The 144179-nt window shown below is 48.8% G+C and overlaps 1 protein-coding gene across 1 annotated transcript; it reads right to left on the minus strand.

Annotated features, from left to right (window-relative positions):
- Positions 1-12768: 12768 nt before the first annotated feature.
- CTR9 (CTR9 homolog, Paf1/RNA polymerase II complex component) lies at positions 12769-78958 on the minus strand. Its single transcript, XM_063946435.1, has 25 exons — positions 78817-78958; positions 69094-69192; positions 64017-64256; positions 63817-63934; positions 63647-63736; positions 61416-61564; positions 52828-52935; positions 51902-52009; positions 51581-51817; positions 51281-51370; positions 51076-51204; positions 49573-49756; positions 49361-49449; positions 49093-49278; positions 47943-48030; positions 47702-47850; positions 39438-39554; positions 38889-39034; positions 37806-37877; positions 37032-37167; positions 35263-35409; positions 34953-35119; positions 34703-34778; positions 30463-30578; positions 12769-14412 (listed from the first exon to the last, which is right to left on the minus strand). Exons 1-25 carry the CDS (start codon positions 78859-78861, stop codon positions 13998-14000), a joined length of 3501 nt encoding a protein of 1166 aa, XP_063802505.1. The 5' UTR covers positions 78862-78958; the 3' UTR covers positions 12769-13997.
- Between the last annotated feature and the right edge of the window lie 65221 nt (positions 78959-144179).

Below are 144179 nucleotides of genomic sequence, written 5' to 3' on the forward strand. Positions count from 1 at the left end.
CAGGGCCCTCCTACCTCTATGATTGTTTGTTATTACCAAGTTTTGTTTTATCATTGTTGTTTCCAACTGTAAACGGAATTTGCTGCGCTATATAAGAAACTGTTAATAAATATTCATGTGAGGACGAAGCTATTCAGGGACAAAACCTCCTATGTGACACCTTTCTGAAGCTGCTGGAGGGGGTGGAGTATTTACAAAACAATATTTGCTGCAAATATCCCCCAATCAAATGTAATATGGATTAGATTAAGAAAAACTAGTTGGGTTAACACAAAGCTATTATACAAATCTATTGCAGCAAACATTACCGGTTTAAGGAACTTGGCCGACCTAATGACCCAATTAGTTTTTATCCATAACTAGGTGATTCATCGCGTCCTACGGGCGCTCTTCACACAGTCGTAAGGGGCTACGCCCCCTTAACCCTTGCACGCCCTTGTGGCATGCAATATTTTTATTATATGGAGTATTATCTCCAATCATAATTGTGTGAGTGGTTAAATATTGCACGGACAAAGGGCGTGCAATGGTTAAGGGTTCCGTAGCCCCTTGCAACGGCGTGAACAGCGCACGCAGGGCCTGATGAATCACCCAGGGCCGGATTAACAATGGGGCGGGTGGAGCTGCAGCTCCAGGCCCCCCCATCAAAATAGGCCCACAGGATCCCCTTCTGCTGGAAACAGGAAAAAATATTTTTCCTATCACAGCAAGTCAGCAGCACCAGAGAAGCCTCAAAAGCTCTCTCTGCGCCGAAAAGATTTCTCCTCCCCTGCGCCGTGACCTCACACTTTGTGAGACATGCCACAGGCGCCTCCCCTCTCCCGTGCACCACAGCAGCAGCCAGCAGTGTACTTGCCTCCAGGGACGCATAGTGACAGTGACGTAGCTGCTGTTTCAGTCCCGTGACCCCTCTGACGAGCCAGCTAGTGGTGCTTACTTAATGGTAGTTTTTTCCCTCCAAAGGGGGCATGGTCACGGGTCCGTGATTAGGCCACGCCCCCTTTTCCTGGTCGGCCTGTCTGTTCCTGCTGTGTCCGCAAGGCGCAGTGACTGGTGGAAACAGGGGAGAGTAGGAGGGCTGTGGGAAACAGGCTATGTGTGTTGAAAGGGGCAGGCTGGACAGGTGTGTGTAGGGAACAAGGTGAGTGTGTGTGTGTGTATGGTGACTGGAGGGCCAGGCTGTGTGGGGGTTAGTGGCGCAAGTTCATCCCAGTTGCCCGGAGGCAGGATAAATATTGGTGCCCCCTTATTTCCTATATTAAGAGGTGTGTGTGTGTGTGTGTGTGTGTGTGTGTGTGTGTGTGTGTGTGTGTGTGTACTGGGGAAATAGGCTGTGTGTGTAGGGAGCGGGGGCAGGCTTTGTGTGTGTGGTAACATGGGCATGTTGCTGGGAATAGTTGCGTGCACAGACTCTGGGTTGGTCACATTGGAGGCCATACACAGGTGGGTGATCTGCACGTCTGTGGATGCTCGGTCCTTGTGCATTCGGCTGCATTATGTGCACTGGGAGGGGCTTTGTTAGCAGTGTTGACTGCGGGGGTGGAGGTGTGGAGGGTCACTGTTCGTCCAGCTCAGGGGATCCTGCCAGTGGCGGTTTTAGGTGCGGGCACCCGAGACGCTGCAGCCTGAGGCCGCAGTCTTTCTGCCAGCGCCATCAGCACCCATCTGCTGCCTGCACCGCAGTGCCCCTCGCCACTTCCTGCTTCGGCCGGCCGCCCCCCATTCTGGCCACTTCACGCTGCCCGCACCCCACCGCAGAAGTATGACAAGAACATAGAGCTGGAGGACCACAGGCGCCAAATGGTGAGTGACAGCTTGCTGGTGCAATTTGTATAAGGCGCTACCTGGCATAATGTATATAAGGGGCTATCTGGCGCGATGTTTATAATGGGCTACTTGGCGCACTGTGTATAATGGTCTACCTGGTGCAGTGTGTATAATGGGCTACCTGGTGCAATGTACTACCTGTCACAACGTGTATAATGGGCTACCTGGTGCAATGTGTCTAAGGGGCTATCTGGCGCAATGTGTATAATGGGCTACTTGGCGCACTGTGTATAATGGGCTACCTGGCGCAATGTGTATAAGGGGCTATCTGGTGCAATGTGTATAATGGGCTACTTGGCGCACTGTGTATAATGGGCTACCTGGCGCAATGTGTATAAGGGGCTACCTGGCGCAATGTGTATAATGGGCTACCTTGTGCAATGTGTATAAGGGGCTACCTTGTGCAATGTGTATAAGGGGCTACCTGGTGCAGTTTGTATAACATGCTCTACCTAGCGCAACATGTATAAAAGGGGCTCTACCTACCGGTTGTGTATAAGGGGGTCTACCTGGCGTGTATAAGGGGTACTACTGTGTGGTGTAATGTGACTGATGGAGACTACGGTGTGGTATAATGTGAATTGGTACTATTATGTGGCCATGCCCCTTCCCCAATGAAGCGAGCACTGTCCCTGTTTTAAATGGAGAAAAGGGGGGCACCAAAGGAATCGTTCACCCTGGGTGCCATAAGGTCTAGAACCAGCCCTGGATCCTGCCCTCAGCAAACCCCGCCTCCACTGAGGCTGCTTACAGAGGTTTCCTCAGCTGGTTTTCCATCCCAATCTGCCCTTGGCAGCAGTCAAGCTTAGCTTCTGGAAGACAGCTCAAGAGATCGTGACTGAGTTATCTGGCTGCTGCTGATTGCTAAGCCGGGATAAATAGCTGCTGCAGACAGAGGCACGCATCTCCCACCAACTGTAAGGCCGACCCGCCGCCGAGCTGCCCGACGGCGGATACGGCCGACGAGCGACCTGGCAGCGGGGGGGGGGGGGGGGGCAGTGACGGGGGGAGTGAAGTTTCTTCACTCCCCCCGTCACGCGGCTCCATAGAACTGCAGGCAAATATGGACGAGATCGTCCATATTGGCCTGCATGCACAGCCGACGGGGGACCAGCGATGAACGAGCGCGGGACCGCGCATCGTTCATCGCTGGAGCCTCCACACTGAAAGATATGAACGAGTTCTCGTTCATTTATGAACGAGATCGTTCATATCTTTAAAAAAATCGGCCAGTGTGTAGGGCCTATTAGTTGTACAAACCGTCATACTCTATAAATGAACTGACCGAGCGCAAGGCATCACAATACCACAAGCCGATACTCAAAGCCGGACGGCTAGCTGTTATTCCCAGGTCATTGCTATGCAAGTGTTCCCCTAGAGAACTTCTACTGACCGCCGCTGCTCCCCACATCCATACCCGTCTTCATATACTTCCCTCACACACGCACCCTGAGTACTGTCAAATATTTCATGTTGTATGTGTTGTACACACATTACATTCTACACACTCTTATTAGACACTGGCCAGCACCTACATCACCAACCTTAATACAGTACTGTAGGTTTTTTAGATTGTTTTAATACTCTCCCATGGGCCACTTTCAGAGGCGGATTGTCCATAGGGCTTTCAGGGATGTTTCCCGGTGGGCCGACGCACCTGTGGGGCCTGTTTTGTTTGAGGACATGTGGTCCTTTTTCTAGACATAATGAATAAGATGCAAAATAATTTGCATATATGAAAATGACTTTGCCACTTAGCCTGTGATTGCAGATGATCTAGTGTATGCTCTGTCTGCCTGCTTGGCTGACATATAAGATTGAGTGAATAGTGATTGGGATACGGTTGGTGTAATAAGCAAGAAAATATTATTTCTAAAGAATTATACAGTTTCCTAAATTCTGAAGGTGTATCATATAATGTGCTCATAATATTTACTTTTATTTCTTTTTAACTTCCCCCTTGATGCTGGACATGCCCACTATCTGGAAAGTCTTGGGGGAAGGGTGCTGCTGCCATGGCCCATGGCTAGACCTTACACCTCTGGTGCTGCCCATGTGGGGCCACTAGTACAAATTCTTCCAGGGCCGCTTTTTGTTCCCAATCCACCCGTGGCCACATTGATTGAACTGTATTGATTTATTACTAATAAAATCTACCTGCATCACAACCTCACTGCACTGTGTTTTTCCAACTGCATGCCACCACTGATTAATCACCAACACAGACACCTAGGCTAACTACTATCATTTACTGATATACTTGATTTATTAGTTATTTACAATATGATTTGTTACCCACTCCTGTGTTTCACTGACTACACTGAACTACTGTATTAAGCTTATTTATAACTAATTTATATGCTACATCCTCTTTACCCTGTGGTCCTTCTACCCTTCACCACACACCACCATTGTTACCTCCAACCTAGCATCTTCCATCTCAGATGCACTTTAGCGCATCTGCACACCACTAAAATTATGTACGATATATTATATATATAGAGAGAGAAAGATAGATATAGAAGAATGGAAATGTAATACAGGCTGAGTATCCCATATCCAAATATTCCGAAATACGGACTTTTTTGAGTGAGAGTGAGATAGTGAAACCTTTGTTTTTTGATGGCTCAATGTACACAAACTTTGTTTAATACACAAAGTTATTAAAAATATTGTATTAAATGTCCTTCAGGCTGTGTATATAAGGTGTATAGGAAACATAAATGAATTGTGTGAATGTAGACACACTTTGTTTAATGCACAAAGTTATAAAAAATATTGGCTAAAATGACCTTCAGGCTGTGTGTATAAGGTGTATATGTAACATAAATGCATTCTGTGCTTAGATTTAGTTCCCATCACCATGATATCTCATTATGGTATGCAATTATTCCAAAATACGGAAAAATCCCATATCCAAAATACCTCTGGTCCCAAGCATTTTGGATAAGGGATACTCAACCTGTACCACCAGAAACCGTATAACCTGCATCACATGCTATAGTAAAGGCTGTCAGTCATAAAGTCATCTGGAGTGTCAATGCTTCGGTACCCTTACGGACCAATTTCAAGACCTCCAACAATTACAGCAGTCACTCTCAAGGCAAAAAGTACCTGCAGTTACGTGTTGGCTTGAGAGCGGCTGCTGTAATTATTGGCAGTTTTGACCCAGGCAAGGGACAATGTGTGGTGGGCCCTGCGTGACACAACCCCTAGTCACACCCCCTGCGACAGTACACAATAGGCCCTTCATAAATTTCAGCTCCAGACCCATGTGGTCCTTAATCTGGCACTGGAATCACCTAGTAGGTGCTGTGGTTGGGGGAGTGGCGGGTGCAAGGGTCCGGGAGTGCTGCAGGTGGGGGAGGGGCTGGTACGGGAGCATGGGTGCCGCGGGTGGGTTTTCGGAGTCACTGCAGGTGGGGGAGGAGCGGTTGCAGGGGTGCTGCGGTTGGGGGAGGAGCGGGTGCAGTGGTGCTGTGGAGAGGGGGCGCAGATGGGGCCTGGTGGTACTGCGAGTGGGGGAGGGGAGGGTAATGCTTCTCCTCCTGCTGTTCTCCCTTTGGCAGTGGATCTCCCGGAGACTCACGAAGCAGCCAGTCACTATTGTTAGCACCGGAGGGAAGATGATTCACTCAATAAACTACAGCTCCCAGCAGCCCTTAGCGCCGGAATGTTCCTGCACCAAGGGCTGCTGGGAACTGTAGTTTATTTCGTGCATCTACTTCCCTGTAATGTGGTGCGTTGGGACACCGGCGCTAACAATAGTGACTGGCTGGCAGAACTGACTGACTCGCTGAATCAATGTAAAAGGTGAGAGTGCTGTGCAGTGTCAGTGACACTGCACACCCACTGCACTACACAGCACTGTCACTTTCTACATTGATTCAGCGTCCAGACATTACCCTCCGCGATATCACCCACTCTATCCGTTACATTAGCCATCTCGGGGCTTCCAGGCCGGCAGGCCAGGTGCTGTGTTGTGGAGTCAGGGCCTCTGGCGATCTAAACGCGGCTGTGGTGGGGAGGCATTTCTGTGACATCATGCGCAGAGGAGGCTTCCGGGGCTCAGAGAGTATGCGGCACAGGGTGGGCTGTGAAAGCCTTCCGCTGCGCCGCTTTCATACACATCTATGCCGGTGACCGCAGCAGCTTTTGTTCCACCTGCGCCGCGGCCAGGGAGTGGGGATTGTTGATGCCGGAGGGGGCAGGCGGACTGGCAGCAAGACATAGGACCATACTTGCCTACTTTTGAAAAAGCATTTCAGCGAGATGTGAAAGTAACACCTATAAGCGTGGACGTGTACTGCTGCATCGGAGAGGCGTGTCATGAAAATAACTAGCATCAAAATGTAAATGAGCCCCAAAGTTAGTATACCATATACTATAAGTGGCCATGAGAAACCTTATTTAAAATGAATGTAGCCATAGGGATCATTGTGCCTTATAACCAATACAGGGAAATGGCGCCGATGATCCCATTTGAATGTATATATCTCTAATTTATCTTTTCCCCAAGAATGTAACAGCTATATAATGGGGGTAAGGTAAAATCAGGGATATTGCTGGTCGAGTCAGGGAGATTGCTGATATTTCAGGGAGTCTCCTGCAGAATGAGGGAGGGCAGGCAACTCTGCATAGGACGCTGCAGTAAAAGGATTTTTCCCCCTATCTACAGTGCAGACACTTGCTGCAGATGCAGTAGCATACCCTCCAGCTGGACCTTTTTGGCAGGTAGAGTACCTTTTTTTTAATGGTCTGTACCGATTTTTGGCTCTCCAAACATCCTTTGAAAGTATAGGAAAAGGGCCTTTCTTTTTCATCCACTAGGGGTCACTGGAGTACTCTTGGGGATATGGACGGTGTTAGCAAGGACTGGGCACTGAATATTCAAATTTCAGTAACTCTCCTCCCCTCCATACTCCCAGAATACCTCAGTGTTTTTTCGGTGCTCACATGGATAGGAGCACAAAGTGTGGAGTTCCTCCACATATTCTATTTTTATTTTTGCTTTTTATATATTTACAATCCTTTCCCAGCTTCCACAAAAGCTATGGGTCCGGGATTACAGAAGCTGCTACGTGCAGCTCTTGGCGTGTCGGGCCTCACAAAGGAGCTCCCTCACAGCCACAAGCAGCTCAGCTAACTTCAGCTGAGACTGCAGAAAGGACTGAACGGAGCTTGCTGGAAGAAGCCCCGTCAGAGCCCAAGTACATCAGCTACTTTCAGCTGAGGCTGCAGAACGGAGCTTGCTGTAGAAGCCCCGTCAGATCACAGGATCCCAGGTATTTATGACCGGGCGCCGTGTGGGGGGACTGCTATGTGCGTCGCCCGAGGCATCCCGCTGCTCCGTCCCCGCCGCCGCTCCTCTATTCCCGGCCGCCGCTCAGAGTGACGCGCTGGACGGCCGCTGCAAGCGCCGTGCTCAGCGCTCCCTGCCTGTAGTGCAAAATCAGACCGCGGACAGCGTTCAGTGCTGCCGCGGTCTGTCCCTGTAACGGCGGGAGGCTCCGTAGCTTAGGGGAAGGTAACTGCTCCCTCAGACCACGGACAGCGTTCACTGCTGCCGCGGTCTGTCCCAATAACGCCCGGCAGCTCAGCACGGCCAGCGCTCCCTGGACACGCTAAGGGGGTAGCGGGGGGGGGGGGGGAAGATGCCAGCGCCTCTGATCACTCAGACCGCGGACAGTGCACACTGCTGCCGCGGTCTGTCCCTGTAAATCAGCTCTCTAGTAACTAGTGGGCTCTTGCTGGGCAGTCAGGAGTTTCCCTGTCCTTATTACATGTAGCGCGGCTGCAGGGGGGGGGGGGGGGGGGGGGGGGAGATAATGCCACAGCAGCAGCAATAGACAGCCTATGCTAAAGAAGGGGCTGCATTGTGTTATATATGCATTCGTGTGGCACTTGTTATGCCATAGACAATGTTATACCATAGAAAATGTATATAAAATACTGTATGTATGTATGTATGTATGTATGGTCATGTAAGGCGATATGCTGTATGTTCTTTGACTATAAGCACATGGATGGAGGCCATTTTAATCATACTTTCTGTTTCTTTTCCAGAACGTTCCTGTCCTACAACACTGCTCCACCGGATGGCGCAGGGGTGTTGGTAGGAATTTTTGGATCAGGTTTCTTATGGTCTGGCCACGTGCACTGCACTTTGACCATATACACATTTTCGCAATTTTACGGAGGTGGAATTGGTCTGTCTTTGTCTATTTATTTGTCTGGTTACATAATAAGTAAGTCACCAGCAAAGACGGAAAAGTTGTTTCACTGCAATGTCTGTACCAGTGGGTTCCCGGTGAGTTCTACCACATGCACAGTATATTTTTTACTCCCATTTCATCTCCTATTTTGCAAAGATAGTTCTCATTTGCCTTATAAATTCCCAGTTTCTGCTATGTTGCAATCCTGCCGATTCTATGCCAGGCCTAACTGCGCTAGATGAATATGAGAAGGGTGAATAGACCAGCAGTCAGATAGTGTGGGTGCGTCAGTCTCTGAAGTTTACAGGGACTGAAAAGGCTCTGACAATTTATAAGGTGGTCTTTACTAAACCACAGATCTCCAGCGTGTTTCTTATTTTTTTTTTAGGAATCTCTAAATAAGATGTTAATAGGATCCTGATACACAGGTTTCTAAACCTCGCCGATTTCAGTCTAGTTACCCGTTTCCAAAGTCAGTGACATCTCCAGGGGACCCATGCTAAAGTTGCTGTATACAGCAGCAGGGGTGTGGCTTCGACCGTGTTTGGTTGGCATTTGGGTAACTACGGCGTTGCTTGTCTGGATAACAGGACTCAGGTCCGCCCTACAAACGTCCACCTTATGCTTCTCGCTGATCAAATCTGCGAAGCTGCTGATTATCTATGTACAGCTTCTACGGACGTCTGCTCTCGCCTTTCAGCGTCACTCGTTGTGGCACAACAAGCGCTCTGGCTGCGTCCTTAGCAGGCGGAGCCAAAGGTCGAGAGAAGAATAGAAGCATTACCTTATGCGAAGGATGTTTGGTCCTGATTTGGACAAAGGTATTTTTCACGGAATACTCTGGACCAGCGTTCGAATCGTTTAGACCTCAGCCCTTTCGAGGCCGTGGTAGAGAAACAGCCACGCCTGGTAGGCGAGGTCGAGGACGTGGTTTTCAACAAACCAACACCAGTCGTCCGGACGCTAAGGTCACCGGCAAGCCAGTGGCAGGACGGGCTCCCAGCCCATCTCGGTTCTCCAGTTGTGGGAGCACGCCTTCAGACGTTTCATTTGGCGTGGTTCCAGACATCCACAGATGGGTGAATCCGCAATTTAGTGTTAAAAGATAAGAGTTCGACTGTCTACCGCCTCTGCGGTTTTTCAAGACAGGACTGCCTGTGTCGGACGGCAAGAGGGCAGTTCGGTAAATTGCCATTCACTCTCTGCTGGATTCAGCAGTTTTGATTCCGGTCCCTGTACACCAACAAGGTCAGGGTTATTATTCCAGTCTGTTTGTGGCCAAAGCCGGATGGGTCGGTCAGGCCAATATTGCATACTTACTACAGATTCAAGATGGAATCTCTGCGGAGAGTACTTGCAGGTTTAGAGCCACAGGAATTCATGATTGCGCTGGATCTCGAGGATGCGTACTTACACATTCCGATTTGGCCACCTCATCAGAGGTTCTTGCGTTTTGCGATACGGCAGATCCATTATCAGTTTCAGGCTCTACCGTTTGCCCTCTCGTCGGCGCTTAGGGTATTCACCAAAGTGATGTCTGTTATGATGGCTCATCTTATATCCCTGGAAGTGATAATAGTTCCGTACTTAGACGATTTGCTCATCAAAGCTCCGTCTCACCAAATGCGCCTTCAACATGCATTGCTAACGTACAATGTGCTGGTTCAGCACGGTTGGATTGTCATCTTCAAGAACTCACATCGGATTCCGTCTCAACGACTTCAATTCCTAGGGATGATTCTCGATACGGTAGATCGAAGAATTTGCCTACCAGAACAGAAAGTACAGACTATTCGTCATCTGGTCCGAATAGTGCTCAAGCCTCGGTACGTTTGTGCATTCGCCTGTTAGGCACAATGGTGGCGGCTTTCAAATCGCTTCTGTTCGGAAGATTTCACTCACGTCCTTTTCAACTGCATGTGCTCGCACAGTGGTCGGCCTCGCATCTGCAGATTCACTAGAGGGTGAGGTTGTCTCCACGGGCCAGAGTTTCTGTACTCTGGTGGCTCCAAGTACACAATCTAACCGCAGGAAATCGGTTCGGCGTCTGGAATTGGATAGTTCTAACCACAGACGCGAGTCTCAGAGGTTGGGGAGCTGTAGCTCAAAATTGTCAGCTCCAGGGTCTCTGGGCGGATCACGAAAGATTGCTGTCTATAAATGTCCTAGAACTCCGGCCAATTTACAATGCGCTACGACAAGTAGTGCACATGCTTCGGTCTCAGACTGTCCAAGTGCAGTCAGACAACGCAACGGCGGTCGCGTACATCAACAAACAAGGAGGAACGAGAAGCCGCATGGCATGCGGGAAGTAGCTCGAATCCTCAATTGGGCCGGCCATCACCAAGTGATATTGGCGGTAGTGTTCATTCCGAGAATGGACAACTAGAAGGCGGATTATCTCAGCCATCGGGATTTTCATCCAGGAGAATGGGCATTAAATCCAGAAGTGTTTCACATGTTGGTCCAGAGGTGGGGTTACCCTCAAGTGGACCTGATGGCATCTCGCCACAATCACCAAAAGCCCCAGTATGTGTCCAGAATGCGAGATCCAAAGGCAGTGGCAGTGGATGCTCTCACGATTGCGTGGCCGTACAGCCTCGTGTATCTGTTTCCGTTTCCGCTGCTCCCTCTGTTGCTAAAACGGATCAAACGAGAGTCCGCCGCAGTCATACTGGTGGCGCCTCATTGGCCTCGGAGAGCTTGGTTCTCGGATCTTCACGGGCTACTCGCAGACGATCCTTTGCCGCTTCCGCTACGTCCGGACCTGTTACAACAGGGTCCATTCCTTTACCCCGATTTAGCACGGATGCGTTTGAAGGGGTGGCTGTTGAGACCGCCCTCTTAAGAAGAGAGGGCATTCCACTATCGGTTATACCAACCATGTTACGTGCTAGAAATCCAGTTACGACAGCTCATTATTACAGGATTTGGCGTGCCTATATAGGTTGGTGTGAAGCTCAGAAGTTTCCGACATAATCTTTCACGTTATCCCGTCTTTTGTTATTTCTACAGACGGGCTTAGATGGAGGACTGCGTTTATCTACACTAAAGGTGTAGGTCTCTGCTTTGTCAATTTACTTTCAAAGACGATTGCCTCTAATGCCGCCTGTACACACCTTTCTGCAAGGTGTCCTCAGAGTACAGCCTCCATTCATTCCACCTACAGCGCCATGGGACTTGAATCTGGTTTTAGATTTTGTACAGTCTTCATACTTTGAACTCTTACATCAAGTGGATATTAAGTTTCTCACTTGGAAAACTATTTTTCTCCTAGCCTTCGCTTCGGCAAGGCGTGTTTCAGATTTGGGTGCATTGGCATGCAAGCCACCGTTTTTAGTGTTTCATGATGACAGAGCGGAGTTTCGGACGAATCCCGCTTTCTGGCCAAAGGTAGTGTCATATGTTCACATCAATCAACCAATAGTAGTTCCTGTGTTAACAGGACAGTCTGGAACTTTGGATGTGGTACACGCATTACGCGTTTATGTATCCCGAACGTCTACAGTTTGTAAGACGGATACGTTGTTTGTTCTCTATGATGCTGCCAAAATGGGTTGGCCAGCTTCTAAGCAGACCTTATCCAGATGGATTATACTGACCATACGTCAGGCTTACCTTCATGCTAGGTTACAGCCGCCTACATCAGTAACAGCTCATTCCACACATTCTGTGGAAACTTCATGGGCAGCTGGTCGTGGGGCTTCTACGACGCAGCATTGCCGTGCGGCTACATAGTCATCAGTGCACACGTTTGTGCGCTTTTACAAGTTTGATACGTTTGCGGCATCAGCATATAGCTTTGGCCGCCTAGTGTTACAGGTGCCAAACAGCTCTCCCGCCCACGAGGGAAGCTTTGGTACGTCCCAAGAGTACTCCAGTGACCCCTAGTGGATGAAAAAGAAAATAGAATTTTGGTACTTACCAGGTAAATCCTTTTCTTTGAATCCATAGGGGGCACTGGACGCCCAACCAGAGCAGTTTTACCTGGTTGTGGTAAGTTCAGTGGATCTTATGGTAACACATTCTCACCGATTTATCGGTTATGGTGTCAACTGGTTAGTTGTCAGTTACGCTATGTGTCAACTTTATTGTTGTCCGTTATGTTATAATGTTATAGGTAATTCTCCATTGTTCATCCTCTCTATCCTGTTCGCCTCAGGAAAAAACACTGAGGTATTCTGGGAGTATGGAGGGGAGGAGAGTTACTGAAATTTGAATATTCAGTGCCCAGTCCTTGCTAACACCGTCCATAACCCCAAGAGTACTCCAGTGCCCCCTATGGATTCAAAGAAAAGGATTTACCTGGTAAGTACCAAAATCCTATTTTTACCAGTGCTGCAGCTCCATCGGCCCCATTGCTAATCCTTCTCTGGGAACACACAGCAGCCAAAGGGCAGAGCCCCCCCCATTGGATGTAACCTGTGTAGGAGGGTGTTTCTTGCCCAATCAGCTGTGGACTGGGTGTCATAGACCTTCTGCTAACACAGTGAGAGCTCCTAGCCACGCCCAGCATTATACACACAGTCACAGATCTGGGCTATTATATAGGAGATTATATGTCTAGATCTTTACTATATTGCAGCTGCTCAGGAACAATTGCTATAAAGTAAATGAACGCATTTAAGCAGTAGTCATATCAATAAACTACAAATCCCAGCATGCTCCGCCAACCACGGTAGTATATATCTATTACAAAATAAAAGTCCTTTGATTATAATGCACATTTAAAAAATAATAATATTCAGATTGTATTTATTACATCGTACAGAAATCATAACATTCTCCCTATAAAACTCCATCCACAAAGACAAAAGACAGCAGGGTCAGTCTCTGCTGTGTACAGAGTAGGAAATACACAAGCGGAACATTGCAAAATAAAAATATGTAAGTAGTACGTAATCCAAAGTAGTCCATTTTCTTTGTCTTTAAATGGAGTTAACATTTTATTAAGGTGAATTAAACTGGATATTTCAATGCTTCTAGTTTCGCATTATCCGGTCGGAAAATAAATGATCTTTCTTATAAAACAGGAACAGCATCTTGAGGCTTGCAGATGACATATCTACAAACAATCCATGTGCTTACCAAAATTGGTCCTCAAAGCTTCCGTACAGTCCAGGTTTAAAGGATAGTCATGCTTCAGCATAGATGGTTGAATCAAAATGACTTGGCTGCTAATTAAGTCACCTACAGTATGCTAAAACATGAATGGCCTTAAAACTCGGATTGTGGCGGGATTATGTAGACCAAGTTTGGCATATACTAGTCTATAGTATTTTACACACATACATACAGCGGTGTATTAGGAGGAACTAATAGGCCCTACGAACTGGGTGATATCACTGAAAGATATGAACGATCTCGTTCATTAATGAACGAGATACCGTTCATAACTTTGAGTGTGGAGGCACCAGCGATGAACGATGCGCGGCCCCGCGCTCGTTCATCGCTGGTGCCCCGTCGGCTGTGCATGCAGCCAATATGGACGATCTCGTCCATATCTGCCTGCACTGCTATGGAGCCGTGTGACGGGGGGAGTTTAGTAACTTCACTCCCCCCGTCACTGCCCCCACCCCTCGCCGTATCCGCTGTCGGGCAGCTCGGAAGCGGGTCTTTAAATGTGTAGGGCCCTTAAGACTGGCCCATAGTACAGCTCTGTTATAGCAAGATACAAATACAGTACCTGCACGTCTCAATGAAATCATAAGCAAACAAAAATCTCACAGTACCGAAATGTGCCTCTATAACCTTTGCCAAATCACACATCTAACTACTGGGATTTGTATGAAGCGTGACATCCGGCTTAGCCTACTGCCTAGAGAGACTAAAAAAGCAGCCAACTTAAGCTGCAGGAAACATTTCTAGGAACCAAGATAATAAAACTCCATTTGTTTTCCCGGTTGAAAGAAAGAAATATTTACAATAAATACACGTGTGGGCGAGATTTCCCATCTAATCGGAGTCATCAGATCCACCCGACTTGTCATTGGCAGACACTTCCTGCTCCGACTCATTGCCAGAGCCCCTGGCAGAACCCCCGGCAGAGCGCCCGTTACCAGATCCCCTGTCCGATTCAGGACTGCGCGACGCAGCTCGGGACTCATTGTCTGACCCCCCGGAAACACTTCTTCTTGACTGGACAGATCCATTATCAGATCCATTATCAGATCCAGACACAGATCTCTGCCTCTTCCTTGCCCTAACCCATGTGTTCTGGTCAGATTCCTCCCCGGACTGCGGCGATCTCTGTGGGCTGCCCCTGTCACTTCCAGACTTGTTGGCATTATCAGAGTCGCTATCTGACATTATGCGTTTCTTGGCTGGTCTGGCATCTTCATCAGAGTCACTGTTGCTGTTCCTGGCAGTACTGCATAGGAGAAAATATATAGGGTTGGTTGTTATAACATAGATGGTTGACTGGAACTGAAAAAAAAACATGTGTTTCTCAATATTTACAATTAAAACATGAATAGAACCACTATAGGAACCTGTATATCGGATATGATGCCCTGAGGAAGTCAAATTGGCTTAACTGCTCAAGACAAAACGTGCCGTGTACGGTGGAAACCATCCTGTCCTGAACCTAGATTATGAGAATCCACGGTGGAGAACTAGAAGACCTCATATTATCCTAACTGAAGGTCCCTAGCCCTGATGGGATGAGCATTTTTCTCTATCATCCGTATGGGATACTGGGGACACTTAGTACGATGGGGTCCAAAAAAGCCGGTGCACTCTAAAAAAAAAAAATTCAAATAGGGTGTACTGGCTCCTCCCCCACAGCCCAGTTTAGAAAAATGTGCCCTCAGGAGAGGAAGCACACTCTGGAGCTCCAGTTGATTTTAAATGTTTATTATTTTCAGGTAGGCTGTTGGGCAACAGCCTACCTGCACCGATGTATGCTGGTGGGGACCGTCACCTGCCTCCTGGAGGTGCTGAGTCCGATCCCGCTGACAGGACAACGGTCCTGAGGGTCAGTGTACCGTAGGCATTGTGCTCTCGCGCACACACCCGCAGCATGCCACAAATCCCCAGCATGCCACACATCCCCAGCATGCAGCCTGAAGACAGAAGAGTGGTCAGTGTTGCCGGGGGTCCCGCTAGCGGGGTCCCCCCGGTTCTTGGTGCGGCGCGGACGCGTTGCGGGCATATGGACTCTCTCTGGGGTGATCCCATAGCACCTCCTGCGCAAACTGGCATCGGTAGTGTAAATAGTTGCTGGGACCTCTTTTTACACAAAATTGGGGACTTTGCCAGTATAAATAAGCATGTAGCTTCAGCGCCATTGCAGAGGGCGGAGCTACCTCAAAGCGAGACCAGCGGCCTCCTGGCACCATTTCTTGCACTCTCAGCGTTGCAGCAGGACAGCCAGTTCCTCCAGAGGATACTCCACAGCAAGACACTGGTACAGGGGTGTCGTTAAGGGGGAGAGCCCGCTGTGGGACCCTTATATTTGGCTCCTCACGCACTATACAACAAATTGCATCTCTTCTAACTTTTGCATTGTTAGTTTCAGGCTGTGTGCTGGTCCCTCCTCTCTGAGTTTCTCCACACATACTGGGCTGAGCAGGCTTGCTTGTACGTGTGTGTGTGTGTGTGTGTGTGTGTGTGTGTGTGTGTGTGTGTGTGTGTGTGTGTGTGTGTGTGTGTGTATGTACATTAAATGTTCCCTGTCAGCATGGTGAAGAAAGTTGTGTGTAATATTTGTCACACCAGGTTTCTCCCTCCCCTGCAGATTCTCTCATGTGTGAGCAATGCAGTCGGCCTTCACAGGATAGTGGGGCTTCTGGGGGTGAATTGCAGGAACCAGCTTGGCTGAGTTCTATTAAAACTATGATGGCTGACATGTCCAATGAATTAACTGCTGCTAGACAGGAAAGGCAGCAGTTACAGCAGTCTATGGCTGCTCTGTCTAAAGACAGGCCTCTCACCTCAACAACAAGCTTTAGTGCTATTGTTCCAGGACAAGGGACCCTCTGGCAGCGCCTCTGGATGCACTGACAACACTGTGGGTTTACCAACTGGTGTACCTGTTTCCTCCGATTCTGTTACTACCCAGGGTTCTAAAAAGAATCAGACAAGAGGGACTTCTCATTGGCCCCGATTGGCCTCAGTTTGGTACGCGGATCTTCTGGCCATGGCAATAGAAGACCCCTGGGCTCTCCCACCAAGGGAGGATCTTCTTCAGCAAGGGCCGTTCGTCTACCCGGACTTATGGCGGCTTTGTTTAATGGCATGGCAGTTGAGCGGAACCTTCTAGCTGAGAAGGGAATTCCGGGTAAGGTTATTACCACCATGATTTAAGCAGACAAACAATGGTAGTTGCTCGGTCATTCCTGGAGATAATTATGTATCAGGTGCTGGAAAGGGGGAGGTGTCACAGACAAACAGACAGAGAGGTGGTGGTGTGGTTGCAAATCCCACCCCTACATTTCCCTTCAGCACACTAAAAATGACCTGTAACCATACCTGAACCTATCTGGTAATAGAAATTCAGAGAATTAGTTGACACATGTTTGCAAACACATGTTAAATCTTCTGGATGTGTTTTAGTAATAATCTTTATCATGAGGCCTACTGTGACAAATTACATGGCCCTATGTGGGCACTGCTATTATGTAGTGTTAGGACTGCTGACATCGGAGAAGCCTTGAAGTGGCTCAGCAGCTAAACATGTGTTTGCAAACATGTGTAAACTAATTCTCTGAATTTCTATTACCAGGTACAGGTATGGTTACAGGTAATTTTTAGTGTGCTGAAGGGAAATGTAGGGGTGGGATTTGCAAACTCCCCCCCCCCTCCCTGTCTGTGTACCACCATTATTTAAGCCAGGAAAGCTGTCACGTTGAAGCATTACCACCATATCTGGAAACGATACGCCTCCTGGTGTGAGGGCCGAAAGTATCCGGCCGTGGATTTCAACCTGGGGTGCTTTTTGTTTTTTTGCAGGCTGGTGTGGATATGGGCCTTAGGGTTAGGCTATTCAACAGGCCCACGCTTCGGCGGCCTTGCCTGTTCCTTGGTCTATCAAGGCCCACTCTACCAGGTCGGTGGGTTCTTCCTGGGCGGCTGCCCATGGTGTCTCAGCCTTGCAACTATGCCGGGCCTCTACCTGGTCAGGGACAAACACGATTGTCAAGTTCTACAGGTTCGATACCCTGGCTACGGAGGATGTCCAATTTGGACATAAGGTGCTGCAGGCATCTCAGCATGTTCCCACCCGTTCTGGGAGCTTTCGGACGTCCCCATCGTACTAAGTGTCCCCAGTATCCCTTATGGATGATAGAGAAAAGAGGATTTTAATTACCTACCGGTAAATCCTTTTCTCGTAGTCCATAAATAAGGGATACTGGGCGCCCGCCTCTGTGCTGCAACTTTCCTGCAAGTGATTGTTCTTCTGCTGTTTCTGTTTCGCTAGCTGTTGCTAGTTGATTGTTTTGATGTGTGCTGGTTTGTTGACCTCGTCACTCGTTTGTCTTGTATCCTCCTCTCAAGTATGTCCATCTCCTTCGGCACGGTTTTCCTAGACTGGGCTGTCGGGGAGGGCATAGAGGAGAGGAGCCAGCACACCCTGTTCAATTTTTTTTTTTTTTTTTTTAAGTGCACCGGCTCCTTTGGACCCCAACTATACACATTGTACTAAGTGTCCCCAGTATCCCTTACACTACGAGAAAACGATTTACCAGTAGGTAATTAAAAATAAGAATTTACTTACCGATAATTCTATTTCTCGTAGTCCGTAGTGGATGCTGGGGACTCCGTCAGGACCATGGGGATTAGCGGCTCCGCAGGAGACCGGGCACAAAAATAAAAGCTTTAGGACTAGGTGGTGTGCACTGGCTCCTCCCCCTATGACCCTCCTCCAAGCCTCAGTTAGGATACTGTGCCCGGACGAGCGTACACAATAAGGAAGGATTTTGAATCCCGGGTAAGACTCATACCAGCCACATCAATCACACTGTACAACTTGTGATCTGAACCCAGTTAACAGCATGATAACAGAGGAGCCTCTGAAAAGATGGCTCACAATAATAATAACCCGATTTTTGTAACAATAACTATGTACAAGTATTGCAGACAATCCGCACTTGGGATGGGCGCCCAGCATCCACTACGGACTACGAGAAATAGAATTATCGGTAAGTAAATTCTTATTTTCTCTGACGTCCTAAGTGGATGCTGGGGACTCCGTCAGGACCATGGGGATTATACCAAAGCTCCCAAACGGGCGGGAGAGTGCGGATGACTCTGCAGCACCGAATGAGAGAACTCCAGGTCCTCCTCAGCCAGGGTATCAAATTTGTAGAATTTAGCAAACGTGTTTGCCCCTGACCAAGTAGCAGCTCGGCAAATTTGTAAAGCCGAGACCCCTCGGGCAGCCGCCCAAGATGAGCCCACCTTCCTTGTGGAATGGGCATTTACAGATTTTGGCTGTGGCAGGCCTGCCACAGAATGTGCAAGCTGAATTGTACTACAAATCCAACGAGCAATCGTCTGCTTAGAAGCAGGAGCACCCAGCTTGTTGGGTGCATACAGGATAAACAGCGAGTCAGTTTTCCTGACTCCAGCCGTCCTGGAAACATATGTTTTCAGGGCCCTGACAACGTCTAGCAACTTGGAGTCCTCCAAGTCCCTAGTAGCCGCAGGCACCACAATAGGTTGGTTCAGGTGAAACGCTGACACCACCTTAGGGAGAAACTGGGGACGAGTCCGCAGTTCTGCCCTGTCCGAATGGAAAATCAGATATGGGCTTTTGTGAGACAAAGCCGCCAATTCTGACACTCGCCTGGCCGAGGCCAGGGCCAACAGCATGGTCACTTTCCATGTGAGATATTTCAAATCCACAGATTTGAGCGGTTCAAACCAATGTGATTTGAGGAATCCCAGAACTACGTTGAGATCCCCCGGTGCCACTGGAGGCACAAAAGGGGGTTATATATGCAGTACTCCCTTGACGAATGTCTGGACTTCAGAAACTAAAGCCAATTCTTTCTGGAAGAAAATCGACAGGGCCGAAATTTGAACCTTAATGGACCCCAATTTGAGGCCCATAGACACTCCTGTTTGCAGGAAATGCAGGAATCGACCGAGTTGAAATTCCTCCGTGGGGGCCTTCCTGGCCTCACACCACGCAACATATTTTTGCCAAATGCGGTGATAATGTTGTGCGGTCACCTCCTTCCTGGCTTTGACCAGGGTAGGTATGACTTCTTCCGGAATGCCTTTTTCCCTTAGGATCCGGCGTTCAACCGCCATGCCGTCAAACGCAGCCGCGGTAAGTCTTGGAACAGACAGGGTCCTTGCTGAAGCAAGTCCCTTCTTAGCGGCAGAGGCCATGGGTCCTCTGTGAGCATCTCTTGAAGTTCCGGGAACCAAGTCCTTCTTGGCCAATCCGGAGCCACAAGTATAGTTCTTACTCCTCTCCGTCTTATAATTCTCAGTACCTTGGGTATGAGAAGCAGAGGAGGGAACACATACACTGACTGGTACACCCACGGTGTTACCAGAGCGTCCACAGCTATTGCCTGAGGGTCCCTTGACCTGGCGCAATACCTGTCCAGTTTTTTGTTGAGGCGGGACGCCATCATGTCCACCTTTGGTCTTTCCCAACGGTTCACAATCATGTGGAAGACTTCCGGATAAAGTCCCCACTCTCCCGGGTGGAGATCGTGAACACTGCTGACAGTGCTATCACATGATTTTCCGCCCAGCGGAAAATCCTTGCAGCTTCTGCCATTGCCCTCCTGCTTCTTGTGCCGCCCTGTCTGTTTACGTGGGCGACTGCCGTGATGTTGTCCGACTGGATCAGCACCGGTTGACCTTGAAGCAGAGGTCTTGCTAGGCTTAGAGCATTGTAAATTGCCCTTAACTCCAGTATGTTTATGTGAAGTGAAGTCTCCAGACTTGACCACACTCCCTGGAAATTTTTTCCCTGTGTGACTGCTCCCCAGCCCCTCAGGCTGGCATCCGTGGTCACCAGGACCCAGTCCTGAATGCCGAATCTGCGGCCCTCTAGTAGATGAGCACTCTGCAGCCACCACAGAAGAGACACCCTTGTCCTTGGAGACAGGGTTATCCGCTGATGCATCTGAAGATGCGATCCGGACCATTTGTCCAGCAGATCCCACTGAAAAGTTCTTGCGAGAAATCTGCCGAATGGAATCGCTTCGTAGGAAGCCACCATTTTTCCCAGGACCCTTGTGCAATAATGCACTGACACTTTTCCTGGTTTTAGGAGGTCCCTGACTAGCTCGGATAGCTCCCTGGCTTTCTCCTCCGGGAGAAACACCTTTTTCTGGACTGTGTCCAGAATCATCCCTAGGAACAGCAGACGTGTCGTCGGGATCAGCTGCGATTTTGGAATATTTAGAATCCACCCGTGCTGTTGTAGCAGTATCCAAGATAGTGCTACTCCGACCTCCAACTGTTCCCTGGACTTTGCCCTTATCAGGAGATCGTCCAAGTAAGGGATAATTAAGACGCCTTTTCTTCAAAGAAGAATCATCATTTCGGCCATTACCTTGGTAAAGACCCGGGGTGCCGTGGACAATCCAAACGGCAGCGTCTGAAACTGATAGTGACAGTTCTGTACTACGAACCTGAGGTACCCTTGGTGAGAAGGGCAAATTTGGACATGGAGGAAAGCATCCTTGATGTCCAGGGACACCATATAGTCCCCTTCTTCCAGGTTCGCTATCACTGCTCTGAGTGACTCCATCTTGAATTTGAACCTTTGTATGTAAGTGTTCAAAGATTTCAGATTTAAAATAGGTCTCACCGAGCCGTCTGGCTTCGGTACCACAAATAGTGTGGAATAATACCCCTTTCCCAGTTGTAGGAGGGGTACTCTTATTATCACCTGCTGGGAATACAGCTTGTGAATTGCTTCCAATACTGCCTCCCTGTCGGAGGGAGACGTTGGTAAAGCAGACTTCAGGAACCTGCGAGGGGGAGACGTCTCGAATTCCAATCTGTACCCCTGGGATACTACCTGTAGGATCCAGGGGTCCACTTGCGAGTGAGCCCACTGCGCGCTGAAACTCTTGAGACGACCCCCCACCGTACCTGAGTCCGCTTGTAAGGCCCCAGCGTCATGCTGAGGCCTTGGCAGAAGCGGTGGAGGGCTTCTGTTCCTGGGAAGGGGCTGCCTGCTGCAGTCCTTTTTCCCTTTCCTCTACCCCGGGGCAGATATGACTGGCCTTTTGCCCGCTTGCCCTTATGGGGACGAAAGGACTGAGGCTGAAAAGACGGTGTCTTTTTCTGCTGAGAGGTGACTTGGGGTAAAAAGGTGGATTTTCCAGCTGTTGCCGTGGCCACCAGGTCCGATAGACCGACCCCAAATAACTCCTCCCCTTTATACGGCAATACTTCCATGTGCCGTTTGGAATCCGCATCACCTGACCACTGTCGTGTCCATAAACATCTTCTGACAGAAATGGACATCGCACTTACTCTTGATGCCAGAGTGCAAATATCCCTCTGTGCATCACGCATATATAGAAATGCATCCTTTAAATGCTCTATAGTCAATAAAATACTGTCCCTGTCAAGGGTATCAATATTTTCAGTCAGAGATTCCGACCAAACCCCCCCAGCACTGCACATCCATGCTGGGGCGATGCTGGTCGCAGTATAACATCAGTATGTGTGTATATACTTTTTAGAGTATTTTCCAGCCTCCTATCAGCTGGATCTTTGAGGGCGGCCGTATCAGGAGACGGTAACGCCACTTGTTTTGATAAGCGTGTGAGCGCCTTATCTACCCTAGGGGGTGTTTCCCAGCGCGCCCTAACCTCTGGCGGGAAAGGGTATAATGCCAATAACTTCTTTGAAATTAGCACTTCCTATCGGGGGTAACCCACGCTTCATCACACACTTCAATCAATTTATCTGATTCTCAGAATATGTAACGCCTCCTTCATTGCCGTGATTATGTAACGTGTGGCCCTACTGGAAAATACGTTTGTTTCTTCACCGTCGACACTGGAGTCAGTGTCCGTGTCTGTGTCTATGTCGACCGACTGAGGTAATGGGCGTTTTAAAGCCCCTGACGGTGTTTGAGACGCCTGGACAGGTACTAATTGGTTTGCCGGCCGTCTCATATCGTCAACCGACCTTGTAGCGTGTTGACACTATCACGTAATTCCATAAATAAAGCCATCCATTCCGGTGTCGACTCCCTAGGGGGTGACATCCCATTACAGGCAATTGCTCCGCCTCCACTAACATCGTCCTCATACCTGTCGACACACACGTACCGACACACAGGACACACACAGGGAATGCTCTGATAGAGGACAGGACCCCACTAGCCCTTTGGGGAGACAGAGGGAGAGTTTGCCAGCACACACCAAGGCGCTATAATTATACAGGGACAACCTTATAGTAAGTGTTTTCCCTTATAGCAGCTTAATATATATTTATATCGCCAAAATATGCCCCCCCTCTCTGTTTTAACCCTGTTTCTGTAGTGCAGTGCAGGGGAGAGTCTGGGAGCCTTCCCACCAGCAGATCTGTGTGGGAAAAATGGCGCTGTGTGCTGAGGAGATAGGCCCCGCCCCCTTCACGGCGGGCTCTTCTCCCGGTTTTTTCTGTAATCCTGGCAGGGGTTAAATACATCCATATAGCCCAGGGGCTATATGTGATGTATTTTTAGCCAGTAAAGGTAATTACATTGCTGCCCAGGGCGCCCCCCCCAGCGCCCTGCACCCTCAGTGACCGCGGTGTGAAGTGTGCTGAGAGCAATGGCGCACAGCTGCAGTGCTGTGCGCTACCTTAAGAAGACTGGGAAGTCTTCAGCCGCCGATTTCTGGACCTCTTCTCTCTTCAGCATCTGTAAGGGGGCCGGCGGCGCGGCTCCGGTGACCCATCCAGGCTGTACCTGTGATCGTCCCTCTGGAGCTAGTGTCCAGTAGCCTAAGAAGCCAATCCATCCTGCACGCAGGTGAGTTCACTTCTTCTCCCCTTAGTCCCTCGATGCAGTGAGCCTGTTGCCAGCAGGACTCACTGAAAATAAAAAACCTAACAAACTTTTATTCTAAGCAGCTCTTTAGGAGAGCCACCTAGATTGCACCCTTCTCGGCCGGGCACAAAAACCTAACTGAGGCTTGGAGGAGGGTCATAGGGGGAGGAGCCAGTGCACACCACCTAGTCCTAAAGCTTTTATTTTTGTGCCCTGTCTCCTGCGGAGCCGCTAATCCCCATGGTCCTGACGGAGTCCCCAGCATCCACTTAGGACGTCAGAGAAATCCTATTTTTTTTATAACTTATTGTACATGTTACACCTATTTTCTATAATATATTGATGTATGATTTCCAATATTCATTTTATCCCGGCTACAGCAGGACAACATCCTGACTGGGTCTGGGGAGATATCTTAAGGGGGCCACCATACATCTGTGACTGATTCCTGCAATTTCCCTTTCTGCTGATGGCTAGCTCGGAGACTCGGAGAAATAAAACATGTTGGATTTTCCTAACTCGCCGATTCCAGCCCAAACATGTTTGGGATCGCCACGTCGGGAATTTTAAACATGTCCCATTTCCGTTGGTCAGCAGTTTTGATCGCCGCTCAAAGTCAGGGAATAACGGTGCTAATGTATGGTCCACACTGCCCTTGGAGGGGTGTGGTCCAGGTAAGCACATATCTTTATTTTGAACATATTAGTTACAGTTGGTGCAATTACACAGTTTTGCACTACTAGGTGCCTGTGTGTGTGTTATATTTGACTATAATTTATATCTGTGTGAAATAAAATACAAGCCCCAGGCTAAAAATAAGAATTTACTTACCGATAATTCTATTTCTCGGAGTCCGTAGTGGATGCTGGGGTTCCTGAAAGGACCATGGGGAATAGCGGCTCCGCAGGAGACAGGGCACAAAAGTTAAGCTTTAGGATCAGGTGGTGTGCACTGGCTCCTCCCCCTATGACCCTCCTCCAAGCCTCAGTTAGGATACTGTGCCCGGACGAGCGTACATAATAAGGAAGGATTTTGAATCCCGGGTAAGACTCATACCAGCCACACCAATCACACTGTACAACCTGTGATCTGAACCCAGTTAACAGTATGATAACAGCGGAGCCTCTGAAAAGATGGCTCACTACAACAATAACCCGATTTAGTTAACAATAACTATGTACAAGTATTGCAGATAATCCGCACTTGGGATGGGCGCCCAGCATCCACTACGGACTCCGAGAAATAGAATTATCGGTAAGTAAATTCTTATTTTCTCTATCGTCCTAGTGGATGCTGGGGTTCCTGAAAGGACCATGAGGATTATACCAAAGCTCCCAAACGGGCGGGAGAGTGCGGATGACTCTGCAGCACCGAATGAGAGAACTCCAGGTCCTCCTTAGCCAGGGTATCAAATTTGTAGGATTTTACAAACGTGTTCTCCCCCGACCACGTAGCCGCTCGGCAAAGTTGTAAAGCCGAGACCCCTCGGGCAGCCGCCCAAGATGAGCCCACCTTCCTTGTGGAATGGGCATTTACATATTTTTGGCTGTGGCAAGCCTGCCACAGAATGTGCAAGCTGAATTGTACTACAAATCCAACGAGCAATAGTCTGCTTAGAAGCAGGGGCACCCAGCTTGTTGGGTGCATACAGGATAAAACAGCGAGTCAGATTTCCTGACTCCAGCCGACCTGGAAAACTATATTTTCAGGGCCCTGACAACATCCAGCAACTTGGAGTCCTCCAAGTCCCTAGTAGCCGCAGGTACCACAATAAGCTGGTTCAGGTAAAACGCTGACACCACCTTAGGGATAAACTGGGGACGAGTCCGCAGCTTTGCTCTGTCCGAATGGACAATCAGATATGGCTTTGTGAGACAAAGCCGCCAATTTTGACACTCGCCTGGCCGAGGCCAGGACCAACCGCATGTTCACTTTCCATGTGAGATATATCAAATCCACAGATTTGAGTGGTTTAAACCAATGTGATTTTTGGAATCCCCAAAACTACGTTGAGATCCCCCAGTGCCACTGGAGACATCAAAAGGGGTTGTATATGCAGTACTCCCTTGACAAACTTCTGGACTTCAGGAACTGAAGCCAATTCTTTCTGGAAGAAAATCGACAGGCCGAAATTTGAACCTTAATGGACCCCAATTTGAGGCCCATAGACACTCCTGTTTGCAGGAAATATAGGAATTAACCTAGTTGAAATTCTTCCGTGGAGCCTTCCTGGCCTCACACCATGGAACATATTTTCACCTAAACTGTGATAATGTTGTGCGGTCACCTCCTTCCTGGCTCTGACCAGGGTAGGGATGACCTCTTCCGGAATGCCTTTTTCCCTTAGGATCCGGCGTTCACCCGCCCCTGCGTCAACGCAGCTGCGGTAAGTCTTGGAACAGACATGATTCTTGCTAAATCAAGACCCTTCTTATCTCTTGAAGTTCCGGTTACCAAGTCCTTCTTGGCCAAACCGGAGCCACGAGTATGATTCTTACTCCTCTCCTTCCTATAATTCTCAATACCCTGGGTATGAGAGGCAGAGGAGGGAACACATACCCGACTGGTACACCCACGGTGTTACCAGAGCGACCCAGCTATTGCCTGAGGGTCTCTTGACCTGGCGCTTCAGGTGGGACGCCATCTTATGACCACCTTTGGTCTTTCCCACGGTTTACAATCATGTGGAAACTTCCAGATGAAGTTCCCACTTTTCCGAGTGGAATTCATTCCTGCTGAGGAAATTCAGTTTTCCACTCCCGGAATGAACACTGCTGACAGTGTTATCACATGATTTTTTGCTCAGCGAAAAGTTCTTGCTGTCATTGCCCTCCTGCTTCTTGTGCCGCCCCGTCTGTTTACGTGGGCGACTGCCATGATGATGTCCGACCAGATCAGCACCGACTGACTTTGAAGCAGAGGTCTTCCTAGGCTCAGAGCATTGGAAATTGCTCTTAGCTCCAGTATATTCATGTGGAGAAAAGTCTCCAGACTTGACCACATTCCTTGGAAATTTCTTCCCTGTGTGACTGCTTCCCAGCCTCTCAGGCTGGCATCCGTGGTCACCAGAACACAGTCCTGAATGCTGAATGTGCTGTCCTCTAGAAGATGAGCACTCTGCAGCCACCACAGAAGAGACACCCTTGTCCTTGGAGACAGGATTATCTGCTGATGCATCTGAAGATGCGATCCGGACCATTCGTCCAGCAAATCCCCCTGAAAATTTTTTGCGTGAGATCTGCCGAATGGAATTGCTTCGTAAGAAGCCACCATTTTTCCCAGGACTCCTGTGCATTGATGCACTGATACTTGGCCTGGTTTTAGGAGGTTTCTGACTAGTTCGGATAGCTCCCTGGCTTTCTCCTCCAGGAGAAACACCTTTTTCTGGACTATGCCCAGAATCATTCCTAGGAACAGCAGACGTATCGTCGGAAAAACGCTGCGATTTTTGGAATATTTAGAATCCACTCGTGCTGTCATAGAACTACTTTAGTGCTATTCCGACCTCCAACTGTTCTCTGGACCTTTCCCTTTTCAGGATATCGTCCAAGTAAGGGATAATTAAGATGCCCTTTTCTTTGAAGAGAATCATCTTTTCGGCCATTACCTTGGTAAAGGCCCGGGGTGCCGTGGATAATTCAACGGCAGCGTCAGAAACTGATATTGACAGTTCTGTACCACGAACCATAGGTACCCTTGTTGAGAAGGGCAAATTTGGACATGGAGGTAATCCTTGATGTCCAGGGACACCATATAGTCCCCTTTTTTCCGGTTCGCTATCACTGTCTGAGTGACTCCATCTTGATTTGAACCTTTGTATGTAAGTGTTCAAAAATTTCAGATTTAGAATATGTCTCACCAAGCCGTCTGGCTTCAGTACCACAATATAGTGTGGAAGACTAATACCCTTTTCCTTGATTGTAGGAGGGGTACTTTGATTATCACCTGCTGGAAATACAGCTTGTGAATTTTTCCCCAATACTGCCTCCCTGTCGGAGGGAGCCTTTGGTAAAGCAGACTTCAGGAACCTGCGAGGAAAAGATGTCTCGAATCTCCAAACTGTACCCCTGGGATAATACTTTGTACGATCTAGGGGTCAACTTGCGAGTGATCCCACTGCACGCTGAGACTCTTGAGACGACCCCCCACCTCACCTGAGTCAGCTTGCACGGCCCCAGCGTCCTGCTGAGGACTTGGCAGACTCGGTGGAGGGCTTATGTTCCTGGAAAAGGGGCTGCCTTCTGCAGTCTACTTCCCTTTCCTCTATGTCTGGGCAGATATGACTGGCCTTTTGCCCGCATGCCCTTATGGGAACGGAAGGATTGAGGCTGAAAAGACAGTGTCTTTTTCTGCTGAGATGTGACTTGGGGTAAAAAGGTTGGATTTCCCAGCTGTTGCCGTGGCCCCCAGGTCCGATGGACCGACCCCAAGTACCTACTCTCCTTTATACGACCATACTTTCATGTGCCGTATGGGATCTGCATCACCTGACCACTGTCGTGTCCATAACATCTTCTGGCAGATATGGACAACGCACTTATCTTGATGCCAGAGTGCAAATATCCCTCTGTGCATCTCGTATATATATATATATATATATATATATATATATATATATATATATATATATATATATATAGACTGCATCCTATTAAATGCTCTATATCACTAAAATATTTTCAGTCAGGGAATCCGACCAAGCCAACCCAGCACTGCATTTCCAGGCTGAGGCGATCGCTGGTCGCAGTATAACCACCGTATGTGTGTATATACTTTTTAGGATATTACTCCAGCTTCATATCAGCTGGCTCCTTGAGGGCGGCCGTATCTGGAGACGGTAACGCCACATAAGCGTGTGAGCGCCTTATCCACCCTAAGGGGTGTTTCCCAACGCGCCCTAACTTCTGGCGGGAAAAGGTATAACGCCAATATTTGCTATCGGGGTAAACCCACGCCTCATCACACACTTCATTTTATTTTATCTGATTCAGGAAAAACTACGGTAGTTTTTTCACTGCCACATAATACCCATCTTTGTGGTACTTGTAGTATCAGAAATATGTAACACCTCCTTCATTGCCCTTAACGTGTGGCCCTAATGAGGAATACGTTTGTTTATTCACCGTCGACACTGGATTCAGTGTCCGTGTCTGTGTCGACCGACTAAGGTAAACGGGCGTTTTAAACCCCTGACGGTGTTTTTGAGACGTCTGGACCGGTACTAATTGTTTGTCGGCCGTCTCATGTCGTCAACCGACCTTGCAGCGTGTTGACATTATCACGTAATTCCCTAAATAAGCCATCCATTCCGGTGTCGACTCCCTAGAGAGTGACATCACCATTACAGGCAATTGCTCCGCCTCCTCACCAACATCGTCCTCATACATGTCGACACACACGTACCGACACACAGCACACACACAGGGAATGCTCTGATAGAGGACAGGACCCACTAGCCCTTTGGAGAGACAGAGGGAGAGTTTGCCAGCACACACCAAAAACGCTATAATTATATAGGGACAACCTTATATAAGTGTTTTCCCTTATAGCATCTTTATATATATGTCTAACGCCAAATTAGTGCCCCCCCTCTCTGTTTTAACCCTGTTTCTGTAGTGCAGTGCAGGGGAGAGCCTGGGAGCCTTCCCTCCAGCCTTTCTGTGAGGGAAAATGGCGCTGTGTGCTGAGGAGATAGGCCCCGCCCCCTTTTCGGCGGGCTCGCCTCCCGCTCTTCAACGGATTCTGGCAGGGGTTAAATATCTCCATATAGCCCCCGGAGGCTATATGTGAGGTATTTTTTGCCAAATAACAGGTTTCCATTGCTGCCCAGGGCGCCCCCCCCCAGCGCCCTGCACCCTCAGTGACTGCCGTGTGAAGTGTGCTGAGAGCAATGGCGCACAGCTGCAGTGCTGTGCGCTACCTTAAGAAGACTGAAGAGTCTTCTGCCGCCGATTTCTGGACCTCTTCTCTTTTCGGCATCTGCAAGGGGGCCGGCGGCGCGGCTCCGGTGACCCATCCAGGCTGTACCTGTGATCGTCCCTCTGGAGCTAATGTCCAGTAGCCTAAGAAGCCAATCCATCCTGCACGCAGGTGAGTTCACTTCTTCTCCCCTAAGTCCCTCGATGCAGTGATCCTGTTGCCAGCAGGACTCACTGTAAAATAAAAAACCTAAAACTAAACTTTTCTAAGCAGCTCTTTAGGAGAGCCACCTAGATTGCACCCTTCTCGGCCGGGCACAAAAACCTAACTGAGGCTTGGAGGAGGGTCATAGGGGGAGGAGCCAGTGCACACCACCTGATCCTAAAGCTTAACTTTTGTGCCCTGTCTCCTGCGGAGCCGCTATTCCCCATGGTCCTTTCAGGAACCCCAGCATCCACTAGGACGATAGAGAAATGAATAAACTGCGGGATCAGGCAGAAGATTCCTGGTCATTTCTGGAATTCCAAAGGTTTAAACAGGGCATAGTCCATGTACAGCCTCCTATTGCCCCCAGTACCTTAATCTGGCGTGGAATGCCTTACAGCGACCCCGCACTGAGCCGGGTGATTCGGGCAGACAGCCCAGAGAAAACCACATCACTTACTCATGACTGAAGAACAGGGATATCCTTGGAACTAATCTGAATCTTGTTGGACACATCTTGAGAGCAAGTGTAGTAGTAGGGATCCTGAAAAGCAGCTATAAAGACCAGAATGACTCCTCTGAAGGCTGGAAGACCCAGTACAGGGAAAGTGCAGCTGGCACGTGAGCCTCTACACTGTAAAGATGCTGACCGGACACATAGCATGCCACGTGTGCAATACCCAAACTGGTCCAGTAGCCACCAATCAATAGACTCTCTTCTGCTCTCGCTGCCTGGGAAATAGGAAAGGTGGTGCTGTAGTAGCCAGGAGACACTGGCTGCCCCTCACTCTGGGCAGCTAAGGGTCCACTTCACCTTGTGCCAAAGTGTGAGGGAAATGCTGACGCTACCACGTACAGATGAGGTGTCCTGTGCCCACATCCTGGTTTTAGTTTGCATTTATTGTCGACATTATAATGCTGACATGGTCTGAAAGTCAACATTCAGAACATTGACGTGCACACAATATCAACACTGACATTGGGAATGTTGGCAGGTAGAATGCAGATGATGGGTTTTAAGGTTAGGCTACGGTTAGGTCTAGAGCAGGCATGTCCAAACTGCGGCCCTCCAGCTGTTGTGAAACTACATATCCCAGCATGCCCTGACACAGTTTTGCTGTCAGTGAATGCTAAAGCTGGGTCAGAGCATGCTGGGATGTGTAGTTTCTCAACAGCTGGAGGGCCGCAGTTTGGACATGCCTGGTCTAGAGTAAACGTGAAAATCCATTGTTGACATGCCGACATTGGGTACATGTTGTACACACTCCTGCCGCTTATCCCTAGGGTTAGTTCTGTACTTCTAAGAGAAGAAAATAAGACCCATTTTCTCACCCTTCATCGGCGATCTTCAGTTTGTCTTCATCTGAGGAGTCATCGCTGGAGGAGATCATGGCTTTCGATTTGATTTTCCCTCTCATGGAAGCCGGAGTTCGCTCAACTTTAGCCGGCTAAAACAGAAGATTTTTCCAGAGTTAAAAACCCCCCCAAATAAATTAGATTATGAAGTTCAAGGAATAAATCGACTGTTTCACAGAAAGAGTCAAATATAAGGCGCGGCCAGTGATTATGCTTGAGACGGTCACATGATCCTCTCATATTAACCACTTAACTGACAATTTATTTCGCAAAAACACGCTCCGAAATTGTCAGGGTTTTTTATGAGTGAATTAGGTGAAGAACATGAATTTAACCCTATCCCAAATGATTTTTTATTTTTTTAAAAAGGAAAAAAATATTTAGATTTTTTTCCCCCAAACATGAAACATCGATCGCGACCATCGGAACATTGCGGTTTTCATTTTGAAAGCTGGAACAGCCTGCAGGTATACAGGGGGGGTCTGGGGGTGGCTTGGGAGGGTTCATTTTACACTCCCCATCGGCTGGCATTGTCTGCAGCCACTGGAGGGGGGGATCCTGCTGTGCTGACTGATCGGCAGCGCGGCAATCAGTGGGGGAGAGTGCAGGGAGGCAGATAGACCTTCCGGTCCCTCTGACAGCAGCAGCGGGGGGAAGTTTCCCTTCCCTGCAGCTGCTAACACTCTCTATCTGACTGCTCGCTTCCTGTGCGACCAGGTCAGATAGAGCACTTGCAGGCATGGTTGCATCTGATGCCACCATGCCAGGCAAGTGGTTAAGAGATTTGCATGTATAAACGGTAAACCCTTGTAGGGCGGGTGGGGGAGGGGTGGGTGAGGGGGTGGCATGGGTGGAGGAGTGGTGGGTGCGGGGCTATTGTGGATGGCGTAGGGGTTCCAGAGGTGCTTTGGGTGGGGAAGGGTGCGGGTGGGGTAGGGGGTCTGGAGGCACAGCGGGTGGGGAAGGGGGCGCCGGGGGTGGGGGAGGGCCAGGTGCGGGGTTGTGGTGGATGGGGGAGGGGGTCTGGAGGTGCTGCAGGTGGTGGAGGGGCGGATGGGGTAGTGGGTCCGGAGGTGTCGCGGTTGTGGGAGGGGTGGGTGCAGGGATGCAGGGGATGGGTCCGTGGGTGCAGCGGATGGGGGAGGGGCGGTTGCTGGGGTGCCGCGGGTGTGGGGGGGTGCGGCAAATGGGGAGGGGTCCAGGGGCGCTGCAGGTGGTGGAGGGGCGGGTGCCGCTGTAGGTCTTACAATAGATATCAGTGCACATAGTCTCTGTGGTAGTTAGTGAGGGTTGGTGATGGTGTAAGAGGGGTGAGGGCCAGTACACAGACAGGCAGAGAGCAGGATGAGGGTGACAGGGCGTAGTGACGGGGAGTACTTAGCAGATGTAGGCATGGGGTACAGGTGTGATGTCACAGTGTGTGTACCTATGCTCTCATGTGTGAGGTATGTGTGACATAAGGATGTGCGGGTCGTGGTGGCCACTAACCTCCTGGCGGCTGCTGTGAGATGTTGACTGCAGAGGGAGGGAGCTCCGGCTCAGCAGTAATGGGTCGTGGTCAGCATTCCTTCCTGGCCCTGCTGCGCTGTACATGGTCCGTCCCGTCTGACGGGCGTCATGCCTCCAAACTGTCTGGCTGCGGCAGCTGCTGTTATCAGGGGGCATGGCGTCCGGAGCAGCAATGGTAATCAGTGAGTGTCCTGCCCTGGCGCTGTCCCGCTGCACATGCTCCGCACCGCTTGCCGCTGAACATGGCAGCCCATGTCTGTATACTGCAGGTGCTCATATAGCAGTGCCTGAGCTAGCGCCCCCGCCCTTGGGTGTGGGTGTCAGGTGGCAGGTATGGTGTGTGGCCGGGAGAGGATCTGCGGGCGGCCACCCGCTGCCTGCAAGTACTCTCCATATCAGCGCTTTTCGCCTCCCTGCAGATGCTGTCAGTGGCCGTGGTGTACTTCTGCTACCGCTGGCCATCCTCACCTCCCTATACTGTAGGTAGGGTCTAGTACCTAACTGCTGCTGGCACAGGGTATGGGGTAGCTCCCTGCAGCAGATGCAGTTGACTCCGCCCAGAATTAGAGGCCCAGGCACAGAGTCACAGATCTGGGCTATTATATAGATTGTACAACTGACAAGGCCATGGCGTCACACGCAACTCTTCGGTGCGGATACGGCGGGAAGCCTACCAGTCCCTACAGACCCAAGTTATGTACCTAATAAACTGATGGGGGTAAAACCGAAGAACCAATCTCACGCAGCACGTACACGTCACATACACTTACAACCTATATGCACTCATGTTGGGAACATTTTCCTTTTTGTCCTTTATTTGGTGTAAGTACGCTGCTATAACTCTGTAACAAAGCAGAGAACTCCCCACCTTGCGTACGTTGAACATAATACAAAATTGCCTAAAGGGGCTCTCAAAAGCAAATTCTATGCATGGGAGACAGAATAACCACCAATCAGTGTCAGGGGAGCATTCACAAACAGCCAAAAACAAGCATTTTGCTAGCGTTGGCAACCAGCACCTGTATTTGCACCTGCCCCTTATTATCAGCAAATACAGGTATATCGACGTCTGAAGGTGCTGGCATTGCCTTAACCCAGCGTACTGTAAGCTCACGCACGTCAGAACGCACCTCCCTGTCCTGTCCAGCTGAATGACAGAAATCTGCCACAGGCATCTCATACTCTGAGCATGTGCAGAGATGTCACCATGTAACTGGCATCGTGCTCAGCCTGAGGGAACGTGCAATGGATTTGGCTATTCATTTAGCTTATAATGGTTCCCTGGGCTGGTACCACATTCTGTGGATGACACTACACCTTTATTATGGAACAGATGCAAACTCTGACAGGAATTAGCTCCTCCTCCTCAGGACCAGCACTAGGGATGGCAATCGATGGTAGCGATCCAATGGTTCTCCAGCATCAATGGCTGTGAGGTTATAGCCTCTCTGCGCTGGGGGTATGGACAATAGCATCGACCCTGATGGACCACTAAACCTCACCCCCTTCCTTGATTGACTCGCTGCCTGCCGTTCCCCACGGTGGGGATGCCCATAGGTGTACACAAATATACTGTTCCCCGTCAATGTTAAACACCTATGACACTTGATGGTGATCCCTACCTAGCACTGACTACACCAGACCTCTTCCCCTTTGGGCCCAGCAGGAACACTAAAGACTGACAAGAATTAGACTCCACACTCCTCAGGCCCATCACACTGACAGGAATTTAGCCCCTCCTCCCCCTCAAGCCTAGCACTAACACTACAGACTGACAGGAATTAGATTCCTCACCCTTAGGCCCAGCACTGACTACATTACAGACACTGACAGGAATTAGCCCCCTACCCCTCCTCAGGCCCAGCACACTGACTACACTACACACTGACAGGAATTAGGCCCAATCTCCTCCTCAGGCCCAGTAGACTGACAGGAATTAGACCCAACCTCCTCGCCAGGCCACTGACAGGAATTCGGCCCAACGTCCTCCCCAGGCCCAGGACACGGACAGGAATTAGGCTCAGCACACTGACAGGAATTAGGCCCAAACTCATCCTCAGGCCCAGTAGACTGACAGGAATTAGACCCAACCTCCTCCCCAGGCCACTGACAGGAATTAGGCCCAACCTCCTCCTCAGGCCCAGCACACTGACAGGATTTAGGCCCAACCTCCTCCCCAGGCCCAGCACACTTGCTACACTACAGACTGAGAGAAATGAGGCTCCTTCCTCTCTGGCCTACCACACTGACTACACTACACACTGATAGGAATGAGACTGACTGTTCCTCTGCCAACCACTTTGTAGTGTAGTCAGTTTTGGGTCAATACAATGCTAGAACGGAAAATACCTGTAGGACACTACTTCGGGTGAAATTCATCAAACCTTCTAACAACGCCAATTGGAGGTGCTACCCACAGCACCCAGACTATAATTTGTTGCTAATAGCAACTAGATAACTAGAATAGGATATCTGTTTGCTATGTGAAACTATACAAATATACTAAATGATAGCTAGAGTCTGGTTCGTCGGGCAACATCTCCAATTGTCCGCTAAAGGTTTGATACACTTTCCCCTTAAAGAGACACCCAGCTTCTGTATTGTCTGGTCTTTGCTAAAAGTTTACGGTTTGGGTACAGTCTATAAAGGGACAAAATTAATAAATGCGATTTAGACGAGGGAAGGAGGTAGACAAATGTATATATACCTTCTTCAGTGGCCTCTTCTTAGGTCGTGGACGTTGATCATCGTCATCATCTGATCCATCGCCAGTCTTTTGTGATCTAACGAAACACAGCAATATAGTGTTCCACAGACACTCGTCCCTGCACCCCAACATAGCTCAGTGTTTAATATACACATTCCTCGCACTCCATACACCCCACAGTGTTACCCACATACGACCTGCAATATACAGTAATAGATCTTAGGGAAAATTGGGTGGGTGGAGGGTTTACCTCCTCCTCCTCTTTTTCGTCTTCTTCTCCCCTTCATTGCCTTCTCCTCCCTCTTGTTCTCCGCCACTGCTGCTCCCTCCTTTCCTTTTCTTCCTCTTCCTGGGACCCAGGTCCTCGTCAGAGTCATCATTCACAAACTCCTCAAATTCCCCAGTTTTCTTTGATCTCTGTAGGAATAAGAAGTTGCCCCGTTACTCCAAGGTTTTGGACAACTTATGAGACTGCGTCACACACAGCCCCGGTGATGCCACAAGTCTAAAGCGCTCTTTCAGACAAACACACAGCACAGCTGCTAATGATCAGCACCTACCCGGCCTCCACCGCCCGATCGCTTCTTCTCTTTGGGTGTCTCCTTCTCCCCAGTGAACTGCAGGATGTTCTTGGTTTTCTCCACATACTGAGCTCTCTGCTCCAAGAGTTTCTTCTGCTCTTCAATTTCCTTAAGCCGTTTATCTGTCTGGAAGGAAGATGAAGACATTACTAATCGGGCGCACACTGACCGTCTATTGTTCATTCATAGAAACATAGAATTGGACGGCAGATAAGAACCACTAGACTTATTTAGTCTGTCCCCTTTTTATCCTTATTTTTTTTCCTCGAACCCTGTGAGATCCTTAGTTCTTTGTAAGGGTCTATCCCAAACATGTTTAAATTGCTCTACTGTCTTAGCCTCTACTACCTCCAGTGTCCACTACCCTTTCCGTGAAGTCATTTTTCCATTTCCCCTGAACCTACCTCCCCCAGTCTCAGTGAATGTCCCCGTGTTCTAATACTTCTCTTCCTATGAAGGAGGTCTCCCTCCTGGACCTTGTTAAAACTCTTTTGATATATTTGAAAGTTTCTATCATGTCTCCCCTTTCTTTTCTCTTCTCCAAACTATACATATTGAGATTTTAGTCTTTCTGGGTATGTTGTGTGATGTAGGCCATGCAGACATTTTAGTTGCCCTCCTTTGTACAGTCTCTAATGTATTAATATCCTTTTGAAGATATGGCCTCCAGAATTGAATACAGTATTCTAGATGAGGCCGTACCAATGACCTATACAGCGGCATTATTACTTCTTTCTTTCTGCTGCTGATTCCTCTCCCAATGCAGCCAAGCATCTGACTAGCCTTCCTCATTGCCTTGTTACATTGCTTACCTGCCTTTATGTCACCTGGAATAGTGACTCCTAGATCCCTTTCCTCCTCAGTAGCTCCCAGTATAGTGCCATTAATACTATATTTATCCTTTATGTCACCTGGAATAGTGACTCCTAGATCCCTTTCCTCCTCAGTAGCTCCCAGTATAGTGCCATTAATACTATATTTATCCTTTATGTCACCTGAGATAGTGACTCCTAGATCCCTTTCCTCCTCAGTAGCTCCCAGTATAGTGCCATTAATACTGTATTTATCCTTTATGTCACCTGAGATAGTGACTCCTAGATCCCTTTCCTCCTCAGTAGTTTCCAGTATAGTGCCATTAATACTATATTTATCCTTTATGTCACCTGAGATAGTGACTCCTAGATCCCTTTCCTCCTCAGTAGCTCCCAGTATAGTGCCATTAATACTATATTTATCCTTTATGTCACCTGAGATAGTGACTCCTAGATCCCTTTCCTCCTCAGTAGCTCCCAGTATAGTGCCATTAATACTATATTTATCCTTTAGGTCACCTGAAATAGTGACTCCTAGATCCCTTTCCTCCTCAGTAGTTTCCAGTATAGCGCCATTAATACTATATTTATCCTTTATGTCACCTGAGATAGTGACTCCTAGATCCCTTTCCTCCTCAGTAGTTTCTATTATAGTGAAGTTAATACTATATTTAGCCCCTGGGTTTTTGAGACCCAAGTGCATTCTGTAGCTTCAGCTACGTTCTGGAGCCAAGACCATTGGGTTTCACATTGTTTAAGTTAAAGAACTATCGCTAATGACTTACTAGACATGGATGTGAGGTTTAAATGGCTCCACTATCATCTCCTATTCTGATTAGTGAATGATATAGAAGACAGTTTTCAGTTGTACTATTAGTCATTAATTAGGGCACAATGCATGATGTTCTGTTAACGATTCAGGGGTGACGTTCCCACCTGTTCTTTCATGAGCTTCTCGCGTAACAGCTCCTTCTCTTGTTCCTGCTTTGCGCGCAGTTCCTTCTCCTCCTCGTCCTGCTTGCGAGCGCGAGCCACGTGATACTGAGCCTGACTCAGGAGATCAGAGCACTGCCTGGAATGTAGAACATTGGCCGGACTTACAACTGGGCAGTGCAGGCAGCAGCCTACAGCCGCTCATTCCAACGGGGCACCGAAACAGCCAGCACCCTTATGAACAAAACATCATCTCCGGGATGTATGTCCAAATTCAAATCAGCGGCCAGGGAGGGTTTAAAAAAAACAAAAATGCAATACGGGTTGAGTATCCCTTATCCAAAATCTCACATTTTTGGGTCCCCTACTGAGATAATGATATATATATATATATATATATATATATATATATATATGTGTATATATAGATATACAATAGAATATTGATATACATGTGTCATTATCTCAGTAGGGGAACCAAAAACGTGTGATTTTGAATTTTGGATAAGGGATACTTAACCTGTATCATATAAATGACATTTACTTATCTATCATGGTAATTCTCTGCCTTTATTCTTAGGGCTCCCTAACTATTGCTGCGTAATTAACATTGAGCGTATTTCCCACTAGCTATTTTTGAATTGATGTAAATACAATTACATTTATTTGTGATTGCATTTACATCAATTCAAAAGGTAGCTAGTGGGAAATACGCTGAATGTTACAAAAGTGAAATTGGATGATAAATATCGCCATAACAAGGAGATAATGACTCACCTGGCTTCTGAAGCAGCGAGAGCCAGATCAAACCTCATCTTGTCACCGACTTTGCTTAAGTAATTGAAATACCTACAAAATAAAGTGACAATGTTAGATACAATTGGATCCATTGACCAGTTATGCAGCTGTCAGCAAGTTCTAATGAAGCTTACAATTCAATGACTAACCGAGGGGTTTGCTATACTCAGCAACATATAAAACTGCAATATTTTCTAATAGCCTGTAGGTGGCGTTATGTGCTTCGACTTTGGAGGACTGCCTTCGGTCATCACTGTTTGTTTGTAAGGCGTTACAATCACACACAGATAAAAAAAAAAAAATAAGCACGGATGATGTAATAGGTGCAAGCCGTAGTCTGAGGAAAGTGTTAATCGCTACCTACAGACTGCTGTAAACAGTGACAAGGAACAGAGGCGGAGTTGGGGGGTCAGGCCGCCACAAGGCACACAGTTATTGCCCAATTATGCATCTCCCTCCACAAACACACAGAAACGGTGTTGCCACCAGTAATATAAGACGACAATTGAATTAGTATGTGGCACGCTACTTACATACATACTTTATATATTAAATATTTAAATTCCAATAAGGTTAAGCTCTAACAAGGGCAGCCAGTGCATGCATCAGCATCTCTGGTGGCCAAAGCCTTCTACACACGACTCCCATGCCAAATCCGTGGGTACTGCAGTTCAACATAGCTCCAGAGCTGCCCTGTAGCGACAGGAACCCGTGAGCTGTGCTGCCTCTGCCTGCCGCAACTTCACGATGGCGGCACTGCCTGACCAGGCTCCGCCCCCTTCATGAAGGTACTAGCCGATGCGAAGCAGATGCTTCCGGGGTCCGGACAGCAATAAGGTAGATGGCACAGCAAATCTGCGCCCCCACGACCCCAATCCCTCCTGCAGTGCTAAATAAAAAAGGGTCCGCTGCTCTGATGCGGGAGATATGCCGACCTCAGCAAGTGGTGCCCTTAGGCATGTGCCTCATGTGCCTAGTGGGAATCCACTACTGAAAAGGAAGCAGTAGCTAAGTACATTAATGCCAATAGTAAGCTGCACGTATTTGCAGAGCCCTTCTTACCGGTGAGCCAGTTCCAGCTCTTTCACAGCGTTCAGTACTTCCTTCAGATTACTCTTCTCATCCTTCAGCACGGACGTGGCGAGTCTCTGCAGCACGAGGGCCACATTGAACATGAGGACAGTGTCATTGGGGGCCACATGCCGAGCCTGTAAGTGATAATACCGTGAGACATTGTACTAGGAGGCGTACGACTCCCGCAGATTGGACACAGGGAATCATCACTTCATCCCCCCCTAACCTCACACCCGGCACCTGCGCACATATCCAAAGGCCATTTTATAGACTGAAGGCATATTCACTATAAAACGGCCCATCAATCAGGAACCTTGTGCCTCGTGCCTCAATTACGTTACAGGTCCTAGTGAATAAAATGGCAACATTCTCATGAATATTGCTGCATTCCACAATATGGCGGCTCCACTATGGTTTCGCCCTATCCTACAGCTATGGTGCATAATACCCATTCTAACCCCCTGTTCCGTGGAGCCACATGTTGAGCATCTTCACACATACACATCATTCGTTTAGAAAGAAGATGGAGATAATTACCTTGAGTAGAATCTGTTTGCATTCGTGCAATTTGCCACATTTGAAGAGCGCGCGAGCCAGGAACAGAAGAACCTCCGTATTCTGGTGTTTGTAGAACTTACGCAGACAGTTTTCATACTAAAGCGGGGGGAAAAGAGGAAGAGATGTACACACAAAGGGCTGGGATACTAAAGAGGGGGAAAGAGGAAGAGATGTACACACAAAGGGCTGGGATACTAAAGAGGGGGGAAAGAGGAAGAGATGTACACACAAAGGGCTGGGATACTAAAGAGGGGGGAAAGAGGAAGAGATGTACACACAAAGGGCTGGGATACTAAAGAGGGGGGAAAGAGGAAGAGATGTACACACAAAGGGCTGGGATACTAAAGTGGGGGGGAAAGAGGAAGAGATGTACACACAAAGGGCTGGGATACTAAAGTGGGGGGGAAAGAGGAAGAGATGTACACACAAAGGGCTGGGATACTAAAGTGGGGGGGAAAGAGGAAGAGATGTACACACAAAGGGCTGGGATACTAAAGTGGGGGGGAAAGAGGAAGAGATGTACACACAAAGGGCTGGGATACTAAAGAGGGGAAAAGAGGAAGAGATGTACACACAAAGGGCTGGGATACTAAAGAGGGGGGAAAGAGGAAGAGATGTACACACAAAGGGCTGGGATACTAAAGAGGGGGGGAAAGAGGAAGAGATGTACACACAAAGGGCTGGGATACTAAAGTGGGGGGGAAAGAGGAAGAGATGTACACACAAAGGGCTGGGATACTAAAGAGGGGAAAAGAGGAAGAGATGTACACACAAAGGGCTGGGATACTAAAGAGGGGGGAAAGAGGAAGAGATGTACACACAAAGGGCTGGGATACTAAAGAGGGGGGGAAAGAGGAAGAGATGTACACACAAAGGGCTGGGATACTAAAGAGGGGGGGGGGGGGGAGAGGAAGAGATGTACACACAAAGGGCTGGGATACTAAAGAGGGGGGGAAAGAGGAAGAGATGTACACACAAAGGGCTGGGATACTAAAGAGGGGGGGGAAGAGAAAGATGTACACACAAAGGGCTGGGATACTAAAGTGGGGGGGGAAAGAGGAAGAGATATACACACAAAGGGCTGGGATAATGTGCTCTACATGGAGGGACTCCACAGAGGTGGCCTGGGGCACTGAGCTTTGTACATCATATGAGATAAGACCATATTTGCCCATCACCGCCACCTCGTATGTGGAAGAGTAACGAGTGGATGTGGTTTAGCTTATGCTACAATAAAGCTTCGACATATCGACCACTCTTATATTTACATATGTGGTTTTTGGCTTAGGTAGCAACAGGACGTTATCCTATCTGAAGGGGTTAGATATCCTGCATGAAGCGCACAATAAAAAGAACATGATGTCTGTAAACAAGTCTAGGCATTCAGATATGAATATTTAAGATCTATCCACATTTACAGAATATTGCATTTAAAACATTGAAAAAGACATTATCTGCATCATAAGGAAGCATTACATAATAAGAGGAGTCCGAGGGGTATAACTAATTTGATTGAGCAGCTTCAATTTATACTTCAGTTTAAAGAGACCTGTATTTGGAGAGCATGCTGGTTCTTGCAGTGCCATTTTGGGGACTTAGGGGTGACCCCTGGTAAGTATAATAAGATTTTACTTACCGATAAATCTATTTCTCGGAGTCCGTAGTGGATGCTGGGGTTCCTGAAAGGACCATGGGGAATAGCGGCTCCGCAGGAGACAGGGCACAAAAAGTAAAGCTTTTCCAGATCAGGTGGTGTGCACTGGCTCCTCCCCCTATGACCCTCCTCCAGACTCCAGTTAGGTACTGTGCCCGGACGAGCGTACACAATAAGGGAGGATTTTGAATCCCGGGTAAGACTCATACCAGCCACACCAATCACACCGTACAACTTGTGATCTAAACCCAGTTAACAGTATGATAACAGCGGAGCCTCTGAAAGATGGCTTCCTTCAACAATAACCCGAATTTGTTAACAATAACTATGTACAATTATTGCAGATAATCCGCACTTGGGATGGGCGCCCAGCATCCACTACGGACTCCGAGAAATAGATTTATCGGTAAGTAAAATCTTATTTTCTCTATCGTCCTAGTGGATGCTGGGGTTCCTGAAAGGACCATGGGGATTATACCAAAGCTCCCAAACGGGCGGGAGAGTGCGGATGACTCTGCAGCCCCGAATGAGAGAACTCCAGGTCCTCCTTAGCCAGAGTATCAAATTTGTAAAATTTTACAAACGTGTTCTCCCCTGACCACGTAGCTGCTCGGCAAAGTTGTAATGCCGAGACCCCTCGGGCAGCCGCCCAAGATGAGCCCACCTTCCTTGTGGAGTGGGCCTTTACAGATTTAGGCTGTGGCAGGCCTGCCACAGAATGTGCAAGTTGGATTGTGCTACAGATCCAACGAGCAATCGTCTGCTTAGACGCAGGAGCACCCATCTTGTTGGGTGCATACAATATAAACAACGAGTCAGATTTTCTGACTCCAGCTGTCCTTGCAATATATATTTTTAATGCTCTGACAACGTCCAGTAACTTGGAGTCCTCCAAGTCACTTGTAGCCGCAGGCACTACAATAGGCTGGTTCAGATGAAATGCTGACACCACCTTAGGGAGAAAATGCGGACGAGTCCGCAGTTCTGCCCTGTCCGAATGGAAAATCAGATATGGGCTTTTGTAAGATAAAGCTGCAAGTTCTGACACTCTCCTGGCCGAAGCCAGGGCTAGAAGCATGGTCACTTTCCATGTGAGATATTTCAAATCCACCTTTTTTAGTGGTTCAAACCAATGAGATTTTAGAAAGTCCAAAACCACATTGAGATCCCACGGTGCCACTGGAGGCACCACAGGAGGCTGTATATGCAGCACTCCCTTAACAAAGGTCTGGACTTCAGGGACTGAAGCCAATTCTTTTTGAAAGAAAATCGACAGGGCCGAAATTTGAACCTTAATAGATCCCAATTTGAGACCCATAGACAATCCTGATTGCAGGAAATGTAGGAATCGACCCAGTTGAAATTCCTCCGTCGGAGCACTCCGATCTTCGCACCACGCAACATATTTTCGCCAAATTCGGTGATAATGTTGCACGGTTACTTCCTTCCTTGCTTTAATCAAAGTAGGAATGACTTCTTCCGGCATGCCTTTTTCCTTTAGGATCCGGCGTTCAACCGCCATGCCGTCAAACGCAGCCGCGGTAAGTCTTGAAACAGACAGGGACCCTGCTGAAGCAAGTCCCTCCTTAGAGGTAGAGGCCACGGATCTTCCGTGATCATCTCTTGAAGTTCCGGGTACCAAGTCCTTCTTGGCCAATCCGGAACCACTAGTATCGTTCGTACGCCTCTTTGCCGTATAATTCTCAATACTTTTGGTATGAGAGGCAGAGGAGGAAACACATACACCGACTGGTACACCCAAGGCGTTACCAGCGCGTCCACAGCTATTGCCTGCGGATCTCTTGACCTGGCGCAATACCTGTCCAGTTTTTTGTTGAGGCGAGACGCCATCATGTCCACCATTGGTCTTTCCCAACGGGTTACCAGCATGTGGAAGACTTCTGGATGAAGTCCCCACTCTCCCGGGTGAAGATCGTGTCTGCTGAGGAAGTCTGCTTCCCAGTTGTCCACTCCCGGGACGAACACTGCTGACAGTGCTATCACATGATTCTCTGCCCAGCGAAGAATCCTTGCAGCTTCTGCCATTGCACTCCTGCTTCTTGTGCCGCCCTGTCTGTTCACATGGGCGACTGCCGTGATGTTGTCCGACTGGATCAACACCGGTTTTCCCTGAAGCAGAGGTTCTGCCTGGCTTAGAGCATTGTAGATTGCTCTTAGTTCCAGAATGTTTATGTGAAGAGACGTTTCCAGGCTCGTCCATACTCCCTGGAAGTTTCTTCCTTGTGTGACTGCTCCCCAGCCTCTCAGGCTGGCGTCCGTGGTCACCAGGATCCAATCCTGTATGCCGAATCTGCGGCCCTCCAATAGATGAGCACTCTGCAACCACCACAGAAGAGACACCCTTGTCCTTGGAGACAGGGTTATCCGCAGGTGCATCTGAAGATGCGACCCTGACCATTTGTCCAACAGATCCCTTTGGAAAATTCTTGCGTGGAATCTGCCGAATGGAATTGCTTCGTAAGAAGCCACCATTTTTCCCAGGACTCTTGTGCATTGATGTACAGACACCTTTCCTGGTTTTAGGAGGTTCCTGACAAGCTCGGATAACTCCTTGGCTTTTTCCTCCGGGAGAAAAACCTTTTTCTGAACCGTGTCCAGAATCATCCCTAGGAACAGCAGACGAGTTGTCGGCATTAACTGGGATTTTGGAATATTCAGAATCCACCCGTGCTGTTTTAGCACTTCTTGAGACAGTGCTAATCCCATCTCTAGCTGTTCTCTGGACCTTGCTCTTATTAGGAGATCGTCCAAGTATGGGATAATTAATATGCCTTTTCTTCGAAGAAGAATCATCATCTCGGCCATTACCTTTGTAAAGACCCGAGGTGCCGTGGACAATCCGAACGGCAGCGTCTGAAACTGATAGTGACAGTTTTGTACAACGAACCTGAGGTACCCCTGGTGTGAGGGGTAAATTGGAACGTGGAGATACGCATCCTTGATGTCCAAGGATACCATAAAATCCCCCTCTTCCAGGTTCGCTATCACTGCTCTGAGTGACTCCATTTTGAACTTGAACTTCTTTATGTACAGGTTCAAGGACTTCAGATTTAGAATAGGCCTTACCGAGCCATCCGGCTTCGGTACCACAAAAAGAGTGGAATAATACCCCTTCCCTTGTTGTAGAAGAGGTACCTTGACTATCACCTGCTGAGAGTACAGCTTGTGAATGGCTTCCAAAACCGTCTCCCTTTCGGAGGGGGACGTTGGTAAAGCAGACTTCAGGAAACGGCGAGGTGGATCTGTCTCTAATTCCAACCTGTACCCCTGAGATATTATCTGCAGGATCCAGGGATCTACTTGCGAGTGAGCCCACTGCGCGCTGTAATTTTTGAGACGACCGCCCACCGTCCCCGAGTCCGCTTGAGAAGCCCCAGCGTCATGCTGAGGCTTTTGTAGAAGCCGGGGAGGGCTTCTGTTCCTGGGAAGGAGCTGCCTGTTGCTGTCTCTTCCCTCGACCTCTGCCTCGTGGCAGATATGAATAGCCCTTTGCTCTCTTATTTTTAAAGGAACGAAAGGGCTGCGGTTGAAAAGTCGGTGCCTTTTTCTGTTGGGGAGTGACTTGAGGTAGAAAGGTGGATTTCCCGGCTGTAGCCGTGGCCACCAAATCTGATAGACCGACTCCAAATAACTCCTCCCCTTTATACGGCAAAACTTCCATATGCCGTTTTGAATCCGCATCGCCTGTCCACTGTCGCGTCCATAAAGCTCTTCTGGCCGAAATGGACATAGCACTTACCCGTGATGCCAGTGTGCAGATATCCCTCTGTGCATCACGCATATAAAGAAATGCATCCTTTATTTGTTCTAACGACAGTAAAATATTGTCCCTGTCCAGGGTATCAATATTTTCAATCAGGGACTCTGACCAAACTACCCCAGCACTGCACATCCAGGCAGTCGCTATAGCTGGTCGTAGTATAACACCTGCATGTGTGTATATACTTTTTTGGATATTTTCCATCCTCCTATCTGATGGATCTTTAAGTGCGGCCGTCTCAGGAGAGGGTAACGCCACTTGTTTAGATAAGCGTGTTAGCGCCTTGTCCACCCTAGGAGATGTTTCCCAGCGCTCCCTAACCTCTGGCGGGAAAGGGTATAATGCCAATAATTTCTTTGAAATTATCAGCTTTTTATCAGGGGCAACCCACGCTTCATCACACACGTCATTTAATTCTTCTGATTCAGGAAAAACTATAGGTAGTTTTTTCACACCCCACATAATACCCTGTTTAGTGGTACCTGTAGTATCAGCTAAATGTAACGCCTCCTTCATTGCCAAAATCATATAACGTGTGGCCCTACTGGAAAATACGGTTGATTCGTCACCGTCACCACTGGAGTCAGTGCCTGTGTCTGGGTCTGTGTCGACCGACTGAGGCAAAGGGCGTTTTACAGCCCCTGACGGTGTTTGAGTCGCCTGGACAGGCACTAATTGATTGTCCGGCCGTCTCATGTCGTCAAACGACTGCTTTAGCGTGTTGACACTATCCCGTAGTTCCATAAATAAAGGCATCCATTCTGGTGTCGACTCCCTAGGGGGTGACATCCTCATATTTGGCAATTGCTCCGCCTCCACACCAATATCGTCCTCATACATGTCGACACACACGTACCGACACACAGCAGACACACAGGGAATGCTCCTAACGAAGACAGGACCCACTAGCCCTTTGGGGAGACAGAGGGAGAGTTTGCCAGCACACACCAAAAGCGCTATATATAACAGGGATAGCCTTATAATAAGTGCTCCCTTATAGCTGCTTTATATATATAAAAATATCGCCATAAATTTGCCCCCCCTCTCTGTTTTACCCTGTTTCTGTAGTGCAGTGCAGGGGAGAGACCTGGGAGCCGTCCTGACCAGCGGAGCTGTGAGAGGAAATGGCGCCGTGTGCTGAGGAGATAGGCCCCGCCCCTTTTTTGGCGGGCTCGTCTCCCGCTATTTAGTGAATCCAGGCAGGGGTTAAATATCTCCATATAGCCTCTGGGGGCTATATGTGAGGTATTTTTAGCCTTTATATAGGTTACATTTGCCTCCCAGGGCGCCCCCCCCCAGCGCCCTGCACCCTCAGTGACTGCGTGTGAAGTGTGCTGAGAGGAAAATGGCGCACAGCTGCAGTGCTGTGCGCTACCTTTAGAAGACTGCAGGAGTCTTCAGCCGCCGATTTTGGACCTCTTCTGACTTCAGCATCTGCAAGGGGGCCGGCGGCGCGGCTCCGGTGACCATCCAGGCTGTACCTGTGATCGTCCCTCTGGAGCTGATGTCCAGTAGCCAAGAAGCCAATCCATCCTGCACGCAGGTGAGTTCACTTCTTCTCCCCTCAGTCCCTCGTTGCAGTGATCCTGTTGCCAGCAGGACTCACTGTAAAATAAAAAACCTAAGCTAAACTTTTTCTAAGCAGCTCTTTAGGAGAGCCACCTAGATTGCACCCTTCTCGGCCGGGCACAAAAATCTAACTGGAGTCTGGAGGAGGGTCATAGGGGGAGGAGCCAGTGCACACCACCTGATCTGGAAAAGCTTTACTTTTTGTGCCCTGTCTCCTGCGGAGCCGCTATTCCCCATGGTCCTTTCAGGAACCCCAGCATCCACTAGGACGATAGAGAAATTTTAGTATGTGCTAGTATCATGTGGCCTTACAGTAGACAATTATATGGCCCAGAGTGGGTACTGTTATCATGCAGTGTATCAGAGCAGCTGTGACGTTGGCCTGGAGGCTTATCATATTTTTGCAAATGTATGTAACTAAGATCTCTGAATTATCTACTACCGTGTAGTTTTTCAAATCTCATTGCTAATGCCCACAGGTACGCTGGGTAAATCTGTTACGTGTATCTTTCTAGTTCAGAACAACCCATCCCTTTTGGCACCTGAGGGGTATTACTAATCTGAGTGAGCAGATTAATTTTATACTTTAGTCTAGAGATACAATAGGAATGTATCAGAATTGCCTCCCTTCAATATTTGATCTACTGCGTGTATAAGAATTTATCGACATAGGCTTTTTTTTCTGGAACGATTATTGATCATAATCATCAATTGCCAATCCTAATAGTGATCGGACAATTAGATGGCCCCCAGTGGGCTTCAGCACCGGACTGGTGAATAAAAATCTTTGCCATGATTTGTGGGATTGACCCGTCTGACCGAATGACCAGCGTCCGTCATCCGCTGCTCACCTTCTGCCTCTTCCCTACATTTATGTCATGTAAATATTAAGGAATACAGGTGTACAAATATTCTTGTTAAAGGGTCTATCTAGATTCTGTGTTGGTGCTAGGCAGATGTACAGTGCCATGATTTCCATTCTCTTCCTTGCCTATGGAAACAAGATATGAAGTCTCTTACAAGACAACACAGGAGTGTAATTTAATTGTAAGTGAGATCTGCGCTATCACTGCAGATGGCCTGGTCCAGAAAGGAGGTGAGAGGTATCGTACGTAACCACGAGAGACTGCCGACACAGACAGTCAAATATAAGTGACCCCCATTTAAGTTTTCCTCCAAGTTAGCCACAGTCACCAAACAGCATATATGTAACAGTTCCTATATTGCCTTCATTCATACCATCTGCACAGCACTAATGTATTGTTTCTGCTCCACATAGATATGGGCTAGGTTCAGCCAGACGTCACTGATTTCAGCAGTTGCCTCTCTGACCTGGGCAAACACATCACGGGCCTCCCGGACGTAACCCTTGTGCGCCAACACAGCTCCTTAAGTACAAGAAAGGAGAACATGCTAAATCATGGCTCATAACGCGATAAGTGGAATCACAGCGCGCAATGCATCCGGTTACCGTGCTTACCGATGCCATTTGCCGCATAGAGATTCTTGGAGTCGTTTCTCAGCACCTGTTTGTAAATAGCCAGCGCTCGATCCTGGTGCCGTTTTTCCTGGGGTGGGGAACAGAGGTTCAACAAGTGTCAACATTGTACAAGGTCTGGTAAAGAGAAGAAGCAGGAAGAGGAGGAGGGACACCCGGATTTGTATTAGGCGTATACCGAATCCAGGAATCAAACCAGTGATTGGGGTGAATGCTGAGAAGTTTTAAATCAGAATTAGATTTCCGCAAATACTTAGGATTCAGAGAAACGCAAATGCTGACATCCGTGTTAGAGCGCAGGACAAAGCAATAGCGCCAAGAAGGAGAAAGCATGGTCACATTTATTGGCATGTGAAAGTCTGGTGTAATATAATATATCCCTGCTTCTGCTGGAAAAAGGTGGGAAGAATCCAATCACTGGGGCAGATGTATTAAGTCTGGAGAAGAGATAAAGCAGTGATAAGTGGAAGGTGATAATGCACCAACCAATCAGCTCCTGTCATTTTTAAAATCTGTAATGATCGGCTGGTGCGTTATCCCCTTGTGCTTATCACTGCTTTATCCCTTCTCCACGTTAATACATCTGCCCCACTGTGTGCTGGAACTGAACATAGGGGGTCATTCCGAGTTGATCGTAGATTTATCACAGCTACGATTATTCACACTGACATGCGGGGGGACGCCCAGCACAGGGCTAGTCCGCCCCGCCTTTGCACTTCAAGAGTAGCTGCTGGCCAGCGTAGCTTTAGCGTGCTGGTCGAGAGCTACTCATCGCTCCGCCGGCCCGCAGCGGCTGCGTGTGACGTCACGCAGCCGCTGAGGCCCGCCCCCCAGTTCGGTCCGGCCATGCCTGCGTTGGCCGGACCGCTACCACGAAACGGCGGCCAAATGCCGCCGTTCCGCCCCCTCCCACCCAGCGATCGCCTCTGCCTGTCAATCAGGCAGAGGCGATCGCTGCCCTGCTACGGCTGTCTGGCATGCGCCGGTGCACTATGGCGCATGCGCAGTAGGGACCCGTTCGCGCGGCTGCAACAAAAAGCAGCGAGTGAACGGGTCAGAATGACCCCCATAATCTGAAATGAGGACTCTAACATAGCACAAGTAATCAGCTCATCCCCCGTTATGAATTTACCTTCTCCCGGTCACGGGTAGGCTGATGGAGCGTCTGCAGCCACACATTGCCCAGTGCCAGCATAGAGTACGTGTCGTTCTGGGTGGATGGCTGCTTCAAAATTCTCTCAAACTTCTTTTGCCCAGGTCCCCATTCCTGCTTTGCCAAATGAAGATTCCCGATCAGGGACCAGGCATCCGGGTGATCCTGATATAAAGAAAACGTTTGTGTCAGAAGTCAAGCACAGCCCACTGTAAGGCAGGGAGACTGGGGGGATATATCAGCCTACCTGATTAATCTGAAGAGCTTCCTTAAACCAATCGGAGGCCTCGTAGAAATTGCCTTTGTCTCTTGCCATGGCTCCCAGACGTAGGTAGCCTGAACAGCAGCAAAGGAACAGAATTAGGAATCTAAAATGAAATGTGAACCCCTAGGCATTGAGTGTAGCTGATCACCGCTGTCTACATGTGAGGAGCAGAACCAGAGTCATCAGGAACTTACAGTCCACGTAGTTTGGATGTTCTCTCAAGATGTTCTTGTAGAGTTTCTCCGACTCGTGGAATTCACACAGTGCCTCGTACAGCCTGGCCAGGTTATAGGTGGTGGTGACGGAGATTGCACTGTAGTAATGCTCATCGTGTTCAGCCTCAGCCTTAGCACGGTCCAGAGAGGCCAAGAAATACTTCTGCAATGGACACAAGATGTGTGGTTACGAGATGTAGAAAGTCACAGGCAAAAAATGTGATCAGAGAACATGGACAGACTAATGGGACCTACACATTGGCCGATCCGCCGCCGAGCTGCCCGACGGCGGATACGGCCGACGGGCGACCCGGCGGCGGGGGGGCAGTGACGAAGGGAGTGAAGTTACTTCACTCCCCCCGTCACACGGCTCCATAGACCTGCAGGCAAATATGGACGAGATCGTCCATATTGGCCTGCATGCACAGCCGACGGGGCACCAGCGATGAACGAGCGCGGGGCCGCGCATCGTTCATCGCTGGTGCCTCCACACTGCACGATATGAACGAGATCGTTCATATCGTGCAGTGATGTCGGCCAGTGTGTAGGGCCTATAAGATACATTGTTACGTTACACAGGCCCTATGTGATATTGCTGCTCTCTTCTTTACTCAACATTGACACTAAGGTTCCAGAGCACGGGACCCCCCCCAGGCCGGCACAAGCCAACCGCCCAAGTGAAACGTCTAACAAAAGTGTCATCTTCAGAAAACGTTCTAGTCACATTAGACACAGCCATTTTAAGAATGTTTTTATCAGTTCAATAAATACCATCGACATTGAAGAGGCACAAACGAGGCACAGAGGCACAGCTCTGTACTGTAACGATAGCAGCATCCACAATTAATTGTGTATAACATGAATGCTTGCTCCATGTAGGTAGAAACAAAAACTCTTGAATAAGATATTGTATATTACTAAAAGGTATGTTTGTTTTGTTGCTGATGGTTTAAAGGGGGTCATTCCGAGTTGATCGCACGTAGTAACTTTTTGCAGCCCGTGCGATCAACTACACGCCGCCTATGGGGGAGTGTATTTCTGCATAGCAGGGCTGCAAACGCTTGTGCAGCCCTGCTGTGCTAAAAAAGATTCCTGTAAAACAAGACCAGGGTAAGAGTTACTTACACTGCGCGATGGATCTAGCGATGCAGATCCGGGGATTGACATCAGACATCCACCCTCCAAACACCTGGACACGCCTGCGTTGGACTCACCACTCCCCGAAAACGTTGAGTATCCGCACCGGAACGCCTCCCCGCTGTCAATCTTCTTGCGATCGCGCTAGCGATCACTTTCTTCTGGTCACTGCCCGGCGACGGCTGTCGCTGGGCAATGACGTGTGTGCGCTGCGCAGCCGCAGTCCTGACCCGTTCGCACCGCTGCGACAACCAGCAGCGTGCGAAGGGGTCGGAATGACCCCCAATGTTTGTTCCTGAAGAAAACTACTCAGGTAATAGACACCAGAGAATAGACAAAAGGTACCTTGGCTTCTCCAAGGTTCCCCAGGCGGAAGTGGAGAGCACCCACGTTATTCAGGATCTCTGGTGGGACATCCGCCTGTACCTTCTCTTGCAGAATCCGAGTGGCTGTGCCATAGGCAGACAGGGCATTCTGTGGGCACAATACAAGGTGAACACCAAGCACACAACAAAGGATAGGCGCCAAACAAAAATTCATCTCTCTATACCTGGATATCCGTCTGCTCCAAGATCTGGGCCAGCTCAATCCAGGCTTCCACGTCATCCGGGTACTGCTCAGTGACCTTCTTCAGGTGGCTCTATGGCAAACACAAGGGGCGTAAGCCGGTGAATGCAGCATTACCAGTTCTGATTAACCCGCATCTTGCATAAACTCTGCTGTATATTAATATACTCGGGTTAGCATGTAATATAAAGAAGAAGTGGGTTGGGGGATGGATAAATCAGTCTTAGATTATGGAAAGAGTAAGAGCAGGAGGATGTAGCATGTGGCCAAATGAGACTCTCACCTTCGCAATGTCCCTCTTCTCCTGGTCATCGGAGGTGGCGTACAGAGACCCCAGGATTTTCATGGTCTCGTAGTTATTGGGATAGGCTTTGAGCACCTTTTCAAAGCACTGAGCAGCATTCTCCTTGTCTCCTCTGTAAATATACATTTGTCCCAAGCCAAAAAACGGCAGCACAAAGGAGGCAGCCGCAAACTGCGTGGCCTGATAGTAGTACTGAAACGCCTGGTCGTAGTCCTCCTGAGGAACGAAACCAACACAGTGAGGACCAGTGCATCTCCCCTCACTGCCCAGATGCTATGTGCCGGCCCAGCAGCAACCTACCTGTACGTGGAAGGACCTGGCCAGCTGGTAGCAGCTCTCTGCCTGCATGGCCTCCACTTCTGTGTTGTGAAACGCGTGGAGAGCCAGATGCTGGACTTTGCTGTAATCCTGCAGGGGAAATGTGTATTATAACTGCAGTAAATGACCTCACAGGATTAAAGTGCGCAGAGTCGGCTATTAAATCACAACGTGCGCCAAACTTCAGTGTGTGGGTGTAGTGTAGAGAGAGGCTGCATCCTCGTCAATATTGATAATGACTACGTAGAGGTATCTGGATCCTTTTAGCATGGATATCAGTCATAGATAAATATAAACAGAACATTGAGGAGAATCTTAATAATAATTTAGTTTTCGAATTGTCTGTTAAATCCTAAATCCACTTCCATGGGCTCAGTGCTGGTGTTGCCTTTTAAAAGGAGAGTATGTGCAAGAGAGGCCCTTGGCTATAACAGTATTCTATATACCCTCTAGAACAGTGGTAGCCAACCCTGGTCCTTGAGAGCTACCAACAGTTCACATTTTCTAGACCACCTAGCAGGTGCACAGGTGTATTCATTACTCACCGACACATTTTAAAAGATCCACAGGTGGAGCTAATTACTTCACTTCTAATTCTGTGAGGAGACCTGGAAAACATGACCTGTAGGTAGCTCTCGAGGACCAGGGTTGGCAACCCCTGCTCTAGAACAACGCACATATTTATACCCTGGCCTGCAAACTTCAGGGTGGCAGATGTAGAGTCCTCTGCCGACGGTCGCCCCCTCCACTGCATCACAAACCTGAAGCCTTTAGATTTGAACTCCGCAGTGCAAACAGCTATTCATACAACGCCTGGAATTCCCAAGAGGACGCGGTGGAGAGGGGGAGGCTATAGACTATATAGGGTGAATGCCCTGCAGGATAACTACGCAATGAATGATTCTCACCTTTTTGAAGAAGAAGTGGTTGGCAAGGTGATTTAGCACCATGGGGTTACTGGCATCGATCGTGTAAGCTTTGGACAGCAGTTGGACACCATTTTTAATGGAATCAGCCTGTGGAAACACAACTGTATTATTAGCAATCTATACAGTACAAAACAAGAATAAGATTTCATTGAGAAATTTTGGGGGTGACTGAAGAAAAAATGGGATGTTTGGAACAAGAGGCGGATTTAGCAACAAGTGATACTTTGGTTATTACTCATTACTAATCTTGAATGGTGCTCTAGCCAATCAGCTCCCAACTGTCATGTGTTTGAAAAATAACAGGAGCTAATTGGCTGGAGCACCATTTCAGATTAGTAACAAGTGATAACAAGAATACCACTCGTTATTAAATCTGCCTTAATGTAAATCCTTTTCTCCTATTCCATGGGGGACACTGGGATGCTGGAGGACAGTAAATGGTGTGAGGAGACCGGGCACCTATGTAACAAAACCTTTATCTCAGGCTCCTCCGCCATTATAGCACAATTGACTTATTCTCTATTCGGTTTAACAAAGACGAGACAGAGGCCGAGTATAATAAGGCAGAGGAGACAACATACTGTCCCAGAACAGAAATGGAGCCTGAGGGGGCTGTCTAGAGTCTCCATGGAATCTGAAAACATAATTTTCACTATTACCCTTGGGGGACACTAGTGGGGATGCCCAAAAATTGGCCCTAAGTCCTGGAACATAGCACCCAAAACTGGCATTGTTAAATGCTGAGATATCGCATCCATAGAATCTTGTGAACAGCCTGGCGGGTGACCAATGTAAACCACTGGGCGATTATCCGCTCAGAGACAAGCCAGCCCTGTTTGTGAGAAACATAAAGGATGAGGAGATCACCGGTCAGACACCGCCTTAGTACAGTGCACACAAGTCTTAAATACTCGGACAATGCACAAAGAATGACTAGAGCCCTCTTCAGCCAAAGAGAAATCCTGGCATGAAGCCTGGTCAACAATTTTCTGATTCATGGGGCATATGGAAACCACCTTTGGCTGAAGCCTGGTTTTGTTCTCAGGACAGCCCTGTTTAGACAAAATACAAGCAGCGGTGGCCAGAAGGTGGTATTTCTCATTTCCCATATTGTCGTGGCTATGTATATACCCAGGAGAAAAACAGGTAAGGGACTTCAAGCCCACAAAGTACTGTGGATGGAAGGGCAAATATTGCAAAGTGCTAAGAACCAGATTAAGTTACTGTAGTACCAATGATGGGATGAAAGCAGTCTGGACCTATGCATCAGAGCCAGCTTCTTCTGGATGAAAAGTGACAAAGCCTGGCCCTTTCAGCACACATACAAATGCTCTTGCATGGAGAGAAGCAGCTTTGTAAAAAAAAAAAAAAGGGTGACGGGAGAACTCATTTATCACGTCTGGAAATATAGGTCTTGCAGACCAAATGATAGTGTCTGGAGTAAACTGGCTTCCAGTTTACTCCAGGCAATTTGGACAGTCTAAAACCCTGTGGCATTTAGGGAGAAGGCTTCAATAGCCATGTTGCTAAAGCTAGATCAGCTAAAGCCAAGTGCTGGAAGGACCTCTAACCTAGTAGATCTGGCCATAGCGGTAGGTGCCATGGAGGAACCTCTACCATGACTAGGTGGTTACAAAAATACAACCTCTGCAGCTAGTCCAGGGCGACCAGGATGATAGAGGCTCCTTGTCTAACTTTTTGCGTACCCTCGGTATTCATGACTACAGAAAGTATAGTGCCACAGAACTACCATGGCGACAACCAGCAATGTCCTTGGTCAAAGAGCAGTATTTCTCCCTTTTGTGATTAAGTCCAGATACCATTGCTTTAATGTGTGGCTGACCACATCAGCCCACCAGGAGATAGAAGAAACAAAGCTGATGGGTAACATAAATGGCTGAGTATCTAGGTAGATGAGAGGAATGGTCAAGAACATGGCAACTACAGTTTAATGCTAAAAGATGCTAAATTATGCTCTTGGATATCAAAAATCCAAAGGATAAATATAGTATTAATGGCACTATACTGGAAACTATTGAGGAGGAAAGGGATCTAAGAGTCACTATTTCAGGTGACTTAAAGGCAGGTAAGCAATGTAACACAGCAATGAGGAAGGCTAGTCAGATGCTTGGCTGCATTGGGAGAGGAATCAGCAGCAGAAAGAAAGAAGTAATAATGCCACTGTATAGGTCATTGGTACGGCCTCATCTAGAATACGGTGTTCAATTCTGGAGGCCATATCTTCAAAAGTATATTAATACATTAGAGACTGTACAAAGAAGGGCAACTAAAATGGTGCATGGCCTACATCACACAACATACCCAGAAAGCCTAAAAAAATAAGATTTTAAACCTACCGGTAAATCTTTTTCTCGTAGTCCGTAGAAGATGCTGGGACTCCGTAAGGACCATTGGGATAGACGGGCTCCGCAGGAGACATGGGCACTTTAAGAAAGACTTTGGATCTGGGTGTGCACTGGCTCCTCCCTCTATGCCCCTCCTCCAGACCTCAGTTAGAGAAACTGTGCCCAGAGGAGACGGACAGTACGAGGAAAGGATTTTTGCTAATCCAAGGGCAAGATTCATACCAGCCCACACCATTCACACCGTATAACTTGTGTTATATACGAACCAGTTAACAATATGAAAACATAGCATCGGTCCCAGACCGATGAAAACTATAACATAACCCTTATGTAAGCAAAACTATATACAAGTCTTGCAGAAGAAGTCCGCACTTGGGACGGGCGCCGAGCATCCTCTACGGACTACGAGAAAAAGATTTACCGGTAGGTTTAAAATCTTATTTTCTCTAACGTCCTAGAGGATGCTGGGACTCCGTAAGGACCATGGGGATTATACCAAAGCTCCCAAACGGGCGGGAGAGTGCAGATGACTCTGCAGCACCGATTGAGCAAACAGGAGGTCCTCCTCAGCCAGGGTATCAAACTTATAGAACTTTGCAAAGGTGTTTGACCCCGACCAAGTAGCAGCTCGGCACAGCTGTAGTGCCGAGTCCCCTCGGGCAGCCGCCCAAGATGAGCCCACCTTCCTAGTGGAATGGGCCTTAACCGATTTTGGTAACGGCAATCCTGCCGTAGAATGCGCCTGCTGAATCGTGTTACAGATCCAGCGAGCAATAGTCTGCTTTGATGCAGGGCCACCGACCTTGTTGGCTGCATACAGGACAAACAGTGCTTCTGTTTTTCTGATCCTAGCCGTTCTGGCCACGTCAATTTTCAAAGCCCTGACCACATCAAGGGACTCGGAATCCTCCAAGTCACGTGTAGCCACAGGCACGACAATAGGTTGGTTCATATGAAAGGATGAGACCACCTTAGGTAGGAATTGAGGACGGGTCCGCAATTCCGCTCTATCCATATGGAAAACCAGATAGGGGCTTTTATGTGATAAAGCCGCTAATTCCGAAACTCACCTAGCCGAAGCCAAGGCTAACAACATGACCACCTTCCAAGTGAGATATTTCAACTCCACTGTTCTAAGTGGTTCAAACCAATGTGACTTAAGGAAACTTAACACCACGTTAAGGTCCCAAGGCGCCACCGGAGGTACAAAAGGAGGCTGAATATGCAGTACTCCCTTCATAAAAGTCTGTACTTCAGGTAGAGAGGCCAATTCCTTTTGAAAGAAAATGGATAAGGCCGAAATCTGAACTTTAATGGAGCCTAATTTTAGGCCCAAATTCACTCCAGTTTGTAGGAATTGTAGAAAACGGCCTAGATGGAATTCTTCCGTAGGAGCATTCCTGGCCTCACACCAAGAAACATATTTTCGCCATATTCGGTGATAATGTTTAGATGTCACGTCCTTCCTAGCCATTATTAGCGTAGGAATTACCTCATCCGGAATACCTTTTTCCGCTAGGATCCGGCGTTCAACCGCCATGCCGTCAAACGCAGCTGCGGGAAGTCTTGGAACAGACAGGGACCCTGTTGCAACAGGTCCTGTCTTAGAGGAAGAGGCCACGGATCTTCTGTGAGCATTTCCTGCAGATCCGGATACCAGGCCCTTCGTGGCCAATCCGGAACAATGATTATTGTTCTCACTCCTCTTTTTCTTATTATTCTCAACACCTTGGGTATGAGAGGAAGAGGAGGGAATACATAGACCGACTGGAACACCCACGGTGTCACTAGGGCGTCCACAGCTACCGCCTGAGGATCTCTTGACCTGGCGCAATACCTTTGTAGCTTTTTGTTGAGACGGGACGCCATCATGTCTATTTGGGGCAGTCCCCACCGACTTGCAATCTGTGCGAAGACATCTTGATGAAGTCCCCACTCTCCCGGATGCAGGTCGTGTCTGCTGAGGAAGTCTGCTTCCCAGTTGTCCACTCCCGGAATGAACACTGCTGACAGTGCGCTTACATGATTCTCCGCCCAGCGAAGAATTCTGGTGGCTTCCGCCATCGCCACTCAGCCCCTTGTGCCGCCCTGGCGGTTTACATGAGCTACTGCGGTGACATCTGACTGGATCAGAACTGGTCGGTCGCGAAGTAAGGTCTCCTCTTGACGTAGGGCGTTGTATATGGCCCTTAGTTCCAGGATGTTGATGTGAAGACAAGTCTCTTGACTTGACCAAAGGCCTTGGAAATTTCTTCCCTGTGTGACTGCTCCCCAACCTCGGAGGCTCGAGTCCGTGGTCACCAGGATCCGATCCTGAATGCCGAACCTGCGGCCCTCTAGAAGGTGAGCACTCTGCAGCCACCACAGGAGAGATACCCTGGCCCTTGGGGACAGGGTGATCCGCTGATGCATTTGCAGATGTGACCCGGATCATTTGTCCAATAGGTCCCATTGGAAAGTCCTTGCATGCAACCTGACGAAGGGAATGGCTTCGTACGTCGCCACCATTTTTCCCAGGACTTGAGTGCAATGATGCACTGACACTTTTTTGGGCTTCAACAGGTTCTTGACTAGAGTCATGAGTTCCTGAGCTTTCTCTATCGGAAGAAAAACCCTTTTCTGGTCTGTATCCAGAATCATGCCCAAGAAGGTCGTAGGAACCAACTGTGACTTCGGGATATTGAGAATCCAGCCGTGTTTCTGTAACACCTTCAGTGAAAGTGACACGCTGTTCAACAACTGCTCTTTTGATCTCGCCCTTATTAGGAGATCGTCCAAGCATGGGATAATTGTGACTCCTTGCTTGCGTAGGAGCACCATCATTTCCGTCAATTACCCTGAAATTGGTAATGACAATACTGTACCGTAATTCTCAGGTACGCCTGATGGGGTAGATAAATGGGAACATGAAGGTATGCAGCCTTTATGTCTAGATACACCATAAAATCCCCCCCTTCCAGGCTGGCGATGATCGCTCTGAGCGATTCCACCTTGAATTTGAACCTTTTCAAGTATAGGTTCAGAGATTTTAATTTTAAAATAGGTCTGACCGAACCGTCCGGTTTCGGGACTACAGACAAGGTTGAGTAATATCCCCTTCCTTGTTGAAGGAGGGGAACCTTAAGCACCACCTGTTGGAGATACAATGTGTGAATTGTATTTAATATTATCTCCCTTTCTGGGGGAGAAGCCGGTAGGGCCGATAAGGAAAACCGGCTAGGAAACACCTCTTCGAATTCCAGCTTGTAACCCTGAGAAACAATTTCTATTGCGCAGGGATCCACCTGTGAGTGAACTCAGATGTGGCTGAAGAGTCGAAGACGTGTTCCCACAGGGGCGGACTCCCTTAGCGGAGCCCCAGCGTCATGCGGCGGATTTAGTAGAGGCAGAGGATGACTTCTGTTCCTGGGAACTAGCTGAGCCCTGCGCCCTTACCTCTGGTAAGAAAGGACGCTCCTCGTACTTTCTTGTTTTTCTGCGACCGAAAGGACTGCATTTGATAATGTCGTGATTTCTTAGGCTGTGAGGGAATATAAGGCAAAAGATCAGATTTACCAGCTATAGCTGTGGAGACCAGGTCAGAGAGCCCTTCTCCACCCAATTCCTCACCCTTGTAAGGTAAAACCTCCATATGCCTCTTTTAGTCGGCATCACCTGTCCATTGCATGTTCCACAGGACACGTCTAGCAGAAATCGACATAGCGTTGACTCTAGAACCCAGTAGACCAATGTCTCTTTGAGCATGTCTTATATATAAAGACAGCATCTTTTATATATCCTAGGGACAATAACATGGTATCCTTATCTAGGGTTTCAATCTCCGCTGATAAGGTATCTGTCCACGCTGCTACAGCGCTATAAACCCCTGCCGACACAATCGCCGGTCTGAGTAGTGTACCAGAATGTGTGTAAATGGACTTCAAAGTACTTTTCTGCATGCTATCTGCAGGATCCCTGAGGGTAGCTGTATCTTGGTATGTCAGCGCTACCTTTTGGGTAAACGTGTCAACGCCTTGTCCACCTTAAGGGAGGATTCCCATCGTATCCTGGCCCTAGCAGGGAAATGATACGCCATGAGAATTCTTTTGGGAAACTGCAGTTTCTTGTCTGGAGATTCCCGCTCTTTTTCACACAATTCATTTGGTTCATGAGAGGGGGAAAATGTTATCTCAGCTTTCTTCCCCTTAAACATGTGTACCCTCGTGTCAGGGACAGATGGGTCATCAGTGATATGCAAAACATCTTTTATTACAATAATCATATATTGAATACTTTTCTGCCAGTTTTGGCTGTAACTTTGCATCATCGTAGTCGACACTGGAGTCAGACTCCGTGTCGGTACCAGTGTCTATTATTTTGGATAGTGGGCGTTTTGAGACTCTGAAGGTCCCTGCGACATAGGAACAGACATGGGTAGAATCCCTGCCTGTGCTCTAATCTTTTGTGCAATAAATTTACCTCAGCACTTAATTCCACATATCCAGTCAGGTGTCGGCGTTGTCGACGGAGACACCACACACACACACATTTGCTCCATCTCCTCCTTAGAAGAGCCTTTTACCTCAGACATGTCGACACACACGTACCGACACACCACACACTCAGGGAATCCTCTTATCTGAAGACAGTTCCCCCACAAGGCCCTTTGGAGAGACAGTGTATGCCAGCACACACCCAGCGCTAATACCCCAGGAAAAACACACAATGTGTTTACCCAGTAGCGCTATAATACTATTATTTGCTGCCAATTATGTGCCCCCCCCTCTTCTCTGAAACCCCCTTTCACCGTGGATAAGCAGGGGAGAGTCCGGGGAGCTTCATCTCAGCTGTGCTGTGGAGAAAATGGCGCTGGTGAGTGCTGAGGGAGAAGCCCCACCCCCTCGGCGGCGGGCTTCTGTCCCGCTTAAATATAATAAAAACTGTCGGGGGCTCTTTATATATAAAGTCCCTAGCTGTATATATATATATATCTTTTGCCAGAAATGAGGTTTATATTGCTGCCCAGGGCGCCCCCCCTGCGCCCTGCACCCTTACAGTGACTGCCGTGTGTGAGGTGTATGGGAGCAATGGCGCACAGCTTTACTGCTGTGCGTTACCTCAGTGAAGATCATGAGGTCTTCTGCCGCCTCTGAAGTCTTCTTTTTCTTCTCATACTCACCCGGATTCTATTCTATCTTCCGGCTCTGTGAGGAGGACGGCGGCGCGGCTCGGGGACGAACTCCAGGGTGAGACCCATGTTCTGACTCCCTCTGGAGCTAATGGTGTCCAGTAGCCTAAGAAGCAGAGCCTTGAAACTTACAGAAGTAGGTCTGCTTCTCTCCCCTCAGTCCCTCGATGCAGGGAGTCTGTTGCCAGCAGAGCTCCCTGAAAATAAAAAACCTAACAAAATACTTTCTGTCAGGAAACTCAGGAGAGCTCCCTGAAAAGCACCCAGTCTCCACTGGGCACAGTATCAAACTGAGGTCTGGAGGAGGGGCATAGAGGGAGGATCCAGTGCACACCAGATCTAAAGTCTTTCTTAAAGTGCCCATGTCTCCTGCGGAGCCCGTCTATCCCCATGGTCCTTACGGAGTCCCAGCATCCTCTAGGACGTTAGAGAAAATCTCAATATGTATAGGGCAGAGAAGGGAAAGGGGGGACATGATAGAAACTTTCATACATAACAAGGTTTTACTCTTAACAAGGTACAGGAGCACACTGCCATTGCCAAAAAGGACAGTTGCATCATCTCCTCAGCCTGCACCAGGCGTCCCCAGCTGCCGCGGACAGGAGCCAGGTCGAAACAGAAAAACCTAAATGATGAAAGGCTTTAATAGCAGAAAGGCTGCTGCAGCCCCAGAGAGAGCATCCAGCTCCATAGAGCACTTACAGAAGACACAGAGGGGAGGATACTTACTAATTTCCCCAGGTTTTACACACAGCTTACTGTACCTCAGTGTTCCAGGATGCCGCAAGGATGTAGGAGAAATAGAATATGGTCTCACAGAACTACGCATGGGACACCACAAGACAAGGAGACTGCAGGAACTTGGGAACTGGGTCCTTACTCTGCTAGATAATGACCATCAGTTGCTTTGTGTACGTCTGTAGCTGCAGACAGCACTTTCTTGGTAACACATTCTCCCAGTGAGGAAATACAAACAACGCATGTATACTTCTACTTAGATTTTTATATATTTGAAATATTTTGTGGCCACTTACCTCCTTGTTGTTAAGCTCGAGAACTGCCAAGCCCACCAGGGCACCAACACATTTTGGGTTTAAGTCCAGCGCCCGTCCAAAAGCCAGACGTGCTTTATCGAGCTTGTTCAGCTTTACGAAACAGTGGCCCATTCCCAAGCGCACACCAGCTGCAGAAACAGCACTCATCTCAGAAACCATAACGTCCATAACAAAGCAGCACGTCAGAGAACATCCCGGAGAGCCCGGCGGTTCTGTGCGTTAGACAGTAAATTGTGGGGCTGCCTCCCTTCACACGCCCTGAGCTACAACAAGGGACGGTGCATTCTATGGGGACCATCCCTAGAAGGAGCCACGCATTGGCACACCTGGTGCTGTGCATGTTAGTATAAATAAGCCATTCCTTAATTTTGTGTGTGTTCCACACAAAACATGTACAAACTGAGTAGAACATAAATGTATTACTTATGCCATTATAACCCCACGCCAGCGAGCCACTGTCCCCGTCGATCCCACATGCCAGGGGGCCACTGTCCCCTTGCACCCCACACACCAGAGAGCACCTGTCCCCGTGGTTTCCACATGCCAGCGAGCCCCTGTCCCCGGGAACCCACACGCCAGAGAGCCCCTGTCTCCGGAACGCCACACGCCAGAGAGCCCCTGTCTCCGGAACGCCACACGCCAGAGAGCCCCTGTCTCCGGAACGCCACACGCCAGAGAGCCCCTGTCTCCGGAACGCCACACGCCAGAGAGCCAATTTCTCCGGGACCCCACACGCCAGCGAGCCCCTGTCCCCGGGACCCCACACGCCAGCGAGCCCCTGTCCCCGGGACCCCACACGCCAGCGAGCCCCTGTCCCCGGGACCCCACACGCCAGCGAGCCCCTGTCCCCGGGACCCCACACGCCAGCGAGCCCCTGTCCCCGGGACCCCACACGCCAGCGAGCCCCTGTCCCCGGGACCCCACACGCCAGCGAGCCCCTGTCCCCGGGACCCCACACGCCAGCGAGCCCCTGTCCCCGGGACCCCACACGCCAGCGAGCCCCTGTCCCCGGGACCCCACACGCCAGCGAGCCCCTGTCCCCGGGACCCCACACGCCAGCGAGCCCCTGTCCCCGGGACCCCACACGCCAGCGAGCCCCTGTCCCCGGGACCCCACACGCCAGCGAGCCCCTGTCCCCGGGACCCCACACGCCAGCGAGCCCCTGTCCCCGGGACCCCACACGCCAGGGAGCCCCTGTCCCCGGGACCCCACACGCCAGGGAGCCCCTGTCCCCGGGACCCCACACACCTGAGAGCCCCTGTCCCCGGGATCCCACACGCCAGCGAGCCCCTGTCCCCGGGACCCCACACGCCAGCGAGCCCCTGTCCCCGGGACCCCACACGCCAGCGAGCCCCTGTCCCCGGGACCCCACACGCCAGCGAGCCCCTGTCCCCGGGACCCCACACGCCAGCGAGCCCCTGTCCCCGGGACCCCACACGCCAGCGAGCCCCTGTCCCCGGGACCCCACACGCCAGCGAGCCCCTGTCCCCGGGACCCCACACGCCAGCGAGCCCCTGTCCCCGGGACCCCACACGCCAGCGAGCCCCTGTCCCCGGGACCCCACACGCCAGCGAGCCCCTGTCCCCGGGACCCCCACACGCCAGCGAGCCCCTGTCCCCGGGACCCCACACGCCAGCGAGCCCCTGTCCCCGGGACCCCACACGCCAGCGAGCCCCTGTCCCCGGGACCCCACACGCCAGCGAGCCCCTGTCCCCGGGACCCCACACGCCAGCGAGCCCCTGTCCCCGGGACCCCACACGCCAGCGAGCCCCTGTCCCCGGGACCCCACACGCCAGGGAGCCCCTGTCCCCGGGACCCCACACACCTGAGAGCCCCTGTCCCCGGGACCCCACACGCCAGCGAGCCCCTGTCCCCGGGACCCCACACGCCAGCGAGCCACTGTCCCCGGGACCCCACAGGCCAGCGAGCCAATTTCCCCGGACCCCACACGCCAGCGAGCCAATTTCCCCGGACCCCACACGCCAGCGAGCCAATTTCCCCGGGACCCCACATGCCAGCGAGCCACTGTCCCCTGGACCTCACACACCAGCAAGCCACTGTCCCTGGGACCCCACACACCAGCGAGCCACTGTCCCCTGTACCCCACACGCCAGCGAGCCACCCTCCCGGGGCCCCACACGCCAGTGTTCAGGAAAGTGTCAGTAGGCGACAGGTAGTATTTCAGTATAGCCATGGAATCTGGGACTTACCTGGGCAGCCAGGATTGGTACGCAGAGCTTTCTTATAGTAAGCGAGGGCCCCTCTGTAGTCCTTCTTGTTAAAAGAGATACAGGCTTTTCCTGCAAGACACGGATGAATGGAGAGTGGCGACGAGATAAGACTTCCGCACACAAAGCATACAACGCGCCCTCTGACTTACCGAGCAGAGCTGGGATGTTATTTGGAGACTGATTGAGCACAAAGTGAAACTGGGCGTCTGCTTGGTCCATCTTGTCGCCCTCCAGCAGGCAGAAGCAGGCTCTCCCCAGCAAGTGGTTCTAGGTGACACAACCAATGGTTTATTAGTGCAGATCCCATGACAGTGGGAACTGTGCGGGGGAACGAGACGCTCCAGCTTACCTGATCGTACATGATGATCTTGTCGGCCATGGTGTACAGCAGGGTGGCCTGGGTAATCAGCTCCTTCTTGTTGTCCTTGTTTTTCTCTTTGCGAGCCTGCTGCACATAATAGGCCGCCAGGGTGTCCAGACAGGTCATCTGGTCTTTCTCGTGGTCCCTGTAGTCTAAGTTGCCATCTATCCGAGCTGCCTCCAGCAGCTTCACAAAGTCCTCCGTCTTCTCCTGCTTGAAATACTCCAACTGGAGGGAGGACAACAAAAATCATCAACCCTTTCCCAGGGCAGGGACAGCTGTCAGACTGTGGTGAGTGGTCACAAAGGACTTATCTTACGCTACATTGAGAACCAAATCCAATTAACCCCAACCCTCCTTCCCACAGCCTAACCCTAAGCCCCCCTCCCCCCACAGCCTAACCCTATCCCCACCCCCTCTTCACACAGCTTAACCCTAACCTCACCCCCCTTCCCGCAGCCCAACCCTAAGCCCCCCTCCCCTCACAGCCTAACCCTAACCTACCCCCTCTTTCCACAGCCCAAACCTAATCCCCCTTCCCGCAGCCTAACCCTAAGCCTCCCCTCCCCCCACAGCCTAACCCTATCCCCACCCCCTCATTCCGCAGCTTAATCCTAACCTCACACCCCTTCTAACAGTCTAACCCTAAGCCCCCCATCCCCCCACAGCTTAACCCTAACCCCACCCCCTCTTTCCGCAGCCTATCCCTCCCCCCCCCCCCACAGGATAACCCTATCCCCACCCCCTCTTCCCGCAGCCTAACCCTAACCTCACCCCCCTTCCCACAGCCTAACCCTAAGCCCCCCTCCCCCCACAGCCTAACCCGATCCCCACCCCCTCTTTCCACAACCTAACCCCAATCACCATACACGCAGCCTAACCCTAAGCCCCCCTCCCTCCACAGCCTAACCCTATCCCCACACCCTCTTTCCGCTGCCTAACCCTAACCTCACCCACCTTCCTACAGCCTAACCCTAAGCCCCCCTCCCCCCCACGGCCTAACCCTACGCCCATCTCCTTTCCGCAACCTAACCCTTACCCCACCCCCCTTCCCGCAGCCTATCCCTAACACCTCCCCACACAGTCTGTACCTATCCCCACCCCACCCCCTCCCATCAAGCGGGATCCTGGCTGTTGGGAGTTCGGTAACGGCATGGTGAACCTATTTGGGATGCCGGCATTCTGATCCATGTCGGGATTCCGGCATCGATATTTAGTCTGCCGGGATCCCGACCATTGAGATCCTGACCAGATCCCGCAAAAACATCTCAACTGTGAGTGCTCACATGAACCTTTTCCTCTTTTTAGCAAGCTTGCATACACAGACGTCAGGCTCCCTGGAGTGGTGCCGACTGTAACTCTAGATACATTGGGGCAGATTTATTAAGCCTGGTGAAGTGATCAAGTGGAATCAGCTCCTGTCATTTTTCAAACACAGCCAATTAGGAGCTGATTGGCTGGTGCGTTATCACCTTCCACTTGATCACTTCACCGAGCTTAATAAATCTGCCCCATTGTCTCCAATTTTCTTCACAAAGTAACAACGGGTGTTTTTTCCAAGGAACCCTTTTCATTCACAGCAATCCCGTATATAAAATCACATCATATACGTCTCATTTACATGATATGTGTTTTTTTAACTTTTAATTCATTCTTCTGTCTTCGAATTTCATTTTTAATTACTGTATTTTTAGGTGTGTATAAAGCATGCTTCATTAAGGGGTGTATTCAATTGCTGTCGGAAGCTACCTTCTTGTCGGAAAGACGGCAGTTTCCGACAGGTTGAGGTCGGAAGGGGTTCTGACCTATTCAATGCCAGCTGATTTTTTCCGAAAAGTCGGGCATTCCCCACTTGTCGGAAAACATGTGGATTGTCGGATTAGCCGCGGATCCACGTGTTCCGCGGCCAAATCTGACAGGTTTTAGCCCCAGTTCCGACAATGTCAATCTGACTTTTTTTTAAAGTCGGATTGACATTGTCGGAACCAGGGAGATGAGACGGGGGAGCGGGGACGGGCGAGTATTGGCAGCAGACTCAGCCGCACGGCAGTGGCAGCCGCAGCAGGAACTCCGGCGCTCAGTAGGCTCAGCAGACCCAGCCGCACAGCAGCGGCAGCAGAAACTCCGGCGCTCAGCAGACCCGGCCGCACAGTAAAGGCAGCAGGAACCCAGCCGCATGGCAGTGGCAGCAGCAGCAGGAACTCCGGCGCTCAGCAGACCCGGCCGCACAGCAGTGGCAGCCGCAGCAGGAACTCCGGCGCTCAGCAGACCTGGCTGCGCAGCAATGGCAGCAGGAACCCGGCCGTACGGCAGTGGCAGCCGCAGCAGGAACTCCGGCGCTCAGCAGACCTGGCTGCGCAGCAATGGCAGCAGGAAACCGGCCGTACGGCTGTGGCAGCCGCAGCAGGAACTCCGGCGCTCAGCAGACCTGGCTGCGCAGCAATGGCAGCAGGAACCCGGCCGTACGGCAGTGGCAGCCGCAGCAGGAACTCCGGCGCTCAGCAGACCTGGCTGCGCAGCAATGGCAGCAGGAACCCGGCCGTACGGCAGTGGCAGCCACAGCAGGAACTCCGGCGCTCAGCAGACCCGGCCGCACGGCAGTGGCAGCAGCAACACGGACACCTGCCTCCCCAGGTACTGACAGTTGTTGGGAGCAGCCAAATCCGGCAGTCGGATTTGGCTGCCTGATTGAATACTGCCCTGTCGGGTCTTTTCCGTCGGAAAGGACCCGACAGATATTGAATACACCCGTAAATCTGTTTATTAATTTTTACCATATTGCAGACGCTACTTCTTTCATCTTGGTTTTGGACTCAGCAAGCCATGAATTAGGAGAGCAGCAGTTTGTAAACCGCACACTAATCAGAAAGTGCCAAGAACACCTCTTTTCTATGTATTAACTCTTGGAGACAGATAAAACGGGTCTATTTACTAAACTTTGGAGGATTATAAAGTGGAGGAGAAAAGAAGAGAGAGAAAGTACCAGCCAATCAGCTGTCATGTTACAGGTTATTTTTGAAAAAAATGACAGGAGCTGGTTGTATCTCAGTGAGGAGCTACAGACCAGAGTGTGCTAGAAGCACCAGAGCAGACACAACCAGGAAGGAATTGCACGGGTTGTGCCAGGTGCAGGTTGCTAGAATGAACGGTACTGTTACATTTGGAAGAAACTTGATTATTTAGCGTTAATGATAAAAATTATAACTTTTTACTTTATTTGCAATTTATAAATTCACATGAATTTTGCGCTATAATCACTTCATTTGGAAATAGGTTCCTATGATCCCTAGTCCCTAACACCTTCATCCACTCGCCTCTTCAAATATTCCGCACTCTAAAAAACATTTTTCCCAACCTGAGACATCACTGCATATCGCCACGCGTTCCAATGATGTCATATCAGGCCAAACGCATTTCAGATTGCCAGCAAATGTTTGGAAATGTGGGGCTCATTATTCAATTTATATAACATGTAAAAAAACAAAAAAACTAATAGCAAACAGCAGACTCAGGCATACCGACCAAATGTATGACAGGTGGAGCATCCAATATCCAAAAACTCTGAAATACGGAATATTCCAAAATACAGAATTGTTTGAGCACGACTGAGACAGTGACAATTTTACTTTCCGACTGTACACAAACTTTTAATGCACATAAATGGATTCTGTGTGTAGACTTGGGTCCCATCCCTCCGATACCTCATTATGGTATGCCAATATTCCGAAGTACAGAAAAGTATCCAAAAAACTTCTGGTCCCAATCATTTTGGATCTGAGAGACTCGACCTGCATTGTCCAAAGCCTTCTAAGGGGTCAATTTTATTCGGCAACTTAAGAATAGCGCCGGGAATTAGCTCCCGACGCTATTCAATTCAGCTCCAGTTAAGTCGGCGATGTCCCGTTCTCGCCGACTAAACAGGTTGAATTGTCGGGAGAACGGGCATTCTCCGACTTAACTCCCCGGCGCGAGGCTGATTCCCGACAGAATCAGCCTCGCGCCGGCCGCGAGGCAGCACTTTTGTCGGGTTTCTTCTCTCATCCCCCGGGGATGAGCGAAGAATTCCCGACAATTGCGGGTCACTAGCAGCTGAATTGAATAGCGTCGGGAGCTAATTCCCGGCGCTATTCTTAAGTTGCCGAATAGAATTGACCCCTAAGATGATTGATTAAGAAGACGTTGAAAAGTACGAAATTGCCAAACGCGTTTCACCAGGAATATGATCACAGTGGAATGCAAGGAGGAAGAGAAGGTGAAATGCAGCGACAGTATCCGATCGCTAACGTCTGACGATGGCGTCACCACTAATGTAAGGTATATGGTTATTATTTAAGCTGTGTAGTCAGATATGGCGTTTTATTTTGCCATCATTTCTCTGTACATGGATACTGGTCTACAGAGCATTGTACCAAACCTAGGGACCACGCATCACCTGTCCAATCACATATAAGAATGTGCCTTCTAATACTGCATTATTGCTTGGAAGTGTACCTACAGTAACGCACAGGAAGGTGATGACATCGGATCTCAGCCTTTAAACATAGTTTACACAAAGTTGTCATATCTATTCTCATCGCTCATTAGATAATATTTGTAATAACGGTTTTCTGACCTGTAAAGGACCCCCATACACTACAACGATATGTCTGAGGCTGAAGTCGGAGGCGATTTACCTTGAACTCTCACGGGAGCGGTTCCATACGATTTGGTACATTTTGCATGCGATATATATTGTATGCAATCCCAGCCATGCCTGCGGGAACCGACATATAACGAGTGCAGCACTAACAATCTAGGGGAGCCGATCCGACCCTCACGGGAACGCGCATCAGATCGAATCGGAAACACCTCCAAAATTCCAGATGTCACCCGATATATCAGCCCGAATTTGGATGAAATCGGGCATTATCGTTCTAGTGTATGGGGCCCTTAAAAACTGAGCCCATATAAAACACTCCTAAATTATTTCAACGACTAGTTCTGGGGTTTCAGGCCCATTTCCCTTATAGCGCGCAGTGTAACCATGTATAGGGGAGAACGCGGAGGACGAAGAGCCTGTACTCACAGCCAATGCGATCCATATGTGCAGCTGGGTGTGTTCCTGCTTCAAGATGCTGATAACTTCATCCCCCTCTGGTAACTGATCGAAGTCGAGCTCGATGACCTGCCGGAAAGACAGGAACGAAGGATCAGAACCCGGAAATACAGAACATTTCTCATCTCCACTGATATATACAGCACACTTATCACACAAACACAGCGCACACACATAAGATCACTATTGGGCATATACGTAAGTCAGCTGGAAGACGCTCGCAGGTGACCCAAATCAGTCTGAGCAGGCAAAGGAATCTCACCCCACTGGCTGAGACTAGATATTGTGCTGATGAGTCATAAGAGTGTTAGGAACAGTATGGATGCACTACAGGGTGTCATGGTACAGATGGGAGACAGTATAGTGCTGACACAGACCGGGGGAAGAGGGGGTGTATTGGGATAGATTAATTGCCAATATGTTTATGTGTGTATACACACACAGTTCAGTACCCCCCATGAGGTGCCAAGTACAGATGGGGGTGTAGAACCGGGGAGACAGATACAGATGGGGGTTGTAGTACTGGGGAGACAGATACAGATGGGGGTTATAGTACTGGGGAGACAGATACAGATGGGGGTGTAGTACTGGGGAGACAGATACAGATGGGGGTGTAGTACTGGGGAGACAGATACAGATGGGGGTGTAGTACTGGGGAGACAGATACAGATGGGGGTGTAGTACTGGGGAGACAGATACAGATGGGGGTGTATAGTACTGGGGAAACAGATACAGATGGGGGTGTATAGTACTGGGGAGACAGATACAGATGGGGGTGTATAGTACTGGGGAGACAGATGCAGATGGGGGTGTATAGTACTGGGGAGACAGATACAGATGGGGGTTGTAGTACTGGGGAGACAGATACAGATGGGGGTGTATAGTACTGGGGAGACAGATACAGATGGGGGTGTATAGTACTGGGGAGACAGATACAGATGGGGGTGTATAGTACTGGGGAGACAGATACAGATGGGGGTGTATAGTACTGGGGAGACAGATACAGATGGGGGTGTATAGTACTGGGGAGACAGATACAGATGGGGGTGTATAGTACTGGGGAGACAGATACAGATGGGGGTGTATAGTACTGGGGAGACAGATACAGATGGGGGTTGTAGTACTGGGGAGACAGATACAGATGGGGGTGTATAGTACTGGGGAGACAGATACAGATGGGGGTGTAGTACTGGGGAGACAGATACAGATGGGGGTGTATAGTACTGGGGAGACAGATACAGATGGGGGTGTAGTACTGGGGAGACAGATACAGATGGGGTTGTAGTACTGGGGAGACAAATACAGATGGGGGTGTATAGTACTGGGGATACAGATGGGGGTGTAGTACTTGGGAGACAGATACAGATGGGGGTTGTAGTACTGGGGAGACAGATACAGATGGGGTTGTAGTACTGGGGAGTCAGATACAGATGGGAATGTATAGTACTGGGGAGACAGATACAGATGGGAATGTATAGTACTGGGGAGACAGATACAGATGGGGGTGTATAGTACTGGGGAGACAGATACAGATGGGGGTGTATAGTACTGGGGAGATAGATACAGATGGGGGTGTATAGTACTGGGAAGACAGATACAGATGGGGTTGTAGTACTGGGGAGACAGATACAGATGGGGGTGTAGTACTGGGGAGACAGATACAGATGGGGGTGTATAGTACTGGGGAGACAGATACAGATGGGGGTGTAGTACTGGGGAGACAGATACAGATGGGGGTGTATAGTACTGGGGAGACAGATACAGATGGGGGTTGTAGTACTGAGGAGACAGATACAGATGGGGGTTGTAGTACTGGGGAGACAGATACAGATGGGGTGTATAGTACTGGGGAGACAGATACAGATGAGGGTTGTAGTACTGGGGAGACAGATACAGATGAGGGTGTATAGTACTGGGGAGACAGATACAGATGGGGGTTGTAGTACTGGGGAGACAGATACAGATGGGGGTTGTAGTACTGGGGAGACAGATACAGATGGGGGTGTATAGTACTGGGGAGACAGATACAGATGGGGGTGTATAGTACTGGGGAGACAGATACAGATGGGGGTGTATAGTACTGGGGAGACAGATACAGATGGGGGTTGTAGTACTGGGGAGACAGATACAGATGGGGGTTGTAGTACTGGGGAGACAGATACAGATGGGGGTTGTAGTACTGGGGAGACAGATACAGATGGGGGTGTAGTACTGGGGAGACAGATACAGATGGGGGTTATAGTACTGGGGAGACAGATACAGATGGGGGTGTATAGTACTGGGGAGACAGATACAGATGGGGGTTGTAGTACTGGGGAGACAGATGCAGATGGGGGTGTATAGTACTGGGGAGACAGATACAGATGGGGGTTGTAGTACTGGGGAGACAGATGCAGATGGGGGTGTATAGTACTGGGGAGACAGATACAGATGGGGGTGTATAGTACTGGGGAGACAGATACAGATGGGGGTTGTAGTACTGGGGAGACAGATACAGATGGGGGTGTATAGTACTGGGGAGACAGATACAGATGGGGGTTGCAGTACTGGGGAGACAGATACAGATGGGGGTGTATAGTACTGGGGAGACAGATACAGATGGGGGTGTATAGTACTGGGGAGACAGATACAGATGGGGGTGTTTAGTACTGGGGAGACAGATACAGATGGGGGTTGTAGTACTGGGGAGACAGATACAGATGGGGGTGTATAGTACTGGGGAGACAGATACAGATGGGGGTGTATAGTACTGGGGAGACAGATACAGATGGGGGTGTATAGTACTGGGGAGACAGATACAGATGGGGGTGTATAGTACTGGGGAGACAGATACAGATGGGGGTGTATAGTACTGGGGAGACAGATACAGATGGGGGTGTATAGTACTGGGGAGACAGATACAGATGGGGGTGTATAGTACTGGGGAGACAGATACAGATGGGGGTTGTAGTACTGGGGAGACAAATACAGATGGGGGTGTAGTACTGGGGAGACAGATACAGATGGGGTGTATAGTACTGGGGAGACAGATACAGATGGGTGTATAGTACTGGGGAGACAGATACAGATGGGGGTTGTAGTACTGGGGAGACAGATACAGATGGGGGTGTATAGTACTGGGGAGACAGATACAGATGGGGGTTGTAGTACTGGGGAGACAGATACAGATGGGGGTGTATAGTACTGGGGAGACAGATACAGATGGGGGTTGTAGTACTGGGGAGACAGATACAGATGGGGGTGTATAGTACCAGGGAGACCAATACAGATGGGGGTGTATAGTACCGGGGAGACAGATACAGATGGAGGTTGTAGGACTGGGGAGACAGATACAGATGGGGGTGTAAAACTGGGGAGACAGATACAGATGGGGGTGTATAGTACTGGGGAGACAGATACAGATGGGGGTGTAGTACTGGGGAGACAGATACAGATGGGGGTTGTAGTACTGGGGAGACAGATACAGATGGGGGTTGTAGTACTGGGGAGACAGATACAGATGGGGGTTGTAGTACTGGGGAGACAGATACAGATGGGGGTGTATAGTACTGGGGAGACAGATACAGATGGGGGTGTAGTACTGGGGAGACAGATACAGATGGGGGTGTAGTACTGGGGAGACAGATACAGATGGGGGTGTATAGTACTGGGGAGACAGATACAGATGGGTGTTGTAGTACTGGGGAGACAGATACAGATTGGGGTGTATAGTACCAGGGAGACCAATACAGATGGGGGTGTATAGTACCGGGGAGACAGATACAGATTGGGGTTGTAGTACTGGGGAGACAGATACAGATGGGGGTGTATAGTACTGGGGAGACAGATACAGATGGGTGTTGTAGTACTGGGGAGACAGATACAGATTGGGGTGTATAGTACTGGGGAGACCAATACAGATGGGGGTGTATAGTACCGGGGAGACAGATACAGATGGGGGTTGTAGTACTGGGGAGACAGATACAGATGGGGGTTGTAGTACTGGGGAGACAGATACAGATGGGGGTGTATAGTACTGGGGAGACAGATACAGATGGGGGTGTAGTACTGGGGAGACAGATACAGATGGGGGTGTAGTACTGGGGAGACAGATACAAATGAGGGTGTAGTACTGGGGAGACAGATACAGATGGGGGTGTATAGTAATGGGGAGACAGATACAGATGGGGGTGTATAGTACTGGGGAGACAGATACAGATGGGGGTGTATAGTACCGGGGAGACAGATACAGATGGGGTTGTAGTACTGGGGAGACAGATACAGATGGGTGTATAGTACTGGGGAGACAGATACAGATGGGGGTGTAGTACTGGGGAGACAGATACAGATGGGGGTGTAGTACTGGGGAGACAGATACAGATGGGGGTGTAGTACTGGGGAGACAGATACAGATGGGGGTGTAGTACTGGGGAGACAGATACAGATGGGGGTTGTAGTACTGGGGAGACAGATACAAATGAGGGTGTAGTACTGGGGAGACAGATACAGATGGGGGTGTAAAACTGGGGAGACAGATACAGATGGGGGTGTATAGTACTGGGGAGACAGATACAGATGGGGGTTGTAGTACTGGGGAGACAGATACAGATGGGGGTTGTAGTACTGGGGAGACAGATACAGATGGGGGTGTATAGTACTGGGGAGACAGATACAGATGGGGGTTGTAGTACTGGGGAGACAGATACAGATGGGGGTGTATAGTACCAGGGAGACCAATACAGATGGGGGTGTATAGTACCGGGGAGACAGATACAGATGGGGGTGTATAGTACTGGGGAGACAGATACAGATGGGGGGTGTAGTACTGGGGAGACAGATACAGATGGGGGTGTATAGTACTGGGGAGACAGATACAGATGGGGGTGTAGTACTGGGGAGACAGATACAGATGGGGGTGTAGTACTGGGGAGACAGATACAGATGGGGGTGTAGTACTGGGGAGACAGATACAGATGGGGGTGTAGTACTGGGGAGACAGATACAGATGGGGGTGTAGTACTGGGGAGACAGATACAGATGGGGGTGTAGTACTGGGGAGACAGATACAGATGGGGGTGTATAGTACTGGGGAGACAGATACAGATGGGGGTGTATAGTACTGGGGAGACAGATACAGATGGGGGTGTAGTACTGGGGAGACAGATACAGATGGGGGTGTATAGTACTGGGGAGACAGATACAGATGGGGGTGTATAGTACTGGGGAGACAGATACAGATGGGGGTGTATAGTACCGGGGAGACAGATACAGATGGGGTTGTAGTACTGGGGAGACAGATACAGATGGGTGTATAGTACTGGGGAGACAGATACAGATGGGGGTGTAGTACTGGGGAGACAGATACAGATGGGGGTGTAGTACTGGGGAGACAGATACAGATGGGGGTGTAGTACTGGGGAGACAGATACAGATGGGGGTTGTAGTACTGGGGAGACAGATACAGATGAGGGTGTAGTACTGGGGAGACAGATACAGATGGGGGTGTAAAACTGGGGAGACAGATACAGATGGGGGTGTATAGTACTGGGGAGACAGATACAGATGGGGGTGTAGTACTGGGGAGACAGATACAGATGGGGGTTGTAGTACTGGGGAGACAGATACAGATGGGGGTTGTAGTACTGGGGAGACAGATACAGATGGGGGTGTATAGTACTGGGGAGACAGATACAGATGGGGGTTGTAGTACTGGGGAGACAGATACAGATGGGGGTTGTAGTACTGGGGAGACAGATACAGATGGGGGTGTATAGTACCAGGGAGACCAATACAGATGGGGGTGTATAGTACTGGGGAGACAGATACAGATGGGGGTGTATAGTACTGGGGAGACAGATACAGATGGGGGGTGTAGTACTGGGGAGACAGATACAGATGGGGGTGTATAGTACTGGGGAGACAGATACAGATGGGGGTGTATAGTACTGGGGAGACAGATACAGATGGGGGTGTATAGTACTGGGGAGACAGATACAGATGGGTGTATAGTACTGGGGAGACATACAGATGGGGGTGTAGTACTGGGGAGACAGATACAGATGGGGTTGTAGTACTGGGGAGACAAATACAGATGGGGGTGTATAGTACTGGGGATACAGATGGGGGTGTAGTACTTGGGAGACAGATACAGATGGGGGTTGTAGTACTGGGGAGACAGATACAGATGGGGTTGTAGTACTGGGGAGACAGATACAGATGGGGGTGTATAGTACTGGGGAGACAGATACAGATGGGGGTGTATAGTACTGGGGAGTCAGATACAGATGGGAATGTATAGTACTGGGGAGACAGATACAGATGGGAATGTATAGTACTGGGGAGACAGACACAAATGGGGGTGTATAGTACTGGGGAGACAGATACAGATGGTGGTGTATAGTAATGGGGAGATAGATACAGATGGGGGTGTATAGTACTGGGGAGACAGATACAGATGGGGTTGTAGTACTGGGGAGACAGATACAGATGGGGGTGTAGTACTGGGGAGACAGATACAGATGGGGGTGTAGTACTGGGGAGACAGATACAGATGGGGGTGTATAGTACTGGGGAGACAGATACAGATGGGGGTTGTAGTACTGAGGAGACAGATACAGATGGGGGTTGTAGTACTGGGGAGACAGATACAGATGGGGTGTATAGTACTGGGGAGACAGATACAGATGGGGGTTGTAGTACTGGGGAGACAGATACAGATGAGGGTGTATAGTACTGGGGAGACAGATACAGATAGGGGTTGTAGTACTGGGGAGACAGATACAGATGGGGGTTGTAGTACTGGGGAGACAGATACAGATGGGGGTGTATAGTACTGGGGAGACAGATACAGATGGGGGTTGTAGTACTGGGGAGACAGATACAGATGGGGGTGTATAGTACTGGGGAGACAGATACAGATGGGGGTGTATAGTACTGGGGAGACAGATACAGATGGGGGTGTATAGTACTGGGGAGACAGATACAGATGGGGGTTGTAGTACTGGGGAGACAGATACAGATGGGGGTTGTAGTACTGGTGAGACAGATACAGATGGGGGTTGTAGTACTGGGGAGACAGATACAGATGGGGGTTGTAGTACTGGGGAGACAGATACAGATGGGGGTTGTAGTACTGGGGAGACAGATACAGATGGGGGTGTAGTACTGGGGAGACAGATACAGATGGGGGTTATAGTACTGGGGAGACAGATACAGATGGGGGTGTATAGTACTGGGGAGACATACAGATGGGGGTGTAGTACTGGGGAGACAGATACAGATGGGGGTGTAGTACTGGGGAGACAGATACAGATGGGGGTGTAGTACTGGGGAGACAGATACAGATGGGGGTGTAGTACTGGGGAGACAGATACAGATGGGGGTGTAGTACTGGGGAGACAGATACAGATGGGGGTGTAGTACTGGGGAGACAGATACAGATGGGGGTGTATAGTACTGGGGAGACAGATACAGATGGGGGTGTATAGTACTGGGGAGACAGATACAGATGGGGGTGTAGTACTGGGGAGACAGATACAGATGGGGGTTGTAGTACTGGGGAGACAGATACAAATGAGGGTGTAGTACTGGGGAGACAGATACAGATGGGGGTGTATAGTACTGGGGAGACAGATACAGATGGGGGTGTATAGTACTGGGGAGACAGATACAGATGGGGGTGTATAGTACTGGGGAGACAGATACAGATGGGTGTATAGTACTGGGGAGACAGATACAAATGAGGGTGTAGTACTGGGGAGACAGATACAGATGGGGGTGTATAGTACTGGGGAGACAGATACAGATGGGGGTGTAGTACTGGGGAGACAGATACAGATGGGGGTGTAGTACTGGGGAGACAGATACAGATGGGGGTGTAGTACTGGGGAGACAGATACAGATGGGGGTGTAGTACTGGGGAGACAACTACAGATGGGGGTGTAGTACTGGGGAGACAACTACAGATGGGGGTGTAGTACTGGGGAGACAGATACAGATGGGGGTGTAGTACTGGGGAGACAGATACAGATGGGGGTTGTAGTACTGGGGAGACAGATACAGATGGGGGTTGTAGTACTGGGGAGACAGATACAGATGTGGGTTGTAGTACTGGGGAGACAGATACAGATGGGGGTGGTAGTACTGGGGAGACAGATACAGATGGGGGTGTATAGTACTGGGGAGACAGATACAGATGGGGGTTGTAGTACTGGGGAGACAGATACAGATGGGGGTGTAGTACTGGGGAGACAGATATAGATGGGGGTGTATAGTACTGGGGAGACAGATACAGATGGGGGTGTATAGTACTGGGGAGAGAGATACAGATGGGGGTGTACAGTACTGGGGAGACAGATACAGATGGGGGTGTAGTACTGGGGAGACAGATACAGATGGGGGTGTATAGTACTGGGGAGACAGATACAGATGGGGGTGTATAGTACTGGGGAGACAGATACAGATGGGGGTGTATAGTACTGGGGAGACAGATACAGATGGGGGTGTATAGTACTGGGGAGACAGATACAGATGGGGGTGTATAGTACTGGGGAGACAGATACAGATGGGGGTGTATAGTACTGGGGAGACAGATACAGATGGGGGTGTATAGTACTGGGGAGACAGATACAGATGGGGGTGTATAGTACTGGGGAGACAGATACAGATGGGGGTGTATAGTACTGGGGAGACAGATACAGATGGGGGGTATAGTACTGGGGAGACAGATACAGATGGGGGTGTATAGTACTGGGGAGACAGATACAGATGGGGGTGTATAGTACCGGGGAGACAGATACAGATGGGGGTGTATAGTACTGGGGAGACAGATACAGATGGGGGTGTAGTACTGGGGAGACAGATACAGATGGGGGTGTAGTACTGGGGAGACAGATACAGATGGGGGTGTATAGTACTGGGGAGACAGATACAGATGGGGGTTGTAGTACCGGGGAGACAGATACAGATGGGGGTGTATAGTACTGGGGAGACAGATACAGATGGGGGTTGTAGTACTGGGGAGACAGATACAGATGGGGGTGTAAAACTGGGGAGACAGATACAGATGGGGTTTTAGTACTGGGGAGACAGATACAGATGGGGGTGTATAGTACTGGGGAGACAGATACAGATGGGGTGTAGTACTGGGGAGACAGATACAGATGGGGGTTGTAGTACTGGGGAGACAGATACAGATGGGGGTTTTAGTACTGGGGAGACAGATACAGATGGGGGTGTATAGTACTGGGGAGACAGATACAGATGGGGGTTGTAGTACTGGGGAGACAGATACAGATGGGGGTGTATAGTACTGGGGAGACAGATACAGATGGGGTGTAGTACTGGGGAGACAGATACAGATGGGGGTGTAGTACTGGGGAGACAGATGGGGGTTGTAGCAAGGCAGTGATGGGAGACAGATGGGGGTTGTAGCAAGGCAGTGATGGGAGACACTAGAGTTCATCAGTGGGGGATATAAGGCTGTAATGGGGGCACTGGGGTGTATCAGTGGGGTGTGAAGCCTAGGTGGAGGACATATGGCAGTGATGGGGGTATCAGTGGGGAGGGGGGTACAAGTCAGTGCGTGATGGAGGGCACTGAGGTGTATCAGTGGAGTGGGTGGCAATTGGGGGGTACAAGTCAGTGAGTGATGGGGGGCATGGGGTGTGTCGGTGAGGGGTATAAGACAGAGGATCGGTAATAGGTGCCTCTCACCTCGTCCGTGTCCCGGAGCGGGATCTCTATGGAGCCGCGAGACATGTTCCCGGCAGCGCAGACAGCTCTCACCGACCAGCGAGTAGGCACAGAACGGAACACTCGGCTCCTGTCCGGCCGGAAGTCGCGTCGTGATGTTCCAGCATGAAGTTCCGCTCCACGGGCCCGGAGGAAGTGTCGCCGCCGCGGGTGCCGCTGCTGCTCGCCGCCATATTGCTGGTAGGATAGTGGCCTGAGGTGACCGTGCTGGTGTCAGTGGTGCACGGGGTGTCTGTGTGTCACTGCTGGGCACAGTATACATATACCATACATAGTATATAGGTGTACAGTGTCCTGTCTGTAATAGGGAGAGTTTGGGGTGCTGGACTGGGCCCCCCAGAGTTGGGTTGGTCAGGCTGCTTTAGGTCACCACAGAGTAACACTTATTTTAGCACTTTACACCACCCTATATGTTTTTATTATTTTCTCTGACGTCCTAGTGGATGCTGGGGACTCCGTAAGGACCATGGGGAATAGCGGCTCCGCAGGAGACTGGGCACAAAAGTAAAGCTTTAGAACTACCTGGTGTGCACTGGCTCCTCCCCCTATGACCCTCCTCCAAGCCTCAGTTATATTTTTGTGCCCGAACGAGAAGGGTGCACACTAGGTGGCTCTCCTGAGCTGCTTAGTGAAAAGTTTAGTTTTAGGTTTTTTTATGTTCAGTGAGACCTGCTGGCAACAGGCTCACTGCATCGAGGGACTAAGGGGAGAAGAAGCGAACTCACCTGCGTGCAGAGTGGATTGGGCTTCTTAGGCTACTGGACATTAGCTCCAGAGGGACCGATCACAGGCCCAGCCATGGATAGGTCCCAGAGCCGCGCCGCCGGCCCCCTTACAGAGCCAGAAGACAGAAGAGGTCCGGAAAATCGGCGGCAGAAGACGTCCTGTCTTCAACAAGGTAGCGCACAGCACTGCAGCTGTGCGCCATTGCTCTCAGCACACTTCACACTCCGGTCACTGAGGGTGCAGGGCTCTGGGGGGGGGGGCGCCCTGAGACGCAATAAAAACACCTTGGATGGCAAAAAATGCATCACATATAGCTCCTGGGCTATATGGATGAATTTAACCCCTGCCAGAATACACAGAAAAACGGGAGATAAGGCCGCCGAGAAGGGGGCGGAGCCTATCTCCTCAGCACACTGGCGCCATTTTCCCTCACAGCTCCGTTGGAGGGAAGCTCCCTGGCTCTCCCCTGCAGTCACTACACTACAGAAAGGGTTAAAAAAGAGAGGGGGGCACTAATTACGCGCAGTATTAAAAATACAGCAGCTATAAGGGGAAAAACACTTATATAAGGTTATCCCTGTATATATATAGCGCTCTGGTGTGTGCTGGCAAACTCTCCCTCTGTCTCCCCAAAGGGCTAGTGGGGTCCTGTCCTCTATCAGAGCATTCCCTGTGTGTGTGCTGTGTGTCGGTACGTTTGTGTCGACATGTATGAGGAGAAAAATGATGTGGAGACGGAGCAGATTGCCTGTAATAGTGATGTCACCCCCTAGGGGGTCGACACCTGAGTGGATGAACTGTTGGAAGGAATTACGTGACAGTGTCAGCTCTGTATAAAAGACAGTGGTTGACATGAGACAGCCGGCTACTCAGCTTGTGCCTGTCCAGACGTCTCATAGGCCGTCAGGGGCTCTAAAGCGCCCGTTACCTCAGATGGCAGATATAGACGCCGACACGGATACTGACTCCAGTGTCGACGGTGAAGAGACAAATGTGACTTCCAGTAGGGCCACACGTTACATGATTGAGGCAATGAAAAATGTTTTACACATTTCTGATAATACGAGTACCACCAAAAAGGGGTATTATGTTCGGTGAGGAAAAACTTCCTGTAGTTTTCCTGAATCTGAGAAATTAAATGAGGTGTGTGATGATGCGTGGGTTTCCCCCGATAACAACTGATAATTTCTAAAATGTTATTGGCATTATATCCTTTCCCGCCAGAGGTTAGGGTGCGTTGGGAAACACCCCCTAGGGTGGATAAAGCGCTCACACGCTTGTAAGAACAAGGGCTCTACCCTCTCCTGAGATGGCCGCCCTTAAGGATCCTGCTGATAGAAAGCAGGAGGGTATCCTAAAATGTATTTACACACATACTGGTGTTATACTGCGACCAGCAATCGCCTCAGCCTGGATGTGCAGTGCTGGGTTGGCGTGGTCGGATTCCCTGACTGAAAATATTGATACCCTAGATAGGGACAGTATATTATTGCCTATAGAGCATTTAAAAGATGCATTTCTATATATGCGTGATGCACAGCGGAATATTTGCCGACTGGCATCAAGTCTAAGTGCGTTATCCATTTCTGCCAGTAGAGGGTTATGGACACGACAGTGGTCAGGTGATGCGGATTCCAAACGGCATTTGGAAGTATTGCCTTATTAAGGGGAGGAGTTATTTGGGGACGGTCTTTCAGACCTGGTGGCCACGGCAACAGCTGGGAAATCCACGTTTGTACCCCAGGTCGCCTCTCAACATAAAAGACGCCGTATTATCAGGCGCAGTCTTTTCGTGGGCAAGCGGGCAAAAGGTTCCTCATTTCTGCCCCGTGACAGAGGGAGAGGAAAAAGGCTGCAGAAATCAGCCAGTTCCCAGGAACAGAAGCCCTCTCCCGCCTCTGCCAAGCCCTCAGTATGACGCTGGGGCTTTACAAGCAGAATCGGGCACGGTGGGGGCCCGTCTCAATGAATTTCAGCGCGCAGTGGGCTCACTCGCAAGTAGACCCCTGGATCCTTCAGGTGATATCTCAGGGGTACAAATTGGAATTCGAGACGTCTCCCCCTCGCCGTTTCCTAAAGTCGGCTTTACCGATGTCTCCTTCTGACAGGGAGGCAGTTTTGGAAGCCATTCACAAGCTGTATTCCCAGCAGGTGATAATCAAGGTACCCCTCCTGCAACAGGGAACGGGGTATTATTCCACACTGTTGTGGTACCGAAGCCGGACGGCTCGGTGAGACCGATTCTAAATCTAAAATCTTGAACATTTACATACGGAGGTTCAAATTCAAGATTGAGTCACTCAGAGCAGTGATTGCGAACCTGGAAGAAGGGGACTACATGATGTCTCGGGACATCAAGGATGCTTACCTTCATGTCCCAATTTACCCTTCTCACCAAGGGTACCTCAGGTTTATGGTACAGAACTGTCACTATCAGTTTCAGACGCTGCCGTATGGATGGTCCACGGCACCCCGGGTCTTTACCAAGGTAATGGCCGAAATGATGATACTCCTTCGAAGGAAGGGAATTTTAGTTATCCCTTACTTGGACGATTCCCTGATAAGGGTAAGATCCAGGGAACAGTTGGAGGTCGGTGTAGCACTATCTCAGGTAGTGTTGCGGCAGCACGATTGGATTCTCAATATTCCAAAATCGCAGCTGATTCCGACGACTCGTCGTCTGTTCCTAGGGATGATCCTGGACACAGTCCAGAAAAAGGTGTTTCTCCCGGAGGAGAAAGTCAGGGAGTTATCCGAGCTAGTCGGGAACCTCCTATAACCGAGCCAAGTCTCAGTACATCAATGAAAGGGTTCTGGGAAAAATGGTGGCTTCCTACGAAGCAATCCCATTCGGCAGATTCCACGCAAGAACTTTCCAGTGGGACCTGCTGGACAAATGGTCCGGGTCGCATCTTCAGATGCATCAGCGGATAACCCTGTCACCAAGCACAAGGGTGTCTCTCCTGTGGTGGTTGCAGAGTGCTCATCTTCTAGAGGGTCGCAGATTCGACATTCAGGACTGGGTCCTGGTGACCACGGATGCCAGCCTGCGAGGCTGGGGAGCAGTCACACAGGGAAGGAATTTCCAGAGCTTATGGTCAAGCCTGGAGACATCACTTCACATAAATATCCTGAAGCTAAGGGCCATTTACAATGCTCTAAGCTCAGCAAGACCTCTGCTTCAAGGTCACCCGGAGTTGATCCATTCGGACAACATCACGGCAGTCACCCACGTAAACAGACAGGGTGACACAAGAAGCAGGAGGGCAATGGCAGAAGCTGCAAGGATTCTTCGCTGGGCGGAAAATCATGTGATAGCACTGTCAGCAAGTGGGGACTTCACCCAGAAGTCTTCCACATGTTTATAAAACTCGACGAGTATAGCGCCGGGTCAAGGGACCCTCCGGCAATAGCTGTAGACGCTCTGGTAACACGGTGTACCAGTCAGTGTATGTGTTCCCTCCTCTGCCTCTCATACCCAAGGTACTGAGAATTATAAGATGGAGAGGAGTAAGCACTATATTCGGGCTCCGGATTGGCCAAGAAGGACTTGGTAACCGGAACTTCAAGAGATGCTCACGGAGGATCCGTGGCCTCTACCTCTAAGAAGGGACCTGCTCCAGCAAGGACCCTGTCTGTTCCAAGACTTACCGCGACTGCGTTTGACGGCATGGCGGTTGAACGCCGGATCCTGAAGGAGAAAGGCATTCCGGATGAAGTCATTCCTATCCTGATCAAAGCCAGGAAAGATATAACCGCAAAACATTATCACCGCATTTGGCGAAAATATGTTGCGTGGTGCGAGGCCAGTAAGGCCCCGACGGAGGAATTTTCAACTAGGTCGATGCCTACATTTCCTGCAAACAGGAGTGTCTATGGGCCTGAAATGGGGGTCCATTAAGGTTCAAATTTCGGCCCTGTCAATTTTCTTCCAAAAAGAACTAGCTTCAGTCCCTGAAGTTCAGACGTTTGTGAAAGGGGTACTGTATATACAGCCTCCTTTTGTGCCTCCAGTGGCACCTTGGGATCTAAATGTAGTTTTTGGGTTCCAAAAGTCACATTGGTTTGAACCACCTAAATATGTGGAGTTAAAATATCTCACATGGAAAGTGGTCATGCTGTTGGCCCTGGCCTGGGCCAGGTGCGTGTCAGAATTGGCGGCTTTATCCTGTAAAAGCCCTCATCTGATTTTCCATTCGGACAGGGCGGAATTGAGGACTTGTCCTCAGTTTCTCCCTAAGGTGGTTTTCAGCGTTTCACCTGAATCAACCTATTGTGGTGCCTGCGGCTACTAGGGACTTGGAGGACTCCAAGTTGCTAGACGTTGTCAGGGCCCTGGAAATATAGGTTTCCAGGACGGCTGGAGTCAGAAAATCTGACTCGTTGTTTATTCTGTATGCACCCAACAAGCTGGGTGCTCCTGCTTCTAAGCAGACTATTGCTCGTTGGATTTGTAGTACAATTCAGCTTGCACATTCTGTGGCAGGCCTGCCACAGACAAAATCTGTAAAAGCCCATTCCACAAGGAAGGTGGGCTCATCTTGGGCGGCTGCCCGAGGGGTCTCGGCTTTACAACTTTGCCGAGCAGTTACTTGGTCAGGAGCAAATACGTTTGTAAAATTCTACAAATTTGATACCCTGGCTGAGGAGGACCTGGAGTTCTCTCATTTGGTGCTGCAGAGTCATCCGCACTCTCCCGCCCGTTTGGGAGCTTTGGTATAATCCCCATGGTCCTTACGGAGTCCCCAGCATCCACTAGGACGTCAGGGAAAATAAGAATTTACTTACCGATAATTCTATTTCTCGTAGTCCGTAGTGGATGCTGGGCGCCCATCCCAAGTGCGGATTGTCTGCAATACTGGTACATAGTTATTGTTACCAAAAAAATCGGGTTATTGCTGTAGTGAGCCATCTTTTCTAGAGGCTCCTCTGTTATCATGCTGTTAACTGGGTTTAGATCACAAGTTATATGGTGTGATTGGTGTGGCTGGTATGAGTCTTACCCGGGATTCAAAATCCTTCCTTATTGTGTACGCTCGTCCGGGCACAGTATCCTAACTGAGGCTTGGAGGAGGGTCATAGGGGGAGGAGCCAGTGCACACCAGGTAGTTCTAAAGCTTTACTTTTGTGCCCAGTCTCCTGCGGAGCCGCTATTCCCCATGGTCCTTACGGAGTCCCCAGCATCCACTACGGACTACGAGAAATAGAATTATCGGTAAGTAAATTCTTATTATTATTTATTTATTTACCAATGTAGCATTATAAAGCTTTTATTATTATCTTTCTTTTATCTATCTTTCTCTTTCTCGCACCTAGATGGCCTGGGGGTATGGGTCATTAGGTCGACAAAAGTTAGGTTGACAGTCATGAAGTCGACCACTATTGGTCGACATGCACTAGGTCGACATGAGTTTTTTACGTTTTTTTGGTGTCGTTTTCTTCGTAAACTGACGGGGAACCCCAATTAGTGCACCGTGTCCCCTCGCATGGCTCGCGGCTTTGGGCAAGGTGCCCTGCTGCGCTCACCACAGGTTACCGTTCCCAATTGTAGTCCACGTGGATCGAAAAGTATGAAAAAGTAAAAAAAAAATGAAAAACATACGTCGACCTAATGACCGTGTCGACATAGTGCATGTCGACCAATAGTGGTCGAACTAATGACTGTCGACCTAATGACCGTAAGCCCTGGCCTGGGTATGCGGGGGGGGGGGGGGGGGGGGGTTCCACTAAGTGGCGGTTTCTGCAATGTGATTGCAAGCAGGAGTAGTATTGCTATTATAGCAAAACTGCTACTGAAGCTGAATTACTGTAGGCCAGGGGTGGCCAACCAGTCAGAGACAATGAGCCCAAAAAAATGTGTTAGGTACGTCAAAGAGCCGACATCGAGCCGAAGGCGCACATGCAGAAATGGGGTGTGGCCTTGTGCCTTCTAGGCCACGCCCCTGGTATAAAATACATTGAAAAAGCCAGATCCAACATAAAATACTTTGAAAAAGCCACTTCCATATAAAATAATTGTAAAAGTCAGATCCACATAAAATATATAGAAAAATCCAGATTCACATAATACACTTCAGCTCCCCTATGTGTCACTCCAGCCAGCACCCTCTTGTCACTCCAGCCAGCACCCTCTTGTCACTCCAGCCAGCACCCTCTTGTCACTCCAGCCAGCACCCTCCTGTCACTTCAGCAGCACCCTCTTGTCACTCCAGCCAGCACCCTCTTGTCACTCCAGCCAGCACCCTCCTGTCACTTCAGCCAGCACCCTCCTGTCACTCCAGCCAGCACCCTCTTGTCACTCCAGCCAGCACCCTCTTGTCACTCCAGCCAGCACCCTCTTGTCACTCCAGCCAGCACCCTCCTGTCACTTCAGGCAGCACCCTCTTGTCACTCCAGCCAGCACCCTCTTGTCACTCCAGCCAGCACCCTCCTGTCACTTCAGGCAGCACCCTCTTGTCACTCCAGCCAGCACCCTCCTGTCACTTCAGGCAGCACCCTCTTGTCACTCCAGCCAGCACCCTCTTGTCACTCCAGCCAGCACCCTCTTGTCACTCCAGGCAGCACCCTCTTGTCACTCCAGCCAGCACCCTCTTGTCACTCCAGCCAGCACCCTCCTGTCACTTCAGGCAGCACCCTCTTGTCACTCCAGCCAGCACCCTCCTGTCACTTCAGGCAGCACCCTCTTGTCACTCCAGCCAGCACCCTCCTGTCACTCCAGCCAGCACCCTCTTGTCACTCCAGCCAGCACCCTCTTGTCACTCCAGCCAGCACCCTCTTGTCACTCCAGCCAGCACCCTCTTGTATCGCTTCAGCTTCCCCCAATTCATGCCACTGCTGCAGCCCCTTATGTGTCCTCTGTTTGCTGGTGGGTGTCTCATCTCTAGTATCTGGCTCCCTCAGGTCTAAGTCCCCGTAGTGCTGCTGCGTGTTTTTCTAGAGAGCAGTGGTTACCGGATCTGTTGTGGTCATGTGACTTTGTGTGTTAGGAGCCACATTTGAAGAAAGAAAGAGCCGCATGTGGCTCAAGAGCCATAGGTTGGCCACCGCTGCTGTAGGCCCTGTATCACTAACTACTGATGTATTGCATTATATATTCACACCCTGAGTTGTGGTTATCGTAACTGGCACACAGCAGAAGAACATATATCTGCTATCACAAGAGATTAAGGGGGTCATTCAGATCTGATCGCTGCTGTGCGTTTTCGCACAGCGGGTGATCAGATCCGAACTGCGCATGCACCGCACTGCGCTGGCGCATTGCACGGTTGCAACGGGGATCGCCGGTCAGCAATGGGATTGTGAGAAGGATCCATTCGCACGGGCGTTCGCAAGGAGATTGACAGGAAGAGGGCGTTTGTTGGTGACAACTGACCGTTTTCTGAGAGTGTCAGGGAGAACGCAGGCGGGATCAAGCGTTTGAAGGGAGGGTGTCTGACGTCAAATCGAGTCCTGAACATGCTGAAGTGATCGCAGCGGCTGAGTAAGTGCCGGGCTGCGCAGACTGCACAAAATCAGGTTATGCAGCTCTGCTACACGTGGAACGCACACTTGCACAGCAAAAATACACTTCCCCTGTAGGCGGTGACTTACTGATCGCAGGGCTTCAAAAATTGCTGCCTAGCGATCGGATCTGAATGACCCCCTAAGTGAGAGACGGCACTACGCACTGTGCCTGATTCAGAGAAGTGCGCTAATGCAGCTGCAAGTGCGATTTTCTCTGCAACGCAACTGCTGATATCAGCGAGTGAAGCTGCCGGCCGGAACGGAAAAGAGATGCCCACCAGAAGTACCGCAACTCACTCGCAATTCCATACACATACACAGCCTTTACACAAGCATGGGAAACATTGACTGCTTGAGTAGGTCTATGGCGCAGACTGGACCCGGCTCCAGTTACGCAGGCGCCATGTTTTTATATGTTAGAGCTTGCAGCTGCCGTCAGATACACGACCCAAGAACTGCCATGGCAACCCTGTGTTTTTATGATCACTCCCCGCTAACACCATGTTATCACCCCCAAACGGTCACTTTGTGGCAATCCCTTCCTGGCAATCTCAGCGGCACCTTGAGGGATACGCAATGCGACTGCAGCACATGTGCAATCTGCCGATAATCGATGAGTTCAGGGGAAACATCGGCTATGCGTGCTTCTCTGAATCATGGCCTTCATTCCGAGTTGTTCGCTCGTTCTTTTTCTTCGCATCGGTGCGATAAGTCGCAAATTGCGCATGCGCAATGTTCGCAGTGCGTCTGCGCCAAGTAAATTAGCACAAAAGTTTGGTATTTTACTCATGGCTTAACGAAGATTTCTCTAACGTCCTAGTGGATGCTGGGACTCCGTCAGGACCATGGGGAATAGCGGGCTCCGCAGGAGACAGGGCACATCTAAATAAAGCTTTTAGGATCACATGGTGCGTACTGGCTCCTCCCCCTATGACCCTCCTCCAAGCCTCAGTTAGGTTTTTGTGCCCGTCCGAGAAGGGTGCAATCTAGGTGGCTCTCCTAAAGAGCTGCTTAGAAAAAGTTTTTTTTAGGTTTAAATCTCAGTGAATCCTGCTGGCAACAGGATCACTGCATCGAGGGACTTAGGGGAGAGATTTCCAACTCACCTGCGTGCAGGATGGATTGGAGTCTTAGGCTACTGGACACTTAGCTCCAGAGGGAGTCGGAACACAGGTCCTCCTGGGGTTCGTCCCGGAGCCGCGCCGCCGATCCCCCTTACAGACGCTGAAGACGGAGGTCCGGAAAGCAGGCGGCAGAAGACTCCTCAGTCTTCATGAAGGTAGCGCACAGCACTGCAGCTGTGCGCCATTGTTGCTACACGTCTCACTGATTCAGTCACGGAGGGTGCAGGGCGCTGCTGGGGGCGCCCTGGGCAGCAATATTAAATACCTTTAGTGGCAAAATAAATACATCACATATAGCCATTAAGGCTATATGTATGTATTTAACCCAGGCCAGTTTTCTTAAAACCCGGGAGAATAGCCCGCCGAAAAAGGGGCGGAGCTTATTCTCCTCAGCACTCAGCGCCATTTTCCTGCTCAGCTCCGCTGGTGAGGAAGGCTCCCAGGACTCTCCCCTGCACTGCACTACAGAAACAGGGTAACAAAGAGAAGGGGGGCATAATTTGGCGATATTGATATATTAAAAGCGCTTATATCAAAAACAACACCTTCTAGGGTTGTTTATATACATTTATAGCGTTTTTGGTGTGTGCTGGCAAACTCTCCCTCTGTCTCCCCAAAGGGCTAAGAGGGTCCTGTCTTCGATTAGAGCATCCCCTGTGTGGCTGCTGTGTGTCGGTACGTGTGTGTCGACATGTATGAGGACGATGTTGGTGTGGAGGCAGAGCAATTGCCGGTAATGGTGATGTCACCCCCTAGGGAGTCGACACCGGAATGGATGGCTTTAGTTATGGAATTACGTGATAATGTTAGCACATTACAAAAGTCAGTTCACGAAATGAGACGGCCGGAAAACCAGTTAGTACCGGCTCAGGCGTCTCAGACACCGTCAGGGGCTGTAAAACGTCCCTTACCTCAGTCAGTCGACACGGGTACCGACACAGATGAATCTAGTGTCGACGGTGAAGAAACAAACATATTTTCCAATAGGGCCACACGTTATATGATCACGGCAATGAAGGAGGCTTTGCAGATCTCTGATACTGCTGGTACCTCAAAAAGGGGTATTATGTGGGGGGTGAAAAAACTACCTGTAGCTTTTCCAGAATCAGAGGAATTGAATGACGTGTGTGACGAAGCGTGGGTTAACCCAGATAGAAAACTGCTAATTTCCAAGAAGTTATTGGCATTATACCCTTTCCCACCAGAGGTTAGGGCGCGCTGGGAAACACCCCCTAGGGTGGATAAGGCGCTCACACGTTTATCAAAGCAAGTGGCGTTGCCGTCTCCTGATACGGCCGCCCTCAAGGATCCAGCAGATAGGAGGCTGGAAACTACACTGAAGAGTATATACACACATACTGGTGTTATACTGCGACCGGCAATAGCCTCAGCCTGGATGTGCAGTGCTGGGGTAGTGTGGTTGGATTCTCTGACTGAAAATATTGATACCCTGGATAGGGACAGTATTTTATTGACTCTAGAGCAATTAAAGGATGCTTTTCTTTATATGCGAGATGCTCAGAGGGATATTTGTACTCTAGCATCAAGAGTAAGCGCGATGTCCATATCTGCCAGAAGAAGTTTATGGACGCGACAGTGGTCAGGTGATGCGGATTCCAAAAGGCATATGGAAGTATTGCCATATAAAGGAGAGGAATTATTTGGGGTCGGTCTTTCGGACCTGGTGGCCACGGCAACTGCCGGCAAATCCACTTTTTTACCTCAGACCCCCTCCCAACAGAAAAAGACACCGTCTTTTCAGCCGCAGTCCTTTCGCTCCTATAAAAACAAGCGACCAAAAGGACAGTCTTATCTGCCGCGAGGCAGAGGAAAGGGTAAGAGAGGGCAGCAAGCAGCCCCTGCCCAGGACCAGAAGCCCGCCCCGGGTTCTACAAAGCCATCAGCATGACGCTGGGGCTTTACAAGCGGACTCAGGAGCGGTGGGGGGTCGACTCAAGATTTTCAGCAATCAGTGGGCTCGCTCACAAGTGGACCCGTGGATCCTGCAGATAATATCTCAGGGTTACATGTTGGAGTTCGAAAGGTCTCCCCCTCGCCGGTTCCTAAAGTCTGCTTTACCAACGTCTCCCTCAGAAAGGACGTCGGTTTTGGAAGCCATTCACAAGCTGTATTCTCAGCAGGTGATAGTCAAGGTACCCCTCCTACAACAGGGAAAGGGGTATTATTCCACACTATTTGTGGTACCGAAGCCGGACGGTTCGGTAAGACCTATTCTAAACCTGAAATCCTTGAACCTGTACATACAGAAATTCAAGTTCAAGATGGAGTCACTCAGAGCAGTGATAGCGAATCTGGAAGAAGGGGACTTCATGGTGTCCCTGGACATAAAAGATGCTTATCTGCATGTCCCAATTTACCCCTCACACCAAGGGTATCTCAGGTTCGTGATACAAGACTGTCATTATCAGTTTCAAACGCTGCCGTTTGGTTTGTCCACGGCCCCTCGGGTCTTTACCAAGGTAATGACCGAAATGATGGTTCTTCTACGAAGAAAAGGCGTATTAATTATCCCTTACTTGGACGATCTCCTGATAAGGGCAAAGTCCAGAGAACAGCTGGAAGTCGGTGTAGCACTAACCCAGGTAGTGCTTCAGCAACACGGGTGGATTCTGAATCTTCCAAAATCTCAATTGACCCCGACAACTCGTCTGCTGTTCCTAGGAATGATTCTGGACACGGTTCAGAAAAAGGTGTTTCTCCCGGAGGAGAAAGCAAGGGAGTTATCCGAACTTGTCAGGAACCTCCTAAAACCAGGAACTGTGTCAGTACATCAATGCACAAGAGTCCTGGGAAAGATGGTGGCTTCTTACGAAGCGATTCCATTCGGCAGATTCCATGCACGGACATTTCAGTGGAATCTGCTGGACAAATGGTCCGGATCGCATCTGCACATGCATCAGCGGATAACACTGTCACCAAGAACAAGGTTGTCTCTCCTGTGGTGGTTGCAGAGTGCCCATCTGTTAGAGGGCCGCAGATTCGGCATACAGGACTGGGTCCTGGTGACTACGGATGCCAGCCTACGAGGCTGGGGAGCAGTCACACAGGGAAGAAACTTCCAGGGCGTGTGGTCAAACCTGGAGACGTCCCTTCACATAAATATACTGGAGCTAAGAGCGATCTACAATGCTCTAAGCCTGGCAAAATCGCTGCTTCAGGGTCAGCCGGTGTTGATCCAGTCGGACAACATCACGGCAGTCGCCCACGTAAACCGACAAGGCGGCACGAGAAGCAGAAGAGCAATGACAGAAGCTGCAAGGATTCTGCGCTGGGCGGAGAATCATGTCATAGCACTGTCAGCAGTGTTCATCCCGGGAGTGGACAACTGGGAAGCAGACTTCCTCAGCAGACACGACCTTCACCCGGGAGAGTGGGGACTTCATCCAGAAGTCTTCCACATGATTGTGAACCGTTGGGAAAAACCAAAGGTGGACATGATGGCGTCTCGCCTCAACAAAAAATTGGACAGATATTGCGCCAGGTCAAGAGACCCTCAGGCAATAGCTGTGGACGCTCTGGTAACACCGTGGGTGTACCAGTCAGTGTATGTGTTCCCTCCTCTGCCTCTCATACCAAAGGTACTGAGAATTATACGGAAAAGAGGAGTAAGAACAATACTGGTGGCTCCGGACTGGCCAAGAAGAACTTGGTATCCGGAACTTCAAGAGATGCTCACGGAGGATCCGTGGCCTCTACCTCTAAGAAGGGATCTGCTTCAGCAGGGACCTTGTATGTTCCAAGACTTACCGCGTCTGCGTTTGACGGCATGGCGGTTGAACGCCGGATTCTAAAAGAAAAGGGCATTCCAGAGGAAGTTATTCCTACCTTGATTAAGGCTAGAAAGGAAGTGACTGTACAACATTATCACCGCATTTGGCGAAAATATGTTGCGTGGTGTGAGGCCAGAAAGGCTCCAACGGAAGAATTTCAATTGGGTCGATTCTTACATTTCCTGCAAGCAGGATTGTCTATGGGCCTAAAATTGGGGTCCATTAAAGTTCAAATTTCGGCCTTATCAATCTTCTTCCAGAAGGAATTGGCATCAGTGCCTGAAGTACAAACTTTTGTCAAAGGTGTACTACATATACAACCCCCAATAGTGCCTCCAGTGGCACCGTGGGATTTGAATGTAGTTTTGAATTTTCTCAAATCTCATTGGTTTGAGCCTCTAAAATCGGTAGATTTAAAATATCTTACATGGAAGGTAACCATGCTATTGGCCCAGGCTTCAGCCAGGAGAGTTTCAGAGTTGGCGGCTTTATCATACAAAAGCCCATATCTGATTTTCCATTCGGACAGGGCAGAACTGCGGACACGTCCTCATTTTCTCCCTAAGGTGGTTTCGGCTTTTCACTTGAACCAGCCTATTGTGGTGCCTGCGGCTACTAGCGACTTGGAGGACTCCAAGTTACTGGACGTTGTCAGAGCATTAAAAATATATATTTCAAGGACAGCTGGAGTCAGAAAATCTGACTCGTTGTTTATATTGTATGCACCCAACAAGATGGGTGCTCCTGCGTCTAAACAGACGATTGCACGTTGGATCTGTAGCACAATCCAACTTGCACATTCTGTGGCAGGCCTGCCACAGCCTAAATCTGTAAAGGCCCACTCCACAAGGAAAGTGGGCTCATCTTGGGCGGCTGCCCGAGGGGTCTCGGCATTACAACTTTGCCGAGCAGCTACGTGGTCAGGGGAGAACACGTTTGTAAAATTTTACAAATTTGATACTCTGGCTAAGGAGGACCTGGAGTTCTCTCATTCGGTGCTGCAGAGTCATCCGCACTCTCCCGCCCGTTTGGGAGCTTTGGTATAATCCCCATGGTCCTGACGGAGTCCCAGCATCCACTAGGACGTTAGAGAAAATAAGAATTTACTTACCGATAATTCTATTTCTCATAGTCCGTAGTGGATGCTGGGCGCCCATCCCAAGTGCGGATTGTCTGCAATACTTGTACATAGTTATTGTTACAAAGATCGGGTTATTACTATTGTTGTGATCCATCTTTTCAGAGGCTACTTCGTTTTTTGTTATCATACTGTTAACTGGGTTCAGATCACAAGTTGTACGGTGTGATTGGTGTGGCTGGTATGAGTCTTACCCGGGATTCAAGATCCTTCCTTATTGTGTACGCTCGTCCGGGCACAGTACCTAACTGAGGCTTGGAGGAGGGTCATAGGGGGAGGAGCCAGTACGCACCATGTGATCCTAAAAGCTTTATTTAGATGTGCCCTGTCTCCTGCGGAGCCCGCTATTCCCCATGGTCCTGACGGAGTCCCAGCATCCACTACGGACTATGAGAAATAGAATTATCGGTAAGTAAATTCTTATTTTTTCATCGTTCTGGTGATCGTAGTGTGATTGACAGGAAGTGGGTGTTTCTGGGCGGAAACTGACCGTTTTATGGGTGTGTGTGAAAAAACGCAGGCGTTTCAGGGAGAAACGGGGGAGTGTCTGGAGAAACGGGGGAGTGTCTGGAGAAACGGGGGAGTGTCTGGGCGAACGCTGGGCGTGTGTGTGACGTCAAACCAGGAACGAAACTGACTGAACTGATCGCAGTGTAGCAGTAAGTCTCGAGCTACTCAGAAACTGCTAAGAAATTTCTAATCACAATTCTATTCGCAATCCTGCACAGCTAATATTCACTCCCAGTAGGCGGCGGCTTAGCGTGTGCAAAGCTGCTAAAAGCAGCTAGTGAGCGAACAACTCGGAACGAGGGCCTCTGAACCCTGCATTTTGTATAATACATCCTCTATTCCCAGAGGACGAGATGGCTGTATGATTTTCAACCCTCTTCCATGATACATTTTGACGACAAAATTAATAATTTTCTTTTGAAACATTTTGTAACTTTCTGATACAAGTTAGAATTATCACAACTGTGAAAATATTTAGGTGGCGTTAGTGTTTATCTATTAAATAAATAAATGCGACAAAGCACAGCATTTTTAACACACATTGGGTGGAATTCAATTGTGGGTGATTGGATTTTCCCGGCCAAATTAGTGCGACACCCGCCGCACTTTCCAGCAGTGGAATCTCGCTCAAAAGTGATCGCTACTCCATAGGGAAGCGAGCACTCTTGAGCAAAAGGGGTGCAAATCGTGTTGGGCGAAGGGTGCGAATCCCCCCCCCCCCCCATTATCTTTATTTTCATTAACTTTTATTATCTTTATTTCTCTAACGTCCTAAGTGGATGCTGGGGACTCCGTCAGGACCATGGGGAATAGCGGCTCCGCAGGAGACAGGGCACAAAAATAAAGCTTTAGGATTAGGTGGTGTGTACTGGCTCCTCCCCCTATGACCCTCCTCCAAGCCTCAGTTAGGTTTTTGTGCCCGTCCGAGCAGGGTGCAATCTAGGTGGCTCTCCTAAAGAGCTGCTTAGAAAAAGTTTTTAGGTTTTTTATTTTCAGTGAGTCCTGCTGGCAACAGGCTCACTGCATCGAGGGACTTAGGGGAGAGAATTTCAACTCACCTGCGTGCAGGATGGATTGGATTCTTAGGCTACTGGACACCATTAGCTCCAGAGGGAGTCGGAACACAGGTCTCACCCTGGGGTTCGTCCCGGAGCCGCGCCGCCGACCCCCCTTACAGATGCTGAAGATTGAAGGTCCGGAAACAGGCGGCAGAAGGCTCTTCAGTCTTCATGAAGGTAGCGCACAGCACTGCAGCTGTGCGCCATTGTTGTCACACACTTCACACCAAGCGGTCACGGAGGGTGCAGGGCGCTGCTGGGGGCGCCCTGGGCAGCAATATTTAATACCTTTATGGCAAAAGAATACATCACATATAGCCATTGAGGCTATATGTATGTATTTAACCCATGCCAGTTATCTAAAACTACGGGAGAAAAGCCCGCCGAAATAGGGGGCGGAGCTTATTCTCCTCAGCACACAGCGCCATTTTCCTGCTCAGCTCCGCTGTGAGGAAGGCTTCCAGGACTCTCCCCTGCACTGCACTACAGAAACAGGGTAAAACAGAGAGGGGGGGCATTTTTTTGGCGATATTTTGATATATTTAAGCTGCTATAAAGAACAACACTTATATAAGGTTGTTCCCATATATATTATAGCGCTTGGGTGTGTGCTGGCAAACTCTCCCTCTGTCTCCCCAAAGGGCTAGTGGGGTCCTGTCTTCGATAAGAGCATTCCCTGTGTGTCTGCTGTGTGTCGGTACGTGTGTGTCGACATGTATGAGGACGATGTTGGTGTGGAGGCAGAGCAATTGCCGATAATGGTGATGTCACCCCCCAGGGAGTCGACACCGGAATGGATGGCTTTGTTTATGGAATTACGTGATAATGTCAGCACATTACAAAAATCAGTTGACGACATGAGACGGCCGGCAAACCAGTTAGTACCTGCCCAGGCGTCTCAGACACCGTCAGGGGCTGTAAAGCGCCCTTTACCTCAGTCGGTCGACACAGACCCAGACACAGACACTGAATCTAGTGTCGACGGTGATGAAACAAACGTATTTTCAAGTAGGGCCACACGTTGCAATGAAGGAGGCTTTGCATATCTCTGATACTGCAAGTACCACAAAAAGGGGTATTATGTGGGGGGTGAAAAAACTACCTGTAGTTTTTCCTGAATCAGAGGAATTAAATGATGTATGTGATGAAGCGTGGGTTAACCCAGATAGAAAAATGCTAATTTCAAAAAAGTTATTAGCATTATACCCTTTCCCGCCAGAGGTTAGGGCGCGCTGGGAAACACCCCTAGGGTGGATAAGGCGCTCACACGCTTATCAAAACAAGTGGCGTTACCGTCTCCTGATACGGCCGCCCTCAGGGATCCAGCTGATAGGAGAATGGAAACTACCCTAAAAAGTATATACACACATACTGGTGTTATACTGCGACCAGCCATCGCCTCAGCCTGGATGTGCAGTGCTGGGGTCGTCTGGTTGGATTCCCTGACTGAAAATATTGATACCCTGGATAGGGACAGTATTTTATTGACTATAGAGCAATTAAAGGATGCTTTCCTTTATATGCGAGATGCTCAGAGAGATATTTGCACTCTGGCATCGAGAGTAAATGCGATGTCCATATCTGCCAGAAGGAGTTTATGGACGCGACAGTGGTCAGGTGATGCGGATTCCAAACGACATATGGAAGTATTGCCGTATAAAGGGGAGGAATTATTTGGCGTCGGTCTATCGGATCTGGTGGCCACGGCAACTGCCGGAAAATCCACCTTTTTACCTCAGACCCCCTCCCAACAGAAAAAGACACCGTCTTTTCAGCCGCAGTCCTTTCGGTCCTATAAGAACAAGCGGACAAAAGGACAGTCATATCTGCCTCGGGGCAGAGGAAGGGGTAAGAGAGGGCAGCAAGCAGCCCCTGCCCAGGAACAGAAGCCCTCCCAGGGTTCTGCAAAGCCCTCAGCATGACGCTGGGGCCTTACAAGCGGACTCAGGAGCGGTGGGGGGTCGACTCAAGAATTTCAGCGCACAGTGGGCTTGCTCACAGGTGGACCCCTGGATTCTGCAGGTAGTATCTCAGGGTTACAGGTTGGAATTCGAGAAGTCTCCCCCTCGCCGGTTCCTAAAGTCTGCTTTGCCAACGTCTCCCTCAGACAGGGCGACGGTATTGGAAGCCATTCACAAGCTGTTTTCTCAGCAGGTGATAGTCAAGGTACCCCTCCTACAACAGGGAAAGGGGTATTACTCCACGCTATTTGTGGTACCGAAGCCGGACGGCTCGGTAAGACCTATTCTAAATCTGAAATCTTTGAACCTGTACATACAAAAATTCAAGTTCAAGATGGAGTCACTCAGAGCAGTGATAGCGAATCTGGAAGAAGGGGACTTTATGGTGTCCCTGGACATAAAGGATGCTTACCTACATGTCCCAATTTGCCCTTCACATCAAGGGTACCTCAGGTTCGTGGTGCAAAACTGTCATTATCAGTTTCAGACGCTGCCGTTTGGATTGTCCACGGCACCTCGGGTCTTTACCAAGGTAATGGCCGAAATGATGATTCTTCTGCGAAGAAGAGGCGTATTAATTATCCCTTACTTGGACGATCTCCTGATAAGGGCAAGGTCCAGAGAACAGCTGGAGGACGGAGTAGCACTAACCCAACTAGTGCTGCAACAACACGGGTGGATTCTGAATTTTCCAAAATCTCAGTTGACCCCGACGACACGTCTGCTGTTCCTGGGAATGATTCTGGACACGGTTCATAAAAAGGTGTTTCTTCCGGAGGAGAAAGCCAGGGAGTTATCCGAACTTGTCAGGAACCTCCTAAAACCAGGGAAAGTGTCTGTGCATCAATGCACAAGAGTCCTGGGAAAGATGGTGGCTTCTTACGAAGCGATTCCATTCGGCAGATTCCACGCACGAACTTTTCAGTGGGATCTGCTGGACAAATGGTCCGGATCGCATCTGCAGATGCATCAGCGGATAACCTTATCGCCACGGACAAGGGTGTCTCTTCTGTGGTGGTTGCAGAGTGCTCATCTGTTAGAGGGCCGCAGATTCGGCATACAGGACTGGGTCCTGGTGACCACGGATGCCAGTCTGAGAGGCTGGGGAGCGGTCACACAGGGAAGAAACTTCCAGGGAGTATGGTCAAGCCTGGAGATGTCTCTTCACATAAATATACTGGAGCTAAGAGCGATTTACAATGCTCTAAGTCTGGCAAAACCCCTGCTTCAGGGTCAGCCGGTGTTGATCCAGTCGGACAACATCACGGCAGTCGCCCACGTAAACAGACAGGGCGGCACAAGAAGCAGGACAGCAATGGCAGAAGCTGCAAGGATTCTTCGCTGGGCGGAAGATCATGTGATAGCACTGTCAGCAGTATTCATTCCGGGAGTGGACAACTGGGAAGCAGACTTCCTCAGCAGACACGATCTACACCCGGGAGAGTGGGGACTTCATCCAGAAGTCTTCCACATGATTGTGAACCGTTGGGAAAAACCAATGGTGGATATGATGGCGTCCCGCCTCAACAAAAAACTGGACAGGTATTGCGCCAGGTCAAGAGACCCTCAGGCAATAGCTGTGGACGCTCTGGTAACACCGTGGGTGTTCCAGTCAGTGTATGTGTTCCCTCCTCTACCTCTCATACCAAAGGTACTGAGAATTATACGGCAATAGGGAGTAAGAACGATACTAGTGGCTCCGGATTGGCCAAGAAGAACTTGGTACCCGGAACTTCAAGAGATGCTCACGGAGGATCCGTGGCCTCTACCTCTAAGACCGGACCTGCTTCAGCAGGGACCGTGTCTATTCCAAGACTTACCGCGGCTGCGTTTGACGGCATGGCGGTTGAACGCCGAATTCTAAGGGAAAAAGGCATTCCGGAAGAGGTCATTCCTACACTGGTAAAAGCCAGGAAGGAGGTGACTGCACAACATTATCACCGCATTTGGAGAAAATATGTTGCGTGGTGTGAGGCCAGGAAGGCCCCCACGGAGGAATTTCAACTGGGTCGATTCCTACATTTCCTGCAAACAGGATTGTCTATGGGCCTCAAATTGGGGTCCATTAAGGTTCAAATTTCGGCCCTGTCGATTTTCTTCCAGAAAGAATTGGCTTCAGTTCCTGAAGTCCAGACTTTTGTAAAAGGAGTACTACATATACAGCCCCCGGTTGTGCCCCCAGTGGCACCGTGGGATCTTAATGTAGTCTTGGATTTTCTCAAATCCCATTGGTTTGAGCCGCTCAAATTGGTGGAGTTGAAGTATCTTACATGGAAAGTAACCATGCTACTGGCCCTGGCTTCAGCCAGGAGAGTATCAGAATTGGCGGCTTTATCATATAAGAGCCCATATCTGATTTTCCATACGGACAGGGCAGAACTGCGGACACGTCCTCATTTTCTGCCTAAGGTGGTGTCAGCGTTTCACCTGAACCAGCCTGTTGTGGTGCCTGCGGCTACTAACGATTTGGAGGATTCCAAGTTGTTGGACGTGGTCCGGGCATTGAAAATATATATTTCAAGAACGGCGGGAGTCAGAAAGTCTGACTCACTGTTTATATTGTATGCACCCAACAAGATGGGTGCTCCTGCTTCTAAGCAGACGATTGCTCGTTGGATTTGTAGCACAATTCAACTTGCACATTCTGTGGCAGGCTTGCCACAACCTAAATCTGTCAAGGCCCATTCCACAAGGAAAGTGGGCTCATCCTGGGCGGCTGCCCGGGGGGTCTCGGCATTACAACTCTGCCGAGCTGCTACTTGGTCAGGGGCAAACACATTTGCAAAATTCTACAAATTTGATACCCTGGCTGAGGAGGACCTTGAGTTCTCTCATTCGGTGCTGCAGAGTCATCCGCACTCTCCCGCCCGTTTGGGAGCTTTGGTATAATCCCCCATGGTCCTGACGGAGTCCCCAGCATCCACTTAGGACGTTAGAGAAAATAATAATTTACTTACCGATAATTCTATTTCTCATAGTCCGTAGTGGATGCTGGGCGCCCATCCCAAGTGCGGATTGTCTGCAATACTTGTACATAGTTATTGTTACAAACAAATTCGGGTTGTTATTGTTGTGAGCCGTCTGTTCAGAGGCTCCTACGTTTGTCATACTGTTAACTGGGTTCAGATCACAAGTTATACGGTGTGATTGGTGTGGCTGGTATGAGTCTTACCCGGGATTCAATATCCTTCCTTATTGTGTACGCTCGTCCGGGCACAGTATCCTAACTGAGGCTTGGAGGAGGGTCATAGGGGGAGGAGCCAGTACACACCACCTAATCCTAAAGCTTTATTTTTGTGCCCTGTCTCCTGCGGAGCCGCTATTCCCCATGATCCTGACGGAGTCCCCAGCATCCACTACGGACTACGAGAAATAGAATTATCGGTAAGTAAATTCTTATTTTTATATCTCGCTTCATTAAAACTGTTTTTCTGCAGCAGGGTACATTGGTTTCCACAAGGAAACATCGGGTGTAGAGTGGATCTGGATCCAGAGAGACACCAATAAGCTAAAGCTTTAGGCTGTCCCAGGGTGCATTGTGGGGCCTCCTCTATAACCCCGCCTCCAGGCACTGAGAGCTCAGTTTTGAGTTGGTGCCTGTAGAAGCAGTCACTAACAGGAGGGCCGCACTGGGCAGCCCTGAAAAAACTTTTTCTGACAGAAAATTTCTTCAAAACTGGGCTGTCAGCGCTGTATGTCATGGTGACACTTTAGCGCTGCAGCTCCATCACCTCCCAAGCGGCATCGCATACTCCCGCTGCCTGTTCCCGGGTACTTGCGGCAGAGATGCTCCGGCTCTAGGTACACGGTCGCAGATGCTCTCCTGGTTCACAAGGCTGCTACGGGGAGGAGGTAAGAGGGTCACCCAGACGGGACCCGCCACTAAATCGCGTTCCTGTCGCAGTCTAGGGAGACAGACTGCGACGCTGGCGTGGACACTGTAACCGAGCAGGGACCCCACTATATCCACCAGGGCACAGGAGTACAGGTCGGATATACTAATATCCATTTTAATAAGACTCCATAGTACCAGGTGTTGAAGGCCAGTATAGGTAAACCAGCGCTTGACCAGTAGCCTCTCCCCCGGCCCAGGACGCCATCTACTGCTGGTGTTCCCGCCCTGGGGCTGCCTCACACTCTTCCTCACTCCCTGACTGAGACGTTGGGCGCCATTTTCTAAAATAGATGCAACTGGTCTCCGGGACTGCAGGGCAAGGTCTCCTTTGTAATCCCGCCTGTACATCAGTGCCGTGGTTTTACAAGCACTTAAGGATTCTACATGTCGATATTAAGACAGCGTTAGTTAAGAACAAGTATACCTGTAACAGAATATATTGTACGAGTATTCTGATATACGGTCTCAGACTGTGCATTGTTATATATAATATACATATACTAGTCCAGTGCAGTTTTATTGTATTACTAAAATAATTATCTGCATTGTCACTGTGACTGTGTGTGCCTGTATCTGCTGTTTGGATTTCACTTTCAGTGTATCCCAGCTATATCTATCACTGTATTCTGTACCCTAAGGGACTAGGTGCGTCAGGGTCCATATATAGTGCTTCACAGTATTTACTGATTAAAGTGTACTCTACTGTGTACTCAGTCACCTAATGCCGGATTTATTCGCTGGTGTTGTATACTGCAGGCTCAGACGCATAATACCGGACTTATTCGCTGGTGTTTGTGTACTGTGTGCGCGGTCGCATACTAGGGAATTTATTCGCAGGTATTGTACTCTGGCTGTATCGTACTAATACGCTCTGCAGTTGCATTCACTAATAATGTCTAAGACAAATGGCGAGAAATCCGAGGACGCTCCTGCAGCTAATGCGCCAAGGATTTGCCTGAGGGGGATGTTTTGTATGACTATGTACTATGTGCCATACATCTCCCAGTCAGTCCGCAACTCCTGTAACCAATTAGGAGCCACCTTGGGCGACGTTCCCAACTATGCTCAATATACTTGTGACATGCCTAACGCCCCCCTATGGGACCTCCTGTGCTATTACAGCCACATATTGTCCCTATGGTAAAGCTGCCTTGGGCAGATAATTTGTCTACCCAGTTGCAGCAATGGAGTCACTCCTTGGTTAGATATAAAACTGCCCCAAGCCACTCTCGCGTCACGGGATCATCTAAGCGGGCTACTTCCTCCTCACAATCCATTAATCTCTCAGAAGATTCTTCTGATGAGGATGGGGAGTATACTGTCCCGTCAGACACTGACACAGCTGCTTCTGACGAGGAATCCACTACTCAGGTTGATGTCCCTAACTTAGTGGTTGCTGTTAAGCAGATCCTACAAATCACTGATGATGACGAGGATTCCACTACGGTGTCTAAGAAACCTGATAGGTTTGAACGTCAGAAGGTAACTAAAACATTATTACTTCTGACCATCTAGTGGACATACGACAAGAACCCTGGTCTTTTCCAGGAATGAAATTCTCCCTGTCTAAAAGCATGGTAGCTCACTATCCTCTCCCTACAGAGTTGTGTAACAAGTGGGAAAATTCACCATCGGTGGATTCCCATGTCACCCGTCTAGTGGTGTCGTCTACTCTGCCTGTCACCACTGTCACCTCACTGAAGTACCCGACAGATAAGCGTGTGGGAGGATGCCTGAAGTCTATTTACTCCCTTACAGGTGCTGTACATAGACCCACTATAGCAGCCTCTTGGGCTGCAAAAAGGAATTGAAGCATGGGTTCAGGCATTAGAGGAAGAGCTGCCTCAGGATATATCTGACATTGCCAGACAGTACCTGTCTCACATGACCACCGCCGCCTATTACATTCAGGAGGCGTCATCTGAGGCAGGTGTGTTAGCGGCCAAGGCATCAACTACGTCCATCCTGGCTCACCATATTCTGTGGTTGAGGTCATGGAAGGTGGACCTGGACTCCAAAAAGACTTGGAGGTACTCCCTTTTAAGGGAGACATCCTGTTTGGGGCAGACCTCAATATAATTGTGGTTGACTTGGCGGATGCTAAGACTGCCTTTCTCCCTAACACTACTCCTTTTGCACAGAAGGCAAAATGTACCACTTTTCGCTCCTTTCAGCCTCAAGGGAAAGCAAAAGGTCAGGCCTACCCGAGACAATCTCAAGCTCCCAAAACCACAAAGCCCAAGGCGAAACAATCCTGGGCATCCCGTCAGCCTGCTTCTAAACACAACAAGCCTGCTGCATGACGGGACAAGCCTACCCCTGGGGGATCCCAGGGTGGGAGGCCGACTTCTGCGTTTCACCCAGGTCTGGTTAAAGACCACTTCAGACACATGGGTGCGAGAAGTTGTCTCTCACGGGTACGCAGTCTCTTTCAAGAGGCGTCACTCTCGCCAGTTCGTTGGATCCGTTGCAGGCGCAAGCTCTACAAATGGTTGTGAGTTCCCTCCTGGATACAGGAGTGGTGGTGCCGGTACCTCTATCCCAGAGAGGCAGAGGATACTACTCGACCCTGTTTCTAGTACCGAAACCCAATGGGTCTTTCCGGCAATACTCAACCTCAAATCACTGAACAAGTTTGTGAGAGTATCCAAGTTCCGTATGGAAACACTGCGCTCAATTGTATTGGCCATGGAACCCGGAGATTATATGGTATCCCTGGATGTACAAGATGCTTACATGCATAAACCTATTGCCATATTGCATCAGCAATATCTGCAGTTTGCTATTGGCATCCTTCACTATCATCTCCAGGCTCTGCCGTTTGGACTGGCCATGGCCCCTCGGATCTTCACCAAGGTTATGGCCGTGATGATGGCTCATCTCTGTCGCCAGGGAGTAAGGATCCTGCCGTATCTGAACGACTTGCTGATCCTGGCAAACTCCCACGATGTCCTCCTCAGTCATCTGCAACTGACGGTAAACTTCCTACAAGCCCACAGATGGCTCATCAACTGGAAGAAGTTCTCGCTGGTCCCTACTCGGAGCATGGTGCACCTGGGGGCACTGCTGGACACACACAGTCAATGGCTCTTTCTGTCTCCAGAGAAGGTCCTGAAGCTTCGGGACAGGATAAGATACTTCCTTTCTCGCCCAAGAGTGTCGATACACTCGGTGATGCAAGTGCTAGGCCTGTTGGTGTCGGCTTTCAACATGGTAGAGTACACTCAATTTCATTCCCGCCCTCTGCAGAGGTTAATTCTTTCCAAGTAGGACGGCCTACCTCATCGGATCAGGTCTCACATGATCTCCTTGACTCCGGAGGTTCGTCTATCGCTGACCTGGTGGCTACAGGACCAGCAGTTCAACAGGGGACCTCCCTTCTAGATCCCCAACTGGGTCTTACTGACTACGGATGCCAGTCTGAGGGGCTGGGGCGCGGTGTTGGAGCAACACTCTTTCCAGGGTCGGTGGACCAGTAGGAATCGCTCCTCCTGATAAACATTCTGGAATTGCAGGCAGTGTTCAATACTTTGTCTCTCGCCCTGCCTCTGTTAAAGAACAGGCCTGTTGAAGTACGGTCAGACAACGCCACCACAGTGGCATACATAAACCATCAAGGAGGCACTCGAAGCCGCATGGCAATGATGGAAGTGTCAAAAATCCTTCATTGGGCGGAACGCCATCTTACAGCAATATCGGCAGTGTTCATTCCGGGAGTCCTTCACTGGGAAGCGGATTTCCTCCGTCGTCAGGACGTGTATGCCGGAGAGTGGAGTCTTCATCAGGAAGTCTTTCAACTCCTAGTGGACAAATAGGACCTACTAGATGTAGACCTGATGGCGTTTCGAAACAATCACAAAGTTCCGGTCTTCGGATCAAGAACAACGGATCCTCAAGCAGCGTTCGTGGATGCACTGGCAATTCCATGGAACTTTTGGCTGCCCTATGTGTTCCCTCCAGTGTCACTTCTGCCCAGGGTACTATGGAAGTTCAAACAAGAAGGAGGAATACTACTTTTTAGTCGCTCCAGCGTGGCCCAGACGGCATTGGTTCTCAGACCTACAGGGTCTACCAATAGAGCGGCCTCTTCTACTTCCTCAACGCCTAGACCTCCTCATTCAGGGCCCTTGTGTCTACCCATAATTGGCCAGACTGGCTTTGACGGTGTGGCTCTTGAAGCATCACTCCTGAGGGGCCAAAGGATTCTCTGAGGCGGTTATCCAAACTATGCTAAAGGCCCGAAAACCTGCATTTGAACAGATATATTACAGGGTCTGGAATTCTTACTTCACCTGGTGTGCTGCTAAGAATTACGATGCATACAAATTCTGAACTTCCAGACTTCTGGCTTTTCTGCAACAAGGCCTGGACTTCAGCTTTCGTCTGGCCTCCCTCAAGGTTCATATATCTGCCTTGTCGGTGTGGTTTCAGAGAAAAATTGTGTCTATTCCTGACGTTCATACTTTCGCTCAGGGTGTTTTACGGATTCAGCCTCCCTATGTCTCTACTGTGGCTCCTTGGGATCTGTCTGTTGTCCTGAAGGCCCTGCAAGAGTCTCCATTAGGAGGGTGTCAGACCTAGGCGCTTTGTCCTGTCGTCCACCCTTCCTGATATTTTACCGTGACCGGGCAGTTCTTAGAACTCGCCCTGGTTATTTACCTAAGGTGGTGTAATCTTTTCACCTAAACCAAGAAATTGTGGTTCCGACCTTCATCTCTTCTGGTTTGTCCTCCAAAGAGCGGTTTTTGGATGTGATACGGACTCTCCGTATATATGTGGAGAGGACTGCCTCTATCAAGAGGTCAGATTCCCTTTTTGTACGGTTTGGTTTTCACAAATGTGGCTGGCCTGCGAATAAGCAATCCCTGGCCAGATGGATTAGAATGGTGAATGCACAAGCTTAAGCACAGGCTGGATTCCCAGTTCCTGCTGCTATTATTGCCCATTCTACTCGGTCTGTTGGACCTTCTCTAGCGGCCCGCCATGGCGCATCCGCTGAATAATTGTGCAAGGCGGCTGCATGGTCCTCAGTGAACACGTTCATTAGGTTCTATGCTTTGATACTTCCGCTTCCCAGGATGCTTCCTTTGGACGCCGGGTTCTCATACCCGCTAAGGCGCGTCCCCTTCCTTGAGGAACTGCTTTAGGACATCACCCGATGTTTCCCTGTGGAAACCAATGTACCCTGCTGCCGAAAAGGAGATTTATGGTAGACTTACCATTGTTAAATCTCTTTCTGCGAAGTACATTGGGTTCCACAGGGCGCCCACCCTGACGCACCTAGCTTCTATGGGTTTGTATGGCATTAGCCGCTGGTCCCTTCTCCTGTCGTGAGAATATGGTTCTATGTGACTAACATCTGCCTTCTCTTTTGCTTGCTCCTATATTGGACTGGTTAACCAAACTGAGCTCACAGTGCCTGGAGGCGGGGTTATAGAGGAGGCCCCACAATGCATTCTGGGACAGCCTAAAGCTTTAGTCTGTTGGTGCCTCTCTGGATCAAGATCCACTCTACACCCGATGTTTCCCTGTGGAACCCAATGTACTTCGCAGAAAGAGATTTAACAATGGTAAGTCTACCATAAATCTCCTTATTTTACATTTGTAGTACATATATTTACGTTGTAAGTTCTGATCAGTGGCGGAACTAGCGAGCGGTGGGCCCAGGTGCAACAAAATGCTTTGGGCCCCCCTCTCATCCCATCCATGTCGACCCCCCTTCCCCCAACTCCAAATTATAGATTCTTTGCATGCTCCCGTTTTATAGATATATATATATATATATACATATACACACACACATGTATATATATATTTCTCATACGTCCTAGAGGATGCTGGGGTCCACTTCAGTACCATGGGGTATAGACGGTTCCGCAGGAGCCTTTTTTTTTTTTTTTAAGACTTTTCTAGAGTGTGAACTGGCTCCTCCCTCTATGCCCCTCCTCCAGACCTCAGTTTAGAAAATGAACCTAGGCAGACTGGTTGCACTCCAGTGGAGCTCTACTGAGTTTCACTGAAAGACTTTATGTTAGGTTTTTTATTTTCAGGGAGACTGCTGGCAACAGTCTCCCTGCTTCGTGGGACTTAGGGGAAAGAAGTAGGAACCAACTTCCTAAAGAGTTTCATGGCTCTGCTTCTTGCTGACAGGACACCATTAGCTCCTGAAGGGAACTGAACACTAGCTGCGGCTATGCGCTCACTCCCACAGCACGCCGTCACCCCCCTAACTGAGCCAGAAGTCAGGAGACGCGTGAGTATTATAACCGGAGATCTGCAAGAGGGACCTCCGGTCATCGTGACGGGTTAAGGTACCGTGCGGCGAGTGGGAACGCTCCGCGGCCATGCTTCCCATAATTCAGGCACAGCAGAACGCCGGGGGGGGGCTCCCTGGGCAGCATGAAATCCTACTCTAGCTGGCAAAAAAGTAGCATATTATGCCGTGGTACAAACCTACACCCCCGCCAGTATAAAAAATACCTCAGGTTTTCTGAGGGGAAACGCGCCATTACAGGGGGCGGGGATTCCTCATCAGTCAGTCAGCACACTGCTCAGCGCCATTTTCTCATATGCAGGCTGCTTGGAAGAAACGCTGGTCCTCCTCCACTTCTGAATCAAGTATCATGGTGTATTAAAGGGGGGCAAGGTGTAAATTGTGCTCAATTTATGTGATTTTACATTATAAGCGATTTTTCTGTCAGGGGCGCTGAGTTGTGAACTGGCAAATCCCTTTCTGTGTCCCTCTGACAGATTTTACTGTGGGTCTGTCCCCTATAAGTCCCGGAGTGTCTGTGGTGTGATTGTACACGTGTGTGACATGTCTGAGGCAGGGAGCTCTTCCCCTGAGGGAGCCATTTTAAGGACACAGAGTTGTAATGTGGTGGCACTGCCGGCACACCATGAGCCTGAATGGGTGAAAGAATTACGTGATAGAGTGAATCATATCAGTAAGAGATTGGATAAGTCTGAGTCTCATGCAGAAAGCTGGAGAAAATCAGTCGAAGATGTGATTTTAATAGTTCTGCCTTTTTATCCACAGGGGACCCCTCTGGGTCACATAAAAGGTAATTTGCACATGTAGTACAAACTGATACCGACACGGACTCTGACTCCTGTGTCGACACTAGTGATTCCAGGGGAATAGATCCAAAGTTAGCGAAAAACATTCAGTACATGATTGCAGTGCCGTAACTAGGCATTTTAGCGCTATGTGCAAGAAACAGCATCGCCCCCCCCCCCCCCCCCCTTCCCTCATATACATAGCAGGGCCAGTGAAAAAATGCAGAGTTTCCTTTTTACACGTTACAGCGAGACCCCCTTTTTTACACATTACGGCAGCACAGTTCCCTTTTTGCACATTACGACAACAAAGTCACCCTTTTTCATACATACAGCAACAGAGCCCTCCTTTTATACACATTATGGCAGCAGAGTTCCCTTTTTTTACACATTACGGCAGGCAGTCCCCCTTTTTTACACATTACGGCAGGCAGTCCCCCCTTTTTACACATTACGGCAGGCAGTCCCCCTTTTTTACGCATTACGGCAGGCAGTCCCCCTTTTTTACACATTACGGCAGGCAGTCCCCCTTTTTTTACACATTACGGCAGGCAGTCCCCCTTTTTTACGCATTACGGCAGGCAGTCCCCCTTTTTTACATATTACTGCAGGCAGTCCCCCTTTTTACACATTATGGGTGGGGAGGGAAAGGAAGGGGGAAGGGAAAGGAAGGGGGTAGGGGGAGAGAGAGAGAGTTAGTTATTCTCACCACCTGTGCCGGCGCCTCTCCTCTCCACACCTCTTCCGTCTTCCTGCGCTGCGCTCTTGGCAGCGCAGGGCACTGTGAATGGGCTGGGCTGGGAGAGACGTGATCTCTCCCAGCACACGGGTCACGGGGGGAGTGGAGGGGGAGCTGTAGCGCTGCCCGGCTACCTGTGTGAGTGGTAGCCGGGCAATGCAGCTGGGGGCCGGCCGTGGACAGGCAGGGAGACGCGGCCAGGACACCTCAGTGCGGCGGCGAAGCGGCCCGGCGGGGGTTGCTAGTGGTCCTGCGCCTCCAGCGCATCACACACTTAGTTACGGCGCTGCATGATTGTGGCTATAAAGGAAGTCTTAGGGGTAACTGAAGCCCCTCCTTTACCTCAGGAGAAGGCTTATTTTTATAAGGAAAAGAAAATTAATGTAACTTTTCCCCCTTCTCATGAGCTGAACACTCTCTTTCAGGGAGTCTGGGCAAACCCTGAAAAGAAATGTCAGATTCCCAAAAGAATTCAGGTTGCTTATCCTTTCCCGGCAGAGGACTGACAATGCTAAATTCCTTGTCGTATAAACAACCCTTTATGAAGCTAAGAACACTGTACGCTGTTTACTTAAGAAGTACCGTAATGGTACGCTATTGGCGTAGCGATCGCTCAGCCGTAGGCGAGACGCTCAAGCGTCACGTTCGCTCACGGCCCAGTGATCACAGGACACGTTATTGGCTATGTCTAGGGGAATGATTCGCTATGGCGTAGCATACGCTCGAGACCACGAGGAGGTCACCAGCGGTGCAGACGCTCACAACACTATACCTTTATGTTAAAACCTTATACCATTGAAATACACTGAATACCTTAATGTGAGTACAGGGTGTAAGTGCAACCTTGTGTAACCTGGCTAACTACAAAGCTGCTTGAGCGTCACCGACGCTCAAGTGAACACTTAACACTATAGGAAATACACAGATACTGGTTTAGGTTCCAAAGCCTATTAACTGTATTATATCTAATATACTTGTAAAAGGGGATAACAGTACAAATGATACACTACAATATAACAGAGACTTCCTAACCACAGAACTAAACAATAAATACAAAAAGACAATACTACACTGACCTAAATGCAATACAGTACAATACTATAATACTATGAGAGATATAAGTGAAAAGAGGAGAGAGAGAGAGAGAGAGAGAGAGAGATGGAGAGAAATTGGCTCACAGAAAGACAATGATTACGGAGAGAAACTTACGCACAAAGGGTATGATCGCCTGCGCCTCGATATCCAGCTCCCGGCTATCAGCAGATAACCGTTGATGAGAGAGTGAGAGCTGGATGTGGTCGGCCTGCCTATTTATGCCCCACACACAATGCAATCTCCTGGTCCTACAATCCCATTGTCCATTGGCCGAAGGAATTCGGCCCTGCATCATAACAAAAGGTCATAGGGTGATTCATACAGGTGGGCTGTGACGATTTCCAACAGCTCAGGTGGGTGGGAAACTGGGTTTCCCGCCGCATACCTGAGTATGGGTAAATAATAGAAATGGACGTAAACTTCTTATGTCCATAACTATTCGCACGAGCGATTAATACGCTCCAAACCAACACCGGAATATTGCTAATTAAATACTCTTCCGATGGGTACCAAACACTGCTGTATGATTCCTGTTAGACCCTTCGTACGATATAAAGAGGGATTCCTCAGCTCTGGGACATTGTATTTTAACCAAACTTTCAGAATCTATCAAAGGGACCATGATCTATAAACTACATTAATTGTGAAAATATGTAACGAATGAGTCGCACGCTACGACCACATAAACTCTACCGTAAATACGCATACCGCGCCTGCGTGTGCACGCTATTGCGGGTATGCGCTTCCACGGGAGAGCGTACGCACGCGCAGCGCGGACCAGTGTGCGGTGCAAATATGGCAACGTGCATTGAGACATTTTTCTGACTTTGACAGTCCACCCTTTGGCAGTCAATAATAACTGCCACAAAGCATTTAAGGAGAAAAATGTAAGTCAGGGGTTAATTGATTTCCATGGTTGGGTAGGGGAGAAGAGTGGAGTAGGTGTGAAGAGGGTATGACCTAGTGAGAAAGTAGAAGCATGTGTGTATGAGTCCATGTTTGGAGGGTCATGTATCATCGTGCCGTACGTGTGGTAAATCAAGCTTCGAGGTATTGCGAAGTATACATTTGAATTCCTTCTTATCCTGTGGTACAGGTCTGTGGATGGGCTGTCAAACTCTACCGAGCTCATTTCGGCTGTGGTTGTAACAAAAATGGGGATGCACATTTTAGTTGATGATACATGAATGGGGGAGGTATGTGGTTGCTGCTATCTGTGCCTGTATTCCCTATCGTCTATGTGTGTCGTTACCTGGGGGTTGTAGAGATGAAGATAAAGAACACTTACGAAAAAATGCAATGATATTCTATGTCAGGGAAATGTACATCTGTCGTCGAAGTTGTTTTCGGTATCTGTTGAGAGTCGTCTTCTTTGCGCTGTATTGCTCCTTGGGCATGAGCAAATAGCTTTGTCTGAGCCATCAGATTTACAAAAAATGTTGGGCTAGCGTGAGTTTAAAAGTACTAGGGAAACTGGGGATCCATGGCAAAGTTCATCAAGTGTCCATATTTAAAGTTGTCAAATCTTCTTCTTTGGTCAATCCGTTGTCTGTATACATCTCGTCTCGTCAGCTTCCTCGTCCAAGGGGGTCTTTGTATCTTGGAGAAAAGCAGAAAAACAGGTGAAAGAAACGGACCGTATAATCGCATTTTCATCACATTCTGGTTTCTATCATTGGGTCATAAATCAAATCCAGGTTAATTACGGTTTCCTTGCTCCTCAAGCTCATCACTTTTGTACTTTGTTTGCACCTCATTAAAGCCTGCCCGCATCTAAATATCAATCCAATCGATATAACGACACCCAAGATACATAGTAGAAACTTTCCAACATCCATTATGACTCCTTGAGCCCAGTCTCCTAAACCGGAGAACCAATTTCGCGGGTTCAACCATGACACCCAACCAGTCAGCTCATTACCTACAGCAGCAAGGGTGAGATTGTGTTTTCGACGAAATTCCCACTTTAATTGCAGAATATCGTCCATCTTTTGGTCTATGACCTCTACCGGATCCTCGGTGCTATTTGTGATATACGTGCAACACTTTATGCCGTACTGTGTTGCCAATGTAACACAATATCCGCCTGTTACTGCTGTAAGATAATTAAGAACCATCCTATGCTGAACTAGTTCTGTTTTGTAAGCTTGAAGTTCTCTTCCAGTGTATCTAAACGTGTCATCATACATTTCAGTGATATTATCTAACAAATTGGCGAGTGCGGAAATGTATCTATAATTCATCACACCTCGAGCGGTGCGAGTGAAATCTAACGCTACCAGAACCTGAATCCCGGTGGATTCATGGATAAGATCAGAGGCCGGATGCTCTAACCTTTCTGACAGTTGTCTTTTAACTCGGTGCTCGTAATGAGTGTGAGTATAAGGAGCTTGGGCACCACGGTGTATGTCCTTCATTTTGTCATGTGTAACAGTCATCACTTCAGGCAATACTTTTCCAATATAACACAATCCTTCAGAGTTTGGGGCAAGCCACTTGTACGCCTTTCTCCCGCATATGAAATATGCATCATCGGGGAGAACATATGGGACGGAGAAGGACATGACCATGTTACAAACCTTCCAGGTGAAATCTCCTGACCCTAATTCTTCCATCTGCCTAATGCACGTATCGGTTTGTACGATATGTGCACAGTATCCTGGTGATACCTCTCCAACTCTAGTAATCCTATTTCCTAAGGTATATCGATACCGGAAAGATTTTCCTCTACTGGCTATGTGGCGTACGAGCTCTGTATCTGTAGGCATTCTATCTGCTCTGTGTGAAAAGGTCATGGTAAGGTTGCTCCATGACACTTCCCAATTTCCCGGTTTTCTGGGATTGGAGATGTTAAAACATAAGAGGGTCCTATCCACATGGTATTGGTGGAGCTTCAAACTAGGAGGGCTGGAGATGTTAAACCTCCGGTCCACCGGTCTCCCACCACTTAGCTCAAGTACCTCCCCTAACGTTAAAGGAAATGGTACTAGCCCTGATTTACTGTGACCCTGAGGTACTTGAGAGCATACCCAACAATCGGTTTTGTTTAACACATTACCCACTAGAGAGTGATAGTCACTCAATGGATGCCGGTCCATATGGATATTAAAACTAGATTGGCATTTCTTTATGCATCCATCTTCAACCAGATTATCACAGAGCCTACAGATACAATTTTCTTCAGCTAACAATCCATCACAATTTCTTCTATCGGATCGTTTTCTGATACTCGCCTTTGCTTGTTGGTTTGGTTGATCTTGGAAAACTACGCCTCCATCATCATAATCGGAACCCATTCCAGAACCTCTCTCGACCTCTATGGTACTCTCGCCGGAACAGACTGCTCTGGTCAACATCATGGTTAACATCAAAATCCGGATCACAGTCTCTTGGGGCAAGTCCATCTTTGAGGAGGAAATAGAGAAGAATGAGAAGGGGGAAAAAGAAATTTTTTTTAAGGGAGAGGGGATGGGAAGTGGAGAAAAAAATAAAAGGGAGAGGGGAGTCGACAGCTGCTTTCGATCTTCAAGGCTCAGGTGCCGCCTCAGTCCTCCTGGAACAGACACTCCAGTGATACAACCTCTACCGTCTGTTCCTTGTCACGGGACTTCTCGGGATCAGCAACCTTCTTGCAGTGGGATGAATGGACCCAAGTCTCTCTCTCAGCAACCTTCAATGCTGTGGTGCTAGTCAATAAGACCTGGTATGGTCCTTCCCATCTATCAATAAGACAACCTGAGCGTAGAAAATTTCGTATCATTACATAATCCCCAGGTTCAATGTCATGACAATTACTACCTGGTAAATCAGGAATCACCAACTTCAGATTATCATTTTGATTCCTCAACTGCTTACTCATGTTAATCAAGTATTTTACAGTTACTTCATTGTTACATTTCAAATCATCCTGAGGGTTAATCATGACATGCGGTTGTCGACCAAACAAGATTTCAAAAGGAGACAGATTAAGAGGGGACCTGGGAGTGGTTCTGATGCTATACAAAACAATGGGTAAAGCTTCTGGCCACGTCAATCCTGTCTCTGCCATTACTTTACTCAATTTATTTTTAATAGTGCTGTTCACTCTTTCGACCTTCGCACTCGCCTGTGGACGGTACGGAGTGTGCAGCTTGCTATCAATTCCCATCAATTTACACATTCCTTGAAAGACATCACCGGTAAAATGGGTACCCCTATCACTTTCAATGATTCTAGGGATACCATATCTACATACAAATTCCTGCACAATTTTCTTAGCTGTAAACATAGCGGTATTTGTAGCTGCTGGAAAAGCTTCGACCCAATTCGAGAAAACATCTATACAAACAAGTACATATTTCAAATTTCTACATGGGGGTAATTGAATGAAGTCAATTTGTATTACCTGGAAAGGGCCGCCGGCAGGTGGGATATGGGATGGTTCTGTAGGTATTGCTTTTCCAATATTCTTTCTCAGACAGGTGAGGCATGACATTGCTCTCTTACTCGCATGAGAGGAGAATCCTGGGGCGCACCAGTATGCTCTTACCAATTTGCACATCCCCTCCTTGCCTAGATGAGTCAGCCCGTGAGCTGCTTCAGCCAGACATGGAAGGTATGCCCTGGGGGCCACTGGTTTACCATGTCCATCCGTCCAGAGCCCTGAGGACTCCTGGCCATATCCCTTTGCCTTCCAGACTGCTCTTTCCTGTGTGGAACACAAATTCTGCATCTCACACAACTTCTGTGTGTTGATGGTATTAAATACCATCAACTGTGTGGTGTCTGTCCGTGTGGGGGTAGCAGCTGCAAGCTTTGCGGCTTCGTCTGCTCGGCTGTTACCAAGGGATACTGGGTCTTGACTATATGTATGTGCTTTACATTTGATAACAGCCACTCTGTCGGGTTCCTGTATCGCTGTTAGAAGCCTTTTTATGTGAGCTGCATGCGCTATCGGTGTGCCAGCTGCCGTCATGAAATTTCTGAGACGCCATAGCGCTCCGAAATCATGTACTACCCCGAAGGCGTATCTAGAATCGGTGTAGATATTGGCAGACTTACCCTTAGCCAATTCACATGCTCTGGTTAGGGCGACCAGTTCAGCAACCTGGGCTGAGTGAGGTGGGCCTAGCGGTTCCGCTTCTATGGTGTCTTGGTCATCTACGACTGCGTATCCAGTACACAAGTCTCCCGAGTCTGACTGTCTGTGACAACTACCGTCCGTGTAGAACGTGAGTTCTGCATCTTCTAGTGGATTGTCACTGATGTCAGGCCTTGCGGTAAAATTTTGGGTCAAATATTCCATACAATCATGTGTATCTTCCTTTGCATTAAATCCTCCTTCCCCATCACTCTCACCTTCCACCCTTTGTGTCTGACCAGGCACACCTGGGAGAAATGTTGCAGGGTTTAATGCACTGCATCTCCTTATGGTGATGTTTACGGGGGCCATTAATGCCAATTCCCATCTTGTAAACCTTGCTGATGAGACGTGTCTGGTTTGGGCAGAATTCAATAAGGCAGATACCGCATGCGGTGTATGGATTGTGAGGTTGTGGCCTAGCACGACATCTTCGCTTTTTGTCACTAGCAATGCTATCGCCGCAACGCTACGCAAGCATGTGGGGAGGGATCGCGCTACCGTGTCTAGCTGAGCGCTGTAGTATGCAATTGGCCTGCTGGCATCACCGTGTTTTTGTGTTAGTACACCTGCTGCGCACCCAGCACTTTCTGTTCCGTATAGTTCAAAGGGTTTCCCATAGTCTGGCATACCTAGTGCTGGTGCCTGCGTTAGGCACTGTTTGAGTCTCTCAAATGCTGTTTCGGATTCGTCTGTATGCGAAATCCGATCAGGTTTGTTTGAGGAGACCATTTCCTGCAAAGGTAGCGCCAATATGGAAAACCCTGGGATCCAATTACGGCAATACCCACACATTCCTAAAAACGTCCTGATCTGTTGCTGGGTTTGTGGCAGTGTCATGTCTCTAATGGCTTGGATTCTATCAGCGGTCAGGTGTCTCAGTCCTTGTGTTAGACAGTGTCCCAAGTATTTTACCTTAGCTTGGCATAATTGCAACTTGTCTTTGGAGACCTTGTGACCTGTGTCTGAAAGATGAAACAGGAGCTGTTTCGTATCCTTCAGGGATGCCTCCAATGAATCAGAACACAGTAGTAGATCATCCACGTACTGTATCAACACTGATCCACTCCCCGGTTGGAAAGACTGTAAACAATCATGCAAAGCCTGAGAAAATATACTTGGACTATCTATGAAACCTTGGGGTAACCGAGTCCACGTGTATTGGACTCCTCTGTATGTGAATGCAAACAAATATTGGCTGTCAGGGTGCAGAGGTACCGAAAAGAAAGCGGAGCAGAGGTCAATAACAGTGAAAAATTTGGCAGTGGGAGGAATTTGCATTAGGATGACAGCTGGATTAGGCACTACGGGGAACTGACTCTCAACTATTTTGTTAATCCCCCTTAGATCCTGCACTAGCCGGTAACCCCTCCCCCCACTCTTTTTAACAGGGAAGATGGGACTATTTGCTGTGCTGGACGTTCTTACTAGAATGCCCTGTTGTAGCAAGCGCTCTATTACGGGAAAAACTCCTAACTCCACCTCTGGCTTCAGAGGATACTGTGGGATTTTTGGAGCTATCCTACCATCTTTTACTTGCACAACTACTGGAGCTACATTTGCCATTAATCCAGTGTCCTGTCCATCTTTTGTCCAAAGCGACTCTGGTATCTGAGATGTCATCTCTTCTACTTGGGATGGATTCCTATTTGTCATAATGGAATGTGACATTAATTTTGATGGGGAGTCTAACATGTCTCGTACTTCCTGAGCGTGATTCTCAGGGATGTCCAAGAATACACCTTCAGGAGTACAATAAATGACGCAACCCATTTTACATAGTAAGTCTCTACCCAGGAGATTAGTTGGTGCAGATGCAGCCAGCAAAAAGGAATGCTTGGTATGCAAAGGCCCTATTGTAATCTCGGCTGGTTTGCTAACAGGGTAGTGCTGGACTACTCCTGTTACTCCCATGGCTGGAATTGTCCTACCAGTGGTTCTCATGCCCACTGTCGAATTTATCACTGACTTGGCCGCCCCTGTGTCTACAAGAAAGTTTAAAGTTTTACCAGCTACATTGATTGCAATCTCTGGTTCGCTTCCAAGACTGGCAATCAACTTAACTGGCTGCAGATTACAGGTATGGCCACACCCCTATTGGGTATGCTGACCTCCCTGAATCCCATTGGCAGCAACTACTTGTGGGGGAGTTAGCTGGGAACTACCAGAGGCATGCCAATCTCTGTTCGGGGGATATCTTTTTGTTTCCCCTGTATGTGGCTCAAAACTCCGCCTCTGTGGACCCTGCTCCCAATGTCGTGTGTTGTGTTGTTGTCTAGGGGGTTGAAAAGATCTTTGTACATTCTTTGTTCTACATTCTCGTGCATAGTGTCCCGGTCTGTTACAAGAAAAACATGTTATTACACTTGCCTTACCCACAGGATTCGGTGGTACATACGCAGGCTGCCTTGTGGTCAGCGCCTGTATACTTACGGACATCAACTTATCACTTTGCGACTCCCTGTGCCTAGTGATATTTCTGTCGTGATCAATAGCAGCCTCTCTCAATGTGGACACTGACAGACCTCGCCAACATGGCTGCGTGGTCTGTACCCTAGCTTTTAATGTTTCTTTCAAACCATCCATCAGTACAGATACTGCTACTTCTCGATGGTTTGGGTTGGTCTTAATGTCTTCTATACCAGTGTACTTTGCCATTTCTAATAGTGCCCGGTGAAAATATTCTGTTGCCGTTTCGGACTCCTTTTGCTTAATGGAAAATATTTTATTCCATTTAACAACGGCAGGGAAATACTCTTTTAGCTGTAAATTTATCCTTTTTACATTATCCTTGTTGTACACGTCTGTAAGCGGTACATCTTTATCCAATGCACAATCAGCTAAAAACTGAGTTGCATCAACATTGGAAGGTAAACAAGCTCTTAGCAGTATCTGCCAATCCTTGTTGTTGGGTTCTACCGTGTTACCTAAATCCCTGATGTATTTTTGGCTAGCAACTAAATCCTTCCTGGGGTCAGGAAATTCGGACACTATTGTTCTTAATTCCATTCTGGAAAATGGAGTGTACATGGCAATGTTCCTTATGGGAGTGGCTCCAGACACATCTGTTTTTCCATTGGGAACTGCTATTACCCTTACAGGAGCAATTCTAACAGCCTCTTCCTGTGTAGATTCTACTGCTTGTTGTGGTACAATTGTTTCAGTGTAGTGCATGGTGCCGTACTTACCCGTTGACACGACCTCACCTATCCCTCCGCTAGGGGCTTTCACTAATCTCGTGGGTGTCGCTGTGCCTACTGTGGTCTCTGCTATGGTGGCCGCAAGAGAGAGAGCTGAAATTGTTGCTGAATCGTCTTCTTGATCACACTCCTGAGGAAGGTTCAAAACAGGGTACAACTTGCACGGGTTAATACTTGCATGAGTTATTTGGTTAACATCATTAACATTTACAGTGTTACTAAGAGTTTGTGTTTTACAACCCAGTGCGTTTCTCTCCGCAATCAACTTCTCTCCTGCAATGTATGGTGGGGGAGGAGCTGTGGCAATCAACTTCCTGACTGCCCCAGATCCTGCCGCCAGAGCCAAACCTCTCTGTATCTCACCTTCCTGGTGCCATAACTGTAAATAATCATGATGCTGAATTCGTCTCTTTGCTGATTTTACGAGACATATCCTCCTCCTTAAATTTTGTAACACTTCTGGACTGAAGCTACCTATTCTTGGGAATTTGTCCCTGTCTTGTACTGTCATTCTCTCCCATTCATCACATAAAACCTCTGTGTGACTACCGTATTTTTCACACATTACATATCGTGCCGACCCAACTGGTCGGTTCTCTGAATCAACCCGAACCGAGGTTGATCGCCCCCTACCGGAACAAATGGCCCCCATAATCTGCAGGCGTTGCTTATTCCTCCTTGGATCTTTATCTCAAGGTTTTCAGCGAACCCTTACAAACAAACCAAGATGTCCTTGGGCAGGCCGGCGGTGGTGGTTTATCAAGTACCCCACTTACTTCTCGCCCACGTTGGCCAGTACTGCAATCACTGTAACCAGAGCTGCGGTACCCAACCCAGGGCCCCTGTGAACCTTTATTTACTGGGGCGCGTTCCCCAGCAAGTATCGGTTGTTGGATAGTTCCTGAGTGACCAGCGAACTTCCCTTCCAAAAATAAAAAATTACACAAATCACGTCAGAATGTACAAATAGCGTTTGTGACCACTTTACTCTAATGGTATTAGGTCAGATTACTAACTACTGCACACAATTACGTGCGGTCCAATCGTTCAGTACACGAGCACTACTTGTCATGTACTGAAAGACCAATGGAATCGATGTTTCCGGCCGCGATTCCTTCAGCAAGAGCTTATGGCCTATATGGGTTCTGCACCAACACCCCAGGCGTTGTGCCACTGGACTTTTATAGCGGACCTTTTACCTTACGACCTCCTGGTCTTGTTCCTTATGACCTCCTGGTCTTGTTACCTTATGACCTCCTGGTCTTGTTACCTTATGACCTCCTGGTCTTGTTACCTTATGGTCCGCTATACTCTAATGCTCAAATATTATTTAACCAGGGATGCCTCCCTAGCCACCGTATATGTCACTTACACGTATGTCCCTTGACGAGTACCCGGCTTTCCTTTTGATTCCACCTTAAAGTTATATAAACTTTTGTATACAAAACACACTCACTCAACACATGTACACTTTGTTTCTATATCTATTTCTGCGCAGAAATTGTCTTTAGGCCAAAAGTGTTACCAATTAGGAGCAGGATCTGTTAAACTAAATTTCAGATTTTTCCAAAAATAGATTTGCGTTATTTACCGCGTCGCGTTATCTACCGCTGTGCGTTAATTATCGCCTTTGCGTTACTTCACTTTATCACAACTTGAGCTACGTGGGCGTAACCGGACGCTACGTTGCGTAATGTACGCTGCGTGCGTCTGCCTTTGGATTGCGTACGCTAGTCTTTGTTAGCGACACGTGTACGAAATGCAAAGATCCACCGTAACACAATATATTTTTATCAATGTAAATGATCCCTGATCATCTACCGCAATCCACACTGACTGCCTTGTATCTCAGACAAACCGTGTGTTTGTTCTATACTTTAACTATTACCTCTACTATGAAATAACAGCAAATCTCTTTTTAGCACTTTCTATCAACTATAAAATTGGCAAACAGGAATAGTGATATACGAAAATGAAACAGAAATGCAGATATATGCGTGCGTACGCAAGACAAAAGAAAAATAAACAGTTTTAAAAAGACACAAGCGTTTTGTTCTTACTTCCGGTTACCGGGTTCCTTCAGCACTCTTTATCTAAGCGAAGCAGACGCTTATCCCGTCAGCACTATGAGACAATCTCCCACCCTTTGCTGGGGGATAATGTCTGCTGATCTACCTAGTGCAGATGTGAGAAGTATAGGACGAGTCCCCAATTGACAATGCTAAATTCCTTGTCGTATAAACAACCCTTTATGAAGCTAAGAACACTGTACGCTGTTTACTTAAGAAGTACCGTAATGGTACGCTATTGGCGTAGCGATCGCTCAGCCGTAGGCGAGACGCTCAAGCGTCACGTTCGCTCACGGCCCAGTGATCACAGGACACGTTATTGGCTATGTCTAGGGGAATGATTCGCTATGGCGTAGCATACGCTCGAGACCACGAGGAGGTCACCAGCGGTGCAGACGCTCACAACACTATACCTTTATGTTAAAACCTTATACCATTGAAATACACTGAATACCTTAATGTGAGTACAGGGTGTAAGTGCAACCTTGTGTAACCTGGCTAACTACAAAGCTGCTTGAGCGTCACCGACGCTCAAGTGAACACTTAACACTATAGGAAATACACAGATACTGGTTTAGGTTCCAAAGCCTATTAACTGTATTATATCTAATATACTTGTAAAAGGGGATAACGGTACAAATGATACACTACAATATAACAGAGACTTCCTAACCACAGAACTAAACAATAAATACAAAAAGACAATACTACACTGACCTAAATGCAATACAGTACAATACTATAATACTATGAGAGATATAAGTGAAAAGAGGAGAGAGAGAGAGAGAGAGAGAGAGAGAGAGATGGAGAGAAATTGGCTCACAGAAAGACAATGATTACGGAGAGAAACTTACGCACAAAGGGTATGATCGCCTGCGCCTCGATATCCAGCTCCCGGCTATCAGCAGATAACCGTTGATGAGAGAGTGAGAGCTGGATGTGGTCGGCCTGCCTATTTATGCCCCACACACAATGCAATCTCCTGGTCCTACAATCCCATTGTCCATTGGCCGAAGGAATTCGGCCCTGCATCATAACAAAAGGTCATAGGGTGATTCATACAGGTGGGCTGTGACGATTTCCAACAGCTCAGGTGGGTGGGAAACTGGGTTTCCCGCCGCATACCTGAGTATGGGTAAATAATAGAAATGGACGTAAACTTCTTATGTCCATAACTATTCGCACGAGCGATTAATACGCTCCAAACCAACACCGGAATATTGCTAATTAAATACTCTTCCGATGGGTACCAAACACTGCTGTATGATTCCTGTTAGACCCTTCGTACGATATAAAGAGGGATTCCTCAGCTCTGGGACATTGTATTTTAACCAAACTTTCAGAATCTATCAAAGGGACCATGATCTATAAACTACATTAATTGTGAAAATATGTAACGAATGAGTCGCACGCTACGACCACATAAACTCTACCGTAAATACGCATACCGCGCCTGCGTGTGCACGCTATTGCGGGTATGCGCTTCCACGGGAGAGCGTACGCACGCGCAGCGCGGACCAGTGTGCGGTGCAAATATGGCAACGTGCATTGAGACATTTTTCTGACTTTGACAGGACAGGAAAAGGTGGGAGTCACCCCCCCGTTTTAGACAGTGCCCTGTCACGGTTAACAAAAAAGCTGATTCTCCCTGCGCCTGGGACGGCTTCACTAAAGGAGCCGGCAGACCGCAAGTTAGAGACTACGTTAAAATCTATTTATGTGGCCAATGGGACACTACTCAGGCCTACCATTGCCTGTGTGTGGGTGTGTAGTGCTATTGAAAAGTGGTCAGAAAACTTGTCATCAGAAATTGACACAATAGATAGAGCGAGATTATCCTAACGTTAAGTCATATCAAAGACGCTGCTGCGTACATGCTAGAAGCCATGAAAGATATTGGGCTCTTGGGATCAAAAGCCGCTACCATTGCAGTCTTAGCTCGGAGGGCGTTGTGGATTCGCCAATGGAATGCTGACACAGATTCCAAAAGGAATATGGAGGCTCTCCCGTATAAAGGTGAGGCCTTGCTTGGAGATGGGCTGGTTGCTTTAGTTCTTGTGGCTACCGCAGGTAAGTCGACATTCTTGCCTTATGCTCCTGCGCCGGCGAAAAAGACACATCACTCTCAGATGCAGTCCTTTCGACCCAATAGATACAAAAAGGGTAAAGGTTCCCCGATCTTTGCAGGTAGAGGAAGGGGAAGAGGAAAAAAGTCCACAGTGTCTCCAGGATCACAGGAGCAGAAATCAACCCCTGCTTCTCCCAAATCTGCAGCATGACGCGGGGGCTCCCTTGCGGGAGTCCGCTCAGGTGGGGGCACGTCTGAAACTTTTCAGTCAGTTCTGGGTTCAATCTTGTCTGGATCCGTGGGTCTTACAAATAGTGTCCCACGGGTACCAACTGGAGTTTCAAGACGTTTCCCCATGCCGATTTTTCAAATCGGCCTTACCAGCTTTTCTCTCAGACAGAGAAGTAGTAGCAGCAGCAATACAAAAATTATGTCAGGATCAAGTCATTGTCCTGGTTCCCTTGTCACAACAGGGAGAAGGGTTTTATTCAAGCCTCTTCGTAGTTCCGAAGCCGGACGGCTCGGTCAGACCGATTCTAAACCTGAAATCTCTGAATCTCTACCTGAAAGGGTTCAAGTTCCAGATGGAATCTCTGAGGACAGTGATTTCCAGTCTGGAGGAAGTGGATTTCATGGTGTCAGTGGACATAAAGAATGCCTACTTACATGTTCCCATTTATCCTCCGCATCAAGCTTATCTGAGATTCGCGATACAGGATTGTCATTACCAATTTCAGACGTTGCCGTTTGGACTCACCAAGGCACCGAGGGTGTTCACCAAGGTGATGGCAGAGATGATGGTCCTCCTTCGACAGAAAGGAGTTAATATAATTCCTTACCTGGACGATCTCCTGATAAAAGCGAGGTCCAGGGAAAGGTTGGTGCAGAACATGGCACTCTCCCTGACAGTACTTCAACAGTTGGAACCGACGACAAGATTGTCTTTTCTGGGGATGATACTGGACACAGAAGTACAGAGTGTATTTCTTCCAGTAGAAAAGGCTCTGGAAATCCAGAGAATTTTCAAACAAATTCTGAAACCAACAAGAGTGTCGATTCATCAATGCATTTAGGTGTTGGGGAAGATGGTAGCGGCCTACGAGGCCATACAGTTTGGCCGTTTCCATGCCAGAGTATTCCAGTGGGATCTGTTGGACAAATGGTCCGGATCCCACCTACACATACACCAGAGGATAATCCTGTCTTCCAAAGCCAGAATTTCGCTCCTGTGGTGGCTACACAATTCTCACCTACTAGAGGGACGCAGGTTTGGGATTCAGGACTGGGTCCTAGTTACCACGGATGCAAGTCTCCAAGGCTGGGGTGTAGTCACACAGGGAATAAGCTTCCAAGGAAGATGGTCAAGTCAAGAAACTTGTCTTCACATAAACGTTCTGGAGTTGAGAGCCATTTACAACGGCCTTCTACAAGCAGTGCATCTTCTTCAAGATCAACCCGTAAAGATCCAGTCGGACAATGTAACAGCAGTAGCGTACATAAACTGTCAGGGCAGAACGAAAAGCAGAGCGGCAATGGCAGAGGTGACAAAGATCCTCCTCTGGGCAGAAAGACATGCAAGAGCTCTGTCGGCAATTTTCATTCCGGGAGGGGACAACTGGGAAGCAGACTTCCTCAGCAGACACGATCTCCATCCAGGAGAATGGGGCCTCCACCAAGAAGTCTTCGCAGAGGTGACAGGTCTTTGGGGAGTTCCTCAAGTAGACGTGATGGCATCTCGTCTCAACAAGAAGCTTCAGAGATATTGTTCCAGGTTGAGAGACCCTCAAGCAATAGCAGTGGATGCACTGGTGACCCAGTGGGTGTTTCGGTCGGTATATGTCTTCCCTCCACTTCCTCTAATACCAGAAGTTCTCAAAATCATAAGAAGAACAAGGGTTCGAGCGATCCTCATTGTCCCAGACTACTTTGGACGGCATGGCTGTTGAGCGCCGGATCCTAGCCCGAAAGGGTATTCCCAAAGAAGTCATTCCCACTCTTATTCAGGCCAGGAAATGAGTAACGTCTAAACATTACCACCGTATTTGGAGAAAATATGTGTCTTGGTGTGAAACCAAGAAGGCTCCAACGGAAGAGTTTTCAGTTAGGATGTTTTCTCCATTTTCTTCAGGCAGGTGTGGATGCGGGCCTACCATTGGGTTCAGTCAAGGTCCAGATTTCGGCCTTGTCGGCTTTCTTTCAGAAACAATTGGCCTCCCTTCCAGAAGTTCAGACGTTCGTGAAAGGGGTTCTGCACATCCAACCTCCATTTATGCCTCCTGTGGCACCATGGAATCTTAACATGGTGTTGCAGTTCCTTAAATCGGATTGGTTTGAACCTCTCCAGGAGGTAGAGTTGAAGTTTCTCTCTTGGAAAGTGGTCATGCTGTTGGCCTTGGCATCCGCAAGACGGGTGTCTGAGTTAGGGGCCTTGTCTCACAAGAGTCCTTACTTGATCTTTCATGAGGATAGGGCTGAGTTAAGAACTCGTCAGCAATTCCTTCCAAAGGTGGTTTCTTCATTCCGTATAAACCTACCTATTGTCTTGCCAGTGGCTACTGACACCTTCGCTGCGTCAAAGTCTCTGGATGTGGTCAGAGCTTTGAAATTTTATGTCGCAAAAACAGATACGGAAAAACAGAGGCTCTGTTTGTCCTGTATGCTCCCAACAAGATTGGGTGTCCTGCTTCTAAGCAGACCATTGTGCGCTGGATCAGAGGTACGATTCAGCACGCTCATTCCACAGCAGGATTGCCGTTACCGAATTCGGTGAAAGCCCATTCTACTAGAAAGGTGGGCTCTTCCTGGGTGGCTGCCTGGGGGGTCTCGGCTTTACAACTTTGCCGAGCAGCTACTTGGTCAGGGGCAAACACGTTTGCTAAGTTTTACAAGTTTGACACCTTGGCCGATGAGGACCTAAAGTTTGGTCAATCGGTGCTGTAGGATCATCCGCGCTCTCCCGCCCATACTGGAGCTTTGGTATAACCCCATGGTACTGAAGTGGACCCCAGCATCCTCTAGGACGTATGAGAAAACAGGATTTTAATACCTACCGGTAAATCCTTTTCTCCTAGTCCGTAGAGGATGCTGGGCACCCAACCCAGTGCGTACTTTACCTGCAGTAGTTACTTTGTTGTAGTTACACAAGTGTTGTGTTACAATTATTTTCAGCATGTTGCTGCAATAGTTCATGCCCGTTGGCATGTGTTATGTTGAATGCCATGTTGTGCAGCATGGTTGAAGTATGAGCTGGTATGAATCTCACCGTTAACTTTAAAGTAAATCCTTTCCTCAAAATGTCCGTCTCCCTGGGCACAGTTCCTATACTGAGGTCTGGAGGAGGGGCATAGAGGGAGGAGCCAGTTCACACTCTAGAAAAGTCTTAAAGTGGCCATGGCTCCTGCGGAACTGTCTATACCCCATGATACTGAATTGGACCCCAGCATCCTCTACGGACTAGGAGAAAAGGTTTTTCCGGTAGGTATTAAAATCCTGTTTCTCATACGTCCTAGAGGATGCTGGGGACTCCGGAAGGACCATGGGGTATAGACGGAATCCGCATGAGACATGGGCACACTATAAGACTTTGAATGGGTGTGAACTGGCTCCTCCCTTTATTCTTTTACCTCCGCGGATAGAATACTGTGAAAGTCAACTCCTGGTCGGCACGGGGCCCTGTCACAAAGGATCGTACACAGGAAGCTAAGTGATATTTTATTTCTATGCTTTGAAGTTATTTACATTACATGCGCATGGGGGAGTGTTTGTATTCGGAAAGACGTCCGATAGAATTACCCTAGAGACAGAGGGGATGTTTCTTATGTTGGTTCTTCTCTATAACATTGCGGCAGGCTGCCGTGCGTATACAGGAGGTGTGGCTGGAAGAATGCTGAGGCTGACTCCAGGAGATACTGGAGTTTTTCCCTGTAACGGTGTACCGCTGTTTGGGGATGCCTCAGTTAAGTCACTCTTGTCGAATACCACTGGTAAGTCTACCTTCGTGTGTTAGATTCCCTCACAACGGTTGGTGACGCATTCTTTTGTGGGATGCAGTCATTTTAACCGGTTCGATACCGTTCTTTTTTCCCTTTCTGTGCAGATAGCGGAAAGTGAAAAGGTAAGAGCTCTGCAGCCTTGTTAGGTTCACAGAAGCGGATATTGTCTTCTGTTTCTACCACATCCACCGCATGTCGCTGGGTCTATCTGGCTGGAGCCCACTCCGGTGGGAACTCGTCTGATTATCTTCAGTCAGTCCAGGAATGGACTTGGACCTGTGAGTTAATAATAGAATCCAAAGGGGGACATACTGGAGTTTACAGATGATTCCCCTCACTGATTTTTCAAATAGAGCTTACCGAGTCCCCTCTGGAAGGGGAGGTAGTACGCAACGCCATACCAGAGTTGCGTCAGGTTCAGTACATTGTCCTGCTGTCCCTGATAAAAATAAAAAGGAAGAAACAAAGTTTTCTACTTACGAAGTTGAACTACAGGTCTCTCAGGCCAGGGAGCTCCAGCACGTAAAGGTAGAAAAGGGTTTAAATGCGTTTTTTTCCGCATTCAGCTTACCTGGGTTGATACCCAGGATTGTCTTTGCCATTTCACCGGAGTGATGGCAGTATGATGGTTTTCTTTCAATAGTAAGAGGCATTGTTATTCTGTACTGAGACGCTCTCCTGATTAAGGCGAGGTCAAGAAACAAGTGGTGCAAATTGTTGTTTCTCTCTGACTGTTCTTCAACACAGGGAATGGCTGTTGTTCCCAACGACACGGATGTCGGAGGTGGGTATCAGAGTAGATACGGAACGGTTGAGGTTCTGTGTTTTCCTGTGGAAAGAGGTCTGAGGATCCAGAGTCGGATCAGATTTGCAGTGACAATCCATCAATATGTTCCGTTGATGAAGAAGATGGGTGCGGCCTAAGAGGCCTTTTCCGTGAGCAGGTAAAATGCCAGAGTGGTTTTCATGGGACCAGTTGGGAATGTGGTCCGGGTCTCACCGGCACATGCACCAGAATATAATCCTAATGGCCAGGATATCGCTCCTGTGGTGTCTGCTCAATTCTCACCTCCTAGAGGGACGAAGGTTCGGGATCCAGGATTAGATCCTGGTGTCTATGTTTGCAGATCTCTGAGGCTGGGGAGCAGTCCTTGCATGGTGTCACAACTGAGGGCCTGAGCTGACGGGAGGCAGCCTCAGTTGTAGGGGCTGAGATGTACCGGAACCTGGAAGGTTGTATCAGACCCCTGGACATGTAAGTAACATGAAGAAGAACCGCCCGAAGGCGTGACCATGACAACTTGAATAAAAGTCAATGATGTTTATTTATGACAAACTCCATGCATCACAGTAGCAGTAAAAGAAACATAAAATCAGCAGAGAAATAATACAGTTCCTGGGTACTACAGGGTGGCAGGGGCCACAGAGCTCTGGTAGTATGAGACCGTTCTTATTATCTGCGAGTTGGAAAGTCCTTACCAGGCCTGACTGTAGCATTGAAGAAAGCCCAGGATCGTACCAGCTGGTGTTCCAGGGAAAGCTGGACTGCTGTAAATAAAATAGCTGCTGTGGGTTCTGGTTGGAACCAGACAGATGTTGGCACGGAGTGGATACTGGCTGGAACCAGTTAGATAATAAATGACGCTTGAGAGCGATGCAATATGAATGAAATGTAGAGTTTGAGAGCGGAGAAATAATAATACCGGTGGAGAGTGGTAAACTGTAGAAAGGACACCGGCCCTTTAAGAGAAGCTGTACTCTGCTGGAAGCTGGGCTGGAAGCAGGTAATGTTGTAGCTGGAAACAGATGAATCCACAATGGATCGGAGAGTCAGGCTACACCGCAGGTGGAATGCTGGTGCGGGTCTCTATGGTGGAAGTCTTGAGACAGGAACTGGAACCTGGAAGACAATCACAGGAGAGAGACAAACAGGAACTAGGTTTGACAACCAAAGCACTGACGCCTTCCTTGCTCAGGCACAGTGTATTTATACCTGCAGCAAGGAAGGGATTGGCTAGGCAATTATGCAGATTATCAATACTAAGAACAGATTGGTGGAAATGATCAGCTGACAGAATCCAAGATGGCTGCGCCCATGCAGACACTTGGAGGGAAGTTTGGTTTGTAATCCATGTGGTAATGAAAACAGTAATGGCGGCGCCGGCCACCGGAGACAGGAGGCGCCAAGCTGACAGGTGCACATCCAACCACGCGGACACAGCGGAGGCCGCGGCTGACGTAATCGCCACTCAGACACTCTGCATGCAGAAGCTCAGGGACGGCGGCGGAGGCCGCGGGAGACGCCATGCCAGGTGTAATATGGCGTTTACTGTGACCGCGTCTCAGAGTGACAGGAGAGGATACAGGAATGTAAACATCAGGATAACAGATGGGATCCGGACCTGGAGCGCTGAGCCAACCTTAGGAGGCATCTGGTGGGTAAGAAATGGCGTCCAGATACCCGGATCGTGACACATGGGAAGTATTTCCAAAGGAAAAGGTCAAGCTGCGAAGCTTGTCTGCAATAAGCTTTCTTGAATTAAGAGCTATTTTCAACAAACATATTCTTTGTGATCTGCCCGTGTTAATTCTGTCGGACGACTTGACAGCAGTGGCGTAAGTAAGCCGCTAGGGCAGAACAAGGAGCAAAGCGGCAATGGCAGAAGCCGAAATAGTTTTCCGCTGGGTGGAAAGACTGGTAAACGTTATATTAGCAGTCTTCATTCTGGACGTAAACGACAGAGAAATAGATTTCCTCTGCAGACGCGATCTCCATCCAGGAGAAATACAGTCGTCATCGAGAAGTTTCACAGAAGTGACAAGTCTTTTGAGGAGTGCCTCAATTGGGCATGTTGGCGTCTCGCCTCAACGAGAGACCTCAGGGATATTGTTCCAGGTCAAGGGACACTCAAGCTATAGCAGTGGACGCCCTCGTGACACCTTGGGTGTTTTCAGTCGGTCTATGTGTTCCCTCTGCTTTCACTCTTCTGAAGGTGATAAACGTAAGAAGAACAGAGGTTCAGGCGATCCTCATTGTTTCGGTCTAGCCAAGGAGGGCTTGGTATCCAGTTCTTCAAGATTTACTCATAGAAGATCCCTGGCCTCTTCCTCTACGTGAGGAACTGTTACAGCAAGATCCGGGGCGTGTATCAAGACTTACCGCGGCTGCGTTTGACGGCGTGGCGGTTGAGCGCCATATCCTAGCCCGAAAGGGTATTCCCAGGGAAGTCATTTCCACACTTCTTCAGGCTAGAAAAGAAGTAATGGCAAAGCCTTACCACCGTATTTGGCGTAAATATGTGTCTTGGTGTGAATCCAAGAAGGCTCCTACGGAAGACTTTCAGCTGAGTCGTTCTTCTCCATTCTTTGCAAGCAGGTGTGGATGCAGGCCTAAAGTTAGGCTCCGTTTCAGGGCAGTTTTGGCCTTATAAATTTTCTTTAAAAAAAAAAAACAGAATTGGCCACCTTTCCGGAAGTTCAGTCTTTCGTGAAAGGAATACTGCACATCCAACCTCCATTTGTGCCCCCATTGGCACAGTGGGCTCTTGACGTGGTGTTGCGTTTCTTGTGTCACACTGATTGGAACCTTTATTAAAGGTTGTGTTAAAATTTCTCTCTTGGAGAGTGGTCATGCTATTGCCTTTGGGCGACCGCAAGGCGGGTGTCGGAAGTAGCGGCTTTGTCTCACAAGTGCCCCTGTTTGATCTTCCAAGTGGATAGAATTGAGAACTCGGATAGTAGTTCTGCCAAAAGGGGTTTTCTGTGTTTCGCAGAAACCAGCCTATTGTGATGCCTGTGGTAACTTCAGCATTGGCTGATTCAAAGTCTCTCGATGTAGTCAGGGCTTTGAATATTTATGTCGCCAATTGGGCTCAGATTGGGGAAACAGAGGCTCTGGTTGTCAGTATGCTCCCAGCGTGATTGGGGCGCCTGCGTCTATGCAGTCTGTTACACGCTGGATCTGTGATACGATTCGGCGTGCTCGTTCTATGGCTGGATTGCCGTTACCGAAGTCGGGGGAGACCCATTCTACTAGGAAGATGGGCTCTTCTTGGGCGGATGCCCGAGGTGTCTTGGCAGTTTAACTTTGCCAAGCGGCTACTTGGTCGGGTTCAAACACTTTGGCTAAGCTATACAAGTTTGATACCCTGACTGATGGGGACCTCATGTTTGCTCAATCGGTGCTGCAGTGTCGTCCGCACTCTCCCGCCCCGTCTGGAGCTTTGGTATAAACCCCATGGTCCTTACGGAGTCCCCAGCATCCTCTAGGACGTATGAGAAAATAGGATTTTAATACCTACCAGTAAATCTTTTTCTCTTAGTCCATAGTCCATAGAGGATGCTGAGCGCCCGTCCCAGTGCGTACTGTGTCTGCAGTTATTGGTTATGGTTACACTCTTGTGGTGTTTCTTTTCTGTCAGACTGTTACTGACATTGTGCATGCCATGGCATGCGGTATCTTTTTATTGGTTGGGTTGACACACAGGTTTTGTTACATATTCTCTCGGCATGTGGCTGTGTAATTTTACATGCCTTGGCTGGTGTTCTATTGAATACCACATTCTGAGGTATGTTCGAGGTGTGAGCTGGTATGACACTCACCGTGTTTAAACAATAAATTATTTCCTCAAAATGTCCGTCTCCCTGGGCAGAGTATTCTGACTGAGGTCGGGTGGGGGGGGGGGGGGGGGGGGCATAGAGGGATCAGCCAGTTCACACCCATTCAAAGTCTTATAATGTGCCCATGTCTCCTGCGGATCCCGTCTATACCCCATGGTCCTTACGGAATCCCCAGCATCCTCTACGGTCTAAGAGAAAAGGATTTATAATTATATATATATATATATATATATACACTGCTCAAAAAAATAAAGGGAACACTAAAATAACACATCCTAGATCTGAATGAATGAAATATTCTTATTAAATACTTTGTTCTTTACATAGTTGAATGTGCTGACAACAAAATCACACAAAAATTATCAATGGAAATCCAATTTATTAACCCATGGAGGTCTGGATTTGGAGTCACCCTCAAAATTAAAGTGGAAAAACACACCTCAGGCTGATCCAACTTTGATGTAATGTCCTTAAAACAAGTCAAAATGAGGCTCAGTAGTGTGTGTGGCCTTCTCCGCATTGCCAGGGGTTTCCTCCGTGTTGCCAGGGGTTTCCTCCGCGTTGCCAGGGGTCTCCTCCGCGTTGCCAGGGGGTCCCCTGCGAGATGCCAGGGGTCTCCTGGCCGCTGTTCCAGTATGGGAGGGTGTGTCTGGGCAGGCTGTATAATTCCAGCCTCCGCAGCCCCCGCAGTGGATTGAGACGCGCTGGGGGCTGCAGCAGCGCTTCCGTACATTGCAGTGTGGAAAAATAACCTTAAAATGCCCGCCACCGGGGAGACAGGCGCTAGAGGTCAAATGTGACTTCTAGCATCTGTCTCCGCCTTGGCAGTGGCCATTTTTGGTGGGGGGTTTTACATTGCAAAGTACGGAAGCGCTGCTGCAGCCCCCAGCGTGTCTCAATTCACTCACTGCAGGGGCTGCGGCGGCAGGAATCGGCGCCTATGCTTTGGGCTCCTTTGGGCCCCTTGACAGCGATGGGCCCCAGTGCAAGGCACTGTTTGCACTGGTGGTAGTTCCGCCACTGAGTTCTGATGTATATTTTTATGTGCATTCTGTGACAACTTATGGGAAGACTATGCAACAGATATTTCCCATTTAAAATTCATATTTAACAAAGGATAATTTTAGAATTATAGGCATGGATTGAGTTAACCCCTCAACCAGCTGAGGGGAGGTAAGGCTAGCTGTTACTGTACACACTGGGCGATTTTGAGCTCAAACTCATCCAGTGTGTATGGCCGGGCGATGAACGGTGAGTGCTGATGTGCGCTCACGTATCATCGCTGGCCGCGTCCGTCCGTCGGCCTGTTTGTACAGCCGAGTGAAGCACTTTCCACGGTCTCCTACTGTATGCACTGAGCTATTTTCCTGCTGGCAATGTTCACAATCACACGCTCATCGCTGTGCATACACGCTGGGCAAAAACAGCCAGTGTGTATGTACCTTAAGGTGTTACTGTGTAAGCAGAGCTGTGACTGTATGGTGTAAGGTGTTGCTCTGTAAGCAGAGCTGTGACTGTATGGTGTAAGGTGTTGCTGTGTAAGCAGAGCTGTGACTGTATGGTTTAAGGTGTTGCTGTGTAAGCAGAGCTGTGACTGTATGGTTTAAGGTGTTGCTGTGTAAGCAGAGCTGTGACTGTATGGTTTAAGGTGTTGCTGTGTAAGCAGAGCTGTGACTGTATGGTTTAAGGTGTTGCTGTGTAAGCAGAGCTGTGACTGTATGGTTTAAGGTGTTGCTGTGTAAGCAGAGCTGTGACTGTATGGTGTAAGATGTTGCTCTGTAGGCAGAGCTGTGACTGTATGGTGTAAGATGTTGCTCTGTAGGCAGAGCTGTGACTGTATGGTTTAAGGTGTTGCTGTGTAAGCAGAGCTGTGACTGAAAGGTGTTGCTGTGTAAGCAGAGCTGTGACTGTATGGTGTAAGATGTTGCTCTGTAGGCAGAGCTGTGACTGTATGGTTTAAGGTGTTGCTGTGTAAGCAGAACTGTGACTGTATGGTTTAAGGTGTTACTGTGTAAGCAGAGCTGTGACTGTATGGTGTAAGATGTTGCTCTGTAGGCAGAGCTGTGACTGTATGGTTTAAGGTGTTGCTGTGTAAGCAGAGCTGTGACTGTATGGTTTAAGGTGTTGCTGTGTAAGCAGAGCTGTGACTGTATGGTGTAAGATGTTGCTCTGTAAGCAGAGCTGTGACTGTATGGTTTAAGGTGTTGCTGTGTAAGCAGAGCTGTGACTGTATGGTTTAAGGTGTTGCTGTGTAAGCAGAGCTGTGACTGTATGGTGTAAGATGTTGCTCTGCAGGCAGAGCTGTGACTGTATGGTTTAAGGTGTTGCTGTGTAAGCAGAGTTGTGACTGTATGGTGTAAGGTGTTGCTGTGTAAGCAGAGCTGTGACTGTATGGTGTAAGATGTTGCTCTGTAGGCAGAGCTGTGACTGTATGGTTTAAGGTGTTGCTGTGTAAGCAGAGCTGTGACTGTATGGTTTAAGGTGTTGCTGTGTAAGCAGAGCTGTGACTGTATGGTGTAAGATGTTGCTCTGTAGGCAGAGCTGTGACTGTATGGTTTAAGGTGTTGCTGTGTAAGCAGAGCTGTGACTGTATGGTTTAAGGTGTTGCTGTGTAAGCAGAGCTGTGACTGTATGGTGTAAGATGTTGCTCTGCAGGCAGAGCTGTGACTGTATGGTTTAAGGTGTTGCTGTGTAAGCAGAGTTGTGACTGTATGGTGTAAGGTGTTGCTGTGTAAGCAGAGCTGTGACTGTATGGTGTAAGGTGTTGCTGTGTAAGCAGAGCTGTGACTGTATGGTTTAAGGTGTTGCTGTGTAAGCAGAGCTGTGACTGTATGGTGTAAGGTGTTGCTGTGTAAGCAGAGCTGTGACTGTATGGTGTAAGGTGTTGCTCTGTAGGCAGAGCTGTGACTGTATGGTGTAAGGTGTTGCTGTGTAAGCAGAGCTGTGACTGTATGGTGTAAGGTGTTGCTGTGTAAGCAGAGCTGTGACTGTATGGTTTAAGGTGTTGCTGTTTAAGCAGAGCTGTGACTGTATGGTTTAAGGTGTTGCTGTGTAAGCAGAGCTGTGACTGTATGGTGTAAGATGTTGCTCTGTAGGCAGAGCTGTGACTGTATGGTTTAAGGTGTTGCTGTGTAAGCAGAGCTGTGACTGTATGGTGTAAGGTGTTGCTCTGTAGGCAGAGCTGTGACTGTATGGTTTAAGGTGTTGCTGTGTAAGCAGAGCTGTGACTGTATGGTTTAAGGTGTTGCTGTGTAGGCAGAGCTGTGACTGTATGGTTTAAGGTGTTGCTGTGTAAGCAGAGCTGTGACTGTATGGTTTAAGGTGTTGCTGTGTAAGCAGAGCTGTGACTGTATGGTGTAAAATGTTGCTCTGTAGGCAGAGCTGTGACTGTATGGTGTAAGGTGTTGCTGTGTAAGCAGAGCTGTGACTGTATGGTGTAAGGTGTTGCTGTGTAAGCAGAGCTGTGACTGTATGGTTTAAGGTGTTGCTGTGTAAGCAGAGCTGTGACTGTATGGTGTAAGGTGTTGCTGTGTAAGCAGAGCTGTGACTGTATGGTGTAAGGTGTTGCTGTGTAAGCAGAGCTGTGACTGTATGCTGTAAGGTGTTGCTCTGTAGGCAGAGCTGTGACTGTATGCTGTAAGGTGTTGCTCTGTAGGCAGAGCTGTGACTGTATGGTTTAAGGTGTTGCTGTGTAAGCAGAGCTGTGACTGTATGGTTTAAGGTATTGCTGTGTAAGCAGAGCTGTGACTGTATGGTGTAAAATGTTGCTCTGTAGGCAGAGCTGTGACTGTATGGTGTAAGGTGTTGCTGTGTAAGCAGAGCTGTGACTGTATGGTTTAAGGTGTTGCTGTGTAAGCAGAGCTGTGACTGTATGGTGTAAGGTGTTGCTGTGTAAGCAGAGCTGTGACTGTATGGTGTAAGGTGTTGCTGTGTAAGCAGAGCTGTGACTGTATGGTGTAAGGTGTTGATGTGTAAGCAGAGCTGTGACTGTATGGTTTAAGGTATTGCTGTGTAAGCAGAGCTGTGACTGTATGGTGTAAAATGTTGCTCTGTAGGCAGAGCTGTGACTGTATGGTGTAAGGTGTTGCTGTGTAAGCAGAGCTGTGACTGTATGGTTTAAGGTGTTGCTGTGTAAGCAGAGCTGTGACTGTATGGTGTAAGGTGTTGCTGTGTAAGCAGAGCTGTGACTGTATGGTGTAAGGTGTTGCTGTGTAAGCAGAGCTGTGACTGTATGGTGTAAGGTGTTGCTCTGTAGGCAGAGCTGTGACTGTATGGTGTAAGGTGTTGCTGTGTAAGCAGAGCTGTGACTGTATGGTGTAAAATGTTGCTCTGTAGGCAGAGCTGTGACTGTATGGTGTAAGGTGTTGCTGTGTAAGCAGAGCTGTGACTGTATGGTTTAAGGTGTTGCTGTGTAAGCAGAGCTGTGACTGTATGGTGTAAGGTGTTGCTGTGTAAGCAGAGCTGTGACTGTATGGTGTAAGGTGTTGCTGTGTAAGCAGAGCTGTGACTGTATGGTGTAAGGTGTTGCTCTGTAGGCAGAGCTGTGACTGTATGGTGTAAGATGTTGCTCTGTAAGCAGAGCTGTGACTGTATGGTTTAAGGTGTTGCTGTGTAAGCAGAGCTGTGACTGTATGGTGTAAGGTGTTGCTGTATAAGCAGAGCTGTGACTGTATGGTGTAAGGTGTTGCTGTGTAAGCAGAGCTGTGACTGTATGGTGTAAGGTGTTGCTGTGTAAGCAGAGCTGTGACTGTATGGTGTAAGGTGTTGATGTGTAAGCAGAGCTGTGACTGTATGGTGTAAGGTGTTGCTGTGTAAGCAGAGCTGTGACTGTATGGTGTTAGGTGTTGCTCTGTAGGCAGAGCTGTGACTGTATGGTTTAAGGTGTTGCTGTGTAAGCAGAGCTGTGACTGTATGGTTTAAGGTGTTGCTGTGTAAGCAGAGCTGTGACTGTATGGTGTAAGATGTTGCTCTGTAGGCAGAGCTGTGACTGTATGGTTTAAGGTGTTGCTGTGTAAGCAGAGCTGTGACTGTATGGTTTAAGGTGTTGCTGTGTAGGCAGAGCTGTGACTGTATGGTTTAAGGTGTTGCTGTGTAAGCAGAGCTGTGACTGTATGGTTTAAGGTGTTGCTGTGTAAGCAGAGCTGTGACTGTATGGTGTAAAATGTTGCTCTGTAGGCAGAGCTGTGACTGTATGGTGTAAGGTGTTGCTGTGTAAGCAGAGCTGTGACTGTATGGTGTAAGGTGTTGCTGTGTAAGCAGAGCTGTGACTGTATGGTTTAAGGTGTTGCTGTGTAAGCAGAGCTGTGACTGTATGGTGTAAGGTGTTGCTGTGTAAGCAGAGCTGTGACTGTATGGTGTAAGGTGTTGCTGTGTAAGCAGAGCTGTGACTGTATGCTGTAAGGTGTTGCTCTGTAGGCAGAGCTGTGACTGTATGCTGTAAGGTGTTGCTCTGTAGGCAGAGCTGTGACTGTATGGTTTAAGGTGTTGCTGTGTAAGCAGAGCTGTGACTGTATGGTTTAAGGTATTGCTGTGTAAGCAGAGCTGTGACTGTATGGTGTAAAATGTTGCTCTGTAGGCAGAGCTGTGACTGTATGGTGTAAGGTGTTGCTGTGTAAGCAGAGCTGTGACTGTATGGTTTAAGGTGTTGCTGTGTAAGCAGAGCTGTGACTGTATGGTGTAAGGTGTTGCTGTGTAAGCAGAGCTGTGACTGTATGGTGTAAGGTGTTGCTGTGTAAGCAGAGCTGTGACTGTATGGTGTAAGGTGTTGATGTGTAAGCAGAGCTGTGACTGTATGGTTTAAGGTATTGCTGTGTAAGCAGAGCTGTGACTGTATGGTGTAAAATGTTGCTCTGTAGGCAGAGCTGTGACTGTATGGTGTAAGGTGTTGCTGTGTAAGCAGAGCTGTGACTGTATGGTTTAAGGTGTTGCTGTGTAAGCAGAGCTGTGACTGTATGGTGTAAGGTGTTGCTGTGTAAGCAGAGCTGTGACTGTATGGTGTAAGGTGTTGCTGTGTAAGCAGAGCTGTGACTGTATGGTGTAAGGTGTTGCTCTGTAGGCAGAGCTGTGACTGTATGGTGTAAGGTGTTGCTGTGTAAGCAGAGCTGTGACTGTATGGTGTAAAATGTTGCTCTGTAGGCAGAGCTGTGACTGTATGGTGTAAGGTGTTGCTGTGTAAGCAGAGCTGTGACTGTATGGTTTAAGGTGTTGCTGTGTAAGCAGAGCTGTGACTGTATGGTGTAAGGTGTTGCTGTGTAAGCAGAGCTGTGACTGTATGGTGTAAGGTGTTGCTGTGTAAGCAGAGCTGTGACTGTATGGTGTAAGGTGTTGCTCTGTAGGCAGAGCTGTGACTGTATGGTGTAAGATGTTGCTCTGTAAGCAGAGCTGTGACTGTATGGTTTAAGGTGTTGCTGTGTAAGCAGAGCTGTGACTGTATGGTGTAAGGTGTTGCTGTATAAGCAGAGCTGTGACTGTATGGTGTAAGGTGTTGCTGTGTAAGCAGAGCTGTGACTGTATGGTGTAAGGTGTTGATGTGTAAGCAGAGCTGTGACTGTATGGTGTAAGGTGTTGCTGTGTAAGCAGAGCTGTGACTGTATGGTGTAAGGTGTTGATGTGTAAGCAGAGCTGTGACTGTATGGTGTAAGGTGTTGCTGTGTAAGCAGAGCTGTGACTGTATGGTGTAAGGTGTTGATGTGTAAGCAGAGCTGTGACTGTATGGTGTAAGGTGTTGCTGTGTAAGCAGAGCTGTGACTGTATGGTGTAAGGTGTTGATGTGTAAGCAGAGCTGTGACTGTATGGTTTAAGGTGTTGCTGTGTAAGCAGAGCTGTGACTGTATGGTGTAAGGTGTTGCTCTGTAAGCAGAGCTGTGACTATATGGTGTAAGGTGTTGATGTGTAAGCAGAGCTGTGACTGTATGGTGTAAGGTGTTGCTGTGTAAGCAGAGCTGTGACTGTATGGTGTAAGGTGTTGATGTGTAAGCAGAGCTGTGACTGTATGGTTTAAGGTGTTGCTGTGTAAGCAGAGCTGTGACTGTATGGTGTAAGGTGTTGCTGTGTAAGCAGAGCTGTGACTGTATGGTTTAAGGTGTTGCTGTGTAAGCAGAGCTGTGACTGTATGGTTTAAGGTGTTGCTGTGTAGGCAGAGCTGTGACTGTATGGTGTAAGATGTTGCTGTGTAAGCAGAGCTGTGACTGTATGGTGTAAGGTGTTGCTGTATAAGCAGAGCTGTGACTGTATGGTGTAAGGTATTGCTGTGTAAGCAGAGCTGTGACTGTATGGTGTAAGGTGTTGCTGTGTAAGCAGAGCTGTGACTGTATGCTGTAAGGTGTTGCTCTGTAGGCAGAGCTGTGACTGTATGGTGTAAGGTGTTGCTCTGTAGGCAGAGCTGTGACTGTATGGTGTAAGGTGTTGATGTGTAAGCAGAGCTGTGACTGTATGGTGTAAGGTGTTGCTGTGTAAGCAGAGCTGTGACTGTATGGTGTAAGGTGTTGCTGTATAAGCAGAGCTGTGACTGTATGGTGTAAGGTGTTGCTGTGTAAGCAGAGCTGTGACTGTATGGTGTAAGGTGTTGCTGTGTAGGCAGAGCTGTGACTGTATGGTGTAAGGTGTTGCTGTGTAAGCAGGTGGTTCACATTCAGGATGGGAAGGGGGGTTAGTAACTCTGCGTCTTCATTTTTATCAATAACTGAAAAGTGTACAATGTTGGTCTGATTGATTTTATGAATTTAATTTCACTAGCTGGTCAGAGCTTCGCTTACATGGAAAGTAACAGTTTTAAACAGTGGTTTAAGGGCAATGTGTTGTGGGACTATCACTGTTCCATAATGGGGGTAATTTGTGGCATAGGGGGTAATTCTGAGTTGATCGCAGCAGGAACTTTGTTAGCAGTTGGGCAAAACCATGTGCACTGCAGGGGGGGCAGAGGTAACATGTGCAGAGAGAGTTAGATTTGGGTGGGTTATTTTGTTTCTGTGCAGGGTAAATACTGGCTGCATTATTTTTACACTGCAATTTAGATTGCAGATTGAACACACCACACCCAAATCTAACTCTCTCTGCACATGTTACATCTGCCTCCCCTGCAGTGCACATGGTTGTGCCCAACTGCTAACAAAGTTCCTGCTGCGATCAACTCGGAATTACCCCCAAAATGTGAACTGGGGGTACACAATTGTAACATAATGTGAACTGGGGCACTAAAGTGTGACGGTATCCGGTCTCTAGGTCGACCACACTTAGGTAAACATGGCTTCTAGGTCGACATGGTCACTAGGCCGACATGTACTAGGTCGACATGACAAAAGGTCGACATGAGTTTTTCCCAATTTTTGTTAATTTTTTGAACATTTCCATACTTTGCCATCCACATGGACTACAATTAGGAACGGTAACCTGTGCTGAGCGCAGCGGTAACGGAGCGAGGCACCTTGCCCGAAGCATGGCGAGCGAAGCGAACCATGCGAAGGGACACGGTGCACTAATTGGGGTTCCAGGTCACTCTACGAAGAAGAAATAAAAAACTCATGTCGACCTTTCGTCATGTCGACCTAATGCTTGTGTCAACCTATTTTGGGTGTCGACTTAGTCACTGTCGACCAATAGTTGTCGACCTAGACACTGTTGATCTAAGTGTGGTCGACCCTATGAACCACACCCAGTGTGACATAGTGGGACTGGGTGCAGTAAAGTGTAGCATATTGCACTTTTCAGAGTGTCCCACTCAAAATAATAGTTGCATCGGGGCAGCACGGATGGTGTAATGGTTAGCATTACTGCCTCACAGCACTGAGGTCATGGGTTCCATTCCCACCATGGCTCTACCTATGTGGAGTTTGTATATTCTCCCCGTGCTTGCGTGGGTTTCCTCCGGGTACTCCGGTTTCCTCCCACAATTCAAAAATATACTGGTAGGCTAATTGGAACCCAACAACATTTACCCTAGCATGAATGCGTGTGCGTGTACATGTGGTAGGGAATATAGATTGTAAGCTCCACTGGAGCAGGGACCAATGTGAATGGGCAAATCGTCTCTGTAAAAGCGCTGCGGAATATGTGTGCGCTATATAAATAACTGGTAATAATAATACCCCTGTTGTAGTGATTTTGCTTAATTTCTTTTCCTACAAGTCAGTTCCTTACTGGAACTCTAAGAGGCAGTGTGAGATTATATACTGCATGCATCTCCTGGTTCGATCCTGTGACCCCACACTACAAAGTGCGGACTGGTTACAGTTCAGAAACCTCTCCAGTGACTCTATATATTAGATAAAACACTGCAGTCGTTTTTATTTTATTTTTTTCTATCCAAAAGGTTGTCAAGTTCAGAGGAAATGAGAGGAAATGCAATTAACACCGGTTCGTTTTATGGTTGTCAACTAATTGTAAGGATAATAAATTGTAACAGTGACACTGGGGCTCATTTACAGTTTTGCACATTTGCACTTTGCAAACATATTATAAAAAAGGGAATAAAACACAAATTATTCCCAACATGACATGTTATCTTTTATAAAATAGTGTAACCTTTGTAACAAATCGTATACCAGCTTTCAACAGTCAAATAAATACAACCTAATGAGAGGTTAATTCTGATTGGTTACTGTTGGCTACTGTTGGTTGGAGCACGTCTGCTATCTGAATCCGTTTAAGATCTTCAGGAAATGGTCCATGAGGAGAAATAGACAGTCTGTGCCTGGAAACTCTCTCTCTGGAACAAAATATCTTTTTATATATATATATATATATATATATATTGTATTTCTAACAGAGTCTACAGTTACAAAGTACAATTTAATCAGAATATTTTGGACTCAACACTACTACAGTCTTGTTTGTATAAAATGAGCATTTGTATATACCCTGCAGGTTTTCAAGGATTTCATCACAATTTACAAGCCGCAATTATAAACCGGCAAATTAACTGGAGTGCTGGGCCTGTTTATTACCCTCATCTTCTTGCCGGAGCAACAGTAACTCAAGTCCTCGATTTATAAACCTCTCAGCGTCTCTATCTCCAAAGCCATTGCCCCATTCCCCTATTCCCCAAACCCAAAACAAACAGCTGAATAAGTGTCTGGTGAATAAAGAGCCCAGATTTTATTCAGTTTGTATACAATTGTTGTTAGATGGCACCAATAGCATTACAGGACACCAGGCCTTACAGCGTAGACAACCCCCCCCCCCCCCCCATCTTTGGAGATCTCACCCCCCCCCCCCCCCCCCCCACCCCATCTCCTGGCTTTGACCTGACCTCCCATGAGGGTGCTACCATGCATCTCTGTCACACCCTAAGAGGGGGTGTCTTTATGGCCTTACTAGCGAACGTTCATGACGGCAGACCCACAGTGCTTCCGCCACTAGGCCAGGGCAAACTAGATGGGCCAAGTGGATCTTATCTGCCGTCAAATTCTATGTTTCTATGTCAACACTAACTTTACACCAAACCATAGACAAGCCACCAAGGACTTATAACACCTCTAGAGCCCAACAATTGTGTGTTAACTACTTCTATGCCCGCCTCTGTTATGCGCACTACATCTGGTCAGCAGTGGTGCTGAGAGAGGGGGGGTAAGGTACAAATTACGCGGGCCCAGGTCTGATGGAGGGGCCCAGTGTGGCCATGGAGGCGCCTAAAATACAATTTTTTCAGGATTTTTTTTCTAAGGGTGTATGGCCACGTCTCCTGTGATTAGACCAAGGGTGTGATCTTGCTTAAATGGGCGTGGCCTCACAGGAAAAGACTACCTTACACCCCAGTTTTTGACCCTGCACCAACAGACCTCGGCCACCGCAGGGCAAAAAATAAATTCCACCATATTAAGCCCCAGACAGTAATGCCCCTTGCACCATATTGCATCAAAGCGCAACGGAATTTGCTGCGCTATATAAGAAACTGTTAATAAATAAATAAAAATAAATATTATGCCACACACCACAATGCCTGTGATACATTATGCCCTATAGTAAAGCTTCTAATTACTTTTAAATTACCTGCTCGTTGCCAAGGGTTTCATGCGCTGGGTATCATGCTTGTTGCCAGGCGTTTAATGGGCTGGGTGTCTTGCTCGTTGCCAGGGGTTTCATGCTCTGGAATCCATGCTCGTTGCCAGGAGTTTTATGCTCTGGGCCGGGTGTCATGCTCGCTGCCAGGGGTGTGTAATGCTATTTGCCAGGGGTAGTGCTTGTTGCCAGGGTTAATGCTAGTTGCCAGGGGTGTGTAATGCTATTTACCAGGAGTAATGCTTGTTGCCAGGGGTGTGTAATGCTAGTGTCACCATTATCTGCTCCACATCCCAGTATCACTAATATCTGCCCCACACCCCATTGTCACCATTCTCTGCTTCACATCCCAGTGTCATCATCTGTCCCCCCATCCCATTGTCACCATTCTCTGCTTCACATCCCAGTGTCATCATCTGTCCCCCCATCCCATTGTCACCATTATCTGCTCTGCTCCACATGGTTAAACTATTTATTTGTACCTCTACAGGCAGGGCCGGTTCTAGACCTTGTGGCGCCCAGGGCGAAAGTTTCCTGTGGCGCCACCCACGGTAAAATAGAGTTGGGGCGTGCCTAAGGCGTGCAGTTAAAAATAGGGGCGTGGCTTCTTCATAGGGAAGGGGCATTGCCACAGTTATCCCCCTGTACTTGTGCCCCCCAGTAGTTGTCCCCCCAGTAGCTGTACCCCCAGCAGCTGTGCCCCCTGTAGCTGTGTCCCCGGTAGATTTGCCCCCAGTAGCTGTGCCCCCAGTATGTGCCCCCTGTAGTTGTGCCCCCAGTAGCTGTGCCCTCTGTAGTAGTGCCCCCAGTAGCTGTGCCCCCTGTAGTAGTGCCCCCAGTAGCTGTGCCCTCTGTAGTAGTGCCCCCAGTAGCTCTGCCCCCTGTAGTAGTGCCCCCAGTAGCTGTGCCCCCTGTTGATTTGCCCCCAGTAGCTGTTCCCCCTGTAGCAGTGCTCCCAGTATGTGCCCTCTGTAGATTTGCCCCCTGTAGATTTGCCCCCAGTAGCTGTGCCCCCAATAGCAGTGCCCCCTGTAGCAGTGCCCCCAGTAGCTTTTCCCCCCGTAGCAGTGCCCTCTGTAGTAGTGCCCCCAGTATGTGCCCCCTGTAGTTGTGCCCCCTGTAGTAGCGCTGCTTGCAAACAAGAAAAACAAACAAAAAAACAATACTTACCAGCCCCGCTCCTGCTTCCGGGCCGCTGCTGTCCCTGGCTACTGCCGGCTCCTCTCTATGGGAGAGACGTCATGACATCTCTCCCATAGCAGCTTCAGTCAGCGATGCCGGCTGCAGCGGGCGCCCACACAGCCCACGGCGCCTGCTGCAGCCGTGGAGATGGGGTCAGGAGTAGCGGCTCTTGCCACAACGGCAGCGGTGCCCTCGGGATAGAGGCGCCCAGGGCAAAAAGCCTGCTTGCCCGTGGCAAGAGCCGCTACTATCTATGGGGTAGGTACACAGTGTGCTCCCATGGAGATGCCAATTCTCACCCTCCAGCTCAGTTGTACAGTGTCGTCCCCCCCCCCGCTGGCCGCTGAGTCCGCTCCCAGGCCTGCTCCATGCAGCAATGGCGTCCTGCCCCAGCCCAGTTTGTGCATATGTAATGAGCGGCGTGACGTCATGACACTCCGATGCTCATTACATCTGCACGATTATCAAGCAGCACTACACGGGAGGGGAGGGTGGAGTAAGGGCGCGTGACGCGTCCACAGCAGCAGCGCAGCACTGACTGTCACTGGCAATGACAGACTCAGTGAAGTCAGTGAAAATGGCGGTACGCGCCGGAGTGCCCTCTATGTGCGGCGCCTTACTGGTTCCGTGGGTGCTCATCATTTTCCATGGGTGCTCGGGCGTGGGAGCACCCACGGATCGGCGCCTATGCACAGGGCCGTCTTTTCATATGGGCTCAATGGGCTCTTGCCCAAGGGCCCCAGGAGTATAAGGGCCCTAGGCTGATACCTGAGGGTCCCCTCTTTCCAGAGGTACCAAATTTTTGAAAATCGGCCCTGGGGAACTGGAGATATCTGACTTGAAAGCAGCGTTCCCCTTCCAAGCCTGTTAATTGCTCTTCCCAGCCAGATATCCCTGGTTATGTCTGACTTAGAGTTTTTCTGAGGATATACTCCAAAAGCTGGGACTCTCCCCTTTTGGTGGACACTGGCAGCTTGTCTCTACTATGCCCAGAACCAGAGATATCAGCCTTCCAGAAGCTGGTCTCTGCTACAGCTCTGCACGCCTTATATGCAGTTTTAGATTTTCATTGGTGGATTGCTCTGGCTCCTGAACTCTGACCCCCAAGTCTCCAGTACCTCTCGAAAGGTGGGACTCTTTCGTTTTTTATCCCATTCAAATCTAAGAAATATATTTTCAGGATCTTGAGAGATCTGCAGTCAAGCAAGCTGCCCTCCCACTGGAAAATGATAAATATTAAGCCCACTCCACTAGCCACTCCTCCCCTGCATATTAAACAACCCCTACCACCCTAGAAGTCATGTACCAGGGCCCCTACATTCAGCCCGCAGCCCTCTTCTACAGATTAGTGTTCTCCCTCCCGCCCCATCTCCCACCATCTGTGCAGTAAAGGAGTAATTAGAAGAAAAAATTACTGCTCCAGGTCCTACATGCTGAACGGAAGATAGAACATCCCCTACCACCCGTGGGACATCAAAGC

The sequence above is a fragment of the Pseudophryne corroboree genome, chromosome 11, assembly GCF_028390025.1.
Source record: "Pseudophryne corroboree isolate aPseCor3 chromosome 11, aPseCor3.hap2, whole genome shotgun sequence".
Lineage (NCBI taxonomy): Eukaryota > Metazoa > Chordata > Amphibia > Anura > Myobatrachidae > Pseudophryne > Pseudophryne corroboree.

What these genes read in the sequence shown, in the direction of transcription:
- CTR9 (XM_063946435.1), bottom strand. Translation starts at nt 78,861, where the DNA reads ATGTCTCGCGGCTCCATAGAGATCCCGCTCCGGGACACGGACGAG. An exon ending in CGCTCCGGGACACGGACGAG is followed by an intron (nt 69,193 to 78,816) that starts GTGAGAGGCACC and finishes TCTTTCCGGCAG; the next exon opens with GTCATCGAGCTCGACTTCGA. An exon ending in ACATATGGATCGCATTGGCT is followed by an intron (nt 64,257 to 69,093) that starts GTGAGTACAGGC and finishes TCCTCCCTCCAG; the next exon opens with TTGGAGTATTTCAAGCAGGA.